This window comes from Macaca mulatta, chromosome 9 (genome assembly GCF_049350105.2).
Source record: "Macaca mulatta isolate MMU2019108-1 chromosome 9, T2T-MMU8v2.0, whole genome shotgun sequence".
NCBI classification, from domain to species: Eukaryota; Metazoa; Chordata; class Mammalia; order Primates; family Cercopithecidae; genus Macaca; species Macaca mulatta.
In genome coordinates this window covers 28,896,777-29,032,973 of record NC_133414.1, presented here as the reverse complement: position 1 = coordinate 29,032,973, position 136,197 = coordinate 28,896,777, and the positions used below count along the sequence as shown (strand labels likewise).

At 40.2% G+C, this 136,197-nt stretch overlaps 1 protein-coding gene across 1 annotated transcript; it reads left to right on the top strand.

Moving 5' to 3' along the window:
* The first annotated feature begins 14,536 nt into the window (after positions 1–14,536).
* On the top strand, positions 14,537–90,051 carry MKX (mohawk homeobox). The gene is made up of 7 exons (XM_015146675.3): positions 14,537–15,170; positions 17,394–17,663; positions 19,375–19,534; positions 25,913–26,066; positions 26,494–26,829; positions 87,371–87,404; positions 87,510–90,051. The coding sequence occupies exons 2-7, from the start codon at positions 17,476–17,478 to the stop codon at positions 87,694–87,696; spliced, it is 1,059 nt and encodes a 352-aa protein (XP_015002161.2). The 5' UTR covers positions 14,537–15,170; positions 17,394–17,475; the 3' UTR covers positions 87,697–90,051.
* Positions 90,052–136,197: the final 46,146 nt, after the last annotated feature.

The following is a 136,197-nucleotide window of genomic DNA, read 5'->3' as shown; positions in this document are numbered from 1 at the left end:
CATGTCTCCTGCTGTGACGCACAACAAAATGCAAACCACCACCTGAGACATATTCTACGAAAATGCTCAGTGTGAGTCCAGCAAACTTTCAAATCTAACTTCTGTTTATGGAAAACAGAGGGCATGAGGGAAAGTAAGACAACGGCATGAGGGAAAGTCAAATAACAGCACCAGAAAGTACACAGACAAATGAAGAAGGTGGAGAATTCTGTGGGGTCATTGGTCCAGTCCATCCAACAAGTCAGTGTGTAGTGAAAAATCATTAGGGATGGTGACTGATTAGAAAACAACTTGGAGACAATACAACTAGATTCAAGATGTGGGCCTAGATTTGACTCTAGTTTGGACAGACTGGTTCTGAATGGTGCCTTGAAGACAATGAAGATTTCAACTACGGATAGATTATGACATAAAAATTTATCGAATTTTAAAGTTAAAGCTCATTAATGTAGAAAACCAGGTTACAAAACAAGTTGCAAAGTATTTTCTCATTTATATTAAAATACAAACATATGTAAATCATCTGAATGAATCATTGAAATAGTATTAACAGAAATAATTCCTGGGTGGTAAGAATATGGTACTTTTATTTTCTTATTTTTGCTTATCTTATTTTCTAGCTTTCTTATTGCACATATATGGCTTCTGTAACAATAAAATTTATTTGTTGGTTAAGAAACTGAAAGAATTGTGTGCTGAGGGCGGGAGTGCCACAGTTCAATGACATTAGGGTTTTAGACCTTTCTGAGACCTAGCGCTGATCAATGCAATCATTTTCAATGACTTTAAATAGAGAATTTGGATTAGCAGAACAGAGTTGAGTTATAATCAGCAGGTCCAGAGCCAGGTCAGCACTTTAACTCTTCGTGTCCACAACTGAAGTTGTCAGCATAGCCCAGATTTGCTGGACTCTTGGCTTTTATATGACCTCGAGCTCAGATTTTCATCTGGAAAGGACTGATAATGAGACCGTGTGCTTAGGGTATTGCCTTACATGAACAGATACACATGAGAGCCCTAGAACAATGCCTAGCATCTAAGAGCTCCATAAACATCAGCTCTTGTTCCTGTGATTGTTCTCTCTCACAGTGAAGGATTCCATTGTCCCCTGAGTCACTTAGGGCTGCAGGCCATCCTGGAGGCTCCCTCACTCCTCCCACAATGACCCAGTGGCATCTGTGGCTGCTCCGTTCTTATAGGAAGAAAACCAAAACAATGGACATAAGATACAGGCCTTCCATCATCTAGCATTTGCCCATTTATTGGCAGTCTTCTCATTTCACTTTCTGTTACGCATCCTAAGCTTCAGCCTTAAGCCACAATAATTTTTTCACCTTCTTGAGGATGTGACTATCATCCTCAAGGATATCTACTTTATAGTTATATAAAAGCAAAACACATATAAAACACTCTTCATCTGCCCCCTTCAGGTAAAGATGACATTTAACAGTAATTGAGAAAATAACTGCCTTCCAAAAGACACTTAGGATTTAGAAATGTGCCTTTCATTCCATAATTTTGTTTCTGAAAATAAATTGTATTATCTATTGAAAAACTCTGATTTTACTTAAAAACTTGGAAAAGGAATTTTCAAATCTACTTTAAAATCTCTTTAAAAGTTGCAGGGAATATGATAGTCATTTTTTTAAATTGAAGTGCCACACTTTCTGACCAATTTATAAGAAGAACTGATTGATATCAAGGAAGACTTAAAAGCATAATCTCAAGCAAGCCCCTTTGTATAATTTGTGGATGGGGCGGTAAATATAGTCAGAAATCCACCTCTTCTATATGACTCTATGTCTTGTCCTGAGATATCTGGGATTTTAGGGATGACAGCAGTATGAAAAATGAAAAAGAAAAAAGGATGCTAATGAGCAACATGAAAGTTTAGAACTTACTGGTAAAAGTAAGTACATAGTCAAATTCAGAATACTCTAATACTGTAATGGTGATATGTAAATTACATGTATCTTTAATATGCAGGTTAAAAGAAAATTATTAAAACTAACAATAGCTACAACAATCTGTGAAGGGATACATAACACAAAAATATGTAAATTGTGACCTCATAAATGTAAAATGGGAGTAAAAGCATAGAGCTTTTATGAAATCAAAGTTAAGTTGTTCAAAACCAAAAACTGACAAATGGGATCTTATTAAACTAAAGAGCTTCTGCACAGCAAAAGAAACCATCAACAGAGTAAACAGACGACCTACAGAATGGGAGAAAAGTTTGGCAAACTATGCATCTGACGAAGGTCTAATATCCAGCATCTGTAAGGAACTTAAGCCAATTTACAAGGAAAAAACAAATAACCTTATTAAAAAGTGGGCAAAAAGCATGAACACTTTTCAAAAGAAGATATATATGCAGCCAAGAAGCATATGAAAAAAGCTCAACATCACTAATCATTAGAGAAATGCAAATTAAAACCACAATGAGATACCATCTCACACCAGTCAGAATGGCTATTACTAAAAAGTCAAAAAATAACAGATGCTTGTGAGGTCGTGGAGAAAAAGGAACACTTCTACACTGTTGGTGGGAGTGTAAATTAGTTCAACCATTGTGGAAAACAGTGTGACTATTTTTTAAGTATGAAGCAATTCAAATTACATTGGTACAGTGTGACTATTTTTTAAGCATGAAGCAATTCAAATTACATTGCTTTCACTAAAAGTAGCCTTGTTGATAATATTAATAATTATTTATTGACATAATATTTTGGTGGGAACAAAAATATATTTGTATCATTAATAGAAAAACTTGTTTTAAAATATTGTTTATCTCATTGTTGCCTCTTTAAAAACCTTTCCATTTTTGAATGTTTTACAATTTATAAAATATATTAGCCCAGTTGTACATCTGTACCATCCATTACCAGTAAATGACTACATATGTATTAGAGCAGGCCGCCCCTAAATATTTTCTACTGATAAGAGTGTACAATAAAAAAAGTTTGAGGGCCATTGCTCCAGACCAATTGTCCTCAATGTACAGTTTGATAAATATCCGTATCAGCACCATTATAGAGCCTGAAGCCCAGAAAACCTGGCTTTGAGCATCTATAGTTGGGATGTGGAATCTGCATTTCTAACAAGTACCCACTGCTTAAGGTGGTTCAACGGCTTGAAAAGCCTAGCATTGAGGAAATAAAAAGCATTCCGTGCAGACCACGAGTGCCTAGGAATAAGGCATTCTACTGACAGCCATAGGCTATATACAGTGTCCACAGTCAGCAGTCTCCTTAGTAGTCTTACTGAATTTGCAAGTCCAACCTTAAGTGTATAAACTTCTTACCCTCAGCAAAGAAATTATTTCCTAAAGGATGATTCTGCAACAATTGGCTCTGTAAAAAATGTATGTGACATACATAGGGCTTTATAGGGACTGCTACAGACTGAGTGTGTCCTCTCCAATTCCTATATTGAAACTTATTCTCCAATGTGATAAGCTAAATGAGTCCTCTGAAATTCATATATTGAAACTTAATTGCCAGTGTGACAACATTAAGATAAGTGGAGCACTTAGGAGGTGATTAAGTCATGAGGGTGGAGCTCTCATGGATGGAATTAGGACATTATTTCCTAGTTAAGGCCTTGAATGAGTGGGTTCATTCCCTTCCCATTCTTCTGCCATGTGAGATGCAGCAAGAAGGCCCTCACCAGACACCGGATGCTAGCACCTTGATCTTGGACTTTTCAGCCTCCAGAATCGTAAGAAAGAAATTTCTATTCTTTATCAATTATCCAGCCTCAGATATTTTGTTATAACAGCACAAAAGAACTAAGACAGTGGCCCTGCCATTGCAATTCCAGGGGCTGAATTATGTGTTAATCATTGTGGGATCATCAGAGGATAAACTCATGGAAAGGCTTCAGTTACTGCAATTTCTTTTTCATTAATCAGAGGGCCAAGTTTAATAGTTTTAAAAAAATAATAAGTAGATAAATAAACACTTCAAATAACCATGCCACCCTTAAACCCAGGCAAAAGGCTACTGCCCTGAATCCTTCTTTTAAAAGGTCTGCAACACACACACACACAAACACACACGCACACTCTACCATTTGGGATTGCGTGCCAAACAGGGCATAGTGCAATCTAAACCTAAATGTCTGCTCTTGTGACAACATCATTCAGGCCCACGGAAATTGTTCTACACATTGTTTGCTTTATGTCCTCATAGTAAAAGGTGATCACATTCAAATGTTGTAAAGGTTTGGGTTGCACTGCTGAGAACACTGGAGGTGAACACTGCAGTGAACACTGCTTCTGACAGCTGGGAGAAAAGACCAATTAGTTAACTCAACAGATCCACAGAGAGGATGAATGCAATATATCTTTGCCTCATGCAATATTGTTTCCCAGTAGTGCCTGGCATCGTTTTTTCTTGCTCATCCAACACGTGGTTCTGGAGGTATTCAATATTTAGCAAAGCTTTGCAATAGTTGCAACTGGTAGCAAAAGAACGTTTTGCAATATTAAATAATTCATCACACTTAAATCAGTAATTGTATAAATCTTGACAAATCAGTCAGAAATCTGATGTCAATACTTTGCATTGAAACCAGCCATGTATTGAACACTAGCAATGCAAATAATTTCATTTGTATAAAGATATTTTAAATTAATTTTCCAAAGATTAAATAAAACATTAGATTTATTTGAAATTTTATATTCATTATTTTTATCTTTTAATTTTATACATAATTATTTTAGAATAAAAATAGCACTTCATAAATGACACATGAAAATGAATTTAATTTTCAAACCTGCCATATTTACTTTAATGTACATTCTTTATAAAAACATATTCAGATTTTAAACACTTAATAGAATTGCATTTACTTGTAATCCTTCGGAACACAAATTATGAGAAAATATTGATTATAATAACACAATGTCTTTTGCTGAAATAAAGACAAGAAAATTAAATTTAATATAATAAATATATTTTATATTTCTTATATTTTATTACTCGTCTAAACACCGCAAGCTTAACAGCAAGATATCCAGACATGTGCAATAACAATTAAATCTGATTGCCTTTAACATTTTTCTAACCAAAGTCCTAACTTTCTATACAGTTTTTGATTTTCCAGCGAGATGGTATGTTCGTCAAAGTAGAAGGATGGGGCATATGTTACTTAAGTGTTTTAGCTTGATTTATAGGGTTTAAATATTTAGACATATGGTACGTGGGCGTCATTTGTACTCTTGCCTTAGGCTTCACAAATGTTAGGGGTAAGCCTGACGACGGTAACAAATGAAAACAAGACAAAACAAAACAAAACAGAGACAAAATAACCAACGAGGATCATGAAGTTGTAGGGCCACTGCCACCTTCCTCCTCAAAGCTACTGGTTTTCACCCCTCTTAGAATCAGCCACTTATAATTGTGTCTACTCCCACAAGAAAACAACATTTCAGGGTCACTGAGGCTATTCCATAGCATGTTATTTTTCATTGTCCGGTGGAAAAGATGTTCTCCAGATTTCGAGAACCCTTAGAATATTCAGCAGCAATTGGCTTCTGGGTGTAAGCCCAGCCATGAAGATGAACATGAAGTGGAGCCTTTCTACCATGATGCTGAAGCTGTTAAAATCATCCTATTCCGGGTGACACTGACACTCCACTACTCTCCACCTAGAAAAAGTGTCATATACAGAATGAAAAGCGAACATATTGGCATTGAGTTTCTACCTGTGAAGTGAGGAGTTGGAAGGTGTGTAGCTGCATGTTTAGCTGTGCCTGCAATTATGGAGACAAGGGTTTAGAGTTCTTTCTGTCTACCCTTCCTATATACCTTCAAAGAAGGGGCAGAGTTAAGTGATATAGCACATGAGCTCTAGGGTCTGCCTGACATGGTTCAAATCCCAGCTCCACTAGTCACCAACTTTGTGACTTAGGGTAATCCTATGCCTAGATGTCCTCTTCTACAAAACGGGTACTAAAGGGTGGTTGTGAGAATTACATGAGTTAATTGCCTAGAATAGTGCATGGATTCATAGGAAGTGCTTTGTATGTATTATGTATTTTTAAAATATACTTTACTATGTCACCATTTATGAGTCTGGAAGAGTAGTATCAGGACATATGTCTTGAGCTGCCTGCTACTGCAGGTCTAAGAAAAATTTGTGACATTTGGATATTGCAAGACTTCCCCTATCCTACACTTCAGGCTGTTTAAATTATACAATTAGGCCTGGCATGGTGGTTCACACTTGCAATCCCAGCAACTTGGGAAGCTGAGGCCAGGAGTTTGCGACCAGTCTGGACAACATAGCAAGATCCCACCTCTACAAAAAAAAAATTAAAAATTAGCTGAGTGTGGTGGTATGTGTCTGTAATCCCAGCTACTCGGAAGGCTGAGATGAGAGGATCTCTTGAGTCCAGGAGTTCAAGGATACAGTGAATTATGATCATGTCACCGTACTACAGCCTGGGCAACAGAGCAAGATCCTATCTCGAAGAATTTACATTAATAAATAAATAGTATGCAATTAATTGGCCTAATGCCTTTTTCCTTTTCCCTTTCTACTAGTCCAAACTCCTTTCTCAGCAGGATTTATGGTAGCCTACTCCATCAAAGCACTTTTAACAAAGATCAGTGAAAAGCAGGACAAAAAGATGCTCACGCCTGCTGCCTGGCCTGAGGTTCCCTGGCCCAGATACTTGGGCAAGAATTAATCTCTCTTGTGCGGAGAATGACTGGAACCCCAGGAATGACTTCACTGCCACCCATAACAAGTTTATGCACAGAACACCTCTGTTCCAATACCTCTTTCCCTTTAGCACTTTTCCAAAACAGGGGTTTTATCAAAGTGGGGTGCAGTGAGGTAGGTTAGATAAAGGCACGCACAAGGAAGAAAAGTCACAAGCTAACTTCTGTGTGTCTACCATTACTGTATTTTTTTTTCTCAACGGAAGTCCTAAAAATCTTTCTTGAAACCCAGAAGTTTTTGGCATAACATTCAAAACAGCCTGATGTAAGAGGTGAAAATACTGTTTTTCAATCAGGCTCAAATTTCTAAAATAATGCTCTCTTTTTGCATGTTTTCGGGAAGGATGTTGGTAATATGGTTACAAAATTTTTAGCAGACACATAAAATGGTCATTCTATCATCTTTAAGCTCCCTCATGCATTGCTACAGATGACTTATAGATTTACTGGATTCAAGCAATCTTTATATCAGATACCCTAAAGCATTTTAGATGAGGTATATTTATTTTCCGGTGCTTTCTTAACAGGTTTGTAAGCTAGGCAAGGATCGTGTCTTTTAAATCAGATTTGATGCAGTTCTTGGCACAGAACTTTGCATGCAGGTGCTCTATAAATACTTATTGTTGATTATTGAAAAGAAAACAATAAAAAATAGCTCAAATTTTGTGAGTTTTTTTGGGTGGTAGTGGTGGGGTATCGGTCAGAAAACAGCAAGCCTTGAAAATTAATCAGCATTTTCCATGATTACATAAAACATAAGCATCAAAATCCAAGTACCAATACTGCACCTAAAGGCATATCATATCAATAACAAAGGCATATCGTATCATATCAATAACTAAGAAGTGGAAGAAAGAAAGGAAGAGAAGGAGGGAAGGAAGGAAGGGGAGTGAGGGGAACCATGTAAGGAAGAAGGGAGGGAAAGAGAAAGAAAGAAATGAAGGAAGAGAGGGAGGAAGAGGGGAAGAAAAGATGGAAAGAAGGGAGACAGAGAGGAAGAAAGGAAGGAAGGAAGAGAGAGAGGGAGAAAGAAAGGAAGGAAAGAAGGAAGGGGGAAGAGAGAGGAAGGAAGGACGAAAAAGAGGGAGAGGAGGAGAAAGGGAGAGAGAGGAAAGAAAAGGAGGAAAAGAAAGGGCAGGAAAGGAAAGAAAAAGTGAAATAAAAAAGGAAAGGAAAGAAAGGAAAGGAATGGAAAGGGAAGAGGAAAGAAAAGGGGAAAGGAAAGGGGAAAAGAAAGGAAAAATTAAGATTTTTAAAATGAGCATAGCACCAAATAAACGTAAAAATAATTAGGCTGATTCTCTAAACACATGGAACACAGTCTCAGGAGGCAAGGGGAGGAAGCACTTTTTCTTCCCATCTCCTTTCCAGATCGCCCTGGTGTAGCAGCCTCTAGGCATCTAGAAAGCACTTTTCTTAAGCCCACCTGTGGCCACTGGGATCATTTTTTTTTTTACAAGTGTCTATTACTTAGGGTAAAGACTAAGTTCCTTTAGCAAGGAAGCCCCCAAATACAGTGACTTAAATAAGGGGCATTTGTCTCCTCTGCAATGAGAGCTGAGTAGTGTAAGTCATAGGTCAGCAAACACAGCCCCTTCTCTGGCAAAATCCAGCTCATGGCCTGTTCCACCTTCTAAGGTAAGAATCACTTTTACATCTTTAACTGGTTGGAAATAAAAAATAAAAGGAACAACGCTATTGTGTGTGTATGTCTCTTCTCGCGCTGCTAATACAGACGTGTCTGAGACTGGGTAATTTATAAAGGAAAGAGGTTTAATGGACTCACAGTTCCACATGGATGGGGAGGCCTCACAATCATGGCAGAAGGAGAATGAGGAGCAAAAGAACATCTTACATGGTGGCAGCCAAGAAAGCTTGTGCAGGGCAGCTGCCCTTTATAAAACCATCAGATCTCATGAGACTTACTCACTGTCACCACTATCACAGGAACAGTACAGGAAAGACCTGCCCCCATGATTCAATTGCCTCCCACTGGCTCCCTCCCATGACACGTGGGAATTATGGGAGCTACAATTCGAGATGAGATTTGGGTGAGGACACAGGCAAACCATATCAGTAAGGATGAGAATGACATAAATTCAATCTTCAGTGCCATTCAATCAAGTCTTATAGGAAAACATCAACCCTCATTCCTTAACTCATTCATAGTCAAGTCTTGTCTACGGTTGCTTCTGCACCACAATGATGGAGTTCAGTCACCATGGGGGAGATCACAGGGCTCAGAAAGGCTTTGCTATCTGGCCCTTTACAGAAAAAGGTTTTTGGACCCAGATTAGGTTAGCCTGACAGCTCTCGCTGGAGTGGTCCATTCAAAGCCACAGGTTCCCTTTATCTTGTGACTCTGCTGTTTCTTAGGTTGTTATCTGCTCAGCTGACATGGTTCACTGCCTGTTATGGACTGATCTGTGTCCCCTCAAAAGTCATATGTGACACCCTAACCCCCAATGGGACTGAACTTGGAGACAAGGCCTTTAATGAGGTGATTAAAGCTAAATGAAGTCAGTCGGGCATGTTAGCTCACTTTGGGAGGCCGAGGTGGGTAGATCACTTGAGGTCAGGAGTTCGAGACCAGTCTGGTCAACATGGCAAAACCCCATCTCCACTAAAAATACAAAAATTAGGTGGGCGAAGTGGCAGGCACCTGTAATCCCAGCTGCTCAGGAGGCTGAGGCAGGAGAATCTCTTGAATCTCAGAGGCAGAGGTTGCAGTGAGCCTAGAAAGTGCCACTGCACTCCAGCCTAGGTGACAGAATGAGACTCTGTCTCAGAAAAAAAAAAGAAAAAGTTAAATGAAGTTACAATGGTGGGATCCTACTTTGATACAACTGGTGTCCTTTTTTAAAAGAGGAAGAAGTAGCAGACCTCTCTCTCTCTCTCTTCCTCTCTCTTTCTCTCTCTTTCTCCTCCCCTCTCTCTGACCTCAGCCTGAGCACAGAGAAAAGGTCATGTGAGGACACAGCAAGAAGGTGCTGTCTGCAAGCCAGGGGGAGAGAACTCACCAGAAACCAACCCTGCCAGCAACTTGATTTTGGACTTTGAGTCTCCAAAACTGTGAGAAAATACATTTCTGTTGTTTAAGTCACCCAGCCTGTGATATCCTGTGATGGCAGCTGGAGTGAATTAATACCCTGCCACATCCATGCTCCAACCCTTGGACACAGGAAGAGTTAAAGGGGAGAGAAAGACAGCGATTTCCTTCTAAGCTTGTTGAGCAGAAGTTGCACACATCACTCCTGCTCACATTCAGTCCTTTGGTGAATTTATTCAGTTGTCCTACACATAGATCGAAAATGAAAACAGAGAAGATGGATTTGGGGAGGGTCAACCAAAAGCATGACACATTTTGGAGCACATATCGTGATTAAATTATTTAAAATCTACTGATTTCCTGAAGTCCATTAGGCTTCATATGTAGAGCCCTAATGGCCTAGGGACAAAAGTCTTCACTATTTTTATTCAAAAGGACACTTTTTGACAGAAAGGCAAATTGATTCTCAAGCTAGAAGAGTCTTCTGAAAGTAATTCTAGTATTTAAGTGTAAATGAACATTTTCAGGATGAAATATTCCGCCAGTTCCCGTCAAAGCCCCAATGTATAGTATATTTTCTTGTGTATAATACAGTGGACTCTAATTTGAGGTCACTGAAGATACTTTGGTATCAAGAGAAAAAATAGGTTGTTAGAGGTCACTGTCACATCAGGTCCTGTCTCAAGCAAGACCTGGAGTAGACCAAGACATTAACCCACTTGGATCTCAGTTCTATTGATTGCTTATTATGTGTATTTTCTGCACTTATACATAGCTAATGGTTTTTAAAATCATGGTGATACAGTACTTGCATTTCTGGCCAGAATGAATTTGACTCATATATAATCATTATCAAAGGTTCCTATCTTGACTAGCTGCTTTGCGAAGGGAAAAAAATTAATTCCCATTCCATGAAAAGTTAAGCAAGGAGAGAAATACATTTTACTTTCAGATAATGGGTGCTTTTTCATTACTTTTACAAATAACCTTATATTGCTTGTGATAAGTTATCCCTTCTTTTTTACATGATGTTTTTGAAAAGCTACGTGCAGTCACACTGTGCTGTGGAAAATACAGCTGCTGGAAACTGCTTTCCTGCTTCTAAGCTGATAAATGACTTCATCCTAGAACACCATTGAATCAACCATCTCAATCTGAACCATAACTTATTAAGAAGCCAAGTGGAAGCATTTTTTTTTAAGTATTAGATGAAAATACAAAAAGAAAAAAAAAAAACCAAAAAAACCTTCTTAAGCAAGACACAAAAAACAGAATTCAAAGAAGGAGACTGACATACTGATCTATTTGCATTTAATCATTTTGTAAGACAAGGACAAAACAGGTAAAAGGCAAGCCACAGACCAGGTAACATATTTGCAACATGTAAAAATATATATCCTGAAAAAATGATTTATAAATAAGCATTATAAATCAATAAGGCATCTCATAAGGATATAAGCAAAGGAAATTCAATTGAGAAATGCAAATGGCTTATAAAGGAATAGGTTTTCAAACAGTGTGGCATTATTTTACTCATCACTTAGGCAAACATGAAGATTGAACATACGCAATGCTGTGTGGCATGTGAGGAAATTGGAGCATACATGTGTCAGCGGTGGTATAGGTTGGAGAAAAATTTGCAAGTATCTATCAACATTTAAAAACCATGTTTCCTTCAACCCAGAAATTCTATATCTGGGTAACTGTTTTCTAGAGAAACACATATACATACATGGAAATAATCATATGCAAGGATGTTTGATGTTTACATAGTGAAAATTGGAAAGACAGACATGTTCATAGGAGAATCGTTAAGTAGATTGTGGAGTCTCATGTAACAGTTTAAAAGAAGGAGTTACATGTATGCCTACTAATACACAAGTTCTTTAGGACATCACGGAATGAAAAAGCAAGCATTAGTTTAATACTCGGTATGTATATGTACACTTATATACAGTCTCATTTAGCAAAGCTATAATTTATTTGTTTTATTCATGTATGTAAGTGCATAGAAAAAACTTAAACAGATGCATATCCAACCTGCAACTGCCAGCTTTGGGTGATTCCTCTGCAGAATGTGATTGGGTGGAAGTGGCTGAGAGGCATTTTCACTTGTATTCCTCTTCGTTTGAGAGTGGATTTATGCAAAAGACCCTCCCTGTAAGGTGTTATTCATTCTGCATTATTTATGGAACTAAAATTAACTTATAAACAAAGCAGAAACATCTTGTGAGATACTTCGTGGCCACCCATTCTACTACTTAGCTCAGTGTTTCTGCAGCCGTATGTGTCACCACTTGTTCTGTTGTTCCCCTTACACACTCCAGTATGTATCTCTGCCATCAAACTGGCCACGTGTGAGCTGAACCTGCTGTTTGTTCATTAACTTACTATTTTATGCCATTTGAGCAGGAAGTTGTAGTCATTCTCTGGTTTTGTAGTTTGCTTTATTGCTTATAAGTAATAACTGGAAAAAGGAGTTTTAAAACACTCATTGTTTTCAAACACTTTGACCAATATTTATTCTGAAATGTCAGGGTACCTTGGTAAAATATCAAAATGCTAAAACTGAAGACTTGTTCTTTTTCTTTACCAGAAAGTAATAATTACATATATTTATAACTGCAGAGTCCAATACAATGAATTAATATTTCTTCCAAATGTTCTTACTTAACGTCTTTCTAGCTTTAGCAAAGCAATATCTTACTTTCACATTAAAAAAAAAAACACAAAAAACCTTCATAATAGTGTAAGGCAGTTTGTGGAAAACTTATTATTGTCATTTTATACTTTAGTAAATTCAGGCTAAACCAACATCAAATTAACTAGAATTAAGATAGTTGATTCTAGTTAATCAGGGCTCAAGTCTTCTGATTTCTGGTCTAAGTTTTTAGGTGTTTTGGGTTTTTTTCCCCCCTGCATAAGGCCATCTTCCACAAACTACATATACTTTCTTAAATCTTCTAAAACTTTCTAAAACTGGAGGTTTTACTTCTGAGGATTATATATAGCATTTCATATACTGACATTGGATATAGCACAAGAAGCTGAGTAACATTTAATTTAGAAATAGGTGTAATTTAATTATGAATGTATTTGAACTGTGGGTTAAAATGAAGACAACACTTCCCTTTTGCATAGAGGATAAAACTTGTAAAAATAAAATAAATGCTCATTTGTATATTACAGAGGGATATTTCACACCATTTCACTTCTAGAATGGATCCTTCACTCTTCTTTCATTTTTAAATGGATTTTAATTATTAAATCATAGTCTAAGGGAATTACCATATGTTAATTTTTTAGTGAATTGAGGCTTACTCAAACGTATTTTATTCCTATATCAAATGAAAATTATTTTTGCATTAAGACTTTTGCTGTATATTTCATTTCTGAATTTAAGAAAACAAATATTACCTGTAAGAATATCTTAAATAAAAGCGCTCTAAATGCATTTTTAAATTGAGTAAATATAGTTAAGTACTAAAACAACAAAATTCATTTGTCCTATACTAACATGTACTATAGCATATAGCTCAAAAAGTTAGTAGAATACTGAGAAACTGCAAGTAACTGTATCATGCCTATTGCTTTACCTGGGACAGCTGACCAAAAAAATGTTTCAGGGGTGTGTTAGAGCTGATTTCATTACAATTCCTGGTGACAGCACCACTGATAGAGACCATAAAAGAGAAGATGGCTCTTTCGTCTTATGAAATCAATTAGATCTGCTTCTGTGGTGAAATTTGTTCGCTGAAAATTGATGGCTGAAACCTTAGGATTTACCCCTGTCTTTAAGTTCCTACAGCGAGGTCTGTAGACCAGAAGAAGCCTGTACTGAACTCACACCACAAGGGCAGCGCCAAAGACAAGATGCAAGCGCTGCAACAGCAAGTTATATAACAAAAGAGAACCGAGGACATCAGAACGTGCTCCAATGATACTTTGTATCTTCCTGGTGCGCAAAAATGTAAACCGGCCTTCCTTTATGGTTTACATTGTACCACTGCACAACGGTTTGCTGTCGCGTAATTTGGTAGATGATACATATGAAATTTGAGGGTGTGATTAGTCTTTAAAATAATAGCTTTAGTAAATATTTTAACCCCTTCTAGGCATCCCCGCCCCCTAAACACACACGAAAAGAAGATGCTAAGGTGGGCCACTGCCCCGGCTCTGGCCAGCCACATTTAGAGGGGAAAAGGACAAATGGTGCTATTTCTTTAAGCTTGGTGAGGGGAAATCTAAGTTTGTTCTTTAAAAAGGGCGAAAGTTCCCTGGGACCACAGGGCCGGCGGCGAGAGCGCAGGCAGCTTCCTTGTTGGCACCTTGGGGATCTTCTGGGCTGCCAGTAGCTCTGAGCTTGCAGTTACACCTAAACCGCCGATTTTGCTACTTATATTTGCAGTAATGCTAGGAAGCAAAGTATCATCAATTAGAGAATCTGGAAGCCATTCTCTCTTTGCCCTGTGTCCCAGCTTGTGATTCTTCTAAGTTCCATCTCCTTTGCCGAGTGCAGATTCCTGGCTCTGGCGCGCCTCCTCTTCTACACTCGGGTCACCGCGGGTTGGCCACCTGGGCTCAACTCACCCCATCCTTGCTTTCCCCCATCACTATACCCAGCGGTGAGGGCAGCCTCACCACTCTTGCCCCGGAGGTGAACGTGTGCCTGGCTTTGATTGAGACAACCAGGACCCCAGAAGCCCAGTGACATCAGAAAAGAGGCTCCTGGGCGCTAGCACTTTCCGCAATACGCTCCAGGGCTGTAGGTGCAAAACCAAGCTCTAACTTCCCTCCGAGAGGGAAATACAGGGCGCGTCACAGTGGCCTCTCCCGCCTAGCCACGCGCGGTGAAATTTCCGGCAATCGGGCCAGCTAAGACACGGGATTTGCACCGCAGTCTCCCAGCTTCTGGAGCCGGAGCCGAGAGCTCCCGGCAGCTTCTCCAATTTCTCTCCTAAAGTGCGAAGGGATAAGCCCCGTCTGCTCCACGCCTGCGAGGCCGGCGGATCTGGGAGCCGCGCCCGGCTCCGCAGGACTCGGCGGGCCCGGGGCTCCCCGGCAGCGGCTCCTCTGCTAGGGGTTAACAGCAGCCCCCGCGGCCGGGCGGGCGCGGACGCTTCCTCTCCACCCGCCCGGGAACGTGGATACTGCGCCCGCAGGATGTTCGCCGGCTGGGCCGCGCAGTCAGGAAACATGAGAAGGCCTCGCTATTCCTGTTCCCGGGCCGCGCGCGCCGGGCTGGGTAAATAAAGCCGAGACGACAGCGGTGGCGGTGGTGAGCGCGCCGGAGCCCGCGTGGAGAACATGCGGCGGGGATGGGAGTGCGCCTAGTCTCGAGGCGGGAGAGCCAGCCGCCCTGCAGCCGGCCGCCGGCCCCGCAGCCACAGGTACAGCCCCCGCGTCGCCGAGTCCCAGCCGGCTGCCGGGGAACGCCAGGCTCGCTCTGGCCCCTGCGCCCCACCTTCCCTGTGCCCCGGGTGCTGGTGCTCTCCCCGCCCTTCCCCCAACTTCCCTCCAAGGTCTGGTGGAGACGCGCTCGGGTGGCGGCCAAGCCTGACCCAAGGGCCTGCGCGGAGCCTGGGAGCCCACCTGGCCGCGCCTCCTTTGCTTTAAAATTATTCGCCGGCGTTGGGGGGAGGGGGACACTTCTGCCGGGAGTGACCTCCCCGGCCACAGTCTGGAGTGAATCCGGGTAAGTGATTTGAGAAGAGGCGCGGGTGGCCGCGCGCCGGAGTCCTGGGAGGGTCAGGAAGTGTGGTTCACACGCCCCCGGACCCCTTGCGACAGGACGGCGCTCGGACCTTTGCCATCGCTTGCCTCTGAGCCTGCTGCCTGCAGACCTAGAGCGCGCCGGTTGTCTGTGTCTGCGATCTCTGCGTGGGCTTGGGGCTGCCGGGGAAGGGTCCGAGGTGGCTAACCTCGTGGTGACTTCGCTAGGAAAAACACGTCGTCGCATCTAGGAGGACGCACTGGGGTGGCGCGGAGAAGGCCGGGCCAGGGAAAGGTGTCTTGTACAAATAAAGCAGCATGAACGCACATCCCCAAGGGCACTGACGTTAAAAGAAAACAGCAACGCTAGTCTTGACTGTAGAACAGGGGCTGCGAGCGCGGAAATTCGCTTTGACACTTATTGCCGAGGCTGTGTGCACACCCCAGACACGTACCTGTCTGCGCGGGAGGACGCAGTCCTAAGGGACACGCGGCATCCAGCAGAGGTCTGACTTCACTTCCCTACGAACACAGACCGTAGCCGTAGTTTGATCGCGGTGGCCACAGTCCTAAATGTCACGCGTGGCCTCTGCTGCGGTGGCCGGAGGGCGGGGCGGGGGCGTTGGCGAGTGTGGGCACTCGGCGAGGCAGAGGGTGTGTGTGTGTGTGTGTGTGTGTGTGTGTGTGTGTGTATGCGCGCGCGTGTGTGTTAGTGGAGTAGCAGCCCATGCCGCGACTGGACGGGCAAAGGGGGCGCTGGCAGCGAAGCGGAGGCCGCTCGGAGGAAACGGGAGCTGTCCCGAGGCGCGAGGCAGGGAGATGGGGCGGGCGAGGGCGGACGCGCGCCCTGGGGCTGTAACTCTGCGGCTCCGCGGCCGCGCGGACTTGCCCCTGACGCCCGTGCGCGGCAGGCAAAGGCTCAGGGTCTCCGCGACCCCAGAGGTGAGCTGCTGGCTCTCCCCGACAGTGGCAGCCGCAGCCCGGGAGGTGCGCCGACCAAGCTGCCTCCTGACCTGGACTTCTGACACCTTTACAGCCTCTGAAAGGGTCCCCTTGAGACCCCAGAGAGGAGCGAGTGTCAAGGGGCTCCGAGCCCGCGACACCCGTGCTGTGGAAGAGAATGGCACTGATTGAGGGCTCTCGGGACCTGGGTCCTGGCGCCTTGGACCTTAGGACCATGCAGGTCCCGGGGCGCGTTGGGGGATGATAGGAAGATTCGGGAAGAGAAGGGGGAGAAGTGGTGCTTTCGTCCTGACGCCACTTAACTTTTTCCCTGTCCTTGAACCCAACCTCACCCTGGGGGACCTTATCGGGCAGAAGATGCGGGGGTTTCAACCAAACCATCCACGATCTAGGAAACACGAAAATCCTCCAAATTCCGGTATGGCCTGGGACTCATGAATTGGGCCTTGCGGATGCGGTTGGCACATTACCCCAACTCTTCCCTTCCATCCAGTCCCTCCTGACGCCCCGAGTTGGGGATCCCAGAGGCTTTAGTCTTCTGCTGTGATTGAAGAACCACGCGCGGCCTCACGCAGGTCCCGGCTCCGCAGTCCGGAGTATGCCTCTCCCAGACACAAACTGAAACCCAGAGGCTCGTTTGGGAATTCGTTTCCTTTGCCTCTGCGGGTGAATGATTCCCAGTTGTAGTTCTGGGGAGTGAGGGGAAGGGGGGATCGATCGCCCAGGCAAGGAAGAGGGCAAGTACCTGTCCGGGGAGCCTGCAGGGGCGGGGGCGTGTAGCCAACTGGGGAGAGCCGCAGGGTCCCTGCCATTTGCGGCGGCGCCGCTCCTCCCCTCGGCTCTGCAGCCCGGCGACCCGGGCAAGTTCAAGGCCCAGGACCTGCAGGGGTCTGAGCACTCTCAGCCAGTAAGTAACGAGATGCACCTTCCTCTCCTAGAAGCCGAGCCCTGCTGCGGAGCTCCCGGCGGCCAAGCCCCGAGGCTCTGCGGCCGCGCAGCGCGTCCCTGCCACCCGGCACCATGAACACCATCGTCTTCAACAAGCTCAGCGGTGCGGTGCTGTTTGAGGACGGAGGCGCCCCGGAGCGGGAGCGGGGTGGCCGGCCCTACAGCAGTGTCCTGGACAGTCCTCACGCCCGCCCCGAGGTGGGCATTCCCGACGGCCCGCCCCTCAAGGACAACCTCGGCCTGAGACACCGGAGGACAGGGTATGCGCACTCCCGGGGGCAGGGGGCGGTGAGCTGTGCTGGGGTCCCGCGGCAACGCGGGCGGGTTGGGGGCAAAGGGCCCGGAGTTCCCTGGATGTGCAGGTCTGCCTCTCCAGGGCTCGCGCGTTCTCATGTTAACGGGCTCCTATCTCACAACATGAGGGATCAATTCGTCGGGGCAGCTCCAAAGAGCTTGGTGGAGACTGAGGGCGCCAGGAGCTGCCCCTCGGTCCTCGCTGCCTGGACCTCGGATTTGGGGGTTATTTGCCCCTCTCCGGACTGCGGGTGCCGGTGCGCGGCTGAGGGCGAGGAAAAAGGACTGAGCTGGGTGCAGAGAAACAGGCGAAGCCAAGTAGTCGGGGAGTCCCGGCTCAGACTCCGCGGACTTCTCTTCGGTCACCCCAGCCCCTCGCCAGGGCCCCGCGGCTCGCCTGGCCCAAGGAGTCGGGAAGGTCGCCTCCCCGCAGGGAGTCCCGGGCGCGCGCGCGGCTCGGCGGGGCCCGCAGCGAACCCGGAGGGGGAGGCTCTGGGCCTGCGGGGCAGGCTTTGGGTTTAGCGGGGTGAGGGGGATGCTGGGGGGCGGCAGCTTCCGGGTGGGCCAGCTGCTCAGACTGCCGGTGAGTGGAGGGCAGGCTATGCCCGGCCGGATCCCGGCGGCTTCCCGGACGCCCAGCTGGGGAGGGGTGGCAGTCCTGGCCGCCTCCACCTGAACGATTGCATCAGCTGCTTGTTCTGCGGCGTCGCTGCTTAGTAAAATAGAGATTCGGTTTCGTCAAAATGTTACTACCAGTCGCTTCGGGTGGAATTGCATTTCAAAGTGTTTAAAGAGGCAGAAACTCAGGACGCTCCGGCGCAGGCGCGCAAGCCTCGGGGAGCGGCTGGGCGCGCCGGCGACCGCGCGCGACACCTCCCGGACCGGTGCGGGAGCGCATCGCCCCAGGCCACGCTCCAGGCTCCTGGCTCCAGGCTCGTGGCTGCCTCTGCCTCCTCCTCCTTTGAATATGCTTTTCCTGAGGTCTTTTTACTTTACCTGATGTGACAGAGCTTGCCGTACTTTTAACCCTCCCTTAGTCGGGAAACGGCCCGACAGTGTTTTTGGGTTCTGCAGCCTTCCTCCACAAACCACCACCTCCTTTGGAAAGTTTCCCCCTTTTCCTAAAAGATTAAAGGAAATAGAGAGCTTAAAGAGAGCGGGGGGGGGCAGTGCTCCTTTGCTTTATTCCCTCTGTCCAGTCGGCGACCTTTCCCCTGACCACAGGCGACGGAAAGCCTCTGGGAGCAGACAAGAGATCCCCGAGGAAAGTTTCGAGAGCCAGCCACATACCCTGCCAGGCCTGCCAGGCCAGGGTCACTCGAGGGCGCGGCGCCAGCGGGCGAGGGAAGGGTAGCAGTTAGCCCCGCTGCCCAGAGCCGCGACTGGAATAGCCGTTTTCTTCAAATCACTTGACCTTCGTCTCCTAAACCTCTAACCTTGGGGTATTGAGTTCAAAATATCCCCCTACTCAAGATAAACCTAGCGAAATGACCTCCCCATCCAGAAACTTTGTGGCTCCCACTTCCTGCCTCTCCCAAACTCTGGGCGCGCGCGGAGCAGGGGCGCAAGGCAGGACTGCGCAGCTTGGATGTGGGGTTCGGACTCGGCCGGTACGTGGAGGGGCCGGGCGGGCAATCGTGTCGCTCACCAGGGCCTCCTCCTCTCCCCATGTCCCAGCGCCCGGCAGAATGGCGGGAAGGTGAGGCACAAGCGGCAGGCCCTGCAAGACATGGCGCGGCCCCTCAAGCAGTGGCTTTACAAGCACCGTGACAACCCGTACCCCACCAAGACCGAGAAGATACTCTTGGCCCTCGGCTCGCAGATGACGCTAGTACAGGTAATCAGGACTAATTAACCCCCTGATCCGTTTCCCGGCGAGGGGCTGAAGAGCGGGCACGCTTAGGGTTCGTGAGGCTCTCCACGTGGCGCTTCTACCTGGAGAGGGATGGAGTCGAGCTGTGGGAGTTTCTGAATTACTTCTCACCCTCATCCCTCAGTTCAGTGCGGATGCTCGGTGCAGGAAGGAATGCAGGAAGCGCTGTCAGGGAGGGAAGTGAAAAGTCAACTGCAGACTTATGAGAAGGTAACTGGGAATCTGGATTCAAGAGCCACATATAGATGAATCCAGATGATGCCATCTGCGGTGATTTTCAACATTAGTGAGCATCAGAATCGCCTGGAGGGCTTAAAACACAAATCGCTAGACTCCACCTCCCAGTTTCGGATTCAGCAGGTCTGGGGTGAGACCATCATTTGCATCTCTTACAAGGCCCCAGGTGTTGCTGCAGCTGAGGCTAGGAAGGAATCCCACTTTGAGAACCGTGCAGTGTGACACTCCATATTAAGGCCCAGTATTAAAGCTCAGGTACAGAGTAACTTTCAAAATTACCATTACTGACAGCTAGGAGTAGGGGATAGAAAGATAAGAAATGATGTTTGGATCAACACCCCCCCCCACTCCCCCACCCCGAAAAACTTTTTTTTTTTTTTTTTTTAATAGGAAGCATCCTAAGCATTAGCTGCAATCCACAGCATTTTGCTCCTGATGCTTTTCTGCTGGGCTTAAGGAGAGGAGGCAGATTTCAGATGGTTGAGTTACTTTGCCAAGTGTGGAGAAATGGTGCTAAGTTTGTGTTCTCTGGTGAACAGCGTTACTTTACATTTGACTAGCTTTTCAAAACTGAATCTTACTGTTCACAAAACCACGATGTTGTAGGCAGTTATTATAAGAATTTTACACTTGACATAACCAAGACTTGGGGCAGTTGTGTCAGTAAAAGACAGAGATAGGCCTGGAAATAAATAATTCCAGATCAAATGCTTTTCCCATCATGTCATAATTTTTTTAAAAAAATAAATATGGTGGCTTGAACTTTCTACATGCAAACAGGCAAATTTATTCAGAAAGAAGAGGAGGAGGAGCTACATCAGGTGAGAAGTTTTGCACATTACAATAGCATTACCTGATTGTGAAAATTTGGCCATTCCACTAAATTTACAGTAAGCAGGAGCTCCAAAAAGAAAAAAAGGAACTAGTGGATAAAATAAAAATTGCTTTCCGGAGTATTTAAAATTTCCCTTTAGGAATTACTGGAAAGTTTGACAAGGTGTGAAACTTGACTTATAGTCAGGCTATCAATACTAGAATATGTAATTTCTGCTTATTTTCAGAATATAATTATATACAAAAACATCTGTTTCTTTTATATTATCAGGCAATGGTATTAATAGTGATTTGCTGCAGCAGTGGAGGGGAAAATTAATTTAGTGTTCTTGGCTTAATAACTGTTTAACATAGAACTATGAATCTTTTAGCGATTTACCAAAGTAGTTTCTAAATAAATTATTCCAGTCAGAAAAACCTGACTTATGAAAATAAATAACCTATGTTAAAATTTCGTTTAAATAAGTATGCTATTTATTTTTAAAATACACTAATTTATAGAGTTATTTGAATATTTCACATGATGTCAGCAATGAAACACTAAGTTATTCTGGTTGATATAGAGCTTTATATTTAATAGTGGCTATTCTTTCATACAGAAAGCAAAAGAACATTTATGACATGTGTTAGGATGTTTTTAAATTACGAAGTAGCATTTGTCATTAGGAGAGCCATTTAAACTTTCTTATGTAGTACTTTTGTTGAGTTGCAATACAAGTAGTTGTACTTTTAAATTATTTGCCACCTGTAATGATAGTTCAAATACAAATAAAAATGCTTTTTACATTCAGATCTTGGTGACGCTATTACATTTTTAAAATATGCTTTACATGAAATTTTCATTCAAAACACTTTTTTTCTCTTACACTAGTCCTCAGAAAATAAAAATGCACAAACATATGTAATTTTAAGTGGGGTAAAATAACTTTTATAATAATAAATGACAACTGTATAATGATTTCAAATTTTATTATTCATGAAGCTGGTTTCTGAAGCTTTAAAGTGATAAATGGAAAAAATTAAAATGTATAGAATTACTAATGGATCTTATGGCTGATCCTATGGCTGATCATTGTTCAAATGCTATAGAAATACACTCTGGGCCGGGCGCGGTGGCTCAAGCCTGTAATCCCAGCACTTTGGGAGGCTGAGGCTGGCGGATCACGAGGTCAGGAGATCGAGACCATCTTGGTTAACACGGTGAAACCCCGTCTCTACTAAAAAATACAAAAAACTAGCCGGGCGTGGTGGCGGCGCCTGTAGTCCCAGCTACTCGGGAGGCTGAGGCAGGAGAATGGCGTGAACGCAGGAGGCGGAGCTTGCAGTGAGCTGAGATCCGGCCACTGCACTCCAGCCTGGGCGACAGAGCGAGACTCCGTCTCAAAAAAAAAAAAAAAAAAAAAGAAATACACTCTGTACTCTCAAAATATAAACAGCTTTGTTGTGGAATAGTATAAAATGGTATGTGATTGGGGTTTGTATTATTGCAGGATATGGAACTTACCAAGGAACAATGAGTAGATGTTAATGCTTCCTCCTCTAATAATGGAAGTCTCATATTCCTGTGATCTGTCCACATACGATTTGTTAAAACTACTATGTTCCAAGATCCTGTCTCCACTGTTGACATAACTCTGTTTTTCGTTGGTACTGAGTGTGCCTGCTGAGATATATATGCTGTTATCAGCTATAAGGCTTATAACAACTGTTAAATATTCAACAAAATCTCAGATTGGTCCTTATTCATTATTCCAAGTGTTATATTACATGGTGTGGGAATGAAATGCTCAATATTTCAGTTGAATAGCTCAGAAGTTTGTTAATTCAGTGTGTTCAAAGATGGACAGATGCCAGTTTATCCCTTTGGGTGTACTATAACAATTGCTCTGTCAACATGATGAATGTAAACACCTTTGTTAAAGTAGGATGAATATTAGTTTTCCCTCCCAGCTTCGAGACAGTTGACCCTCTAATCTTTCACTATAAAATATGGGAGATAGATAGACAGATAGATACCAATATAAAATATTATATAAATTAGTCGTATCTAACTATCTCCCATATTTTATAGTGAAAACTTAGAGGCCCAAACATCTATACATATATACACACATAGCATTCAGTTTGACAGTAAAATTCTGTTCCAGAACCTATCCTTGGTAAGGAGACCTGTTTCATGTAAAATACAATTTGAAGAGAATATGAATGACAACCCGAAGGAATCCATAGTAGATTAAAAGTAGAAAATTTGAACCGATATTTTTACCTTCAGTGAAACAGATGGAATTTGCATTAATTCATCAAGAAAGAAATGCAAAACAAGAATATGCAAATTTGTTAACCAGCTATTTGCTGTTTGCAGGACCTACTGCAAATACACATTAAAGACCTTGGAGTGTATCTATCTGTTAGGTTGTACTGAAAGAAAAAAAACAAAACAAAAAACCCCAGCAGAATACATATATTACCAGATTGGGTGGTGGTCAATTTATGAAATCAGTTTTGAAACAGTCTATATTAGACATCAGCAAATCTTTCCGGAAAATCACCTAATGTGTAACTATTATAATATGGTAAAAAATAAAAGACTATGAGTATATAAAACATAAAAAAGATATGACTCCTATGTATGAAAAGTTAGTTAATCCCCTATGACATTTAAATCATTTAAATGTTCCCCCATTTTTGTCTGTTAGAAGGATAGTGTATTACTTTTTTTTAAATTAGAAGGCCATTGCATTTTCATTATAAGAAGAGTTTCATAAGAATTGGATTTTACACTGTACTATGTGTGGTTGCTGTGTGAAGATTTAAGGTTAGTCTGAATTATATCCTGTTTAGTAAAGAAAGTTACAGAAATGTTTTGGAGTTGAATTCTTGTAAATATGAATGATCTAGGGGAAGTTGCAGGCTGTACTCTGTGTGAAAGGAGCAAAGAAGGACAAAAACACTCTTGCTGGAGACAGTACTGGTCAACAGAGGGAGGTTAGTACCTAGTGTAAAGGATATTAACATTGCTGTAGGGAAACTTGGGCTGTATTCGCGCATCTTAATTTTTAGAGCTAACAAGGATATTAGGAACCATCAAATCCATTTTAGAGATGAAGGATTCAAAGTTCAGTAAAGTTGAATAACTTATCCAAATTCATACCGCATGGTTTTGGCAAATTCAGAACAGGAAGCCAGGTCCTTTTCCATTGTATGGTGATTATGGGATAACAGGACATTTATGAGGATTTGAAGGAGTGAAGTGATTAAATCAAAATGGTGCATCAATTCTTCAATTTGATGATAGTTGCTAAGATCGATTTAAGAGAACAGAATGGAAGAGAGGGAAGTTAGAAAGAGAAATGTTTCCAAATTCCCAGTTAGTAGTATAGTTGGATAAAGTAGTTGGATAAAGATTTTGACAGTGAGTTGAAGAATCCAAGGAAAGATTGAGAAATTTCATGAAGAAAGGGATCAGGCTCCATGTGCTTCCACAGCTAATGTTCACCGGTGTATCCCAGTTAATTATGTGTAGTTCTTTTCTGCTAGTCCTTCTGGGAGTGCAGAAGACAAAGCTTATTCATTCCTAGAACTTAACACCATGGCTAAAGTACAATAGTCACTCAGTAATTTTGTTGTCTGTCTGTAGAGAATGGGAAGGACTGAGAATTCGAATTCAGACTGAGAATTTGAAGCCAGACCGAATCATAGTCATAGTAACATAGCTTAGCAGGAAGAAGTGTTGATGAAGACTGACTTCTGAAATGCCATAGTGAGATTATATGTCATTGCATATAAATTTGAAAGGATAACTATCATTGCTTCAGGTACAAAGAAGATAGTACTGACTATATTGAATATTAAATACATATGGGAAACCCAGCATGTGTTTACCCATGAGGACAGGGAGAAAAAGTATAATTTGAGGGTTTTTTAAAAGTAGAATAATAAGAATTTGAGTAATGCACAAAAAATGTGTATTTATGGTATAAATCTAGAAAAAAAAAAAAAAAAGGAGAAATTTCCAGTACAAACACTGCCACACAAACCATTATAGTAATCTGGCCTTTCTTCAAAGCCTAGCTTAAATTCCTCAGTTTGGTCATGTTCTGGACCAAACTGGCAGAAAAACTTAATTCTCTTCCCATGTTTCATTCTTTTAAAGGCAAGTATTGCCCTTTTGAGTTTCTAAAAATCTCTGCACTGATGATAGCCTGATATTTTAGAAGAAATCTCAAGTACAAATCCAGTGGCATCTTCAAAAAAAGAATGGAAGTATCTTTTCTTTGTCTTGAAATGTTTCTTTCTTTGCCTTCAACTATTTGTCTAAGCAACACTTGACTTTTGGCTTAAAGTGAGGAGTTCTTTGGTTTATTTTCCTCCTCTTCACCGATGGCTCTGCCTCTGCTTGTTTTGCTAGCTCATCTTTTGGAAGCAAACAGGTCCCACCTTTTTCATCTCTAATGGTTTCCAAAGCTTGGTCTTTGACCCTGCTTTCATTCTTTCTACTCTTGCAACTTTGACAATTACCTCTGTGCCTTTTCCTCTTGAATTTGGTCATCCCCTCCCTTCAATCTCAGATACCACTTTTATTTTCTTACCAGACATGTCACCAGTATTAGCACCTCAAACTAGACATTGCCCAAGCCAAACACATCATTTTATCCTCAAAAAGTTTTATCTCTTTCCCCACGTGCACTACCTTTCTCTTGGTTACACAGGTTTGATGACTCAAGGTCATCTTTAACTCTTCCCTCTTCCTCAGCCCCTACAATTTCTCTGGAATTTCACTTCCATTTGTTCCTGTGTCCTCTTTATTGGGAATGCACTTCCCTTCCCTCTCAACCTGACCTATTCTGGACCTTCTTCAAAGCCTCACTTAAATTCCTCAAAAAGGCTGGAGTCACATATGAAAGTAACCCCTCTTTCTTTTGGACTCCTGTATCATTTTAATGTCTTGTATGCCATTCATCACATTCTTTCTTATATTAGCTATTTGTATACCCTCCTACTTCTCTGACTGGACTTTTCTCTTACTAGAATTTTTTGAGGTCAAGGCCTCTTCATTTTTCCTTATTCCACAAATACACTAAGTGCTCAGTGTCTGTAGTAAGCAACATGTTTGTCGAATGAATGAATGGATATGAATGTCCAGTATTCTTATGTCCTGAGAATATTTAATGATCAGAGGTGCTGAGAGAGGCTTAGCTCCTTTATGAGAAAATAATTGCACCATGGATAATGTTTTCAAGTTTTGTTAATTGAAAAATAATACCGTTTTAGGTGTCAAATTGGTTTGCTAATGCAAGACGTCGGCTTAAGAATACCGTTCGACAGCCAGATTTAAGCTGGGCTTTGAGAATAAAGTTATACAACAAGTATGTTCAAGGCAATGCTGAACGGCTTAGCATAAGCAGTGATGACTCGTGTTCTGAAGGTTTGTTAATATTTTTATTTTGCTTTCTTTGTTTTGCCTCTATAGAAGTTCACCATAATTGCTATTTTTAAGGTTGCTCTCACAAAATATGATGGTGCCATAACGGTTCTTTTTTATTGCATGAAGTAACTTCACTTTTATAATACTATAAATGACCAAAGGAATGATGGCCATTTCCTCTTGTTTATAGATATACCGTGTGTCAGAATAACATATTCAGTGAAATTCATTAAAATTAAAATACCATAAGTGAGAGATGACATAAATATTTGCTTTCATTGCCTAAAAATTAATCTTGAATATCAAAGATAATTTTATATACTTTAAATATATTTCCTTTATATATTTTTAAGGATTAAATATAAGAGTTGGGTGGCTGGGGGAAACCGTGCCTACTATCCTACTTAGTGATACTGTTCCGCTGTAGATGGAGAAAATCCTCCAAGAAACCACATGAATGAAGGGGGCTATAATACCCCAGTTCACCATCCCGTGATTAAAAGTGAGAGCTCAGTCATCAAAGCAGGAGTGAGGCCAGAGTCACGGGCCAGTGAGGACTACGTGGCACCCCCCAAATACAAGAGCAGCTTGTTGAACCGTTACCTTAATGACTCTTTGAGACATGTCATGGCCACGAACACTACCATGATGGGAAAAACAAGGCAAAGAAACCACTCGGGATCTTTTAGCTCCAATGAATTTGAGGAAGAATTAGTGTCTCCATCGTCATCAGAAACTGAAGGCAACTTTGTCTATCGCACAGGTAAGCCCATGTTTTCTGTAGTAATTCCTGTGATACCTTTTTAAAGTACAATTAAAACTGCATCAGAGGGGTTTATTTTAACAGGTATAAAGGCATCAGATTATTCACATATTGCCCATAATTCAGTTTTAAAGCTTTCATTTTGTTTATAATTGCCAATGGATAAATTTGTTAGTAGATTATGGTCTTATTGAGAAATTTTCAGTTTTCGTATTAAAGATAAGAAGTTTTATTTTTCTATTTTTTAATTTTAATTTTTTAATATTTTTGTTTTGATTTTATACAAAAATTAACTCAAGATGGAAGAATTTTCATTCTTAATGATAATTTTAATCTTCATAATAACAATGTTTAGGGGAGGTATACACTGGCTTTTATGAATAATTCATAATAGAGGATAGTGCCAGATTGTGGCCAGTCCTGCAAATACTTTGTATTATGTCTTTTCTGTTAAATGCTTTGATTGCTAAATAGTGATGGTAAATGAAAACAAATTAATAGGGGTGCCAAGCTTTTGTGAAAGAAAAGTATAGGTCTGGCTTCCATTGCTCTGGAAATTTTACTCTCATTCCTGAAAAGCATAAGCAGGGCTGAAAGATAGCTTTTAAAATTTTACTTTCCTTCCAGAAATAAAGAATTGATTCCAACCTGTCCAAAACTTTCAGATAGAGTAGTAGGTTTGGTAAAAATTTCTATCTTGACTTCAGTTCCCAGAGAGGTTTGCTCTTAAGAAGTGTATGAGGTGACTTTCGAACAAGGAATATGCATGACCTACATCTACATCTGGTGTAGACAATCTGGGTCCTGAAAATGCCAGCAAATAGGATTTAGAATATTAGAGCTGGAAATAACCTCAGAAAGCATCTATAACAGGGACATTACATCACAGATAAGAAAACCCAGACCAAGAACACATAGTAGGTACTCTCCTCCAGATCTCTGAGTCTGCACGAGAGATAGGAAGAACATCACTACTATAATCACTATTATTATCCCAACTACTACCAATCATGTATACAGTAGTTACGGTACGCTAGGCCCTATGATATAAACTATACATATTTTACTACATCTTTTCTTCATAATATCAAGAAGCTTGGTCTGTGAACAGTAGGGCTTTATTAAGAAATCTAAAGTTGCTCTGTTAATATACCCTGTAGATCATTTTGCCAGCAATCTGATTTTCAAACATCTACAAATATATATGAGACAAATGATCTACAAAGATTCAGAGAAAATAGCAATACATTTCTAAAGACTTAAATCAACCTCATTTTCTCTCTGCATTACCAACTCTAACAATAAAAACAAACTCTAAACACTCAGAAATACAGAAATCGTCTTGTAAACAATAATTGGGTCTAGGAAGAAGAAAAAATAAAAGGAAATTTAGCCAATAAGGAAAATGAAGCTGGGCATGGTGGCTCATGCCTGTAATCCCAACACTTTGGGAGGCAGAGGCAAGAGGATTCCTTGAACCTAGGAGTTTGAGACAAGCCTAGGCAACATGGTGAGACCCCCATTGCTACAATTTTTTTTAATTACCCATGCATGGTGGTGCATACCTGCAGTCCCAGCTACTTGGGAGGCTGAGGTGGGAGGACTGCTTGAGCCCAGGAGATCAAGGCTGCAGTGAGCCGTGATTGTGCCACTGCACACCAGCCTGGGCAACAGAGGGAGCCCCTGTTGCAAAAGAAAAAAAAAGAAAATGAAAATACTACATATTAACATCTAACTATTGTAACCAGAGAACTTGAAAGTAATTCAGAGTTTTATGAAGGTTTATTTTTAAAGAAAGGAAATCACATTGTTCAAATACAGATAATTGAAAAAAAGTAATAAAAAAACAAAAAAAGGTCAAATGGAAAGCTGAAAAACAAATAAGAGTTGACTCTTTTAAAACAGTAATAAACAAGCAAAAATCAACACAAATTAAAATTGGAAATTACAAAGGAGGAAACAGCAATCAATAAATAGTTATTAAACAAAAAAGGTTTTAAAAAATTATGATGAAGTACTATGCACAATTGTTTGGCAATATACTATATGTAAATGTATATTTAAATAAATTGGCATTCTCCACACAAAAGTTCATAAACATGAAAAGTTTTAAATGGCCAATAACTCACAAAAAATTAAGATTTTTAGTCAATCCAATTCCCAAAACACATGACTTAATTCATCCATTTTTTTTCAAACTTTGAAGAATTAATGCTTGTGTTTTATGCATTTTTCTGGAATGTATAAAGATATCAAATTTTTAAAAAAGTAAATGTTATCTTATTTCCAAACCAGATTAAGACTTCATAAAAGTCAAAATCTTTATTTATAATACTGATACTATGAAAATACCTGAGAAATATTTATAATGTAGTATTAATTGAAAAACAATTCAAAATTGTGGGAACAGTATAATACAGTTATAACAGTACAAATGTGCATAGGCAAATACAAAAAAATGACAAATACATTAATTTTAATGAGACACAGTAATTGGTAATTGGTAATCTTTTATTTAAAAATATTTTTCTTATAAAATATTTAACATTGTCTAGTAAAAACATAGGTTAATGACTATGCAATTTGCCCAGTGTGGTGAGTCTTCTGAAAATGCATGCTCTTTTCAAAAGTGACAAAATATAAAGCCAGAATGAATAGCACGCCTGTGCAGTTGATTCTTTTCAAAATTAAATGTCTCAGTGGCTTATTTTTATTAAAGCATTCCAAAGGCACTTTGTCCAATGTATGGACTATTCATTTGCCAATTCTATTTTTAAATAAAAGCCTATTTTTTTTTAGTTATGGAAGCAAAGAGAAAGCAACCTAGACATGTAAACTTCTGGTTTTACACGCATGTGCATCAACTTAAAAAGGGCAGACTAAATGATTTGTTTTTATGGTTGGAGAATTAAGAAAGACTAGCAGCCTAAGACTGATCTGCTAGGTTTCAGATCAAAACAATCAATGGCTGTCTTCTGTGGGAATTGAGTGACAGCGTTGCTGCAGTTGTAGCTGGGTTACCAGGCATGTATAAATAGTAAAACCGGGGATTTCAAGAAATACTTTCTGAGCAACTGCTGTGGTTTTCTCTGGCATACAACCTTCTTCTGAATTCTTTCAATTCCATCTGGTTATATCTTTCTTTCCTCCCTCACCTAAATAGAAATTTTCTAAGTCTGTATTAACACCCCCACCCCCAGTGCTACAGTAGTACAAAGATTCTGAACTTTCAAATTTTTTAAAAGAACACTTTACAATTTATTTGTTTTTGTTACAATTTATTGCTAAGGAACTTTTTTGTTTGTTTGTTTGTTTGTTTTTGTTTTTAGATGTAGTCTCGCTCTGTCACCCAGGCTGGAGTGCAGTGGCGCTATCTCGGTTCACTGCAAGCTCCTCATCCTGGGTTCACGCCATTCTCCTGCCTCAGCCTCCCGAGTAGCTGGGACTACAGGCACCCGTCACCACGCCAGGCTAAATTTTTGTGTTTTTGGTAGAGGCGGGGTTTCACCTTGTTAGCCAGGATGGTCTCGATCTCCTGAGCTCATGATCTGCCCGCCTCGGCCTCCCAAAGTGGTGGATTTACAGGCGTGAGCCAGCGCGCCCAGCTGCTAAGGAACTTTATCCATTTATTCATCCATTTTTGTTAGAGTGGCTGTTTTGTAATGAGTTTTATTAAATACATGGAAGCAAAATGCCAGTTGAGGCCGGGCACGGTGACTCACACCTGTAATCCCTGCACTTTGGGAGCCCGAGGCAGGGAGATCATCTGAGATCAGGAGTTCGAGACCAGCCTGGCCAACATGGTGAAACCTCTTCTCCACTAATAATACAAAAATTAGCTGAGCATGGTGGGAGTCGCCTCTAATCTCAGCTACTAGGGAGGCTGAGGTACGAGAATCGCTTGAACCCAGGAGACAGAGGTTGCAGTGAGAGGAGATTATACCACTGCACTCCAGCCTGGGTGACAGAGTGAAACTGTGTCTCAAAGAAAAAAAAAGGCTAGTTGAAAGTTGGTATGAGAAAGGATAATGTATCACTGAATTTTATTTCACTTATTTTTATTAAATTCTAGGGGGCTGAAGTCTTATAGATTATAAAGTAGTAATCCTAATTGAAGATATTGCTAGAAACATCAAAGCAAATGCATACATATTTTTACTGATTTTACATAGACATTATTTCTCTGTAATCCAGTCTTTGGCTTCATGCCAGGTGCATAGCACACTCTCAATACAGATGGGTTGAAACATTTTTGACAGCAGTAGTTATACCATCACAATTGATCAGAATTATTAAGGTCATTGCATCTAAATGTAATTAATACTCAAAGGAAATTTAGTCACTCAGTGTCATCCATTGAATTAAGTCATCTAAATTAAAATTATAATTTGTTTTTATCATGTGAGCTTAGCGAATGTCAATTTTCAGATGTCTGACTGAGTGAATTTCCTTACAAACTGACCTCCAAGCCTCTAGACCTGGGGGTCATCTGCTCTGGGAGGTGCCAGGATAAGGACCCCCAGTGTAATATCCACCTTCATTCCTGTTGAGCCAGGGTTCAAATTCTCCAGATGGAACCGTCTTTGCCACCTTACAGAGTGGGTTCTCACTGGAACCTTTCCTAGCTTGGATTAGAATTTGACTTTATCCTCAGAACCAAGCCTATGGCATATCTTTCTCTACTGAAGAGGAAAGAGGTTTCTAAGAAGGAGTAAATCAGGCAAGTATTGAAATAAAACCTGTGGAGTTCCCCTTTTGTTTTGCTCGACTTGAAGACAAGTCCCTGTTGCATTTTTCCCTTTCACAGATCACAGATGATTAGTTTATAAAGGCCTAGTGCAGGCCAGGCCTGGTGGCTCATGCCTGTAATCCCAGCACTTTGGGAGGCCGAGGCCAGTGGATCATCTGAGGTCAGGAGTTCGAGACCAGCCTGGACAATATGGCGAAACCCCATCTCTACTAAAAATACAAAAAAATTAGCCAGACATGGTGGCGTGTGCCTGTGATCCCAGCTACTAGGGGGAGTGAGGCAGGGAGATCACTTGAACCTGGGAGGTGGAGGTTGCACTGAGCCAAGATCATGCCACTGCACTCCAGCCTGGGCAGTAGAATGAGACTCTCTCTCAAAAAAAAAAAAAAAAAAAAAAAAAAAGGCCTAGTGCATTAGAATGGTTGCTCTATGAGCTCCATGGCTCTGTCAGTATAGGCTTCATAAATGTATCCTGCTCCCAAGAGGCTGAATGTTTAAACTTCATCTTGTTAAACGCTCTAAAATCTCTCTTAATTAGACACATATGGTATAAACCAAAGCATCTAGGCAGATAGGAGTCTTTTCTATGTTAGTATGAATTAATTGGGCTAACTTCCATCACTTGACGGAGGTGAATATCCCTGGGAAGAAATGAAGATTTTGATTGAGAGAAAAAAGAAGTCATTTATTGGTGCATGGGACACTTTGGGAGGTAGGATCCATTTGGATGTCCTGCTGCAGTTGGAGACGTGGAACGAAACGAGAGAACAAGGCATTTTGGTTACTGGGGAAAGAGGAACAAGGACGTAGAAAGTTTGGGAGGATAACAAGTCCAACTGCCATCTCCAAACCTTTTTTCTTGGCTCATAATGACCCTCAGGGGAGAAAGTGTTCTTTTTTCTTTTTCTCTCTCTTCCTGCACACTGTGTACTTCAGAATTTAAGCTGGTATCAGTAGTAAAATCTAGATATGCTCATGAGTTCAATAAACCATTGGATCTGCCTGGGCTTCAAGCTTAATTTATGGCATAGTTTCTTCGGAGAAATGTACTCTCCGTTCTAAACAAGCAATGTAACAAGGACCCTTCTGGGACAGAATCCATTGGTATATGAGGTGCTGCTCCTATGTGCACTCATTCCACATGCAAAAATGATAATTAAGAGCCACTCCAAGAAGGCTCTGGCTTAGACTCACTGGAGGCCTGTGTTTGGTGCTGGCCACTCTATCCATGAAACCATATTTAAATGAACCAGAAGAAAGGTTTAAAAAGATGCCTTGGCAGATCTTTTTGAGCAGTGAATATTCCCCTGACAATATCTGTTTCATTCATTTCAGCTTTTGTTTTGGGGGGTAGCTTTAAAAAAGTCTTACGGCGGCATCAAGAGCCATCTGTGTTAAGGGCCCTGCGTCGAGTGCCTCGGTGCACACGCACGGTTTCTCTTTTGGGCTTTTGTTACCAGTAAGTCTACCTCGGACACTTATTTTCTTATTTTATTTCCCTTTCTCTGCTGTCACTTTCTTGGTTTTAGTGAAAGAATTAAGCTTTGCCTTTTTGGATTATTCCAGACATTCTTTTCCTGGCATGCAAATGACTGTTGATGTACTCCAGCAGAGAATAATAAAAGCCTCTATCAACAGTCCAGCGAGTGACATTTAAAGGATACTTGAAAGGTTGTCCAATTCCTTGTCTTGTACCTTACCTAACAAAGGCCATCTGGGAATGAGGTATTTCACATAAGTCCAATTTCCAGATAGCAGAAATTTAAGGACCAATTTAAAAAATAGAGAATTTTCTTCTCTTCTAAACTTACACTATTCAGCACAGCTTTGGAGAGGTACTTTAATGATCTTTCTATTGTCTAAACTTCCTCTTCCTTGTATTCCTTATATTCTGTTCCACCCTTTCAAGTCAGTAACCTCAGGGTTAATCACAATTGGAAACTTGCCCCTCACTCCTTTGAATAACGAGCCTTGTCTTCCTGACAGCCTTTTTAAAAGGGAACTTTTCTAATTACTTATTTCTAAGCAGAATCTTTTAAAATGAGATTTATACAAATGCTGACCCTTTGAATATGCATGGGCTTACTATAGAATTATAAAAACTTAAGCACTATTCGGAATACCATAGATTCTTAGTAAACGTTTATGAGTCATGGTAGAAGCAAAACACATTGGTGTGGATTCTTTCTGAAGTTCAAATTAATTTGATGTTTGAAAATCATATTTCTTTCCGGCTTCACTTGCAAAAATCCAAATGCAATTGTACCAGGGTTTCACCCATTGTGAAGAACTGAGAGATTAATGGCAGACAAGAAGAGAAAAAAAGAAGAAATATTGGCAACATGAGCTGTGTGCTGGCTCCTTCAGGGGTGGCTTTCCATTCCCTTTTCTTTGTTATTTGGTGTCACATGAGAGCCCGAAAAATCCTACATGTAGATAGATGCTGAGACTCGCACTTTCCTACTATATGGCTTACAAACAAATCGAAAGTATGAGGCAGTTTAGCCTAGAAACTGTACAGATATTTTAGGGTTGTGTTAGCTTCTGACATTTTTGTCATTTTACATTGTGGTACCTAAAAAAGATAGCAACGCTGATTTCATATTCGGCTGAATATGGGCAGATTGTTTTCCGAAATGCAGCCGCATCCTATCTCTTTCCTTTGGTACTGGCTCTCACTGCCTTGTGTGTATTAAGAGTTCCTGGAGACCCTGAAATGGTGTTGTATTAATTTTTATAATTCCCCTAGCGCTTACTACCGTGTCTTTCATGTATTTACTCTATAAATGTTTCTCAAGTGAATGAATTCATGTTTTGATGATTTAGTATGTCTGCGCCTTAAATCATAAAAAACATTTAAATTTACTTAAGTATATGTTGATCTGCGTTTGTGAAGAGAGTAAGAGGAAGGGTCCTGAATAAGTTTGAATTGGTTTTTAAAAAGTTTTAAAAAGAAGAGAAACGTAAAGTAAAAACAAAAAGTTAAACAATGAAGCTGAAAACAATGAAATGTTTAAGAGAGTCAAAAGAAAAACATAGAAAGAATAAAATGAAACTAAATCGATTTTCAAGTAAAAGAGTAACTTCCAGAGAGATGCAAGGATGAAAAATGGAAAAAATTAGCTAGTTTAAAGAAAATCCACCAAAGAATAAAAAGCACAGCCGACAGACAAATAGAAACAAATGGAGCTTTTACAAATTTGACTTCACTAAGTAGTGGGATTTATTGTTTACCTAGTACCATACATAGCCTTGGAGGTGAGACTTAAGAAATAAAGCACAGATCTAAATCCACTCATTTAAACCCTACTGCCACCTTTACTGTCAGGGTTGACAAGAACCCTAAGTCAAAGTTGTGACTTTTTAAGAATGACTATTTTTAGCTGCATATGAGACTAGGAGAAAGTCCATACAGAAATTTTACACTTTCTCTCTCATCCATGTGCAGGAGCAAAGATCCCGTACATTTTTGATATTTTCCTGTTAAGAACAAGTTACCAACCTGAAATTTTGATCTTGCAAAGCCATTCTCTGTATTTTGGCATTACCGTTCCACTGATATTTATCAGCAAATCGATCATATTTGACTTTCTGATACTCAGTGCATTTCAGACTTGCTTCAGTGGTCAGTCACATCCTGGGGCAGCTTCATAGAAGTCCTTGTTCATGTCACTATATTTAAGACTGTGTCAGTATTTCCATTAAGAGACTTTCTCATTCCCTAGGGCTTCTAAATAAGTCATAAAAAATCAAGCCAAACTCAAAGCTGGCATAAAGGGGTCCTTTTTTTTTCTTCTCCTATATATAAGGAATATAAATGCTTAACTACCATTAATTCTATATTTAGTTAGGTTTGTAAATGCTTTATACACTGACGAGACCAAATAAGATCCATTGATGCTTCTGTGGCCTAAGAGTAAAAAGAATTTCAAAAAGTTTTTACTGTCTGTGAAAACAACAAGACATTCTATTTAATGAATATAGCCCAATGAATATAGAGGTGGTTTCTTTTCTCCCTTCTTCTTCTTCTTCTTTTTTTTTTTTTTTTTTTTTTTTTGTTAGTTGCAGTTAGTTTTTTCCCTTCTGTCTCCCTATTTTGTTTCTAAAATTAAGAAGGTATTTTTCTGGGTTAAGATTTGTCTTGTTGATGTAACAGAATTTTTACACAGGGTAAATATGTGCTTTCTTCCAGTCCAGAGTTTTGGTACTTTTAATTTTGGAAGACTGATTTCTTGTTTTCCATTATAAATGATATCATTTATAATTGTGAGTTTTGAGGAAGTGAAAAAATATAATAATAAATGTGTTCACTTTGCCCAATTTCCTTCACAAAATTTGAATATTTTTATCAGTTTTCAGTTTAAATGAAGGGTGGTGTGTTTAAATAACAGCTGCGTAATGAACTTTTTCTCTGTTTCCTCTTTGACAGCTTCTGTTACCCAATTTCTCTGTTTCATTGCACTAAACAGGTAAATAGTCAGGGATTTTTGTAAATCCAGCAATCAGCTTTTAAAAGATCTTCCAGATCAATCCCATATTTTTCAGGTTAGGAAATGGCTTTGGCCTCTATACAAGGCTCTGAAAATGTTCACTTTTGGCCATGAGTTGCTGTGTTGCTTGGAGATGTGATCCTGATCCTTTGTGTAGTAAGTCTAACAATTTTTGGCAGCTTCAGGCACTTAAACGACTTTTACTTACAAAATACTTAAATCATTAGTGTTGAACTTTTGAGAACTTGGAGTAGCTGTGTATGCCTTTCTAAAAATTTCTCTGTTGTAATTGCTAGAGTGGAAAGGTTTTTACACAAGTTGATATTATAAATTGTGGGTTGTAATAGTGATATAGTACCTAGGGATCATCTTTGGTTATTATGGGAAATAGAAATGGTTTGCAGAAGATCCCACACCATTAATACTGGTGGCCAAAGGTTTCTGCGGTGTGTATGTGTATGAGTGTGTGTGTGTGTAGTAGTAGTAGTAGTAGTAGTAGTAGTAGTAGTAGCAGTAGCAGTAATAGAAATTGAACATAGTTGGAAAAACAAGGTCGCTTTTGAAGACGATCAGTGGCATCTCCCCTCCGCCTTGTACATAACACTGGAGACATTGAAGTTATTACCAGGAAGTGGCCAGAAACAATTTGAGGGATAACAACCCAGTTGGAAAGTGGTTTTGGGGAGATAGATTAGTCTCAGTTTCAAGCAGCAACACCACTCTACTTTCAACAGTTTGGAGTCTTCCCCAAAGTGAGTCAGTAACTTTTTCCAAGCCCAGTAGGAGGTGCTACAGGGTGAAATTCACTTTTAGCATTTGCTCAGGTCATGCAACCAAAAAAAGCAAAATTGAAGTTTAGATTTCACAGGCTCATGGATTTGGGTAGCACCTTAGCAATGGGCCATGATTCTCTTAAGCACTTTTTTCATGTCTTTCAGAATTGCTGGACTGCAGATAGGGGTAAAAACTCCCCCTTGCCCACTGACTTCAGTACTTTTGAGTGTCTTTGATACAGTGATGAAGACATACATCTTTTACACACTGTGTTCAATTTTTGGTCACTTTGTGTTCATTTTTTGATCACTTTTGGCCCAAAAACACACAATTTTGTTTTTTTGTGTGTGCTGTGTTTGTTTTAAATGAAAATTTTGATCAGTTTTCACTTAAATAAAGAGAACTTTTTTACAATGTGATTTAGAGAGGAATATTTTAGTAATACAAAATTAAAATGGAAAAGCAGAACTCAAACGATAATGAAACCTTTTAAAATGCTGAAAGGTGGTCAGAGACAACCATTCATAAAGTGATATTTCCAAGAAGCAGCTTGCTTCTTAAGTTTTCACATAGTTGCCTGTGTATTAAGAACTGATAGTCCCTTCAGCCGAGCCAGTCTCAGGTGATGGTGAACAAATCTCCCAGTATGGCAGAGACATTTCAAGTAAGAATGCCCTGTTCTGCCAAGACTGTCATGATACTAAAATGTACCCTTTTGCTAAGGGCCAAAATTCAGAGTCTCTCCTCCCAGTTTCTACACTGATGTAGACAACAGATGCACAAAAAGGCAAAGTGGTATGTCACATGGCTTCAGAGCAAGAGGATGGCTATCTGGCAAGGGAGAGAATTCCTTAAATGTTACTGGGGCTTACATTTCTAAATGTAAAATTCCTAGCCAGAAGCTATTTGGTGCCAAGTGTCTTTGCTGTGATGCCTGAGCCTAGCAGGAAACTGGATGGTTGCAATATTGTGGCTGCTGTTGGAATCCACACACCCCTTGCTAATTTGCAGCCAAGATTGAGTGATATGATTGTTTTCCATTTTTTCTTATCATTGTTTTGGTTGCATCTAATCTTGCTGTATTTTCTTCTCCTAGAATTCTCTTCTGAGTGCTAAATCTATCCAGATGGGTCAAGAGTTTCTTCATAACCTTGTCACTAGTGCAACTGGTCTTGTTTTAGTTTTGATGGTGTCTCCTGGGTTCATTTATTTTAGACCTTTTTAGAAATATGGCACCAATTCATATTTATGCGGCAACCCATGGGGACTCTGGCTTATCTAACTGTGTACTTTTTTCTTTCAGAAGATTTTGTATGTATATATTTTTCTTAAAATGTGCTTGGAAAAGTATAAACATAAATCATCTGGAATAGTAATTCTCAACTATCTTGAAAGGTGTTCGAGGACTATTTCATGGTTACTATGATTGAAGCAGTAAAATTTAGTTTATAGTTACAATAACTTTCCTCTCATTAGGAAAATATAAAAAAGCTCAACTTTATGATTTCACGACATATTACCAACCCTTAAATTCCATTCTAATCCCCACCCCCTAACACACACAGACTGGGTGAAATGCTCATAGGAAGCTCAGAGAAGAACTGTAGAGGCATATGACCCGTCTGTGCTATGTTTGACCTCACCTTTTCTCTCAGCTGCTTTCATAAAAATGACAGCATAAAGGTCTGGGCAGAGGCTGGGTTGAAGCAATACACATCGAATGTATATTTTGATTATAGTAAAGTTCTTGCTGCATCAACTTGTGATTTGGAAAATGACTTTGCAGGGCCCCAGTTTTCTCTCCAGCCAGCCTCCTTACCTACATGAAATTTTCCACCTGTAGATGAGACCACAGGAAGCTCTAATGTGGATAGAGCAGAGAGCAGTGCCTCAGAAATCAGCAGCTCTGTGTGTTGGCCAGATCTGTTAGCAACTGGGTATGTGTTCTAAGGCAAGTCCCTTTATTAATCATGGCTTTTGTCCCTTTAGCCGTAAAACGAAGATGTATGACAAGATAATCCATAAGTACCTTACACCTCTGAGAGAGTGCAATTCTGTGCAATGCATAGGGAGACAAGGAAGCCCACAGTTTATAGAAAGTCATGGCTAAATGCATATCACAATGTCTCTATTAGAACAGAACTTGGGCTCTGAGCCACAAGACAGGGACATTGCAAAGGAGCGTTGGGGAGCATGGCACCGGTAAACCTCCCTGGTGGCAGATAAAGGAATCTGCCCAGCGGGGGTGTTGAGCCCTGAGCATGGGGTAGGAGGCCAAGAGGGTAGATGTCACGTGTTTAAATCTGGCAATGTTTGCCTTATGTCATGTGTCATTTTTAGGAGATCTCTCCCAAGATTATAGAAGTATGCTGTGTTTTGCTTTTTCTGATAATTTTTATCAGAAGTATATTTTCTGACATTTTTATTTTAAGTACATATTATATACTTATAATCTACCTACAATTTATTTTTGTAAATTATATGAGATCATGATCAGACTACTTTTTTCCCCACCAAATGAACAGCCAATTGTCCCAACACATTTTACTGAATACTTCTACCTTTCCTCATTGATTTGAAATGCTACCCTTATTATATACTGACTTCCTTTATATGTATACCTATTTCTGGACTCTATTGTATTCTATCCAACTATAACATATATTAATAGCATAACATTTTATTTCCTTTTTATTTTAAGTTCTGGGACACATGTGCAGGATGTGTAAATTTGTTACGTAGGTAAATGTGTGCCGTGGTGGTTTGCTGCACCTGTCAACCCCTTACTTAGGTATTAAGCCCAACATGGTTTAGCTATTTTTCCTGATGCTCTCCCTAGCCCTGGACCCCCCACGACAAGCCCTAGTGTGTGTTGTTACCCTCCCTGTGTCCACATGTTCTCATTATTCAGCTCCCACTTATAAAAGAGAACATGCTGTGTTTGGTTTTCTGTTCCTGCATTAGTTTGCCAAGGCTAATGGTTTCCAGCTCCATCCAAGACCCTGCAAAGGACATGATCACATTCCTTTTATGGCTGCATAGTATTCCATAGTGTATATGTATCACATTTCCTTTATCCAGTCTATCATTGATGGGCATTTGGGTTGGTTCCATGTGTTTGCTATTGTGAATAGAATAGCATACCATTTCCGTGACTGTAGTTTTATTGTCCATTTTGATGTATGACAGGGTATGTCTACTTTCAGTGTTTTTTTTTTTTCAAAATATTCTCATCTAGGTCCTTGAATTTATTTTTCTAGTAGAACTTTAGAATAAGTTTGATAATTCTATTTTTAAAAATCTTGTTAGAAGTTAATTTGGGATTTCATTGACTCTATATGTTAGTTTGGGGAATATTTTTGTCCATGATATTTACATCAAGTCTTCCCACTGAGGGCATGGCAGATTTCTCCATTTATTCTGGTCATCTTTTATGACAGTCGTTAGTTTTTATAGTTTTCTTTATATAGGGTTGGCATATTTCTCATTAGGTTAATTTCTGTTTTTTTATTTATTGTTCTTATTGTTTCTGTTGCAGATGAGTTCTTTTCAATAATAGCTATAATTGATATACAGGAAAGCTGTTGCATTTTGTATATTTTTCTTATGTCTAGTTCCATTGTTCAAGTACACAAGTATCTCATCTTCAAATAGTAAGTTTTGTGTATTTACTCTCTTTTTCTTTCCCTTCCTTCCTCCCTCCATTTATTGTATCATATTGGCCAGGTCCTACAAAACGTCATTGACTCACAGCAGTAATAACACACATTAATGAGAATTTGTCTTATATTTTACCATTGAGTGTAATGTTTGCAGAAGGTTTCTTGTGTAATCACTTTATTGAGTTAAGGCTTTCTCTTTCCATTCCTAGATTATTTAATAAGATATCTCCCTAACCATACACTTAACTGAATAGGTCATTGCATTTACGACAAACTGCTATTTATATAGTTTTTAAGATTGTCATCTAGTTGTCCTCTTTTCGTCTATTTAAGTTATTTACAGTAGTACATTTCCTAATGCTTAATCATCCTTGAATTCAATATTCTTTTAATATATTTCTGGATTCCATTTATTAACATATTATTTAATAATTTTGCATTGAAATTCTTAACTGAGATTTATCTTTAGTTTTCTTTTTTTTTTTTTCTAATGGTCTCCTTGCACAGTTTTAGTATTAAAGTTATGCTAGGCTTATGGAATGAGCTGGAACATATTTTATCTTTTTCTACTCTAGGAAATTTTAAATAAAGTAAGGATTAGCTCTTCCTGATGCCTTGAAAGTTTAAAATAATTCACCTGTGAAAGGATCTTAGCCTGAGATTCCTTGGTTCTTTACTTTTCCTCTTACGTTTCTCATCTTTCTACATGTTCTGAACAGTTTCTGCTTTATCTTCCAGATTATTATTAATAATTTGGTCTTTAACTTTTCCCCCATTCATTCTTTAATCAACTTTTTTTTTTCTTTCTCTCTCTAATTTTTTTTTTTTTTTTTTGAGACAGGATCTCCTTCTGTTGCCCAGGCTGGAGTGCAGTGGCACAATCATAGCCCACATCAGCCTCAAACTCCTGGGCTCAAACGATCCTCCTATCTTGGGCCTCCAGAGTAGCTGGGATTACAGGCATGTGCCACCATGCCCCGCTAATTTTTAAACTTTTTTTGTTGAGATGGGAATCTTACTATGTTACCTAGGCTGTTCTGAAACTCATGGCCTCAAGCAGTCCTGCTACCTTGGCCTTCCAAAGTTCTGAGATTGACAGATGGGAGCCAGCATGCCTGGCCCTATAAATCAACTTTTCTACTGCAGTTTTTCTTTTAAGTTGGGTATCTTATTTTTATTCTCCAAGAACATCTTTTTTATCTTATCACTCATTTGTCATAGCAGCTATGATCCCTGTAGAGATCAGAAGTTACTAGAATCTCTACTCTGTACCTCTTAATGGCCTTAAAGCCTTTTCTAGGAACTCCCTTAGACAGGTCCCCTAACCTATTTAAAGAGTATTTGTAGCAGCTTTATCCTGGGGTTAGATGACCCGGAAAGCTCTCTGTGGACTCAGAGAGGAGGAAGAGGTATGCCCTAGCTCTTCTGACAGCTGTCTCGTATCTGATAACCTTCTTGATTCCCCTGGTAGGCCACTTATTCTCTGTGAACTGTGCACTTGGAACTGTGTGCCCTTTTGGGAGAGGCAGCTCACACTCTCCACGGTCTTGCCCTCCACCTGTTTTGAGTTGTGGTTCCCTGTTCGGATTTCCCCACCAACTTGATGCCATATGTATTTTCCTTTCCATGAATTTCTCAACTTTTCTGACTTGGCAATGGTAACTTTTATTGTTTTTGAGCCCCATTAAGCATGTATTTGTTTTCAAATTTATATTTTGCAATTTAATGAGATTTCAAGGGAGAAATTAATAAAGCTTATTCAGTACCCCCTCTTAAAGGGTGATTCCATAACATAGACTTTTAGCAAATGATTTTATGGTAAAAGATGTTTTCCTTACTTCCGAGAGGTTTTATGGAGAATTTGCACACATTCAAAATTAAGCATAGATTCTGAATATCAATGAATAATAAATACAGAGTAACTGTGCACACAATGGAGCAGTGGGAACTGTTGCAACATTCCTGGTAGGTTTCAGGTACATAAACATGATGCGTTGTGATAGGTCAAGACTTCCTCAACTATGGTGCTGGAATAAAGAGATAACTATAATTTAGTTAAATAAAAAATGCCATAATTATAACATGGTGTATTATTATTTGGCAGCTGTGCACCTAATCTCTACTGTACTTTTGAAACGTGACTGGAGTCCAGGTGGATAATGTTTTACTGTGTCATGAAGCATGTAGCACGCTAGACCTGACTTTTATTTTTGTCCTTCCAGTGGAAAACTTGGTGTTTTGTTTGAGTGCAGACTGCTGGGATTTTTTAAAGTAAAACAAGGAGCTAAGAATTTCACTCCTTCTTGCCAATAGTTCCTTCAAGCAAAATTATCAATTAATGGAGCGTTAAATATCATATGCTTCATATTGTTTTTTTACCCTTTTGTACTTGGGTTATTTTAATAATTTTCAGCTAGTGCTACAAATTGACTAAATATTATTGACTATAATTGGCTATTATTGACTAAAATTATACATCAAAATAAAACAAAACCATGGCAGGGAAAAGATTATCATATTTGGAAAACATTTCAATAAAGTACATATTTAAATTTGCATATTTGGCTTATTGTGAAAATGTCAATATAGTTTTGCTTTCCCCTAATACCTTCGTTATTATTTCTTCTTCTTCTTGATAATAATACAGTGCGTTGTCTTTGCTCAGAGCATTAGATTCTTCCTTGGTTTGTTCCATAGTGAATGAGCTGACTGAGTATTTCACCACACTTCTACATCCCTGAGCAGTGGTGAACTGACCATAGACTATTTTTCTATGAGTTTTCTTTCTTCCTTCAGGAACAAGTTTGATTGTTCATCTGTCAGCAGGAGGAAACTGTGATGCTTACATAGTAACGAATTTAAAATAAGCCACTGTTCCCAAGATCTTTCCAAGAGCAGCAAGCTTTCAGTGGAGTAACTAACATTTCTAGAGTTCTTTGCTTGCAGGGCACTTATCATCATTGTGTTAGGCAGTCCCTGTTATGCTGCACGGGTCTTTCCCTGAATTATAGAGCTAGTTCTCTGGTTCATCCTTTAAGGTGCTAAAATCACTCCGATGAGCTCGAGTTTTACATGTTATCACTAGTTGATCTCGCCACTGGGCAAAAATCATAAACAGCAAATGTCCAGACCTAATTTCTAGCAAACAATTGCAGCATACTCCTCCACCAGGCTTTCCCGGGGAATATGGGAATTTGAAGGGTTTTCTTTTCCAATGTTTCTGTCTGTCCTGTTGGAGATGGTGATGGGCAGCGTCATCTCCACACACATATTCTACGAACATATTAAGTGAAGCCTCTGCAACTAAGAAGGGCAAAAGAAGTGCCGGACGTCCGGCCTGAGATCATGGCACCTACATGGCCAGGAACAGACAGCTTGCATGCAACAGTCAGGAATGCAGTATGTGGTTTCTGAATTCGTTAACAATGTCAGGTTGAAAACTGATGACTAGAATTTTAAATCAGAGAACAGTTTTTATGCATACGTATTAGTTTTCTCTTGCCGCATAACAAATCATCACAAATTTTGTAGTTCAAAACAGCACCCACTTATAAGCCCACAGTTCTGGAGGTCGGAAGTCTGGCATGGCATAGCTGGGTTCTCTGCTCAGGGTCTCACCAGGATGACATCAAGGTGTCAGTCATTCTAGGCTCTAAGAAAGAACCCATGTACAAGCTTATCCAGGCCAATGGCACAGCTCATTTTCTTGTGGTTATGGGACTGAGATCCACATTTCCTTGCCTCTCAATTTCTAGAGGCTGCCCAGCTCCCTTCCCTGTGGCCTCCTGGCACTTTCAAACCAACACCCGCATGTTGAGTCTTTCTCAGGCTTGAATTTCTCTGACTTCTCCCCCTGCATTCCCCCAGGAAAAAGCTCTGCATTTAAGAGTTCATGTAATTACATCAAGCCCATCCAGATAATCTTCCTATTTAAGGTCAACTGATTGATCATCTTAATTACATCTGTATAGTTCCTTTTAACATGGAATGTAACATATTAACAGATGTAATACCAGGTTGAAAAGTCATGAGGGCAAAATTCTTCTACCCCAGCATAGATCATGCGGCAGCGGGATTTGGGTAAGGTTTTGCCCGTACAACCACAAATGTTTAGACAATTAACATTATGATGAGTGTGAGCTTATAATTATAAAGTATAAAAAATGTACTGCTTCAAATGCTTTTGGTATGGCTAATCTATAAATGGAGTAATCAAATTCTGTCTAAATAAGTTAGTTGAAATTTACATAATTATTTACACATGAGCACAGAAAACACGTGTTCTCTTTATCCATTCAGTCAATCTTGCTTTCCTTAAGGTTATTTGTATTTTATCTCATAACATGAAGTAGGCATTTTCACATGCAGGCCAGCATCAGGCAATTGACATGTGCCTTTTTTTTTATTTTTTTTTGGAGCCGGGGGCAGAGTCTCACTCTGTCACCCAGGCTGAAGTGCAGTGGCATGATCATGACCCACTGCAGCCTCAACCTCCTGGGGCTCAGGTGATCCTCCCATCTCAGCCTCCCTAGTAGCCTGACAATGTGCTTCTAAGGTATCTGGCTAGATTATTCCCCATGGCATGATAAATGTTTATGACACATAATAATGGCTGCTATTTATCAAGCACTTCCTATGTGCCTGGCATTGTGCTATGTGCTACACTTGCAGGTATTATTTTAGTTAGTCTTTACAATAAGCCTATGATGTATATATTATTGTCCTTATTTTAAGGACGAGGGAACAGACTTAAATAGCATGTAAGCTCATGTAAGCTGAGATGTTGCAGAACCGTGATTTGAACTCATATCTGTTTGACTCTAAAACCTTCTTCAGCACTATCTTTTACTTTTTCCCAATCCTGGGAAAAGATGGCAGTTTATTTTTGACAGATCCTTCTACCCGCTGTTATAAGTCTTCCTCTACCTTTTTTCCCCACTATGCCCAGAGCAACCTATGTCTTTATGCTATGCCCAGCCCCCAGCCCATCCCATAGGTCCTCTGTCTGCCCTTCAGTCTTCCGGAGTAAGTGCTTTTCCATCTGTCAATCGATAACGACAGGTCCTCATCTCAGGCAGCTGATGTCAGTGAAGTATGAAAACAGCACCATCAAAATAGCTTATACCAGGGCATAATAATGACAAAAATAGCTGGGGATCCCTGTGCCAGGCACTGTACTAAGCACCCTACATGTATTTTCTTACTCAATCCTCATAATACCACACGAAGTAGGTACCTTATTATCCTCATTTCCCACAGGGAATTTTGAAAGCAGAATTTCTAAATCTCTGAGGGGATTAACTGTGTGAGAGAGTTTGCAGGGAGACTCCTTGCCTTCTCCGGGCCACCCTAATCCTTTCCTCATTCTAGAAGATTAGGATCAGCCGCATAGCACCCTCATCTTCAGTAACAGCCTTCAGTCTAGAATTTATTTCATCCTTCCTTCGTCTTACTTCAGATCCTTTCTCCCAGAGTGCCACTGTGAGCATTTGAGACTGGAGAGAATGCCATTAGGACCGAGCCTTCTCTGTAGCACAGGCCAGTGACATTTTGGTCTTAGAATCCCAGGAGGGGACATTGAATATCTCTGTAGAGAGGAAAGGGACTCCAGGAATATAACAGATTGTCCAGGGCAAAGCAAGCATCTGCCTGCAGCAATTCTCCTGAGGGCCATTGAGGCCAAAACTATGATAAAGGAAAGTACAGCAATTGCATGGAACAAGGGTTACAGGCTCCTTATTAATAGGGAGAGCTACTTCTTTGAAAGGGACAGCAAGTCTGTTAAGAAAACAGGACTGCAGTCTAATTCTTTCTTACGGCCTAAAGATCTGAGTGGTCTCAGGATGCCGAAGGCAGGAAAGGAAGAGAGACCCTGCCTGGGGTCTGGGGTCCAGGCCCTCAGTCACTGCCCCTGCCTGTAAATTTGACTTACACCCTTTACTTCACATCACTCTGTAAATCCACAGAAAATAAAGTTGCGCCTTGATTTTCAGAATAGATACATTTCAAAAACAAAAGGTTTACGTCTAATCAAGGTTTAAGGACAGCCCAGACACTTGGTGTTTTAAACTAATCTTGCCGTAAATCGTTTTGTTATATGTGCAGCATAAGTCCACTTCTGTTTCATAAGTTTAGGTTCTCAGATACTGAGTGTTTCTTACATTTAATGTTAACCAGCAATATCAACTTCCTTTGGTTGAGTCTGTCATTGTGTCAGCAGTAACGGCTACTAAAATATTACATCCTGGTTGTAAAATATAACTGAAATCACTGGAAAATATAATACTAAGTGGGCGAACTGTGACTACCATAGTTTGAAAACCACAAAAATGTTGTCTTGATGAGGAAGTGCATACTCTGTTTTTGATCATCCTATATTAATGAAGATTGTTACTTTAAGAGAATAATTAATTTTTAAAAAGTCAAGTGCTTTCTCCAACAGTGGGACTCAATGACATTCCTTTAAAACAACTTTCACTTTTAATCCATCATTAAGGCCAAAGGTTTTTTTAATTTTTAAAAGCTTGTCCTTGAGCTAAAATAACATGGAACATTTTAAAACATGGCTCCAAGCTGCTCTACATACATTTTATTTAAACCACAGAGACTGCAGTTAGATTTCTCAGTGCCAGACAGACTGCAAATTTTAACTGTAGCAGAAGCGACTATGAATTTCTGGATGTTGTAGTACCAGTGAGCCTGGTTGTTTTTTTGGAGCTGTTCCTCCCTTTGGGCTCTACTCATGAATGACTTAATCCCTGTGTCAGATCAAATGTCATGCCTGTTGCCATGCAGAGAAAAAGCAAGCAAAGCCTCTTTTTTTTTTTTTTTTTTTTTTTTTGTATTTGCACAAATTTGCTGTACTCGCCTGCGGAGGAGCAGGCGAGAGGTAAGAAAAGTCACAAAATAGAAGTTGTAAAGTGAGGCCAGAACACAGTGAAACTCCAAATGTTGGATATATGATGAAAATATCATCTAAAGCAGAGCACCATTGTTTATTATGGCAAGAAGAGGGGATAATATCCACGGTTGAATAGTAAAAATATTTTTACTAAGGTCATTTTTGTATTTACTATTCTGGTATTAGATTAGCAAACCTAATGCCAGATTAGATCTAATAATATCTTATGTTGTGTTGCACTGTGTACTGTAGAAAGTACCTGAACATCTGTTATTTTATTTGATCCTCATTATAACTCTATGAGGTAAAAATAAGGATAATTATTCCTGCTTTCACGCAGGGTGGGAGGGAGTGATCAACTCTTGCACAGCTACTTAATGGCAGAGCCAGAAAGAAAATTTAAGTCTCTAAGCTCCTGGTTCGGGTTCTTTCCACTCGATTTTACTGTGTTTTCCATCCTGGTTAAGTCAACTCAAAATAAAATAAAAAAAATCATTTACAGAATAGAACTCTCTAAAGCAGTGACTCTTCCTTTTGTACATGGACTGCTTTAAAAATTGGATAAAAACTTAGGATCCTTCTTCAGAAAAATGCACATCCACCCCCTTAAACCCCCATAAACACACAGACACTGTTGTGTAGCCCAGATGGCAACAAGGGTATCTCTGATCCTTTCCATCTAAATAGCAATCCCATAGATACTTGATTGCACACTATGGAAGGTCGGACACTTCTGAAGACTTCTAGAGATGCCCAAGGGCTCTGTCTTCTAAGCATATGGTACATTTGGTGCATGAGTCGTGTTGCCATTGCACATATGTGCTCCCTGTTCCGCATCGCGTGGATTCAGATGTGAAATGTACTCCCTTCCTCAAATGCCAGAAGATCCCCAGTCTCAGAAAGCCTGTGCACGTGGTACACTTGAAGGAAAATTCAGAGGGAGTGAAGGAGGACCTTCTATCACAGCAATTCGTATGACTTTATTATTGCTTTTTTTAAGAGACAGAGCCTTGCTCTGTCACCCAGGCTGCAGTGCAATGGCACGATCACGGCTCACTGCCGCCTTGAGCTCTTGGGCTCAAGCTATCCTCCCACCTCAGCTTCTCCAGTAGCTAGGACCAGAGGCATTCACCACTGCACCTTGCTAACTTTTTATTTGTAGAGACGGGGTCTTGCTGTGTTTGGTCTCAAACTCCTGGCCTCAAGCAATCCTCCCCCATCAACCTCCCAAAGTGCTGGGATTACAGGCCTGAGCCACTGTGCCTGGGCACAGCAGTTTATATGATTTCCTACAGAGCACTACTTGTCTTCATTCTTTAGTGCCCTTTGGCCACCCCAATATGGGACTCTTCCCTGCCTGCTTCATCTCCCAGGGTCTCCAGCCTCACAGCACCTCACTGGCTCTACTCTTCCCCCTGCCACCCTTTCCTGCTACCTCCTAATCCCCAGTTGCCTCAAAATCCCATGTTCTTTACCTGTAGTGTAACCCAGGTCTCTCCAGCTTCAACTCCCAAAGTCTGTTCTATGCTCAGATCACTTATTGAGATGCTAAGCAAAGTTAAGAAACTTAAGGGGCTTTCTAGGTCCCCTTCCCCTTCCTTATAAGGCGTTTGGGACATTAAACGGTAGTTTATTTTCTTCATACACATCTGTTTATAATTGTAGGAGTTTCAAGGATTCCCTAAAACATCACCCCCCTGGCTTTAGAATCCCATTCGAAGACAGCAATGGGAGTGACTGGTTTTCTTGGATCTGTGAGTTTAGAGCTTTATTCAGGTTCCTCTTTGGAGCAGAGTTGATGATTAGGGACAGAGTGCTCTTTTGAGCACTCCAGAGCTGTATCCAAGCCAGGACAGCTGGTGTGGGGCACCACGGGATCCCATGCTTATGGTCCTGCTTGTCTCCTTCACCTGGCCAGTCTAGAAGCAGGGAGTAGTATGGAAGCTTCCAGGAAAAAAGAAAACAGGTCAGTTGATCCAGCAAAAATCTACCTTGGTTCATGCTTATAGTCTACCTGCTTCTTTTCCTTTATGGAAAATGATACCTGTTTTATAAGAAAAAGTGAAGGATGGACACAGTTGTTCATGCCTGTAATCCCAGCACCCAAGAGCAGGAGGATTGCTTGAGGCTAGGAGTTCAAGACCAGCCTGGGCAACATACCGAGACCCCATCTCTATAAAAAAAAAAAGTTTTAAAAATTAGCTGAGCATGGTGGTGGGCGCCTGTAGTTTCGGCTACTGGGGAGGGGCTGAGGCAGGAGGGTCACTTGAGCCCAGGATTTCGAGGCTGTAGTGAGCTATGACTGTGCCACTGCGCTGCAGCCTGGACAATAAAGCAAGACCCAGAAAAAAAAGAAAATAAAAAGAAAGAAAAGAAGGAAAGAGAGAGAGAAAGAGAGAGAGAGAAGGAAGGATGGAAGGAAGGAAGGAAAGAGAGAGAGAGAGAGAGAGAGAGAGAGAAAGAAAGAAAGAAAGAAAGAAAGAAAGAAAGAAAGAAAGAAAGAAAGAAAGAAAGAGAAAGAAAGAAAGAAAGAAAGAAAGAAAGAAAGAAAGAAAGAAAGAGAGAAAGAAAGAAAGAAAGAGAGAGAGAAAGAAAGAGAGGAAGGAAGGAAGGAAGGAAGGGAAGGGAAGAAAAAAATAAAAATTAAAAAAGTGACAATTATGAAATAAGAATAGACAATGGCATAAAATAGTATTTTAAAAGTAGATCGTGCTTTTAGGAAAGAAGTGTTTTAAAATATTAGTATATTTTTAATTTGATTCAAGTTTGAAGCTATGTTATTTTGAGAGATGTATTCTTTTCCCAGTGATAAAGCTTCTCTTCTTGTTGATGGTCTGTGACTTTAAAGCACTGTTGTCTGAGTATTCTAGCACATCTAGTTTTGTTCATACCTGTGATTGGATAGTACAAAATAATTATTATCATCTTACTTGAAAAGTAATGACATGATTAGGCTAAGGTTGAACACGTTTCTAAAGGAAACTCTTGCCAGTCCAATGATATGACTTATAAATATAATTGGTAAGCACAAATGTTTAAAAACAAAAACTGGCTGAGCACAGTGGCTTACAGCTATAATCCAGCACTTTGGGAGGCTAAGGCAGGCAGATCACTTGAGGTCAGGAGTTTGAGACCAGTCTGGCCAACATGGTGAAACCCTGTCTCTACTAAAAATACAAAAATTAGCCGGGTGTAGTGACTCATCCTCTAGTCCCAGCTACTTGGAGGCTGAGGCACAAGAATCATTTGAACCCAGGAGGTGGAAGTTGCAGTGAGCCAAGATCATACCACTGCACTCCAGCCTGGGTGACACAGCAAGACTTTATCTCAATCAATCAATCAATCAAAATAAAAAATAAAAAACTAGCAGAAGTATGGAGTTAGAGATAGACCAGAAATGGAATTAGACCCATTGCTAATTCTGAAGTTGTGTGGAAAATGTAGAAATTCTCAAATTAGGAATTGGCCCTGCCCAGGCTGCCCCCAGAGGAGGAGTCCCTTCTGTGGGCCTTAGGCTTTAGCTTACACTCTGATTGATCTATTGGAGGACATCGGGGAGTGTGTCCTTCTCATGCTAATGCAGAAACTAAAGATAAGCTGGTGAGAGGAGGAATCCTGTCCTTGTGACCAGTCAGTAATGAAACCAGAGGAGGAACTTCCTTTAAACCAGAGATCAAGAATAGGAAGCAAAGTACATGGCCACAAATCAAGCCCTAGCTCATCTTCAACTTTTTCATTGCAGGACAATTCTAGGAGTCTCTGCTTCCACAGGATTTCTATAGGAAACTCTGATATCTCTGTACTTCTGAGGCATCCTCAGAATTCACTATGTCACTATGAGATTTAAGGGACAGCCCACAGAGTGGCTCACTTGTTCATTCTGCCTAGAGAGCCCTTAGAATTGTGCTGTTCGATATGGTAGTCAATAGCCACATGAGGCAACCCAGCACGTGAAATATGACTAGTCCAAATTGAGATACGTTTAAATATATGAGAAAAGAAAGCATGGAAAATATCTCATTGATAATTTCTATACTAATTACATGTTAAAATGATACTATTTTGTATATATTGGGTTAAATAAAATATTTTATGAAAAATACTTTCACCTTTTTCTTTCTACTGTAAGTGCATCTACTAGAAAATGTTAAATTACTTACATGGTTTGCATGTAGCTCACATTATAATTCTATTGACAGCGCTGCCTTAGAGTCATGGGGCTTGCCAAATTGTGGTGGTGGGAGGAAATTTATGGAAAGGGCTTTTATTCCAACTCAAAGAAGAGGCATTGAGAGGGAAGTCAGAGTTTCATTTGGCTTAAAACTGGCTGGTATCCCTTTAATCCCACTCCAGAGGGGCACAGAATCTTCATCTTCAGGAATCCCTGCTGTCTTCCTGGTCACTCACGCATGGGGAACAGAGCCACATCCTCAGATCAGCTCACCCTTGTTTTGTTATTGTTACCAGTCCTACCAGAAATCAGTGCAAAGAACTGGTTTGTTCCCCTCATAAAATGTCGACTACCCTACAGTACAATAATCCCTCCATATCTTGGGAGGCTTGGTTCCAGGAACTTACCCTGCTTCTGCCACCAATACCAAAATCCACAGATGCTCAAGTCTCTTATGTGAAATGTCATAGTATTTGCATGTGACCTGCACACATCCCCCTGTATCCTTTAAATCATCTCTAGATCAGTTATAGTACCTAATACAATGGAAATGCTATGGAAATAGTTGCTATTTTTAATTTATACTTTTTGTATTGTAAACTGTATTTTTTATTTGTGTTTTTTTGTTGTATTGTTGTTTATTTATTTATTTATTTGCTTTTTTCTTTTGAGACAGAGTCTCGCTTTGTTGCCCAGGCTGGAGTGCAGTGGCAGGATCTCGGCTCACTGCAACCTCCGCCTCCTGGGTTCAAGTGATTCTCCTGCCTCAGCCTCCAAGTAGCTAGGATTACAGGTGCCCACCATCATAACTGCCTAATTTTTTGTATTTTTAGTAGAGATGGGATTTCGCCATATTGGCCAGGCTGGTCTCGAACTCCTGACCTCAGGTGATTCACCTGCCTCAGCCTCCCAAAGTGCTGGGATTACAGGCGTGACCCACTGTACCCTACTGGTATTACTATTTTTTATTGTCTATTTTTTTCCAAATATTTTTCAATTCACTGTTGGTTGAATCTGCAGATGCAGACATGGAGTTCCAACTGTATAGATTCTGTCTCATTCATCCCTGGTACCCGACATATTATCTGGCATATAGTCGATTTTTTTTTTCTTATTTTTTGAGACAAAGTCTCCCTCTGTCACCCAGGCTGGAGTGCAGTGGCGTGATCCTGGCTCACTGCAACCTTTGCCTCCTGGGTTCAAGTGATTCTCTTGCCTCAGCCTCCCAAGTAGCTGGGACTGCAGGTGCATGCCACCATGGCCAGCTAATTTTTTTATTTTAAAAGAGATGGGGTTTCACCATGTTGGTCAGAATGGTCTCGACCTCCTGACCTTGTAATCTGCCCACCTCGGCCTTCCAAAGTGCTGGGATTACAGGCGTGAGGCAGCGCACCTGGCCTATAGTTGATTTTTTGATGTGTTTTAGAAAATGTATAGATGAATAAATGAACAAATAAATTAATGGTGCACAATAAACCATTATTAATTTCTGTGGGCTCAGGTATACGGGAGAAGGCTTTGTCATGGTCAGTGAGCTAAACCAGGGAAAAAAAGTGTGAAGTGAGACGTAAAGTACTTTTTACAAGGGGTGAGATACTTGCCAGGATGCACCGGTGGTCGCTCTGAGTTCTCTACAGCCAGCATCTCTTGTGATTGTTTGATGTGAATGCCATACTGGCTGTTAAATATTTTAATATTCTCTGATTGGAAGGATTTCTTAGTTTTTTTTTTTTTTTTTTTTTTTTTTTAATTAACTAAGAGAGGTAACAGTTTCCTTCTTTAGGAACAAAATGTAGAAGAACGTTATTTAGAAAATGTATGAAGGTTACCATTTCCCACTCTCCCATTATTTTAAGGATACAAAGTTGGCTTTGGTTTAACCTGTTCATTTCTGATAGAATAATGCAGAGACCTGTTTAATTTCATCTGCACGTGTATGACGTAAGTCACTGTACTTTCAAGCAGAAGCATTTTTGTTTAGAGGATATAAGCTTCCATCTAGAAAAATATGCTTTTTAAAAAATAAAATGCCCTTAAAAACACAAATGGATTAGCTAGAGGAACATTTCAGTTTGGGTGGAAGGAAAGTTCTATTTTACTTTCATTTTTCTTTGAAATGCAAAACTTACTAAGTTAGCTTTGCAGAATTAACCCATTCTTAGTGCCAGTGGATGCTAAGTGCTGCCGCCAGTAACTGTCAGAGAGGATGCAGCGATGTGGATGCAGGGCGGCAAACCTGGAAGCGGCTGAATTTTTATGTTGCTTTTATTAATACCTCTCCTTTCCACAGCTGTGCTGGGTTCCCACATCCTCATGTTGCCCCCTAATTACCCAAGACCACGACCTTGGGCATTACAAACCTGATTTCTTTAAGAGATACCCACATCCACTACTTTTTCCTGGGTTACCTTACCCAAGGCCAACTTTCCAAGTTAGGCACAGTAGCATGGTGCCTAGGGTCCACGAAAATGTTTCAATTTCAATTTTTTAATCAAACAAAAAATGAATATAATAATAATGAATACATCATAAGCCTGGATTATATGCACCTATATACCAATGCATTTGTAAAATATCATTTAAAATTTTTTTTATGTAGGAAAGGGCGCACCAAAACACAAGTACTAGAGCCTATGAAAGTCATAATGCAGGCCTGACCCCCACTTTTTTAATCCCCTGGGGCACATCGTTTTGTTTTCCAAAGGGACTGCTTTTTTGTCATCTGACAGTTTAGCATCCTAATAACATGCTGTATGGTAAAGTATTAAATTAATATCTCCCCATCAGTTCATTAATCTCTTAACAAATAATCATTGAGAATCCTTTCTGCTGTGAGTTGGGGCTGACGCAGTGACCAGGACAAACGGTACTTTGTGGTAGACGAGCATAGAACAAGGAAGTGTGCAAAATGCTACACGGAAATACAGCGTGCATACAGCACGGGACAGAGAGATCTCATCTAAGTACATCTTTAAAATATTTAACTTTTATTGTGTTCTTACAGAGATTCTGTATGGATTTAAGAGCAAGTATAAATATAGTTTCTTCTTTTCCCCTCTTTTATATAAAAGGTAGGCTATTCAACTCAACACCAAAAATCCAAACACCTCAATTAAAATGAGCAAAGGACTTGACTACAGATGTTTCCAAAGAAGATATACAAATAGTTAATAAGCACATGAAAAGATGCTTAGCATTACCAATCATTAGAGAAATGCAAATGAAAACTACAATGATATACCACCTCACACCCACTAGGATGGCTATTGTTAAAACACACACACACACACACAGAGAGAGAGAGAGAGAGAGAGAGAGAAATTAACAAGCGTTGGCAAGGATGGGGAAAAATCAGGATCCTTGTGCACTGCTGGGATTATAAATGGTACAGCTATGGAAAACAGTATGGTGTTTCTTCAAAAAATTAAAATTAGAGTTGTCATATGATCCAGCAATGCACCTTCTGTGTACATACCAGAAAGAGTTAAAAGCAGGGACTGAAACAAATATTTATATACCCATGTTTGTAGCAGCGTTATTTATAACAATCAAAAGGTGGAAGCAGCCCAATTGTCCATCGACAGAAGAAGGGACAAACAAAATGTGGCTTAAACAGGAAGGAAATTCTTTTTGTTTGTTTGTTTGTTTGTTTGTTTTTGAGGCGGAGTCTCGCTCTGTCGCCCAGGCTGGAGTGCTGTGGCGCGATCTCGGCTCGCTGCAAGCTCCGCCTCCCGGGTTCACGCCACTCTCCTGCCTCAGCCTCCCGAGTAGCTGGGACTACGGGCGCCCACCACCACCCCAGGCTAATTTTTTGTATTTTTAGTAGAGACGGGGTTTCACCTTGTTAGCCAGGATGGTCTCGATCTCCTGACCTCATGATCCGCCCGCCTCGGCCTCCCAAAGTGCCGGGATTACAAGCGTGAGCCACCGCGCCCGGCCAGAGGAAGGAAATTCTGACACACGCTCCAACATAGATATACTTTCAAGACATTGTGCTGAGTGAAATAAGTCTGTCACAGAATGACAAATACTGTATGGTTCCACTTGTATGAGGTACCCAGAATAGTCAAATTTGTAGAGACAGAAAAAAAATGGTGGTCACCCAGGGCTGGGGGAGGGAGGAATGAGGAGTGATGGTTTCATGAATATCAAGTTTCAGTCTGGAAGGTGAAAACATTTCTGGAGATGGATAGTGGTGATGGTTGCCCAACCATGTGAATGTACTTAATGCCACAGAACTGCAGAGTTAAAAATGGTTAAAATGATACATTTTATGTTATGTATATTTTACCACAATTTTTTAAAGAAAGCCTTCATCAGAGCAATTTCAGATCATACAGGCTGCTAATGGGCTAGAATTATCTGTCTTTGATTTGGACTATGATGACTAGTGTATTTATCCCATAGCCAGAAAAAACAATAGTGATAGCCACAGTTTATACTGTGTAGAGATACTAACAATAAAAAAATTACTTTGTTTTACATTTTTAAAAAAGGTAGCATATGGCTGGACATGGTGGCTTACACTTGTATTCTCAGCACTGTGGGAGGCTGAGGTGATAGGATTGCTTGGGGCCATGAGTTTAAGACCAGCCTGGGCACCATAGCGAGACTTTGTCGCTACAAAAAATTTAAAAATCAGCCAGGCATGGTGATGCACATCTGTAGTCCCAGCTACTTGGGAGGCTGAGGCAGTAGGATCACTTGAGCCCCAGAAGTTTGAGTCTGCAGTGAGGTATGACCGTGCCACTGCACTCCAGCTTGGGTGACAGAGTGAGATTCACTCTGTACAAAACAAACAAAAAAACAGGTATATATCCCTTTACTTTGAGATTTTAAATTTAATAATGTATGCTAGAGATGTTTCCATAATAGCACATGGAGAGTATTCACATTCTTTTTCTTACAGCCGCGTAGCATTCAATCCCAATTCCAAATCGCTCTCTGTAGGTTCGGAATCAGTTTGCACTCTAAGGATGAGAATCCTTGTTTCCTTACAGCCTCTAGATGCAGTGTCATGAAACTCATTAATTATTTTATCCATCTGATTGGTGAACAATGAGTCTGAGCATCTCTATGTGTTTAAGGGTCGTTCATAATTCCATTTTCCTGTGCACACATATTCATACTGCTTTTGATAAGGACTCTCATGGATAATGTTTTATTAATTTGAACAGCTCTTTATGGAGGGAGATGAGCCTTTAATGTTCATTAACAAATATTTTGCCCAAGTTAGTTATATATCATTGTATATATTTATTTTAATGAAGATTTTTTTCCTTATGTAGCCATTTTGAAATGTCATTACACTGATTATTTTTTATAGCTTCTAGAATTTAAGTGATAGCGAGAACTTCCTCATTTTAAAACTTTAAAGGGAGTATTGTAAGTTTTCTTCAAGGATTTCTATGGTCTCAATTTTCACTTCACATCTTTCATCAATTTGGAATATCTTAGTTTGAGGTATAGTATAATATGGTGTGACAAAAATGTCCAACTTTATTTTTTTCCACACAGTCACCCAGTTATTCTAACACCATTTATTGGCCAATCTTTCTTGTCCTCCCTAGTTGGAAATATCGTCTTTTAAATTGAGTTGGTCTTGTCTTTCTATTCTCTTCTATTAATTTTTCTTTTTACTCATGTTTCTGTCCTATGCAGTTTTAATTATGGAGGTTTTAGAATATGTTTAATGTCTGGTTGTGCTTATTCTTTCTCATTGTTCTTTTTTCATAGTTTTTCTAACCAGTCTTGCTTATTTTTGCATATTAACTTTAGGGACAACTTGTCTATTTAAAAAATCCTTCTGTTATTTTTAATGAAATTGTGTTACATTTACAAAGTAATTATAGAAAAATCAATATTTCTAGGATGTAGAATCCTCTTATCCAAACACGTGGTATGTCTGTTCATGTATTCTTGTGTCACTTTTAATAGTGTTTTAAGATGTTCTAAATTGGCCTTGAACATTTCTTATAAAATGATCCCTATGCATTTTATCTGTTTTATTGTTATAAGTGGGTCCTTTCTTCCATCGCATTTTCACATTTCTGTATATTAATATTGTATTCTGCTACCATCATAAATTTGTTTATCATTTTGGTAGCCTTTTAGTTTATTTTTCTGTGTTTTCTTGTATTTTACTATCCTCATAAATTTGCTTATCATTTTGGTAGTCTTTTTTTTTTTTTTGGATACACAGTCTTGCTCTGTCACCCAGGCTGGAGAGCAGTGGTGTGATGTCAGCTCACTGAAACCTCCGTCTCCTGGGTTCAAGTGATTCTTCTGCCTCAGCCTCCCGAGTAGTTGGGATTACAGGTGCATGCCACCATGCCTGAATAATTTTTGTATTTTTTAGTAGAGATGGAGTTTCACCATGTTGGCCAGGCTGGTAATGAACTCCTGACCTCAAGCGATCCACCCACTGCAGCCTCCCAAAGTTTTGGGATTACAGTTGTGAGCCACCAAGCCCTGCCAGCTTGGAAGTCTTTTAGTTGATTTTTCTATGTTTTCTAGCAATACAATCATATTTGCAAAGAGTGATGATTTTACCACCTCTTTGATTTTTTTTTTTTTTTTTTTTTTTGCCATAGATGTCTTTCTCTAGCTTATTACATTGAATTCTATTTCCATTGACCTTAGTGGTGTTATGTAAGTTGCTGGCCTTTGGGTTTCAATCAATGCCTGCTCAGATTATGGTTTTAGACTTGGAGGATCTGGGTTCCAATTTTTCTCTCTGCCACTCACTGAAAAACATTAGGTGAAACATTTAACTTCTCTGATTTACATTCATCTCTATAAAATGAAGAAGGCAATACAAGTACCTACCTCCCAGGGTTGTTTCAAGGTTCCAATATGATAACGATGGAGAAAGCACTTAGTAAATGTGCTATATAAGAGTTCCTTGTTATTCCCATTTCCTCCTACAGAGAATGCTTTTCTACAGCACTCTTTTAGGAATTATAAAACTGGACTTCCTTTTGTGGTCCTGCGCCTTTTTGTAATTCCATTTTCTACATATACTCCAAGGCTGGAAAGGAAAAGTGTTTTTTGAACGATGAGCAAATTCCTTTGCTGACATTTAACCAAAATGTATTCCAAACCTGAAGCTTTTTGGAAGCCTAAGAAAATGTTGGTCACCTTCTTGTAAAAAAGTGAAATAAAAAATGTTTATGTACCTCGGCACTTCCTGACTGAGCTGGAAGTGAGTGCACTGGCATGTTGTTATTTTGTGGTGTTTCAGTTCTGGGAAAAATGAAACCAGAAAATATAGCAGATTTTTCGAGATTTTTGGTTGTGAAAAACTTTCCTCACCCCCGCCCACCGATCCACTTTGGTTAACACTGAGAAGGCCATGTAAGTTTGACTCAGCTGTAAGTCTTCTGCAAACTAATTCTGATCTGTGATCCTGCATTAAATTTCTTTCTCTTTCCTTCTCTTGCGTTAAATTTGGTCGAGAATGAACTGCATGTCTAGAGATAGGACAGTGGTTCTTCTTTCACCCTTAGACACAACACTGCCGCCTGATAGCCTTGACTGAATGTATAATAACTTCGGTATGTAAGATGTTTGTATTCCTTTTGAAAAATGAGCTTCCATAACTAGTTTCTGTGCGTAGTTTTGTGTCCTGGTCCAATCTGATAAAATTTGCAAATTTGCTTTTCCTTTGTAAGAAACCACCCAGCAAGTGGCTTCACTCCTTCAAGGGTTTTAGTTACATGTCAACTGCCCCTGCCCTGCACCTCCCATGCAGGCATCTAGCTTGAAAAGTAATATGTGTGGTCATTGGTATGTCCCTGTGTTTCCTAACACCACTAACCTTCCTATTTAGACAGCTCTCTCTCTTAGGACCTCGCATCCAGCTGGGAAAGTTGTTTTTCCAGCAGCAGCCGCCTTTTCCCTTGGCTTCCTGGCCTATCAGTGGCTTTGGGAGATGCTTCTGGCTTTGTCCGTGCCTGGCTTCAGAAGAGAGTTTCGTACTCCCTCATTTTCCTGGATTCGGTTCTACAGCTAACTTTGAATAGGAGGAATTTGCCCTTTGTGGAAGGAGTGGAGATCAGTTTTGCATTGAAAGTTAATGAGGTCTTAATGTATTCTCTCCTGGAGATTGGTAGGAGGAGGACATTCTAGTCTCCAGATGGGCTGTGGATTCGTTTACTGACCTTAAAGAAAAGCACATTTGAAAACATTTTCCTTCTTTTTTTGTGTGTGTTTGTGTGTGTATATATATATATAAAATATACATGTACATTTGAAAACATATTCTTTCTTTGTGTGTGTGTATATATATAATATACATGTACATTTGAAAACATATTCTTTCTTTTTTTGTATGTGTATATATATATGCACACACACACAAAATAACTCTGTAAACTTCTTTTTATATTATATATTTATATTATAATTTATATATAATATATATTCTATATATTATATTATATAAATATGCTATATATAATATAATATAAATATAAAATAACATATCAATATGTAATATATAAATATATTATTAATTATTTAAATATTAAAACAATAATTTTATATATGTATACATGTATTTATAATATAAAATTTTTACATTATTTTATATCTATATATCTAAATAAACATACAAAGATATTAGATATATAATAATATCTTTTATATATTGTATATTTATACATCTTTTATATATAATATATTTAATCTTATATACTTATGCATTTTATATATATTATATATAGTAAAATCTGTTGTATTTTATAATCTTATACATATAGATAAAAAATCATCTTTTGTGACTCTCAAAGCTCAAACATAATGAGGTAAAATCACGTGAGAATGTGCTGTGTGCCGTGATGTGCACTGCTTCAGTTCTTTAGAGGGAAAGTCCTTTGAAAACCCTTGCTTGTTAAAACTTTAAGTAGCAGTTGTACCAACAGTAGCAGTGCCATCGTTTATGTTAGCTAACTTCACAGAGTGCTTATCAAAGCAGATTTAGTAAATTAGAATAAAAGTCAAAATAGAAACAATTAAGTGAATCCATTAAAAACTTAACCCCTTTGTAGACATAGCCTGAACTGCTAGAGGCATCCAGCCTAGGAAATTATTTGTGGCTACCTTAACAGACCACTACTTCAAATGAAGGGCTTCATCCCTAAGTTTATTCAATAATAAGATAGGTATATACACCTACTGTATACCCACAAAAATTAAAATTTTTAAAAAAAATTATAGAACAGGAGTCAGGGAAGACAACGTGTTAATTTTGGTAGGGGAAAATATTTTATTATTATATAAATTAAAATGAACAACCTAGGAAATGAGAGTATGTGCTTAATGGATGATTTTTCTCGTTAAGTAAACTTCAGGGGACACAAACCACCTTCCTCTCGTTCACTACTGTATTACTAGCTGTTAACGAAATGCAATGAAAATCTGTTGATTGATCGGTTTATTGATTGATCACTGGGGAATATAATAAGTACTTCCACCTTTGAAACACTCTTAGTTTAAAGAGGAAAGTATGTCTATCTTTTGTTATGTAGCTATAACAGCAAGCAAAGAAAGCATGAAGGGCCAGAATCGATTCTTGGGTAATGAGGAACAGGCTCTATTCAACGGAAATGGTTTACATTATTCCAAAGGCACAATTTTGCATTTAGTGTAAGATACAGTGGTAAAACATTGAGCTTTTGCTTTTTACCGATAGTGTAAACATTACTCCAAGATGTAGTCTCTGGAAATAATTTAGTTAACTCTTATTTTTATATGCATGTTCTCTTCTGGAGACTTGTTGCAAAAATTGATGGAAAGTTATTTTCTTTAAGTGACAGTTTGTTTACAGAAATTCCTTGAAATCTTGATGGTTATTGAAAAGACTGAAATAAATGTTGCCTGAAACTGCCTGCTTTAGGGCTACTCCACACCTTCCAAAGTAATACCATACTTTGTTAGTAAATCATCTAAAATCCATAAAGGTCATGGAGACTGCTCCCTTTGTAAAATGAAATATTTATGTTTCAATCCCAAAAACATATTGTGAACCATTTTGTTGTTTTAAGTTGAGGGTACATAGTAAATTATTCCAGAATTATGGAGGCCAAATGTCATTCCCTCCAAAAGTTTGTGTAACATCTATTTATCTGCGGGCAGATGACTGCTCTCTATAATCAGAGGCAGACTTTGTCAAGTTAAGTCTAAGTAAACACAGCTGAACATAAGCAAGTTGGACTACAAGGTTTTTCTGAGCTTTGCCAATAGCATATGACCTTGAAGAATGCTGACTTCTTACTACAATCTGCTTTCCATGGAAAGAAGAATTTTTTTTTGGTTTCAAATTAACAAGTGATGATTAGAAGCTTGTTACGTTCTAATTTTTAGATGAAAGACAAATGAACATCACGCATGCACCCCAAAGACCATCTTTCTGAGGGAGTTATTCCCATGTCAGGGAGCTGAATTTAAACTAGGAAGGCGCATGTGGAAGCCAATTAAATGGAGTTTCTTTCTATAAGAAAGCCTTTTTTGTTGCTGTTTATTTGCATTTTGTGGGTTTTTTTAAAAAACATTTTGTCTTTGTGCCATTTTGACAGATTACAACTGTGGTTCCATATGCCAATAGCAAGTGAACTTTATCGATGTATTCATTCTTCATGATGCATCTGTCCTCAATAGGAAAGGAGCTTTATGTTGTCATTGACTTTTGGTTTTCAATAGAAATTCTCATTAACTTCTTTGCGCTTTCCACAAGTCCCTTTTTTTCTTCTCCTTTTCTTTTTAACATACATGTGTCTTTTCAGTCACTGAATACCTCCTTCTTTTAGTCTAGTATGGAGTCCAATATTAAATTTTTAAGGGCACTTTGTGGCTAAAATAAAACTCCTATTAAATATTTCATGTCAAAAGGTGGGACTTTAAGTGAGAACTTTGGTAAAAGATGGATTAGTAGAGATTTGCCTTGAGACTTCTAGCTTTTCAATATTCTCTGACTGGCAGCTCGCCAGACAGATCCTCTGTTCTTTCTGTTTCTTCACTTAAGGAAACTATTACTTTCTGCTTCACCCTTTGGGTGTACATTTCTTTCTGAGAGTAAATAGAGTATGTATTAAGGATGTGTGACTAATAAATATTTTTAAATAATTCATCTTTCAAGACTTTGGCATTTTACACTTTTTAAAAATCACATGTTGAATAATATTAGCTGAGCATATGGAAAAATATTTAGATCTATGTGGTAAGATATTATACTGTAGTTAGATTTATATAAAACTCTTATTGATTGATTGATTTACATACCTCTTTTTTTCTATATGCGACTGACTTTCCACATTAAAAGGAATGCATTGAGGAGAAAATATCAAAACACCCTGTCTTTCCAAATATGTTGCTAAGTAATTTCGCATCGCGGTTTGCTTTTTGCAAAGAGCTGCATCAGACATCTCTGAGTACATCAACAGCTACGCAGGAAGGTCCTGAAGACACCACATACTCTCAACACATCCAAATCAAACACTTTATGTCCTGCATCCTTCAAAGTGAAGCTTGGCCTTCTTCCTTGCCCCCCTTCCTCAGACAATGCCATTGCCAACCACCCAGTCACCCAAGGCAGAAATCTGAGAAACATTTCAGACTCCCAGCTCCCATTCCCCCAACTCCATGTGGTCAGTCCGCAAGTCTCTCCTGTAAATATCTCTCGAATTTTGCCTTTCCATCCCCCCGGCTACTCCCTTAATCCCCAGGACTCCTCACGTCTCCCTTGGGCTCCTGCCATGATCCCACCTGGCTCCTTCAATCTGGTCTTCCACTAGGGCAAGAGGAATCTTTCCAACATCCAAATCTGATCCTATTATTTAAATATTAGCGAGTAACTCCCCGTGCCTGTCAGGATAGAGTTCACTTTCCTTATCTTGGCACACAGAACCACAAACCCCTCAATGTCTGGTCTCTGCTGATCTCTCTTGGTTCATTTTCCAGCTGTCCTTTCATATTCTTCATTCATTTCAGCTCAAATAAAAACTCAAACACTTTCCCAGAGGAGTCAAGACATTGCACTTTCATACAGCTCGTCCCTCTCCTTGGGCTGCTCCTCTCCATCTGTTCATCTCAGTAACTCCTGTTCACCTTGACCTTAGGCTGAGGCATTCCCATCTTTTCCACGTCTTGGCACTCAGATAATGATAAACTTGGTTGGGAACACTGGCAAGACCAGGGCAGGCTGCCTGCTGCTGGAAGCAACTGCCTGGAGTCTCTTCCCTGCTGCCCCACTGGTGTCATCTTCTTTAGAGCAATTTTCATGACCACTGCCTCCTTACCCCTGCCATTGCTCCATCCCGCCTCTGTTCCCACCATACTTACTACAATGAGCTATTGCCTTTCATTCATCACAAAGTGAGCTTCTTTGTGATGAGATCCATTTGCAATTTGTATTTTGAGGGCCCGTCACAGTGCTCGGTATACAGTACACATTCAGTAAATGTTTGCTGAATAAACCAATGAACCTGTGAATAAGTAAACAAAGACAACATGGAGAAGAGCAAATTCTGTTGTACTTGAAATGGGAAGATCTGACTTCTAGTGCTGGCCCTATTGTTGACTAACAGTTTGGCCTTGGACCTGTCAATGGGCTTTTCTGAGGCTCGATTTCCACATTACAAATTGGGGATTGTTTTGAAAATAATGTAAGTGTGCACAAAAAAGAAATGAGGTAAGTTGCAGGTTTGTGACTTGAAAAACACTCACTAAATACTGTTATTATCATCACAGGTTATATTAAGGTGTCCTGGCCCTTTGTTATATCAAAAAGGGGGAGAAAGAGACAACATTCTGCATGCAAAGTATAGTTTTCCATACAACACTCACAAAAAGATAATTTGGTTTTCATTTGAATAACTTCAGATACATTGTAATGTGATTACATGTTCCCTATCAAAGTGGCAGGCATCGAAGGATGACAACAATAATTCCAAGGAAAATCGAATATTCTTCCCATTCAGCAAGGCAGGGCGAAGAAGGTTTGGGATTGTCTGCCTATTTGTAAAATACCAGGATTATTTGAAAACGTATATACATTCTTGCAGCAGTAAATCTGAGAATTTGAGGATACCAAGTATACTGGTTAAGGATGAAGCAGTGATACAATTCAAGTCTTTTAGGTAACATGTGGTCACTTTGTGAAAAGGATAGGTATAACAGTTGTGAAAAGGATGGGTATAACAGTTAGATCCTCACAGAAAATTCTTACTAACAGATTAGAGAAGTAGCTTTTAAAAATTGGGAATTTCCAAAGGTGTCCCCCACATTCAAATGCCATACTCTTCTTGAGTAAGAACCTTTACATTTAAAACTTTTCTCCAAGCCTCTAAGAGTAAAACACTGTCACATACCTATATGATTGAGTGGGTGATATACATATGATGCTAGTTCATGCACCAGCTCTAAAAGAGAAGAGCAGAAGACTAGCTGCTGACATAATTTTGGAATTAGCCTTGGTATGCACGTTCTCACTCTCGGTGAAGATTCCATCCTAATGTTTTGCATATTATGGCTAGTAACCAATTTAAGTGACCTTCTCCAAGGAGTCTCTAAAACTGGAATCTTTGTAATATGCAGCTTGTGCTCTTTTGATAATATTCCACACTCGAGCATCAGTCATAGACATAACATAACTGCCCTTGACCCAGCTTAGGCGATTCAAATACAAAAACTATTCTGGATTGTTGCGTTACTTGTTTTCTGTTCCATTTCAAGATAAATCTTAAAAGTTTGCTGTCACTACAAAAACAGTATTTGCAATTGTGGAGTAATTATTGCTGCAGCTCATTGAACGTTACTGGGTACCCAGTGTCTGACAGTGACTACTTCTAATTTTCACAAGAGTCCCAATTGTTTGCTACTCTTGTATCTATTTTACAGATGAGAAAAAAAAAAAGACTCAGAGAGATTAAGTAACTTGCCCCAAACCTTTTTGAATAAAATCCCAGCAAAACTGGGATTCAAACCCCAGTCTCTGAGGTCCCAAATCTATTATCTTTCCAGTTCAACTTACTGTTCGAGGAATAGAGTGTGGTTAAATTTGTACTGATTAGCAGTAAACAGGTGTGTTTAATTCAAGATAAACAACAACGACAAAAAAGGCATGAATCCTACGAGAGAGCCGCCTTAGGAATTCAAATAGCTAATAGGTTATTATTTTTCTGTGTGCCTTTGTAACTACTAAAGTTAGCGTGGAATTTCCATTTGAATACTTCTTCAATTAATCATAAACTCCCAGTTCTAAAGTAACCTTTTGATACATGCTTCCAGCCCTTGTCCCACACAACTCTCATTACCCTTTTCTTCTTCAGTATAAAAATAATCATCTTTTTCCAACTCTGGCCCACTTTCTGCTTTTTCTATTTTCTTTATTATCATGATTAGTCATGTGAATAATTAATTAAATGCATTTTTACCTTTAGTAGGGCCCTTCCTCATCCCTCATCTCTCCTGTCTTTATTCTTCTCCATGAGCTCCTAAAAGTCAACACAAATACAGACTCCTTGCTCCTTTCACATTGGAAATAGTTTTCATTTTATGTGCATCTTCCTGTCCAAATAAGAGTCTATATATTAAGTTGCCTAACAAACCATCTATCTTGTAGGATGATTTTTATAAACCTCCTAAATTAAGCTGAAAATTGGCTGGATAATAGAACTAGTTACTGAGTGCATGGAAAATATGAGATTCTTTTCTTTTCTGTTAATCCTTACCGAGCATTTATGCTTCCTTATCTCCTATTCTCGTCTTGTGCTGTGGGCGGTGTAATTAACATTGCCCAGAGTCCTGCGACAGTGGCTCGCTTCTTCCTGTGTGTTGTGTCACGTCTTGTTTTCAGCTTCCACTGTGGGTGGCCTGGGAAGGAGCGTTTCTCCTTGTATGTTCAGTAGACGTCTTCAGCTCCCTCGGGTTGGGACTCATGTGCAAACCACATGCAACACAGACAGTGGTACACTACTGCTGGTCATTAACTGGGAGGGGTCTAACTGGGCCGACATTGAAAATAATAGAGGATGTCAGGAGCAATGGTGCTGGGGCACCTTTTGAGGCTCAGAGGTCCTCACAGTTCCTGGTTTCTTGTGAGAAACCTTCTGCCCTTGAATGCAAGGCTGGGCTATAACAACCCCTCTTGCTTCCACCTTCTGAGTGGTGGAAAAGTAACTGGAACTACCACACACCTGCAGGAGCTTGGGACTCTTGCAAGGAACGGAGGGTTTTCCTGGCTGTTGTTAAAAAAAAAAGAAAAGAGGGCAATTTGTTTGTGCTTCTATGATGAAACTATGTGGTCTGTTTACTCTTGTGTAGGAGTGCCAGGCTTTTTTGTGTGATCCTTTGATTCAAGGCAGTAACTACTATCTGTTTCTCATTGCTCATTCACTATCTACTTCTAGATGCCTGGAGAGAATTTAGAATTGGGAGATTAAACTTTTTTTTTTTTTTTTTTGAGACAGAGTCTCACTCTGTTGCCCAGGCTGGAGTGCAGCGGCATGATCTCGGCTCACTGCAAGCTCCGCCTCCTGGGTTCACGCCATTCTCCTGCCTCAGCCTCCCGAGTAGCTGGGACTACAGGCACCCGCCACCACATCTTTTTTTTTTTTTTTTTTTTTTTCAGTAGAGACGGGGTTTCACCATGTTAGCCAGGATGGTCTCAATCTCCTGACTTCGTGATCCGCCTGCCTCAGCCTCCCAAAGTGCTGGGATTACAGGCATGTGCCACCACGCCTGGCCTGGAGATTTAATTTTTAAAGCACTTTGGAGTATGTGTAGTATATTCCAAAACCAAACCCAAAAGGTATAGATAAATGGATCTGGTTTGTCCTGGAAATATCGTGTTTGCTTCCTTTTCTCTTTTGTACAGCTTTCTGCCTTTCTCACTGTTTCTGTTGTTTATTTTTAAATTGGTAAGAGTATGTTAGTGGTCGTTAAAATATTACGTTTCTCTCTATAATCATTGTATTAGTCCATTTTCATGCTGCTGATAAAGACATACCCAAGACTGTGTGATTTATCAACAGAAAGAGGTTTAATGGACTCACAGTTCCACATGGCTGGAGAGGCCTCACAATCATGGCAAAAGGCAAAAGGCACATTTTCATGGCAGCAGGCAAAAGAAGATGAGAGCCAAGCGAAAGGGGAAACCCCTCGTGAAATCATCAGCTCTCGTGAGACTTGCTCACTACTATGAGAACAGTATGGTAAAGACCCGCCCCCATGATTCGATTACCTCCCACCAGGTCCCTCTCACGACACATGGGAATTGTGGGAGCTACAATTCAAGATGAGATTTAGGTGGGGACACAGCCAAACCATATGAGTCATCAAAAGATATAACAAAGAGGAGAAAAGATAAGAAAGAGCAGAAAATTGCTTTTAATCCCTCAGAAGTATTAGATTCATTGGCCATTTCTCTAAATCAGTAACTTTTAGTGACTAAAATATGTTTTCTTTTTTATTTATAGGTGTCTTATTTACTTATAACAATATGTGACATCTGTAATGCAATATGTATGGTCCATTGGCATTTAAATACATTTGAATCATGTGAACATGCCATTCTTTTGTACTTAAATTTCCATGAAATGGCCTTGCAAAAGTTTTCTGTGTATTCTACTTGCTCTTGCCTTTTCCTGGTAGTCATTCAGTTCTTGTTTGGGGGTATTTTTAAATCTAAGATCATCGTGGTGTTTGTTCTCTCTCTCTTTCCCTTTCTTTCTTTATAACTTCTTTGATCCATGCTTAAGTACTGTAGTTTGAATGTCTGGTGATGCCCACAAAAATTCCTCTCCTGCATATTATACTTATTAACTCTGTAGTATAGATCCTCATTGTTTTAGACCTGCTACGTTTAATTTTTGGCCCTTGGGAGGAGTAGTCTCAGCACAGAATGACCCCACAGACTCTGGGGGAGGCACAAGCCCAGCTCATCTCTCAGCATACACACAGTCAAGAGTTGTTCTCAGATCTCAGGCTCTGTCCCTAGACATATATATGCCTTTGAGATGGCCACCGTTAGCAGTTTAGTCCTTTTCAACCCTATGGTTGCAGAAGCTGATGCTATGACATTCTGCGGCTGTTCAAAAGCAAAGCCATCAGCAGGCCTACATAGGACCCTCTCTATCCTCCATTGCAGTTCAATCCAGGATCCTAACCTCTGTGCTCTGCCTCAGTGGTTTTGGTCAAGCAGTTGCCAAGCTGTTTGCCTGGTGGATCTCTACCCCAGTCCCTGTTCCTCTTTAGAGACCATGTAGCTCTAGCTACCTCGCAGGGCTGCCCTAGAAATAACAGACTAAAAATAACCAAATACTCTGTTCGTAAAACCTCATCACTATGTCAGTGTATAATAAAACAATGCTCTGTTCTTTTTGAGGCAGGCCTGAATAAAATATTCCAAGAGCAGCAGAAACTAAGTTCACCTTAGTTTATAAAAGCTTATTATCCTACCCTAGAAAGAAATTCTATGTTAGGTTGAATAATTAGTTTTTGATGACCCAATGTGGAATACTATTTGTCACCTTATTTTCCCAAAGGAAAGATTAAGAAAAAAGTCAAAGACTTATAAAAATAAAAGGCCCTACCAGCACAGCAATTTTGCACTGGGCCAACATGTTTATTTTCAAAACAGAAAACACAGATCTCATGACAGTATATCATTACCATGGCTATTCCAGTTAGAAGAAGGAGGATGATTTGCATATTCTGAAGTATCTTGTAATACGTCACAATGAAAATCTTGGATTCCTTTGTTCTCAAGTGTGTATTAGTAATAATTCTCCCTGATTTATATGTCATAGCATAGTAAAACTTACAAGAACTGGGCAAAAGTAATGCAAGTAATGTGAGGTGTTTTACCACCTTACCTGACAAAAAGCATTTTCAGAGGTATTATATCCATATTTAAGCAAAGATAAACAATAAATAGTATTTTTGAAGTTGGAGTTACGGATTTCTGAGTGATATTTTCTTATAAAAGTGTTCTGTCTGCTATTCATATTAAATTGGAATCAAGAACTTGGTTTATTAAAACAGAATTACCATTCAACCCAGCAATCCCATTACTGGGGTATACAGCCAAAGGGAAATAAATCATTCTACCAAAAAGACAAATGCATTTGTGTATTCATCACAGCATTATTCACAATAGCAAAGACATTAAATCAACCCAGATGTCCATCAATAGTGGATTGGATAAAGAAAGTCAGGTACATATACACAATGGAACACTACACAGTCATAAAAAAGAGTTAAGTTATATCTTAACTTAAGATATAGTTAAGTTAGATATAGATATAGATATAATAAAGATATAGATACTGCAGCTGGAGGCCAGTATCCTAAGTAAATTAACACAGGAACAAAAAATCAAATACCACATGTTCTCATTTATACATGAGAGCTAAGCATTGAGTACACATAGACACAAAGAAGGAAACAATAAGCACTGGAGACTCCAAAAAGGTGGAGTGAGGGAGGGCAAAGGCTAAAAAGCTGCCTATTGGGTTCTGTGCTCACTATCTGAGTGACAGGATCATTCATACCCCAAACCTTAGCATCACACAATATACCTGTATAACAAACCTGCATATGTACCTCCTGAATTTAAAATAGTAGTTGAAATTATTACAAAAAAATCTTGGTTCATTCAATACAGGCTTAAGATGGCTGGTTGACCCTTGCTGGAATATTAGAAATCCAATAATATGTATATATATTTTACTATGACAAGGTAAGAGTGCCTTGTGCTGCTATACTTGAGTGAACACCAGGAATTCCAGCATAGTTCTTTACTAAAACAGTCCATTTCTAATGCTCCACACCATAGTTCTCATAGGGCAGCCCCTTCATCGTCAGCATCAGAACACCTGAGGAGCTTGTTCAAGTGCCATAGCCATGACCTACCTGAACACAATCTCAGAGATGGGATCCAGAAACCTTCCCCTTTGAAGACTTCCCCAGAGAATTTTATTCTCTTCTCTAGAGCATCCTAAGAAAATGAGTAAGAGGCCTGTATTAGTCCATTCGCACACTCCTATAAAGATACTACCTGAAACTGGGTCATTTATAAACAAAGGAGGTTTAATTGACTCACAATTCTGTGTAGCAGGGGAGGCCTCAGGAAATTTACAATCATGGCAGAAGGAGAAGCAGGCACCTTCTTCACAAGGCAGCAGGAGAGAGAAGAGTGAGCAAGAGCAGGGAAAACTGCCTTATAAAACTATCAGATCTCATGAGAGTTCCCGCACTATCACGAGAACAGCATGGGGGAAACCACCCCCATGATCTGATCACTTCTCACTGGATCCCTCCCTCGACATGTGGGGATTATGGGGATTGTAATTCAAGATGAGATTTGGGAACACAGGTGAACTATATCAAGGCCTAAGGTATGACAGGAGAGACCCAGTAGGGGGCTTAGTACCTTTGTAGAGCTTGGAGTGGCCCCTTGGCTAACAAAGGATGATTTGCACCCTGACTTCTTCAAGTCAGGAAGCATAGTGCCACAGCCCTTCCTATGTGCTGGGCACTGTTTCAAGAGCTTTCCATTTAATACCTCATTTTATCCTCACAGCAACCGTACGAAGTAGGTGTTACAATGATCCCCATTTTATAGATGGAAAAACCTAGATATAGTGTGCGTAAATAACTCCTCCAAGGTCATGTACTTAGTGAGTCCACTATGTTCCCATGGGCCTAGGACGAATCCAGTGCCTCAGACAAATACTGTATGAGCAGGTGGTTTTGGATCTATGAAATGTTTTTTTATTTTCCTCCCAAAAGATCAACTTGTTAGGGTTTTGTTTTTGTTTTTGTTTTTTGAGATGGAATCTCGCTCTGTTGCCCAGGCTGGAGTGTAGTGGCACAATCTCAGCTCACTGCAACCTCTGCCTCCCGGGTTCAAATGAATCTCTGGCCTCAGCCTCCTGAGTAGCTGGGATTACAGGTGCACGCCACCACACCCGGCTAATTTTTGTGTTTTTAGTAGAGATGGGGTTTCACCATGTTGGTCAGTCTGGTCTTGAACTCCTGACCTCGTCATGATCTGCTGGCCTCAGCCTCCCAAAGTGTTGGGATTACAGGCGTGAACCACCACGCCCAACCGACTTGTTAGGTTTAAGCAATTTATCAGTTACTTTTTTCTAGCAATCTCTTGTATTCTGTTTAGGTGGTAATCGTAGAAAAAGGATCTGTATGCCATTGAAATTTAATAAGTGTATATTTAATAGATTAATAGGAAAGGAACATAATCAGATGCTTCCAGTTAGCAAGAGCTGTCCCCAGTCACCCACACGCGGCTTCCTTCAGCCAGAACTGGTTCTCCTAGGCAGGGAATCTTTCTCTAGGAGCAGAGTTGTTCTCATTGAAAAGTAGAGGTGACCAGTCTCTTCCCTTTTCTTTGAAGGTTACATTGCTTCTTGGTTTGGGATGTACATCCCCGGGCAAAATTTAGAGTAGATCTCTCAGCAAGATTTAAAGTGGAGAGGAGTTATTTAGTGTTCTTTTGGTCAAAAGGGGTCATGGGAGGACCACTAGACTAGGGGTGCTCTGTAACCTAGCTCCAGCCACCTTCCCACGGACAAGGACTTTTACCCTGCCTTTATTCACAGTTCTTTTTTAACTTATGCCCTTCAATACCATCAGCAGAAATCTTCCCCATTTTCATTTAAAAGTATACCTCCACCCTAGTTTAGGCTTTAAATACTGTTCCTAAATTAAAAGCAGAAGATTGCAGAACCTTTAAACATAGAAATGTGTGAACCTAGAACACTGACATGCCAAGTACAGTTTTAAGGTTTAAGTTTATTAAGAACATTGAAGCATATTTGAAATGTAGAAGAAAGACTGGTAATAGTATTCATCTTATATCTAAAATGTGGGGGGTTTTTTCTAGTAGTAAATACAGCAGATGAACAGTGAGTAGAGAAACTGCCATTTGCTGATCTTGTGAAAGAGCCAAGAAGTTTGTGAGCGTCACCTCTCTCATTGTGTCATTTCTGGTGTTAATCATTCAGACAGGTTTAACACGGAGATCTCCTAGTCTGAAGTGTCATTTCTGGAGACGGTAATTTGAAGAATTTGTAAAGCATAGCAATAATATGAGCCAATTCAAAGATACACTACAGTTCATGTATCAAAGGAAAAATACTTTTTGATGGTTTTTTAGAGATACTGAGGAGTTTGAAAATAGATGGAGGAGCCAGACTTTCCAGATCATGAATGCACATTTTTTCCGTTTAAAGAGTCTTTTTTTTTTTTTTGCTGAAGTCATATTAGTCGTTTGTAGCCTAACACCATGCAGCTGTATATTTATTAACAAGTCAACCCTTCCAAAACGGCGGTGTGGTAACTGTAAAGTGAATCTTGGGAGGAATAAACCTTGTGCTATAGAACTGAAAGGATGAATATCAATATTAAGATGTGGGGACAAAATTAAGGTTTAGCTAAGAAGCACTATAAATGCATTTAGGTTTCAGAACTAGTAGCCCAACCTGCATGTAAAAAGGAGTGCTTTTATAAACAATTAATGCTCTTTGCAACATATAAGCACACACAGAACTTATTCATGTATAGTTAGGAGTTCATTTTCTGAGACTTTGGCTGGAAATCTAGGTTTCATGGATGAAACACTTTGGGTAACATCTCCAATATTCCCCCTGAGAAAATGAAGTAACAAAATCCATTAGATACTTAAAGCTAATAGATATTCTTTAATGTGGCTCCAGGTCTCTTTGTCTTGGCATGTTGTGGTGTTTTGGCACAAAAGACCATCAGAAAAGCCATTTTTGTCTTTGAAGATGATAGATTCTGCACACTTAATCCATTAATCTGAGCTGATGGGCTTTTGCCCAGAGTTAAATATTTTCTCCTTACATAATGGTTTTCATATTAAATCATCGAATAACACTAATTTTTCTGGTGACTGCATTTAATTCCATTTTCTAGATGTAGAAAATTAAAGTGAGAAGGGAGGTAAACTTTTTCTTTTTTTTAACGAGGACTTCTATAGTGCTTGGTATATGTGCTCAAGCTGTCTTCTAAGTGTTTTATAAAATATGAACTCATGTGGTCCACATAACTACCCTATGACTCCGGTACTATTATCCTCGTTTAATAGGTGATAAAGATGAAACACAGAGAAGTCAAGCAGCTGGCCAGCTTGGCACGTGGATGCTAAGTGAGAGAGCAGGGGTGCAGCTCATGCTGTCTAGGTCTGGAGTCTGAGCTCTGACCATTACACTACACGGCCTCTAAGGCTCCCTCCAGACCACCCTCGTGGAGAATACCAAGAGCCAAGAATAGAAACGAGAATACTTAACATTTCCAGATCCCCTTTCTGAACCCCCGCCGACCCTGGCCTCCCCATAGACTACATTCAAATCTTCAAAGTGAAATTTCAGGCTGAACGTTTTAAACTTGGGGAAGATGGAGCCTTTGAGATCACAGAGGAGCAATCTTGGAAGATGGGACTATGCTGAATGACTTAGCATCAAGAATATTTAATGTGCTTAGTGAATAAGATTAAAAGTGAATTGAAACATGATCATTGGGTGGTGTTCTATTTATTCTGAACAGCTACTTTTAAGTTACAAGTCCCACTTCCTGCACCTCCACTGGCCCAGACTGATGGGGCCAGAAGAGCTGTGCATTTTACCAGAAAAAAGAAACATCAGGAAATGACTAAAGAGCCACCAGCCAGGGCAGTAGCTCCCTAACATAAGGAGCCAAGCAGCACTTTCACAGGTCTACCCAAGGCATTGGTACTCCTGCAGAAAGAAAGATGTCCTATTGTTGTTCTTAATGGAATTATAACCTAGCCTGAGAGCTTTGAGATATGAAATAGCCCCATCTTAACCAGGGAGCTCTTCACTATTGGTTCAAAATAGAGAGGTGTGGGCTGGGTGCAATGGCTCATACCTGTAATCCCAGCACTTTGGGAGGCCGAGGCTGGTGGATCACTAGGTCAGGTGTTTGAGACCAGCCTGAACAACATGGTGAAACCCTGTTTCTACTAAAAATACAAAAAATAGCTGGGTGAGGTGGTGCGTGCCTGTAATTCCAGCTACTTAGGAGGCTGAGGCAGGAGAATTACTTGAACCCAGGAAGTGGAGGTTGCAGTGAACCAAGATCGTGCCACTGCACTCCAGCCTGGACGACAGAGCGAGACTCCGTTTCAAAAAAGAAAGAAAAGAAAAGAAAGAGCGAGCTGTGGCTTTCAATTTTTATTTTCTGGCAGTAGCTAGTTGAGGGGACTATGCATTGACAGAAAGGCAGTTGAAGGTAAGGACCCTGTGGATCCAGGACATCTGGGTGTCATTAGCCATCAAGAGGGGCCAGCCCACATAAGCGGTGGCAGAAAGGAAAAGAATCTCTGGCCAGAATATGGAAGTCATGGCTGGAGGCAACGTTGGCTTTATTTTTGGAAAAGAGTTGGCCGGGCGCGGTGGCTCATGCCGATAATCCCAACACTTTGGGAGGCCAAGGTGGGCGGATCACCTGAGGTTGAGAGTTTGAGACCAGCCTGGCCAACGTGATGAAACCCCATCTCTACTAAAAAAACAAAAATTAGCCAGGCATGGTGGCAGGCGCCTATAATCCCAGCTACTCGGGAAGCTGAGGCAGGAGAATCGCTTGAACCCAGGAGGAGGAGGTTGAAGTGAGCCGAGATCACGCCACTGCACTCCAGCCTGAGTGACGGAGTAAGACTGTCTCAGAAGAAAGAAAAGACTTTTCTTTTCTTTTCTTTTTCTCTTCTCTTCTCTTCGCTTCTCTTCTCTTCTCTTCTTTCTTTCTTTCTTTCTTTCTCTCTCTCTCTCTTTCTTTCTTCAAATTCTGAAATAATTTTAGACGCCTCTCATTCTTTATACTCCCAGGATAACTAATTCAGCTAGTCTATTACAAGAAGAAAAAAAATACTAAGTCCATCCATGAATATGGGGTGGGTTTCATTTTATTCATCTATTATTCATTATTCACTTCTCACCACTTAGAAAGCTTCCAAAGCTCTCTTATCTCCAGACCCATAAAATCCAGGCTTCTAATAACCCTTTTATCTTCAGTAGCCTTGACTTTCACCAGGCTTTAGTTGCAGTCTCTTCCTGTCATGCCAGAGTTTTAGAGTCAAACTCACTTTGGTCAGCGGGACTGGTAGAAGCAGTCTGGTCATCAACAAATAAGTGTTATGGGTTGTTGGGTGGTTTTCCTTTACTTCCTTTTCTGGCAAATATCACTTAGAATGATTTATCTTTACTCATTCAAAAGCTCTAACTGTCCCAAAGAGAGGATAACCACAAAAATTTCCTGTAAAAGTGACAGAGCACTTTTCCTCTAAAAGTGACGCCTAGGAACTGTTTAGCAGTCATTCACTCAGGGCTATAGAGGAGTAGTTATAGGGATATCACACACACATCGATTAGAAATCACTCTACTGGGCCGGGCGCAGTGGCTCACGCCTGTAATCCCAGCACTTTGGGAGGCCAAGGCAGGCAGATCACAAGGTCAGAAGGTCGACACCATCCTGGCTAACACAGTGAAACCCCATCTCTACTAAAAATACAAAAAAAAAAATTAGCCGGGCGTGGTGGCGGGCGCCTGTAGTCCCAGCTACTCAGGAGGCTGAGGCAGGAGAATGGTGTGAACCCCGGGAGGCAGAGGTTGCAGTGAGCCAAGATCACGCCCCTGCACTCCAGCCTGGGAGACAGAGCAAGACTCCGTCTCAAAAACAAACAAACAAACAAACAAAAAGCAAAGCAAAACAAAACAAAAATCCAAAAGAAATCACTCTACTGAAAGTATAAAGAAGATCTCAAGACAACTTACTTGAATTCCCTATTCTACAATTTGGACAGATTCCTTGATATTACATATTAAATCATAAGGAGAAAAAAATCTGGTTTTGGTCTCTTTGTGGTCTAAAATCCTAGCAAAAAGTACAGAGAAGTTTAATCCATTTTTAATAGGTTCTACTGCCATAGGCTTTCTATGTATACTATGCATTAAGTCTTGCCACGGTCTTTGCAGGTGGCTTTATTGACAGAGGTTACTTGGATAGTGCCATGCAGGGGTTAAAAACAAGACCTTCAGGGCCAGGGGACCTCGTGCTGAGTCTCACAGCTTGCAAAGGTGCAAGTTCCTGGACCCCTCTAAGCTACAGTGTCATTTGTAAATAAGGGTGGTGGTGCTATCACACAGGGTCATTGCAGGCATTTAATCAGATAACATTTGTAGAGTTTCTGGCATAGTGCCTGGCATAAGAATAAGCATACAATAAATATTAGCAGCAGCATTAGATTCTCATAGGAGCATGAACCCTATTGTGAACTGTGCATATAAGGGATGTAGGTTGTGAACTCCTTACGAGAATCTAACTAATGCCTGATGATCTGAGGTGGAACCGTTTCATCTCAAACACCCCACTCCCTGCTCTGTGAAAAAACTGTCTTCTACAAAACCAGTCCCTGGTTATTTTAAAGATAACTCCTTCTTTCAACATTTGCACTGCTTAATATTCAAGTTTAAGTTGGATGGAGCTGGATTTTGAATTCTTTCAGGCTGTTTCTATTTTACAGGCAAAACCCACTGCCACATTGGGAAAGGCCAAAGGGTAAATTACTGTCTTATTTATTAACAGAAGGTAAGGTGAACATGGAAGTTCAGTAGCAGGTTGTAACACATGTCCAGAATGATGCCATTTTAAAAAATGTGTATAATACTTGTTTGGAAGGCCATATATCCAAATGTTAATATTAATTATCCCTGATTGCCCCTTATTTTCTATTTTACACTTTTTCTTAGATTTTCTGCAGGGAAGCTGTATTACTTTCTTATTTAAAAAAAAACAACAAATGCTATATATTTATGTGCATGCGTGTGTGTGTGTGTATATATATATATATATGTATATATATATATTTTTTTTTTCAGACAGGGTCTCATTCTGTCACCCAGGCCTGAGTGCAGTGGCATGATCTCAGCTCACTGCAGCCTTGACCTCCTAGGCTCAAGTGATCCTCCCACCTCGGCCTTCCGAGTAGCTGGGACTACAGACACACACCACCATGCCTGGCTAATTTTAAAAAATTTTAATAGACACAAAGTCTCACCATATATGTTGCCCAGGCTGGTCTCAAACTCTTGGGCTCAAGCAATCCTCCCGCCTCGGTCTCTCAAAGTGCTAGGATTACAAGCATAAGCTGCTGTATCCAACCAATGAATGCTATTTATAAAAAGAAAGAACTGTATAGTCACTGTAGAACCAATTTGTAGAGGGGTGTGGAAGCCCAGCTTCAGTCTCCAGGTATGAAAAAGTAGAGATGGAGACTGTAACCATGTGAGCAGGGAGCCCTGGGGATTGCTTGTGAGCCCTGGGGGTCATTTGGTAAGGCACTGCAACTTCACAGCAATTGGTATTTCAGAATCTTCAGTGAGGTTTTATACCTGCCGTACTCACCAGAGTCTTGTTCTTATCCTCAGTTGTTCCAAGTATGTGAATAACTCCAGAAACTGATCTGGTACCCCCAGAGGCTCTCTGGATTTCTGAGGTCAATAACATACTAGACGCAGGTTCTGCACACCTGCTATCAAAGTAATGGCCCCCAAACTTAACAGGTGTGCAGAAGCACAGTTTTCAAGCATCTGGAGCTCTGACTTGCTTTGGATCATTATCACAGACCCCAGATTTTTAATTGCTCTGCAAGGGCACTAGGCCAGGCCTCATGAGCAAGGTGAATATAGTCATGTGTTGCTTAACAACAGGGATGTGCTCTAAGAAATGCAAATGTATCATCAGGCAGTATCCTGGACTACAATGTATCCTAGACTACAAACCTGTACAGTAGATTACTATACTGACTACTGTAGGCAATCGGAGCCAATGGTAAGCATTAAAAATATGTATCTAAAAGAAACTACCATCAGAATGAACAGGCAACCTACAGAATGGGAGAAAATTTTGGCATCTACTCATCTGACAAAGGGCTAATATCCAGAACCTATAAAGAACTCAGTCAAATTTACAAGAAAAAAACAAACAACCCCATCAAAAAGTGGGCAAAGGATATGAACAGACACTTCTCAAAAGAAGACATTCATACAGCCAACAGACATAGGAAAAAATGCTCATCATCTCTCGCCATCAGAGAAATGCAAACCAAAACCACAATGAGATACTGTCTCACACCAGTTAGAATGGCAATCATTAAAAAATCAGGAAACAACAGGTGCTAGAGAGGATGTGGAGAAATAGGAACACTTTTACACTGTTGGTGGGACTGTAAACTAGTTCAACCATTGTGGAAAACAGTATGGCGATTCCTCAAGGATCTAGAACTAGAAATACCATTTGACCCAGCCATCCCATTACTGGGGATATACCCAAAGGATTATAAGTCATGCTGCTATAAAGACACATGCACACGTATGTTCATTGCGGCACTATTCACAATAGCAAAGACTTGGAATCAACCCAAATGTCCATCAGTGACAGACTGGATTAAGAAAATGTGGCACATATACACCATGGAATACTATGCAACCATAAAAAAGGGTGAGTTCGTGTCCTTTGTAGGGACATGGATGCAGCTGGAAACCATCATTCTCAGCAAACTATCGCAAGAACAGAAAACCAAATACTGCATGTTCTCACTCATAGGTGGGAATTGAACAATGAGATCACTTGGACACAGGGTGGGGAACATCACACACTGGGGCCTATTGTGGGGAGGGGGGAGGGGGGAGAGATAGCATTAGGAGATATACCTAATGTAAATGACGAGTTAATGGGTGCAGCACACCAACATGCCACATGTACACATATGTAACAAACCTGCACGTTGTGCACATGTACCCTAGAACTTAAAGTACAAAAAAAAAAAAAAAAAAAAGAGTTAACAGAAATGGGACCTGATTTCCTTTGGGAATCTTATAATAATGAATACTTTAAAAATATAGAAAGTAATTCCTACTCACTAGAAGAAATGTTTTATGTATTAATTGGGTTTTCTCAAAGGGTAGAAAAGTAGTACAATGAAGTAAAAAATATATATATATGTATCTAAACATACCTTCACATAGAAAAGACACAGTAAATATGGTATAAAACAGGGGCCCGTCACCCCCAGGCCACAGACCGGTAGCAGTCCAGGCTCCATAGCAGGAGCTGCATAAGCAGCTTTATCTGTATTTACAGCTGCTCCCCATCGCTCACATTACCATCTGAGCTCCACCTCCTGTCAGATCAGCGCTGGTGTTAGATTCTCACAGGAGCGCGAACCCTATTGTGAACTGCGCGTGTAGTTGTGCACTTCTCTTTCTTTTTTTTCTTTTCTTTTTTTGTTTTTTTGAGACTGAGTCTAGCTCTGTTGCCCAGGCTGGAGTGCAGTGGTGCGATGAGATATTGGCTAACTGCCACCTCCACCTCCCGGATTCAAGCGATTCTCCTGCCTCAGCCTCCCAAGTAGCTGGGATTACAGGTGCCTGCCACCACACCCAGCTAATTTTTGTATTGTTAGTAGAGATGGGGTTTCACTGTGTTGGCCAGGCTGGTCTCACACTCCTGATCTTGTGATCCACCCTCCTCGGCCTCCCACAGTGCTGGGATTACAAGCACGAGCCACTGCTCCTGGTTGGTTGTGCGCTTCTTATGAGAATCTAACTAATGCCTGATGATCCGAGGTAGAACAGTTTTATCCTGAAACTGCCTCCCTCCCTGGTCTGTGGGAAAATGGTCTTCCACAAAACCAGGCCCTGGTGCCAAAAAGGTTTAGGACTGCTGGTAAAAAATAAAAAAAAATATGCACTTGTATAAGGCACTTACCATGAACGGAGCTTGCAAGGCTGGAAGTTGCTTTGGGTGAGTGAGTGAGTGAGTGGTGAGTGAATGTGAAGGCCTAGGACGTTACTCTACATTACTGTAGACTTTATAAACACTCAACACTTAGGCCACCCTAAATTTATTTAAAAATTTTTTTCTTCTATAATAAATTAATCTTAGCTTACTGTTACTTTTTACTTTATAAGCTTTTTAAAAAAACGTTTTGACTCTTTTGTAATAACACTTAGCTTAAAACACAAACACATTGGACAGCTGTATGAAAATATTTTCTTTATGTCCTATTCTGTAAACTTTTTCCTGTTATTAAAATTTTTCATTTCTTATTTTTACTTTCTAAACACTTTTGTTAAAAACTAAGCCACAAACACACACATTAGCCTAGGCCTGCACAGGGTAAGGCTCGTGAATATCACTGTCTTCCACTTCCATGTCTTCAGGGGCGATAACACGCACGAAGCTGTCATCTCCGATAATAGCAATGCCTTCTTCTGGAATTCCTCCTGAAGGGCCTGCCTGAGGCTGTTTTACAGTTAACCTTTCTTTTTTTTTTTTTTGAGACGTAGTCTTGCTCTGTTGCCCAGGCTGGAGTGCAATGGCGCAATCTCGGCTCACTGCAACCTCTGCCTCCTGGGTTCAAGCAATTCTTCCACCTCAGCCTCCCAAGTAGCTGGGATTACAGGCACCCGCCACCACACCCAACTAATTTTTTTGTATTTTTAGTAGAGATGGGTTTCACCATGTTGACCAGATTGGTTTTGGACTCCTGGCCTCAAGTGATTCGCCCACCTCGGCCTCCCAAAGTACTAGGATTACAGGCGTGAGCCACCGCGCCCGGCTACAGTTAACTTTTGAAATATAAGTTGAAGGAGCACACTCTCAAATAACAATAAAAAATATAGTAAATACATAAACCCAGTAATATAGTCATTTATTATTACCAAGTATTATGTACTGTACATAATTTATGTGCTACACTTTATATATTTAGCAGCTCAGTAGGTGTTGTTGTTTGTTTATTTGTTTGTTTGTTTGTTTTGCAATGGCGTCCTGCTGCGTCACCAGACTGGAGTGCAATGCCGAGATCTTGGCTCACTGCGACCTCCACCTCCCGGGTTCCAGCGCTTCTCCCACCTCAGCCTCCTGAGTAGCTGGGATTACAGGCATGCAACACCATGCTTGGCTAAGTTTTTGTATTTTTTAGTAGAGACAGGGTTTCACCATGTTGGCCACGCTGGTCTTGAACTCCTGAACTCAAGTGATCCACCCGCCTTGGTCTCCCAAAGTGCTGGGATTACAGGCGTGAGCCACTGTGCCCGGCCTCAGTAGGTTTCTTTACACCAGTATCACCACAAACACATGAGCAATGTGTGGCACAACCACATTATGATGTCACTAGGTGACAGGAATTTTTCAGCTCCATTATAATCTTCTGGGCCACTGTCATATGTCTGGTTTGTCACTGACCGAATTATCGTTAGGTGGTGCACAACTGTACCTTCTTTTATTGTTTTAAAATATGAGTGGCTTCTTCTTCCCACTCAAATAATCCTAGTGGACTGTCTTTGTTTTCCCCCTTGGCTGAGCTATTTCAGTGATGATTTCTCACTGACTCATTTACTTCCCTTTCCGTGATCTCAAAAGTTTTTTTTCTTCTACTCCCTCCATTTTAATTTAGGGAAACATATATAATTTTTCGATTGTTTAATTTAAAAACCTGAATTCTTAATCTTGCCTCATTTTATTTACATTTCAGTGGCATATGTGAAACAAAAACATTTTTCCCTTTAGGGCCTATTTATTAAATTTTTTAAAAACCTCAGAGAAAAAGATTTGGCCACATTTTTGTCTCTTTTTATGGCTACAAATATAACATCGGGAATATACATCAGAATTGATGTGCTTCTGAGTTGCATTTTTCACAGTTGGCCGCAGAGCTTTTTGCTCAGATATCTCGAGTTGCATTGGAACTGGGTTTTCTGTATAATTTTTTTCTCTACTTAACCGTAGAAGGAAACACATGTCCAAACTGAGGATAGCCCCACTTTAAGTTTCAACATGGTTTGGGTTTTGCAGCATCCAAGATTTTCCTAACTACACACCTCTTTTTTTTTCTTTTCTTTTCTTTTTTCGTCTTAAAACACGCTCTTTTGGCTGGTTCAATAAGCCGTTCCTGCCAACCAGTTGCTTTTATGGTAATTGACAGCGTAGCTGATTTTTGGAACCTTGGAATCTAAAGAGGCATTTTAGCTCAGACTTTGGAGAGGCTGAGCCAAGCTACTTGCAGAGTAAGAGATACAGCCGAGCCAAATGTGGGGCAGTCAGACCCTGAGTCTGTGCATGCTAATGAACTGCTCTCAAGAGTCTACATACCAGGAGCTAGCTCCAACTTGCGTTTTCCCTCTTTCAGCAACATGCACGATCCTTCTCTCTCCTGTCTGATTGTTTCTGGAGCTACTAGGTACCACTTCTCGAGTGGAGCCGGTGAGACCACCTGTCAGCAGTGGACAGACGTGTCAGGACCCCCATGACCACCAGGGGTGGGGTACACAGACCCACTGCACCTCAAATACTGACCATGAGCTGAAAAGACACAAGACACAGCACACTTGAGCCAGAGAAGAGCTGATAAGTTTTTACTTCAAAGGGGAAGAGCATAAGAAAAAAAAAATTACAACATTAATACAGCCAGTTAGTATAATGAGAAGATTGTAAATTTTCTGAATTCCCCTCAAATGATATCAGTTCGCTAAAAACTGTGACATTTCTCCAGATTTCATCTTAGCACAACAAATAGAAAAAAAAAAAAAAATCTCCCCAGTCTCCCAGATCTTTCGAGTCCTTGCTTTCCTAAAAAAAAGCACAAATGTTTCAGAGTCAAAGGGCTCTGTTTGCTATCTTCCTTTTGCCGGTTTGGCTTTTCTGGGAACCAGCACACATTACTCCACAGGAGGTGGCTCTTGGACTACAAAATACCCAAGTGACACTGGGCAGCCCACCAGTAACAGCCTCAGGAAAAGCGTGCCCTTCTAACATCAATTCATTTTTTGAACTAAAAGCACTTTGGGCACAGAGACTGCCCACCCCCGGCACTTCCCAAGTGGTGGTAAGCAGCTTTTCCTTGTGGATTTCAGTCTTTGAGATTGAGTTTTGTTGTATGCAGTTTTCACACTGACTACTGATAGAGAAGCAACATGTGTCTATTCTCCATTACTTTTTTTTAAATAGAAATTCTTTTTTTATTGTATTATTCTTTATGTTCTAGGGTACATGTGCACAACGTGCAGGTTTGTTACATAGGTATACATGTGCCATGTTGGTTTGCTACACTCATCAACTTGTCATTGACATTAGGCATTTCTCTTAATGCTTTCCCTCCCCCAGCTCCCCACCTCCCGAAAGGCCCCAGTGTGTGATGTAAAACAATTTTCTTCTGTTACTGGAAAGGAACCCAATCTATACCTAGTGACATTGAATGTGCCCATCTGCCTGAAAAATAAAATACAGAATTCAGTGTATCGAATCCTGTGTAGTACATTGTTGAGATTTGTAAAACCTAATTAAGAATACCTGCATGGGGATTTGAGTCTACGTTTTTGCACTTCAAAGGTATTTTCATAGGCACCAAAGTGTCAAACACATACACCCAAAGAGTAAGCAGAATTTTATAATTTCACAGTTGGCTGTAGTAAACATGTTTCTCAGTGGAACAAGTCCAAGGAGTCAGCCACAGGGAGTGCTAGCCACAGCCAGGCGCTCACGATGCTGCAAGACATGCAAGTCAACTCCTCATCCTAAATAGAGGCTCTCCGTGGACCTGAGCCATGAATTACATCTTCTCCTTCCACGTGCAGGCTCCATACATTGATGGCATTGATGCACTGACAGGTTCTGTAACCCATAACGTATTTGATAGGCAGAGGCTTTCTTCTTGTGTGTGCAGTAACCACTCTGAGGTTGACAGTTCAGGTAGGGAACCGGGTTCTGGTCTCCTTCGCCTATGTGAGATGGCTTCATCTGGGAGCCAGAGCGTCAGTTACATAGTCTTCTCTAAATTATGTTTTGTTATTTCCCTAACGTTATTTAAGCCTCATGGAACTTACTCTGCTTTTGCCAAGTCTTTCCATTGAATAAATATCTCCATAACCTATTGCTTCACTTTGGCAACAGAATTGTTGCAATTTGTGGGCAAAATGGAGCAAAGGCCTAACTCATTTTTTTTTTCCTCTGTGAAATGTGCAATTTGCTGGCTTTCCTTCTCCCAGACGAAAGCCTTGACTTGTTCTCTGTTCTGGTAGCACCTTGTCTCTGTCCTCACTGAGTGAAGATTTACAGATAGGAGAATAGAACTCGATAAAAAATGACTTCACAGATACCGTGGAGACTTGTTATCCATACACAAAGTCAGTAATCATAAATAAATTAGGCCACGAAGTGCTCAGAATTGTGCCTGGCACGTAGTAAATGATCTGTAAATCAGTAGTATCAGAGTTCTGTAAATTACCAATGATCATTCTTTTCCTGCATTTACATGAGTTACTTTATAATTGCAAAACTATGGAAAGTAGCAGAGGTATAGCTAAGCATCCAGGCTGACCCTGTAAGAGCCAGAAGCTGGCAGAGCTGCAGAAGGTAACGATCTAACTGTTCACAGATCCAATTATTTCCCCCAAAGGATCCCTAAAACCTTATAAAATGCTGCCTGAGTAGTCAGTGAAAGGAGACCAAGGGAACTAACACTCGTTGTTCCATTCTGGGCCAGACACACATGATCTCATGTGTTCTTCACAACCACTTTGCCATTTGTTCACTAAATGCTTTTGTTTTGTTTGTTCGCCTTGTTTATTTAAGTTCCTTAGGTGAAGGGCTGTGAAAAGAGCTCAGAGTGACCCATGATTGTCTCGTGGTCTACACCTTAAGGCTGAACTCAGGATATGTCAGCAGGCTTTCCCCATTCTTTTCCTTCAGACAGGGTATTGAAGCTTGGCTGCCTCATGGTCATGTCATTTGTTTTCTCTTGACCACCTCTTCCCTGGGAAATTTTGCCCTGCTTAGACTATATGACGATCATGTTGACGTTACTCTTCTCAAACCTCTTCTAGTTCTGTGACTCTCTTAGAGCTCAGAATTGGAAATTAGGATGCATTTCCTAACTATCCTTAAGCAGTGTAGAGAAAAAGAAATTGTGAGAAATATTGGGTTGGCGGGGATGGGAGGTGGGGTAAAAGGAAGGGAGAGGACTAAGGGCAGGAAAAGACAGTTTTGTAAAGGCCATAGAACTAGCAGAGGGCCTTGCATCTTCCAAGTTTCCTGTGTGGAGCACAGTGCCACCTGCAGTAGCTCCCCGGTAATATTGATTATTGTTGTGGATGATGATGGTGATGAAGAGGGGCTCACCCACTGTCTGGTTTTGGAGTCTCAACCCTACTCCTTTGCTAGGACGCCACGCCAGTAGCCTATCTACCACCCCCCTACATCTTTCCCTTCAGTAGGGAAATTTTTGTGTTACTCATACCAGATTCTTTTAGCCTAAGGAGCTCGAGAACCCATTTTTGTGGGTTCTTTATATTTATGTGGTGTTGAGAGACATTCGTGTTCGGAGTGAAGCAGCAAATCTAAACCAAAGATGTGAGTGTAGAAGCAAAAGCTAGCATCCTAACTTTCATTTCCTGCAGCAGCAAGAGGAAGCGTTCTTTTGGAAATTGAGGACTGGTGCCTGCTTCTTCTAATAAATATGCCAGGAAATCCTGTATTGCTATCGCCATTGAGTCTGTTACTCATTTGCTAACTAGCAGAGGGAACTATTTGCCCATCCTTTGTCTGAAATAAATGTGTGATAACTGGCCAGGCACGGTGGCTCACACCTGTAATCCCGGCACTGTGGGAGGTCGAGGCAGGCAGATCAGGAGGCCAGGAGTTCAAGATCAGCCTGACTAACATGGTGAAACCCTGTTTCTACTAAAAATACAAAAATTAGCCAGGCATGGTGGCAGGTGCCTGTAATCCCAGCTACTCAGGAGCCTGAGGCAGGAGAATTGCTTGAACCCGGGAGGTGGAAGTTGCAGTGAGCCGAGATCATACCATTGCACTCCAGCCTGGGCAACACAGCAAGCCTCCTTCTCAAAAAAAAAAAAAAAAGAAAAAAGAAAATTTGATAACCATGAAATTATAGAATCATTGAGCCAGAAGCACCCCCAAGTTTGTCTAGAACCCCCAGTTTTTTATTTTAATTTTCTTAGAGACAGGGTCTTGCTTTATTGCCCAGGCTGGAGTGCAGTGGCACAATCCCTGCTTACTGCAGCTTCAACCCCTGGGCTCAAGCCATCCTCCCACCTCAGCCTCCTGAGTAACTGGGAATACAGGTGAACACCCACCATACCCAGCTATTTTTATTTTTATTTTTAGTAGAGATGAGATCTCACGATGTAGCACAGGCTGGTCTCGAATTCCTAGGCTCAAGCAATCCCCCTGCCTTGGCCTCCCAAAGTACTGGGATTACAGATATGAGCCACTGTGCCCAGCCAAAACTCCCTGATTTGATAGTTAGAGAACTGAATCCCAGACATTGTGGGAGGTCATAATCTGCCCCCAAGTTACACTGCAGGTGGATAGTAGGGCAAGGCCAGAACCTGGCCCCAGGCACAGTCAGCACTTTTTTCCTTATGCTGCTTGTCTCCTGATCCAAAAGGCCCCAATTTCTCAGAGTAAATAACTTCAGATTATTGTATAGCTATGAGAGCTCCCTTTTATTCTTTACTACCCACTGTCATCTTATTTCTGCTCCTTTGCAATTTTTTTCATCTTAATACAAACTGCTTTATCTTTATTAAAAGCTAACTAATTTTCAACTATATTTCCTGAAGAACTTTTACTTCTGGTCATTAGCGATGAAACTCCTGAGATGAGAAAAGAAAGGAAAAAAATAAAAATAACTGAATTTTTGCTTTTCTTTACAGACACTCTGGAAAACGGATCCAATAAGGGTGACAGGTGAGCAAAATGTTCCCATTGGCCGTGCCTGCTTTTCAGCGATGACATTTTCAATGCAAACTGCAGTGAGTTTGATCGTTTACTTTCTGTTTTGCTTAACTCCAGTGCAGCTAACAGAAAGGGACCGAGCAAAGATGACACGTATTGGAAGGAGATCAACGCAGCTATGGCCTTAACAAATCTTGCACAGGGAAAGGACAAACTGCAGGGAACTACCAGCTGCATCATCCAGAAGTCATCCCATATAGCAGAAGTAAAGACTGTCAAAGTGCCGCTGGTGCAGCAGTTTTAAGAGCTTGTTGCTTTTCAGATCCAATGGATGTTCTTTCCAGTGTTTTCGTCAACCCTCATCCTAAGAGCCGAAGCAGGGATGAAAATGACTCTCTCCCAAACCTCTTCTTATTTTTAATTATCCCAAATATATCATTTAGTTGCTTCTGTAAAAGACATATAAATTATAAAAAACTCATTTTAATCAAAAATATTAACTTATTTTATGTTACTCAAACTATGCATAAAATGTCTGCATTACCATTACAGTAAGTGCCTTGCTCCCAAAAATAAGCTCCAACGTGGGCATAGTTGAACAGCTATGCCTCAAAATGCCAACGCCATATGCTTATTAGCCTGTGTGCATCATTCCAGATGGACCTAATCATTCCAGGACTGAAACCAGAATCACTGAAAGCCCTTGAAATGCATTCAATAATTCACAAGTTAAAACTTGGATATCTGTTCAGCCCAAATGAAATCTTCCTTTTAAAAAAAGTCTACAGTATTGAAAATTGTTCAATGTGCTTTTCAGAGTGACAGTGAGACTTTTATGCATGTATCTTGCCTGCATATCTGATATGTTACAAACTTCCAAAATTCAAGGTGCAGCGATCCACATAACGTTGTACATTTAAGAAGTGATTCCTTCAAGTTAATTTAAAATTTCAGTGAATACATGGTGATCAGGAAAACTTTTTTTCAAGCACTGTTGGAAAGTACCACAAAGCCCTTTAGAATTAATCTGGATTTTTTTCTCAAGTTCTGCTGAAGTTTAAAAAAAAAAAAAAACAACTTTATTATATAAATAACTCAAAATTTTCCTGTGTAAAACTAAACCTGTAGTTTTAAAACATAATCCTGTTTGCATTAGAGCTCACTGTCTTTTTGTGATGGAAACTGTGTTCATATGGTATGACTAAAAATCTTTTATTTGATTCGTTTCAAATTACAATTGCTGATGGACAATTTGTATTGCAGCGAGAACAAGAGAATGAAAGAAATGTATCTCTGTGTGGCTATACATACACATACATAAAATTGATTTTTAAATTTAAAACATATGGAAAACAAAACATTGAACAGTTTGAATTTTGCCAAGTTGGACATTAATGTAAAAGTGAAGTGAAATCGTGCATTGAAAGAAAACATTTTGTTTCTAAATTAGACTACCATTGAGTGAGAACAATCAATATCAAGAAAGAAGACTATCTTTCTCAACTAAACAATAATATTCTAATCAGCTTGGGAAGACTTGAAACTTGAATAAACAGTGGAAATGCCAAATATAACAGAGGGTATGTGCTACAGAGAAGTAAAAACGGTTTGACTCTTTTATGATGGGATTTTTTTTTCTGAGTATGTAATCTATTTTTTTTTAAACTGGAAAGCATTTTTGTCAGTGTGAATGAGGGTCAATAGTGTAGCCAAGTGGTGACATTTTTCTTTATTTTGCAAAATGCTTTTAAAACCAAAGGCTGCTCTAGTTGACGGACAGTATCAGTCTTGATATAAATTGTAGGACACTTTTTCATGTAACATAGCATTTGGGGATTGGATTTATTTAGTGTAATGAAGATAATTTGATATAAAAATATTTTGTGTATATATATATTTTTACTTTGTTTTCTAAATTGCTGTTTGCAGTAACAGTAAGCGCAAAGCAAAATATATAAGTTATGACTGTATGATCAGATGAAGTATGAGTTCTTTTGGTTTGCATCCTTAAATAGTTAGAGATCTCTGATACAAACTTTGGAATCTTTACAAAACAATTTTGCCAAAATGTGAGCATGTCAATGAAAACTAAAGACAAATACTTCACTCTTTTTCATACTATTATAAGTTATTCTGGTATTAAATATGTTAATAAAAGTGTTTTTGTTTTGACATATTTCAGTTAGATGAATGAATGCTGGTTGTATTTTATTTGAATGAGTCATGATTCATGTTTGCCGTCTTTTTTAAAAAATCAGCAAATTTCTTCTCTGTTATAAATTATAGATGACAAGGCAATATAGGACAACTATTCACATGATTTTTTTTAATACCAAAGGTTGGAAGATTTTATAATTAACATGTCAAGAAGACTTTATAATAAGCACATCCTTGGCAATATCTCCAATTGCAATGACTTTTTAATTTATTTTTTCTTTTGCTGCTTTAACATTTTCTGGATATTAAAATCCCCCCAGCCCTTTAAAAGAATCTTGAACAATGCTGAGCCGGCAGCTGAAAATCTAACTCATAATTTATGTTGTAGAGAAATAGAATTACCTCTATTCTTTGTTTTGCCATATGTAATCATTTTAATAAAATTAATAACTGCCAGGAGTTCTTGACAGATTTAAAATAAAAGTTAATTTCTAGACCTCAATGATCGTATGGATTTTGTTTTCCTTTGAGAGCTGAGCAGGTAGATGAAGCAGTAGAACAGACGGGCCCATTATATGCAGCAATTCTCCTTAGACTGTTAAGGGATATGATATGGGAGTGCTGCATTTGTATTAGGTTTGAATTTCATCACCTTAGGCCACCAATCCAGCTTTTAAAGACTGAGGAAAAGGGAGTGTGATGCTGACTATTAAAATACGTACCTTTAAAATGAGCATTTTCACATAATACCTTCTTTCCCTCACTAATACAATTAGCATTATTTGTGGTGTGCTCTGCACTGGAGAGAAAACCTTGGCTTTGAAGCTAGACAGAACTACCTTTGAATCTCAGCTTTGTCCCTTACTACTTAGTCATTCTTACCTAGTTTCTTCATCTGCAAAGTGGGAGTAAGGAGCTATACCTTCTAGAGTTTGCAATAAGATTGAGATAAAATACAGTACATAAAGTGCCTACCACAGTGTCTGTCCGATAATAGGTGCTTGGTAGCTGGAACGTATTATTATGTAGTTACAATTCCTCTCTCCAGGCTTTATGCACAAGAAAGTAGAAATATTTAAAATGAATGCAACATAAGAAATGGGTAGTTTAACAAACAGCTGTGGGGAGGGAGAGATGCCTGACAAGAAAAGCTGCTGTGCAATGGTGAAAGTTGGTATCAGAGTTAGAAAGGCCTTCAAGGAAGATTAGTTTAGCATCGTCACTTTGAATTTCCAGGCAAAAAGCATAAAGCGTTGCAAAGTTAAGGCAGAACAGACATTCCAGCAGAAAACACGATACATGCGGTCGCGTCCTTCTTTGGGATAACCAAGAATTGCTTTCCCTCCATTTGTCCTGCTTGATACTGTTGAAGATGGCTAAGAAAAACTCAAGCTGCTGCCTGTGTTCTCTGTCTGCTCCAAGTAGCAATGTTTAACAAACAGTGGCAACAGCCATAGCCTGCTTTCAAACTTATCCAGCTCAGCGGTGTCACAGCATGTAAATAAACACAGAGAAGCAGAGCAAGCCCCCCAGGCCGTCCTGCCAGGGATGGCATAGGCAAGTCATGCCTTGGAAGGCAGTGTGTTGTGGTGGTAAGAACCTGGGCCGGCATGCTCTGGCTTTGCTACTTCACTTCTTAGTACCTTTGGGGAATAAGCATAAGCCTTCTTTCTATACCCATTGTTTGCACCTATAAAATTAGATCTGTGAAATTTACCTACTCCAACGATCTGTTGTGGGGAGTCAATGAGGCAGTCGATATGAAAGCACTTTACAAACTGCATGGCTCTGTACAAATGTTAGCGATTATGACCGTATTCCACACAGCTCTGAAAGGCCTCATGTCTCACACTTTTTGGCATTATAAACTGTGGCTTCCGTGAAGCATATAGGACCCCTCGACTCTGTCAAATATGTGTTAGGGTCACCAACATTGGGTCCTTGTGAGCACTAAGTATTTCTTGGTCCTGTTCTTTTTTTTTTTTTTTTTTTTTTTTTCTTGAGACAGAGCCTTACTCTGTCACCTAGGCTTATGGAGTACAGTGGTGCGATCTCGGCTCACTGCAACCTCTGCCCCCTGGGTTCAAACAATTCTCCTGCCTTAGCCTCCCAAGTAGCTGGGACTACAGGTGTGGTAGTGTGCCACCACACCTGGTTAATTTTTTATTTTTAGTAGACACAGGGTTTCACCATGTTGGCCAGGCTGGTCTCGAACTCCTGACCTCAGGTGATCCACCCGCTTCGACCTCTCAAAGTGCTGGGATTACAGGCGTGAGCCACCACGCCCAGCCAGTCCTGTTCTTCTTTGTAACCATTATGATTAGAATTAGAAGATAGATTGCCACACTGCAGGAATGGAATCCTGAGTTCACCGCTCCGAGCTTTGGGACCCATCTCAGAGATGGATTAAAACTTTGGTTTGGGAGAAGGGTGAATTGGCCACAATAAACTTTTCCTCTCAAGGCGAGGAAAAACAGATTTCTGAGTTTGGAAACAAAACAAAATGCTGAGGTGTTTTTACATTTTGCACAAATGACTCCATGGGAATTCACCCCATGTAAGATGGTCTCACTAGGTCTTCTACAACAAATTGTAACCCAAAGCCAGTTTCTAGAAATTTGACCTACACTGAGTCTAATCTGACAGATATTCTTGACTTTTAAACAAAATTTAAATTTTAAATTACAAGTGTTTTAAAAAAATATAGATGTAATTTATGCTAATTGCAGAAAAATGTAAACAGTATAGAAGGGTAAAGAGGAAAAGCACCTACATGAGGATCTATTATTTTTGGATCTATTATAATTTATTTAGCAGATAGCCCACTGATGAACTTTTGGGTTATTTTGAATTTTTAATTATTATAAACTAGTGCTACTCAAAGTGCTGTTTCACATTGGAATAAGGAGCTTGCACCAAAATGGATTTCTTTCTTCATCAAGAAAGTCTTTCTGTAAGAAAAAAAAAATGTCAGCTGAATGTACAGTGCTCTTAGCAATGTAGTTGATTCACATTAAGTAACACTGATAACAATGATGCAGGTCCGGCACAGTGGCTCACACCTATAATCCCAGCACTTTGGGAAGCCGAGGCGGTGGATCATTTAAGGTCCAGGAGTTCAAGGCCAGCCTGACCAACATAGTGAAACCCCATCTCTACTAAAAGTACAAAAAAATTAGCCAGGTGTGGTGGTGAGCGCCTGTAAGTCCCAGCTACTCGGGAGGCTGAGACAGGAGAATCGCTCAAACCCTGGAGGCGGAGGTTGCAGTGAGCTGAGATTATGCCGCTGCACTCCAGCCTAGGTGACAGAGTGAGACTCTGTCTCAAAAAAAAAAAAGAAAACAGACAAACAAAAAACAAAAAAACAAAAAAAACCCACAAACAAAAAAACAATGACTCAATGAACATTCTTACGCCTATGTGTCTTCAGACACTTATACATCTATGGAATAGATAGCTAGAAGTGGAATTAATGGGTCAAAAGATAAGCACATTAAATTTTTTGATGAATGTTACCAAATTAGTATTTTAAAATTCTACCAATTTACACTTCCAAAAATAGGGTATGCCTGTTTTCCCTCAACCTGGTCAAAACATTGAGTAGTAGTAAACTTTTCAATAGTTGACAATGTGGTTGATAAAAATGATGTCTCAACATTGTTTTAACTTGTGCTTGTTTAAGATGAGTGGCGCTGCACTTAAGCTTATTGGTATTTCTTTTCAGTAAACTGCTTGTTCATGTTTTTCTTTTTCTTTCTTTTTTACCTTTACTTGTCCATTTGTAAGTAATTTGTATGAGTTCTTCGTATATTAAAGAAAATTTAGTACTTTGTCTGTAATATATGCTATAAGTGTTTTCCCACTTTGCTAGGATATTTTTTAACTTCACTTATCATATTTTGAAATTCGGAAGGTTGAGCCTCGTCTGTGTGTATATTTAGGGTACATAGGATGCTACTGCATCTATTTGGCCATCATAGAAGCAGTGTCATGTGGTAGCTCAGAGCATACACTCTGGAACCAGACTGCTGAGGTTCAAGTCACTTCTCTTGTGCTTACTGGCTCTATTACCTTGCACAACACACTTAACCCGTCTATGTCTCAGTTTCCTCATCTGCAAAAGATGGTTGATAATAATATCTACTTCTTAGTGTTGTGAGGATTAAATTAATTATATATAAAGTACTTACAATGCTACCTGGCATATAGTTAGTGCCAAAATTGTAAGAAGATTCATCCATGTTTTCTACTATCAGTTTTATTATTTATTTTTGTATATTTAAATCTTGTATCCATTGGCGATTTATTTTGGCTAAGAAGTAAGCTAGGTATCTGGCTCTCTCCTTGATCCTCCCAGCAAAAGACAACCTAGCTGGCTGTCTCAAAACTGTTTACTGGATAATCCACTGATCTCAGTATTTGCTTCTGAGCCCTCCTCAGGCCCTTACCATAGTACTGAGTATAAATCCTTCAATATCATTCTTAGAATTTTCCTGGCTCTTTCTACATCTTAACTTTTAAGGATATACATGATACATTATATTATCAAATCCCTACTGCCCCCAAAATAATGTTGGCATTTGTGGAGTTCATGAATATATAGATGAGTTTATACTTTGCAATGTTGAGTTTTATTATTCAGTTTTCTCCTTTCATTTGATCTCAGTAGAGTTTTAGTTTTGTTTCCTATTTCTCATTAATCTCATTCATTGGTGTTTATTTTTGTCTTGCATCTGTCAGTGTAGTTTTTCCATTTTTGTTTAATCTTAATTATCATTTGTTTGCAGACAAACTATTGGTTTTTTAATATTACTTTTGTTAGCCAGACACTTAATTAGGATTCTTTTTTAAAAATTAATATTCCAAATATTTCACTTGAACTTTGAGGTATACCATCATGTTATTTCCAAATAATGAAAATTTACTGATCCTTTTCTAATATTTATACCCTATTCCTTTCCTTTCCTTGTGGTATTGACTGATATTTCCAGAACAATTTTTCATGACAGAGATGGTAAGCTCTCTTGTGTTTTTCCTCACTTTAATGGAATCACTTCTAGTGTTTAAATATTTATGCTGTAATGGATATTGATTTGAGAATTATTCTTTTTCATATTTTAAGACAATATTATTTCATTCTGGATTGACTAAAATATTATATTATAAATGGATGTTGAATATTTTCCTAAACATTTTTTATTAAATTATAATGTAAAAAATTTGCAAGCCATAAATGTACAACTCAACAAATTTTAACCTAGAGAATATAATTGTGAAAGCAAAACCCAGATCAAGATTAGAACCATTATAAGTGTTCCAGAAGCTCCTACCCAGATGTAACTATTTTTCTGACTTCTGCCTAGTTGTGAAATTAAAGTAAATTGAATCATAGAGTTACATTCGTATTTCTATCTTTTTGATCAATATTATATTTGTGAGATTCATCCATCTTGTTGCATGAATTTATTCTTGTAGCATCCATTCCTCTTTATTGCTATATATAATTGCATCATTATGTGAATATAAAACAAATTATTTATACAACCTCCTGTTGATGGATATGTGGGTTTTCCATTTGGGGGGCTATGATGAATAACACTTCTATAAACATTCTCGTATGTTTCTTTGGGTAAATTCATGTATGCATTTCTGGTAGACTGCAGCTAGACTTTTTGAGTTACGTTCCATTGTAGTGGATATTATCAAACAGTTTTCCATGCTGGTAACACCAGTTTACATCTCCAAAGCAAGATATGAGAGACCTAGTTGCTCCATAGACTTGCTAATTTTGGTATTTTCAGATGTTAATGTTTTAGCTTTCATAGTAGATTTGTAGAGGCATCTTATGATTTAACATTAAGAACAAACTGATATTGTTTAATATGAATATTTAATTGATATTTAATTGGTGATTTTCATATGTCATATTTAGATATTGTGGCAGTGCCTGTTCAAGTTTTTTTTTTCTTTGAGACAGGGACTTACTATGTCACCCATGCTGGAGTGCAGTGGCACAGTCACAGCTCACTGCCTCAACCTCCCAAGCGCAGGTGATCCTCCCCCATCACCCTCCTAAATAGCTGGGACTACAATTTTTTTTTATTTTTTGTAGAGTCAGGTTTTTGCCATGTTACCCAGGCTGGTCTTGAACTTGTGGTCTCAAGCAATCCGCCTGTCTTGGCCTCTCAAAGTGATTGGATTGTAGGCATGAGCCACTGTGCCCAGCCTCAAGTTTTTTTCTAATTTATACATTATAATTGTACAGATTTATGGGATACAGCTTGATGTTTCGATGTATGTATGTTGTAGAATGATTTAATAAGGGTAGTTAGTGTATCCATCACTTCATGCATTTATCATTTCTTTGTGGTGAGAACATTCAAAAGCCTCTCTTCTAGCTATTTTGTAACATGCAATACCTTACTGTTAAGCATGTTACCCTCCTGTGCAATCAAATACCAGAACTTATTCCTCCTAATTGTCACTTTGTACCCAGTGACCAACCTCTGACCAGCCTCTTCTTTCCCCCTTCCCTCTCCAGTCTCTGGTAACTACTGTTCCACTCTCTGTTTCTATGATATGAACATTTTTTTAAATGGACTTCATATATGAATGAAATCATGTCTTTCTGTGCCTGTCTTATTTCACCTAATATGGTGTCTTCCAGGTTCATCTATGTTGCAGCAAATGACAGGATTTCATTCTTTTTTATGGCTGAATGTGTGTGTGTATATATGTGTGTGTGTGTGTGTGTGTATATATATATATATATATATAACATTTTCTTTGTCCATCCACTTATTGTTGGACACAGTTTGATTCCATATCTTGGCTATTATAATTAGTGTTCAATAAACATGGAAGTGCAGCTATCTTTTTGATATACTGATTTTATTTCCCTTGGATATATACTCGGTAGTGGGATTGCTGCATCACACGGTAGTTCTGTTTTTAATTTTCTGAGGAAGCTTCATCCTGTTCTCCATAATGGCTGTACTAGTTTATAATTTCACCAACAATGCATAAGTGTCTCTTGTCTCTACATCCTCACCAACACTTGTTTTCTTTTGTGTTTTTGATAATAGTCATTTTAACTGGAGTTAAGTGGTATCTCCTTGTGGTTTTGATTTGCATTTCCTTGATAATTAGTGATGTTGGGCATTTTTCTACATCCCTATTGGCCATGTTTAGGTTTTCTTTTGAGAACTGTCTTTTAAAGTCTTTTGTCCCCTTTGAAATCAGATTATTTTATTTTATTTCTTTTTTTTTTTTTTTTTTTGTTTTTTTTTTTGTTTTGTTGCCGTTGAGTTGCTTGAGTTACTTATATATTCTGGATAATTATCATTTCCCCAGTGTGTGTTCTTTGATAAGTACTGACTATTTGGATTTACACCAGTGACTGTTCAAGATTTTTCCCCACTCTTGCATTGGGTTGTTTGTTCTTTACTTACTTATTTTTAAGTGTTCTTTAATACATTCTGGATATGAATCCTTTGTCGGGTGTGTGTGTGTGTGTGTCTGTGTGTGTGTGTGTGTGATAGCAAGCATCTTCCAGAAAAATATCCTGCTGCAACTGAATCTCCTTAAATGCATTTGTTTGATTAATTATTTATGGTCAAGTTATAATAGTTCTCCTCCAATGGTTCCGTTTCAGTAGAAACTGCCTATCTGGGATATTGTGTTTTATTTCTCTCTTCGGCTGCTCAATCACCATTTTTCATTGCATGCACAAGACTTTCTTCAATTTGAAACCTAAGTCCATCTTAAGCAGTGGAAATCCTATGAGTTAAGGGATGGGGCAGATACTTTCAGCCCTTGTGATCAGGAGATAGACCAGCTGACAAGCTGTACTTCGTTGTTAAGGCACCAAGACATATCCCTTCTGCTCTCCAGGCTGCAGAACTGCAAATGGAAGAAGAACTTGGCCAATTGCTCAGCAACCCCACAGCACTTTGAGGGTCAAGACTTCATACGGTCTAGTGCTGCCTTCTTCTCAGAGGCCTCTGTATTTTCACAAGTAATGCCTTTTCTAAGAACTTACAACTTGATGCCCATTTTGGGGTTCTCCTCTACAGCAATCCAGGTTCTAGTCTTGACAGAGGGAAACTAACACATGATCTCTGTCCCTCCCTCCCTCTTCTCCTCTTCTCCTCTCTCCTACATCTTTCCTTGCAGAGCCAAGTCCTTGGTTCAACTCCACAGGCTCTGCCTAACAACTTCAAGAGCAGCTTCCCTGAGGTAGTTGAATTGGAGCTGGGTTTGAGAGGCAAGGCAGTCGAGGCACACAAAGGTGGCCATTTTCCCAATCTCAATTTCTTAAGCTACAAGCCTTGAATCCTCAATATGAAAGGTGACGTAACCAGAACTTTGATACTTCCTCTATTCTCACATGTCATTTTTAACACTTTCTTGTTAATTTTACATTGTCAGTATTTATGCTACTTAAATTGTTATCTGAAACTATAACTCTTACAGTTACTGAAATAGGTTTGATGCTTGTTGGGAATACTTCCATAAGCTGCTTCCCCTTCTTGAGGTCTCTATTTTGATTTTTCTTTTGATTAGATGGATGTTATCATTAATTTTGTTTCTAAAGTTTATCATGTGGATGTTCTATTCCCTCACATTGAAGCTGTCTTCTTTTCCCTTATATACTCCTGATAACTTAACTAGGTATCGAAGTCTGAGCTTTTACTTTTGCTTTCAGAACTCTTGTCATCGCTCCACAACGAACTGAATATTGCTGTGGCAAATTCTGACGTCAGCCTGATACGTGTCTGCTGGGTTGTTTTGGCTTTGGTTTTGTTTTTGTCTTTGCTTTGCCTGAGGGCACATACAATTCCTTATTTAAACCTAAAGTTCACTCACTTACACAGGATATGTTGTGGATCTACAGACTGAAATCTGGAAAAAAATTATTATATCTAAATTTCAGGAAAAAAATTGTTATATCTAAATTATTTCCTAAGTTCCTTTTTTTCTGTTAGTTTTCTCAACATTGCCAATTTGCTGTATTCGTTTATTCAACTGTTACTTATTGCATACCTACATTTGCCAGGCACTTTGCTAAAAGTGTTGGGTGTTCAATAATGTGAACAAAAAGTGCAGTACAATTCTCTCTCGATCAATCTCCTGCCTCTCTCATACTTATTTTTAGCAGTATCACATTTTCATGGTATTATTTTCATGTCTCCTGATTTTGCTTTGGCTTTGTTTGTTTATTATCTTCCATTTCTTCCTTGTCCTTAGGAGGCTCACTGTTGTTATTCTCCCCTCCGTGCTTGTTCTCTCTTTCATCCCCTCTTCGAGCTTGCTTTTCAAAATCTATTTCGTCTTTAACTTTCTGGAGTATATAGAGTAATATCTGTCAGAAATTTTCTTCTTTCCTTAGGGAATTGCTCTTCATGCAGGTTCTTCATTTGCTTTTTCCTTGTTATGTTTGCTCTTCTCCTCCTTGAGAATAACATTCAAGTCTCACTTTTCACCCTTTATACTTACTAACACTCTTTGCTTAAAAATAGTTGTGGGGGTGGGAAGGGCACAGTGTCCATGGTCGGACTTACAACAACACCATGCTCATATTTCTTAGCAAATCTCTGTCTCTGCGTGATAGGATAGACCTCCCCTCTCCACGCTGGGCAGATCTCCCAGGCAGGAATTAAAGAGGCTTACAGTGAAGTGTGGTAGTTCTCACAGATTATTTCTTTGTTCACGTGACTCAGTTCAGCAATTGCAAATCTGATTATTGTTTTTTCTGTTGTTTCAAGCCTGCCTCACTTCTAGTCAATTTTGAGGATAGAAAAAAATAAGCCTTTCAGCCCCACTTTTCCTTCCAATTCTATGTTATGAAATTAAACTCCCATTGGGATTTAGCCCTTTTCCTGTGGTCTACTCATGACTCAAGTCCTTGTCTTTCTAAGTCAGGGATTATTAGTTGAATATTTTAGGATTTTGTTTAACTTACTTTTAGAGCAATCTATACGCTTCTTGAGATGTAGAAAGGCATGTGTCAACTCTTACATTCTCTCTCAAGTTATTCAAAATTTCACTGCATGGTACAGATACTCTTATGCTGTGGTTGGGTCTACACCAAGTTTCATCAAAGATGAAACTCTGCCCTCTGTTTCTCTTCTTGTTGTGCTTGTGGAAGGCTCTAGCAAAGGGCATAAGGTAAGTATAACTTTATGCTATCGTCTCCTACCAGAAGTCTTGGGGCAAATTATAGTCTTATTATTTTTCTTTATTCTGGTCTTAAAAATTCCAGTTCTGGGCCAGGCGCAGTGGCTCAAGCCTGTAATCCCAGCACTTTGGGAGGCCGAGGCGGGTGGATCACGAGGTCAGGAGATCGAGACCATCCTGGCGAACACGGTGAAACCCCGTCTCTACTTAAAAAATACAAAAAACTAGCCGGGCAGGGTGGCGGGCGCCTGTAGTCCCAGCTACTCAGGAGGCTGAGGCAGGAGAATGGCGTGAACCCGGGAGGCGGAGCTTGCAGTGAGCTGAGATCCGGCCACTGCACTCCAGCCTGGGCGACAGAGCGAGACTCCGTCTCAAAAAAAAAAAAAAAAAAAAAAAAAAAAAAAAAATTCCAGTTCTGACTTTATTTTTTTACTTTCTTTGCTAGATTTGTACAATTCTTAACACTTTCTCTTTTTTTTTTTTTGACCTGACACTACCATGTTACCTTCAAATGATTTTTTTCTTCAAACAGCCTCAGTCATGACTTTCCTGGTATGTCACAATACCCCCCTGAGGTCAATAATGAAGGGAGTAGCTATGAAGTGATAACCTCTATTTCCTGTTCACTTTCTCACAGGCCTTCAGCTTAACTGTGTGCTATAAAATCTCTTCGACCAACAAGCTCAACCATTTATCACTATAGTCTTAACTACCTCTGCTTTTTGGATAACTTAATTCCCCAAAGGACTGTCAACTTAACCATAACTACCTAACAACTGCCAAGCCTCACTTTATGAGCTGCTGTTGAGAGTTTAGCTATTTAAGGCTGATTTTTAAAAATTTTTATTGGCACTTCATGGCATTTGCTTGATTTACACTGCTGTAAATAACCACAATTAGGAAAATTTCTTTTCCTTTAAGGTATGGTAGGCAAGGATGAAAATGGATCCTGAGTCATCTTTCTCCATATAGTTAACTCCCTGCCAGTGCATTCTTCCAAGTTTGCCCAAGCTCAAAAGGTCAAATGTGGTCAGTTGTCGAGTGGGTAGAGACCTCCTTGGAAACCAAGAATGGATCTGTTAAGGTAGAAGCTTTTTTCTACCCCACCCTGAGCTGCTTAGGGATCTGCTCCTTCACCAACCCTTTGGTCTTAAAACAAATGCTTCAATTACATTCATAGCTTCATGCATCTTATCAGGTATTCTGAGTTTTTGCAAAGGTATCCAAAGTAGGGGAAATCCAGTGGTTTAAAAAAAGATATTGGCTGCGTGCGGTGGCTCATGCCTGTAAACCCAGCACTTTGGGAGGCAGAGGCAGGCGAATCACTTGAGGTCAGGCATTCAAGACCACCCTAGGCAACATAGCAAAACCCCATCTCTACTAAAAATACAAAAATTAGCTAGACATGGTGGCACACACCTGTAGTCCCAGCTTCTCGGGAGGCTGAGGCGGGAGGATTTCTTGAACCCGGGAGGTGGAGGTTGCAGTGAGCCGAGATCATGCCACTGCACTCCAGCCTGGGTGACAGAGCAAGACTCTGTCTCAAAAAAATAAAATAAAATAAAAGTAAAGTCAAATATTACTGAGACATAAAAAAGAATGGAATTCAGATACATGTTACCACATGGATGAACCGTGAAGATATTGTGCTAAGTGACATAAGCCAAACAAAATGATAGACGTCTTATAATCCCACTTAGATGAAGTAACTAGTATAGGCAAATTCATAGAGACAGGAAGTAGATTCAAGTATACCAGGAGCTGGGGGAGGAGGAATGGGGAGTGATTGCTTCATGGTTGCTGAGTTTCTGTTTGGGATAATAAAAAGTTGTAGAAATAGATACTGCTGATGGTTGCACAACATTATGAATGCAATTAATGGCAGTAAATTGCACACTTAAAATTAGTTAAAATGGTTTATTTTAGTAAAGTAATGTATTACTTTGAAAAAAAAATTGTCAAGAAGTAACTTTAGGACTTTTGATTCCTCCAGACTTACCTTCTGGGATACAGTGAGTAAATGCACATCCTGGGGCTCTGCCGTGGGATCCCAGTCATTCAGAATGCTGAGACCCTTGACTCCCTCGGTGGATCACAGTCCAACTCATTATCTTCTTCACCCTCTGAAGTTGCTCCATTCCTCTCTCCTCCTTCTCTCCCTCCCTGAACAGTCTCACCCCACGTTCCTCTGACTCGTTCCTCCATCGTTCTCAGATCCTCCTCCCCTGCCTCGCTTCTTCTTTTTTTTTTTTTCCTTCGAGACAGTCTCACTCTGTCACCCCTGCTGGAGTGCGGTGGTGCCATCACAGCTCACTGCAGCCTCGACCTCCCAGGCTCAAGCGATCCTTTCACGTCAGCTTCCCAAGTAGCTAGGACTACATGCATGCACCACCATGCCAGGCTAATTTTTCCATATTTTTTTTGTAGAGATAGAGTCTTGTTGTGTTGCCCAGGCTGGTTTGGAACTCCTGGGATCAAGTGATCCTCCTGTCTCGGCTTCCCAAAGTGCCAGGATTACAGGCATGAGCCACTGTGTCCGGCCCCTGTCTCACTTCTGAGTCTGAATGTTGCCAAGCAGAGTATGACCATTCCTGCTAACACCTGCTGAAATTTAACAAAGCACACTCACCACTTCTGTGCTGCCACAAAGTCCTTCAGGGCAGAGCCCACAGCTCCTCCCACTCTGCAGCCCTTCCTGAGCAACAAAACAGCACCTGGACTACGTGGTCAGCCACAGCCTGGGCCCCACCGCCTGTGCAGAAAACAGGCCAAATCTCTGGAACCAGCATACCAAACCACCAATTGGGCTGCTGACCACTTTGACCCCTGGCCCAGCCCTAAAGCCCTCAAACCAGGTGGAACAGTTTTCTTTAGCTTCACCAGCAGAAGTAGGCGGCAGGTATAGGAGGACCCTGGTAAAGGCAGGGACGGGCAGGAGCAGCTCGTGGCACCAATCCGCAAAAATGGAGAAGCGTTAAGTAGTGTTTAAAGGAAACATTAGGTCTGGCACGCCCATGCCTGTAATCCCAGCACTTTGGGAGGCCGAGGCCGGTGGATCACTTGAGATCAGGAGTTCGAGACCAGGCTGGCCAACATGGTGAAACCCATCTCTACCAAAAATACAAAAATTTGCTGGGCATGGTGGCAGGCGCCTGCAGTCCCAGCTACTCAGGAGGCTGAGGCAGGAGAATCGCTTGAACCTGGGAGGCAGAGGTTGCAGTGGGCCAAGATCACACCATTGCACTCCAGTCTGGGTGACAGAAAGAGACTCTGTATCAAAAAATTAAAAATAAATAAATAAATGAAGGAAAGGTTATTCCTTTCCCTAAATGCAGCAGAGGTGGGGCAAAGCAAATGCCCAGGTGAAGGCAAACGCCAGGGCAGGGGCAACAGCCAGAGTAGAAAAGACATTAGGCTGTGTTGTGGAGTTGAAGCAAAGCCACCCATTTGTATACTAAATGGCAGTCCAGGATAGAGGTGGGCAGAGTCCAAGACAACACCAAAAATTTGGGGGAATTCCACATTAATTCCGGAATTTGGTCATTAAGCAAACTGATTTTTAGTGAATTTGCCCTCATGAAATTGATTTTCAGCAACAGCATTTGTTACGCTAGTAGAGCAAGAGAAAACTAGGATGCCAATATAGTTACTAAATACAAGTGATATTACCTAGTCATGACGAATCATTCCAGGCTCCAGTGCTGAGCTCCACGAACTCTGGAGAAGTGGAATATAATTACATGCATCTGCTCAAATTCGCTAAGAATTATCAGAGGAGGCCGGGTGCGGTGGCTCATGCCTGTGAGTGGCTGGATCACCTGATGTCAGGAGTTGGAGACCAGCCTGGCCAACATGGTGAAACCCCATCTCTACTAAAAATACAAAAAATTAGCAGAGCATGGTGGTGAATGCCTATAATCCCAGCTACTTGGGAGGCTGAGGCAGGAGAATCACCTGAACCCGGGAGGCAGAGGTGGCAGTGAGCTGAGATCGCACCACTGCACTCCAGGCTGGGAGACAGAGGGAGACTCCTTCTCAAACAAACACCAAAAAAGAATTATCAGAGGAACTTTCACACGAGCAGGTGAAGGTGGAGAGAAACAAAGTGGCCAAGCTTAGGAGGCAGAGTGGGCTGAGCAGCCAGGGTCAGGCAGGAGCATAGAGGGGTACTGCTTATTAGCTTAAGAAAAACATCATTAGGATGGAAATTTGCTACTGAAAACCAGGCCATCGTATATCATGCAATCCAAAGCCAAATACGTTGGGAGGTTTTTATTTATCCGCTGTCTGGAATTTTCCATACTTTTGCCATTGACCAATGGAGAAACAACCTCAGCTTTAAGCTGGCTCATTAAGGCCTTTCAGAAAAGAGCCAGTGGATTTAGCATCTCATCCCAGAGGGAAGGCTCTTGATCACATTAAAACAGAACGGAGCTGGCTGGCTGTTTCCTGCACTGCGCTGTTCAATGAAAGTGTTCAGCACTAAAGTCTCTGGAATTACACATCACTTTCTTTTCTGCCATTATTATTCCCAGAAATAAGCTACACAGGCACATTACATCTCCACCTGGCCCCCACGCCTGTTTTACTTTCTTACTCCCTTTTAAATCTTTTCTCCCGACCCTGTATCTTCCCTTTCCTCTCTCTCCCTTTTCCTCTTTATGTAGCTTCTTGATCATTTGTCTCCAAGTTGAAATCAGAGCTCTTGTACTAAAAACAAACAAAAAGCTCAAAAAAGCAAAACCAGGATCCCAGGTGTAAAAACGTTCTTATGGCAACTCCTCTCTACCGTATTTGGGTAACCTGCAGAATGAAAACAGCATTGTGTCATGTTTCAATATGGTTTCACTGTTGAAGCTACAAGGGTCAGATTGCATCTCCCAACGGTAGGCAAAGTCTCTCTGGAAAGACCGTGTGATTGATTCCTGGACCAACTTCTTTAGGAGAGAAGTTCAAAGCTCAAAACGGAGATTGGAACCCAGAGCGGGGACCCAGGTAGGCATGAAGGAGGGCTGTGCTTTTCTCGGTCAGACATCATGGAATCTAATGTCTGGGGGATCACCCTTGAACAGCGGATGTGAAATACGGCACTTTCAAACTGACACCTAGAAAATGAAGTTGAAAACAAGACTGGATTTGCTACCTGAGTCCACCTGGAGATGTGACCTTTGTACTGCAAGCTCTACCTTGCAAGGCAGATCACCTATATTTTTAATATTTTCAGAATGTATTCCCCTCTGGTTATCTCCATCTGTGATTAATTTTCTTCACCTAGCCAACGAAGTAATTTCTTTGCCAGGGTTTAGGTCTGAGTGTCTTAGGAGGCATGTGTCCTTGAAGCCACCAGCATGACCCTACAGAGGAGAGACTGTGGTAAGAACAGACTTGGAGTTTCTCCCAAAAAGGAGAATCCCCCCGCCCCATTTTTTTTTACTTTTTATTTCCATAGGTTATTGGGGAACAGGTCGTGTTTGGTGACATGATTAAGTTCTTCTGTGGTGATTTGTGCAGTGACTGGATGAGATTGGAGACTATTATTCTAAGTGAAGTAACTCAGGAATGGAAAAGGAGAATCTCCTTCTAATGCTAACTTTAGTGTCTTGGTCTTACTTCATGTTGGAAGTTGGTATTTCTTTGGCCTTTCCCTGCTCAATTCACTTAATGGTCTCCATCTTCCTTTCCAAAACATTTGCAGTCAGTTAATTTTTGCTCAAGAGAATTAACTCAGTTAAAAGAAATCATGTACTGTTGTAGCCAGTAAACCCACCCATCTCTCTCTCTCTCTCTCTCTCTCTCTTTCTCTCTCTCTCTCTGTCTTTCTCTCTTTCTGTGTGACACACACACACACACACACACACACACACACACACACACAGAATCTGCAAGTGGGGTATGCTGCCACCAGGTGGCGTAGTACTTTAACTTTGCTGTTAAAAACCAGAAGTTCTAAAACCGTGGTCCCGATCACCTTTGTCAAAATGAACTGAGATAATTGTTTAAAACATGAACTCTCATTTCTTGTCCCAGACCTACTCAGTAAAATCTCTGAGGATGAGACTGAGGAAATGTTTGTTTGTTTGTTGAACAGTTCTCAGGTGAATCTGAGTCACAACTGGTTTTCAGAATTTCTGATACAAACTATGATACATATTTATAATTTTTTTGCTTAAAATTCAACTGATTTTTCCTTAAAGTTCCCTTGGCTTCGTAATAAATCTTCCATCTTTCATTTATCAAAATATAGAACTTTGTACTAAGTTTACATAGATGACCTCCAAAATGATCTTCCTCCCTCAGAATATTTTTTTCCCTTTTCTCTTCATTCTGGAAAAACTTCTTAAGCTTGTCTTCCATATTACTAACATAGTTTTCTTTTCCTTTTTTTTTGAGATGGAGTCTCACTCTGTCTCCCAGGCTGGAGTGTAGTGGTGCAATCTCAGCTCACTGCAACCTCCACCTCCCAGGTTCAAGCGATTCTCCTGCCTCAAGCTCCTGAGTAGCTGGGATTACAGTTGCACACCACGATGCCCAGCTAATTTTTGTATTTTTTGTAGAGACTGGGTTTCACCATGTTGCCCAGGCTGGTTGTGAACTCCTGGCCTCAAGTGATCCTCTTGCTATGGCCTCCCAAAGTGCTGGGATTACAGGCGTGAGCCACTGCACCAGGCCCCATATTACTACCGTGGTTTTCTGAGATATTAATTCAAATCTTTTATTTCGTCTTGTATTTTGTAGTATTCCTTCCTTGTTCCATTTAATATATTTTTTAAAATCTCAGTTTGGTGACTTATTTCAATCGTATTTCATAGACCACATGTTTTCTTAAATGTTAGTAAGAGCTCATAGCAGATGCTGTCTAATATTGACTTCTTTTTTATGCAACAAATCTTTTACAAAAGTGTGTTCCCATTGCCTTTTGAGTATTATATTTTCCTTCTTACATTACAGTTTATTCCTAGGACCTGTATGAATCAGAGTACAGTCAGGAAAACAAAACGCACTAGATAGTTGAAACTGGGAAGCTACGTACAGAGAATTGGTCACAGAAGTGATGGAGGAGATGAGAGGTCAAACAAGGATGTTGAGGACTGGAGAGACAGAGGAGACCAGGAGCCAGGACACCGTGAAGAAGGTGGGACCCCCTTGGGCTGGCCTCGGGGAGCTGAGACCACAGAGGGAGAGACAACACTTAGGGAACTGGAGCCATGAAGGAGACATGGCCACTGCCCAAGGAGCCTTCCGATAAAGAGAGGGAATGTCCTGGCTTCTCCCTCCCTCCCACCCTCAGCCTCCAATGGGCCAGGGAGCCTGGGACACAGAGCAGGGAGAGAGCAGAGGAGGAGAAGCAGAGGGGAGCCACCTCCATCGTGCTGGCTTGCTGGACTCGCTTCCTCTCCACTCTTCTGTGAACAATCAGCGTTCTCTACTGGCCTAGTATTTGGGCTGAAAGTGAAACCAGCTCCATTTTCCAACAAGCTGAATGCCCATAGAGCTGAAGCTTGAGAAACTTACATTTGCACAATGAGATGCACCTGCTGCTGCTTCTTGGCCACTCCTCTTCCTTACCCATCTGACACGGTTTGGCTGTGTCCCCACCCAAATCTCATCTTGAATTCCCACGTGCTATGGGAGGGACCCAGTAGGAGGTAATTGAATCATGGAGGCAGGTCTTTCCCATGCTGTTCTCATGACAGTGAATAAGTCTCACAAGATCTGATGGTTTTATAAGCAGGAGTTTTCTTGCACAAGCTCTGTCTCTTTGCCTACCGCCATCCATGTGAACGTGACTTGCTCCTCCTTGCCTTCCACCGTGATTGTGAGGCCTCCCCAGCCATGTGGAACTGAGTCCATTAAACCTCTCTTTCTGTATAAATGACCCAGTCTCGGGTATGTCTTTGTCAGCAGCGTGAGAACAGACACCATCCCTAATACCTGTTTTCCCACATGTGGTTATGATGAGATAGACCCCTCACTTGACCACCTGCTGCCTGATGACCACCTCCTCTTCCTCACCCTTCTTGTTGTCCTTCCCAGCTATATAAACCCTTAACTTCCATCTGCAGGGAGGGAGGGGTTTGAGGTTTTGCTCTCATTTCTCTGGCTGTTGTCACCCGAGAAAGCCTTCTTCCATGGCAGTACTCATTGTCTCCACTATTGGCTTTCTGTGCAGCAAGCAATGGGACGTAGACTGAAGCCCTGGTGTTTGTAACAACAGAATGCCTCTCCGATGCCCTTCAGAAGGTGCCTGCCATTCCTAAGCAGGTGCAATCCATTAACTAGAGGAATGAGGTAGGAAGTTGGGGGTTCCCTGGCAGCACATCTCCTCTCTGCTTTAGGGGAATCTGCCCTTCCAGTGCCAGCTGCTCTCACTGATCCTCCTCCTGGGCCTGTGGCTGCATCATCATGGCCCCACTGCCTCTGCCTCTCCAGGGGCAGCTCCCCCCACATCCAGCCTCCCCCCGAGCCTCCCCACCCAGCCTCCCCCAACATAATCTCCCCGCCAGCCTCTCCACCCAGCCTCCCCCCAGTCAGCCTCTCTTTGCTTGGCCTCCTTCCTGATGTTGTTGCCTAAGAAACTTCCAAAAGCCCAGCACTGACCACTGCCTGGCAGGGCTCCTGGAGCCCCGCGCTTTACCCTGACCTATCCTCCTAAAAGATGATGTGTTGAAAGAAGATCCTTACTCCTGCTGAGGAGGCCTCATCCCCCAGCACTGCTAGGGGGTTTCTTCATCTGGACCTGTGGTTTGAGCCTCCCTTACAATGGCTGAAAGTCCTCTAAGAGGGTGTCACCTCTCTGTCTCATCATCTGTCCTCACACTTGGACCCAGCAGACATTCATGGAGTTTGAGACCCTCTCTATTTCTTTCCTGCAAGGCCACCACAGCCAGGGACCCTGCAAGGCTCTAAGGACACAAATGAACAGGACAAAGCTCGTGTCCCAAGAAGCTCATGGCCCCACCAGGACAGCAGGCAAATAAAGAGGCACTCCCAGAACAGAGGCAGGGCCAGGGAGGGTGGGCAGAGCATGCAGGGTGTGCAGGGAGGAGGGGCACGTCTTCCCACCTAGGGGTGGCGGTGGCCCAAGGAGGCTTCCTGTGTGGGTATATCTAAGAGTGGGCCTGAGCTCAGGAGGTGACAGGAGTGAGTAGGGCTAATGTCAGACAAGGGAGGTGCAGGGAAGGGCCTCTAAGGTAGAAGGAAGAGCACGAGCAGAGGTCTGGAAGTGGAAGAAAGCCAGGTGCATGTACAGCCTGCATGGCAGGGAGTGCGTGGAGAGTTGAGAACAAGGTTGGGAGTGTTTTGAGAGATCTGGGAGCTGTGGCACCAGATTACAGAGGGCCTTGCATGCCAACTCAACCACACTCTAGGCTGAGGGAAGGGGCACCCAGCGAACACGTGTCACAGCATCCCATTTGTCTTTTAGCAAGAAATTACCCTGGCTACAGTAAGTAAAAGGGAAGCCAGTCCAAATACTGGAAAACTGTGGCTATAGTCAAGGCTAGGGACAAAGACATCCCAGACTAGGTGATGGCAGAGGGGACAGAGAGAAGAGGACGAATGGCTTAGGAGAAATGACAGCACTTGGTGGCTGACTGGGTATGGGTGTCAGGGAGAGAAAGAGAGCCATACTGAGGCCTTTCTGACTTGGGTGACTGGAAGAATGAGAGGAGAACTGAAGTAGTGAACATCGATTGCAAACCAGTAGGGTAAGGGTGGTTTCATTTTTGAACTTGATGAGTTTGAGACATCTGCGAAAAATCTGCTTGATCTACCTGGAGTGCAGCAGCTACCTACGAAATGTAAGGATGCTGGCTGAGCTAGATATACTGATGTTCAAACTAACGATCTTCCATTACTTTATAAACTCCACAGTGTACGATATAAGTGGCAAAGAATACTGAAAACACTCTGCAGTTGACCCTTGAACAACACAGGCTTGAACTGTGGAGGTCCACTGGCAGCTGGATTTTCTTCTGCCTCTGCCACCCCTTGAGCAAGCAAGACCAGCTCCTCCTCTCCCTCCTCCTACTCAGCCTACTTAACATGAAGACGATGAGGATGAAGACCTTTATGTCCCAACAAAAGCAAACTCCTTTTTTTGTTGTTGTTGCTCCAAATGCTACGACCTGAAGAATGGATGTAGATTGAGATATCAAAAATCTCAGAAAAATATATAATATATTTCTATATCTCTGTATTTTTTTATTTTTATTATTTAAATTTCACATTCCTTTTAAAGTGGTTATTCAGTCAGTAGCTGCTGAAGGAGGCTCCTCTGCTGGACCTGGGGGCGGGTGTGGGAAAATGCAATAATTTTTGATGAGATGGATGAAGGACAAGAAGTGAGTTCTGTCAATTATTGTAGATACAATTTTCTGATTAAATCTAGAAAAACAAGACCTTTATGATGGTCCACTTCCACTTAGTGAATATTTTCTCTTCCTTATAATTTTCTTAGAACATTTTCTTTTCTGCAGCTTACTTTATTGTAAGAACACAATGTGTGATGCATGCAACCTACCTACAAAATATATACGGTTTTCTTTCTTTCTTTCTCTTTCTTTCTTTCTTTCTTTCTCTTTCTTTCTCTTTTCTTTCTTTCTTTCCTTCTTTCTTTCTTTCCTTCTTTCTTTCTTTCCTTCTTTCTTTCTTTCTTTCCTTCTTTCTTTCTCTTCTTCTTTCTTCTTTCTTTCTTTGACACAGAGTTTCACTCAGTCACCCAGGCTGGAGTGCAGTGGGACGATCTTGGCTCACTGCAACCTCTGCCATCTCGGGTTCAAGAGATTCTCTTGCCTCAGACTCCTAAGTAGCTGGGATCACAGGCATGTGCCACAATGCCTGGCTAATTTTTTGTATTTGTAGTAAAGACAGGGTTTCCCATGTTGGCCAGGCTGGTCTCAAACTCCTGACCTATAGTGATCTGCCCGCCTCAGCCTCAAAAGTGCAGGGATTACAGGCATGAGCCACAGCATGTAGCCAGCCTACAAAACATGTGTTAATCAACTTTATGTTATTGGTAAGGCTACTAGTCAATAGTATATTATTAGTTAAACTGGGGGGCAGTCAAAAGTTGTATGCAGGTGCTTTGGCGCCCCAATCCCCACATTGTTCAAAGATCAACTATATTTGAAAATGCCCCACAATGTTGTTTCCAAGATCGTGACAGAGACACAGGTTAGTTTTAAAGGAAAGGTCTTTGAGTAGAGTATCTTGTAGGAACATGGGTCAGCAGGTCACCTGGAACCAGAAGACAGATTTAAAACACATCGTGAGGGTAGCAGACTTGCCAGCCTGCACACAAACCCTTCGTGGACCTGGCTGGTGTCTCAGGAAGCTCTGCCTCACAATTACTGAGCAGGACAAACAAGACAGTCTCCCCGAGCAAACGTGGCCAAGTCAGGAGCTGTGACATTTGGTCTCTATCAAAAAAGCCTCCAGAGAGCCCAAAACTCATTTTGAGCTGTTTCATAGAGAACCCGTTCAAGGAACATGACTGGCCTCATACAGCACCTTTAAAATAACAGCTTTAAAAGTTACAGCTTAGCTGTAAACACTAAGGAAAACAGTGCTCACAAATATTTTTTAACCAGTTTCCAACAGAGCATGGCCTTATGTAGGTACCCGAGTTGAAACACTGTTCTCCTTCTGTGAGGAGCTATGGGGCCTCCTGCAGACATGAGCGTGTGCTCAGGGCATGGTTCTTTGCAGATTTTTTCATGAGCAAAACAGAACAGGAATTCTCCACATCACTGTTCATGTGAAATATTCTTTGACTCTGTGTATCAGTCTGTTCTCACCTTGATATAAAGAAACACCTAAGACTGGGCAATTTATAAAGAAGAGGTTTAATTGGCCCATGGTTCTGCAGGCTGGACAGGAGGCATGATGCTGACATCTGCTCAGCTTCTGGGGAGGCCTCAGGAAACTTACAGTCATGGCAGAAGGTTAATGGGAAGCTGGCACGTCTTACATGGCTGGAGCAGGAGGGAGAGAGCAAGGGAAGAGGTGCCACAAACCTTTAAACAACCAAATCTCGAGAGCACTCTTTCATTATCACAAGAGCAGCACTGAGAGGGAAATCCACCCCCATGATCCAATCACCTCCCATCAGGCCCCATCTCCAACACTGGGAATTACAATTTGACATGAGATTTGAGCAGGGATACAGACCCAAGCCACATCACTCTGTTTCATGAAAACATACTAGAATGAAAGTCATGGTAAGGTGAATATGGATTGACCACTGAAATGCCATTCTTTCTTTTAAAAAGTAATTATTGAGAATTTACTAGATCCCAGGTACTATTATAGATACTGTAGAAAAGAAGCTAAACGATAAGATTTTTGTTCTCCTGATGTTTACTTTCTAATGCACAGAAAAAGAGAGTAAACAAAGAAACAAATGAAGAAAACCATTCCAACCGGTGCTGAGTGGGATAAAGTACTATAAATGGGGCCGGACACAGCGGCTTATGTCTGTAATCCCAGCACTTTGCAAGGTCAACACAGAAGAATCACTTGAGCCCAGGAGTTCAAGACCAGCCTGGGCAACAGAATGAGACCCCATTTCTATTTTTTAAAAAAATCAAAAATTCAGCTGGGTGTGGTGGCACACACCCGTAGTCCCAGCTACTACAGAGGCTGAGGTAGGAGGACCTCTGGAGCTTGGGAGATCGAGGCTACAGTGAGCTATGCTCACACCACTCTACTCTAGCCTGGGTGGTTTTCTGAGACTGTCTCAGAAAACAAACTACAAACGAGGGGCAGGGGGCATATGGAAGAATGTAATATGAGCTGGGGTAGGCTGTGCAATTAGAATAGTCAGGAATATTTAGTTCAAACATTTCACTGAGGAAATGTTTGAATTAAACCTAAATGGTGCTGGACACAGTGGCTCATGCCTATAATCCAAGGGCTTTGGAAGGCTGAGGCAGGAGGATTGCTTGAGGAGTTCAAGACCAGCCTGGGCAACATAGGAAGACTCCCATCTCTTAAAAAATAATAATAATAATAAAGATTAGCCAGGCATGGTAGAGTGTGCCTGTAGTCCCGACAACTCAGGAGGCTGAGGTGGGAGGATGGCTTGAGTCCAAGAGTTTGAGGCTGCAGTAAGCCGTGATCACGCCATTGTAATCCAGCCTGGGTGACAGAGGCAGAACCTGTCTCAAAACAAAACGAAGAAAAAAACCCACCCAAATGACACACAGGAGCCATGGGAAGAGCGGGGTTTGAGTATCACAGGCAGGAAGACCTGGAAGTGCTCAAGCTCAGTGCGTGTGTATTCTAGAAAAAAAAGAAGATCCAGTTAGGAGGAGCTCAGTGAGTGAGAGGAGAGTGGTAAGACAGGAAGTCACAGAGGTGGGCAAGACCAGATCCTGTAGATCTTTATAGCCACAGTGCTGAAAATTAGATACAGAACTAGGAGACTATTTGGTGATGACAACTGGACCAGCCAGAGCCCCATAGGAAATGAGAGGCCCCTTAAATGAGCTTCTGAAAAGAATGCAATGAAGGGTTTATTTTAAAAGCAAGGTTAAGGGAATTAACAGGGGTTGCTGAAGATTCAGAACCTGGGAAGGATAAGAACACCTTTAAAAAGGGTCGGGCATGGTGCCTCACGCCTGTAATACCAGCACTTTGGGAGGCTGAGGTGGGCCGATCACTTGAGGTCGGGAGTTCAAGACCAGCCTGACCAACATGTTGAAATCCTGTCTCTATAGAAATACAAAAATTAGCTGGATAGTCCCACCTACTCGGAAGGCTGAGGCACGAGGATCACTTGAACCCAGATGACTGAGGTTGCAGTGAGCCAAGATGGTGCCACTGCACTCCAGCCTGGGCGAAAGAACAAGACCTGGTCTCAAAAAAAAAAAAAACAAAGGCTGGGGGTTGGTGGTGCAGAGGTAGTGTAGTGAGAGCTAAGCCATAGTGGAAGGATCACTCAACAGAAGATGATGTCATAGAAGAATGCAGCCATGGCTGCAGGGGGTTGCAAAACAGTGAGGGAGGAGGTGATGGGGAGAGAATATCCCACCTCTTTCTGTTCCCACCCTCCCGTCTCCTGCTAGTGCCTTCCATTGGCTGAACCCAACCAAAGCCAGAGCAAAAGGGTGGCCAGATTATGGAGTCCCCATGGTCATTATCCCAGGGCCAAGATTTGGCAGAAAGGGGGGATTTGGGGTTGGGGAAAAAGGGAAAATGACCTGGTCCAATGTTAGCTATTTATAACAGCTTTTTGAAAAATACATTTAGGGGATACAAGTGCAGTTTTATTGCATGGATGTATTGCAGAGTGGTGAAGTCTCGGCTTTTAGCGCATTCATTACCCAAATAGGGTACATCATCCCCATTAAGTAATTTCTCATCCTCATCCTGCCTCCCATCTTCCCACCCTTCCTAGTCTCCAATGTCTATTATTTCGCAATGTATGCCCGTGTGTACATATTATTTAGCTCCCCGTTATCAGTGAGAACATGCAGTTTGACTTTCTGTTTCTGAGTTATTTCACTTAAGATAATGGCTTCAAGTTCTTGTTTTGTTTTGTTTGTTGTTTGTTTTTTTGTTTTGTTTTGTTTTTGAGACAGAGACTCACTCTGTCGCCAGGCTGGAGTTCAGTGGCACGATCTCGGCTCACTGCAAGCTCTGCCTCCTGGATTCAAGCGATTCTCCTGCCTCAGCCTCCCGAGCAGCTGGGACTATACAGGCGCCCACCACCACGCCTGGCTAATTTTTGTATTTTTAGTAGAGATGGGGTTTCACCATGTTGGCTAGAATGGTCTCGATCTCTTGACCTCGTGATCTGCTTGCCTCAGTCTCCCAAAGTGTTAGGATTACAGACATGAGCCACCGCGCCCAGCCAATGGCTTCAAGTTCTATCCATGTTGCTGCAAAAGACATGATTCTATTCTTCTTATGGCCAAGTAGTATTCCATGGTCTATGTGGAATTTTTTATTATTCAGTCATCCATTGATGGACACTTAGATTGATTCCATAGCTTTGCAATTGTGAATAGTGCCACAACAAACATACAAGCACAGGTAATTTGATATAATAATTTCTTATCCTTTGGGTAGATACCCAGTAGTGGGATTGCTGGATTGAATGGTAGTTTTCTTTGTAGTTCTTGGAGAACTCTCCATACTGTTTTCCACAGAGATTGTACTTGTTTACATTCTCATCAACAACATACAAATGGCCCGGAGTGGTGGTTCATGCCTGTAATCTCAGCACTTTGGGAGGCCGAGGCAGGCAGATAACCTGAGGTCAGGAGTTCGAGACCAGCCTGGCCAACATGGTGAAACCCTGTCTCTACTAAAAATACAAAAATTAGCCAGGTGTGGTGGCACACACCTGTAATCTTGGCTACTCAGGAGGTTGAGGCAGGAGAATCGCTTGAACCTGGGAGGTGGAGGCTGCAGTGCGCTGAGATCATACCATGGCACCCCAGCCTGGGCAACAGAGCAAGACTCTATCTCAAAAAAAAATAAAAAGTGTATAGGCGTTCCCCTTTTTCTCCACATCCTCACCAACATCTGCTATTTTTTGACTTTATAACAGCTTTTCCAAAACAGCAATATAAATACAGCACAGAAAACATCCACCAATGTTCTAACTTACTCTACTTCCCAGTAGAATAAAGAACCAAACTCACTATGCAAGGAAACCCACCTAAAACGCAAGCGGGGTTCACAACCTCCTGTTTGTATTACAAAGAGAATGAGGTTTGCTCTTTGAAAAAAAATTTTAGTTTTCTATGACATTTAATGATCTCTAAAATCAATCTGCAGGTATTTATTACATCCAAAGAATGTCATAAAAATAGGTCAGAAAAAAATGTTCTGATTTACTGGGATTTTTCCAATGCAGCCCTACCATAGTGTTGGGGGTCATCCTTTCGTGACTTAAGAGAGGTCCTTCTTTGTTCAACTTTTCCTATAAATTCTTTCCAGATGACTCCAGGTCTTGTCAGTCTCCACACACTCCAATTCATCTGTATGATATTCTTTGCCTATACCTTGTAGCAAGGTGGGTAAGAGTGAAAATTCCCACTGCCACCAAACTGCCTGGCACATACAAGCAAACACAGAGAAACAACACAGCACAATGTTAAAGTGTATGTGCTTGGCCGTCAGCCCGCCTGTGTCCCTGGCTGGTCCACCTACTTAACCAAGTAACCCTGGGCAAGTTGCATAACCTCTTTGTACCCTGGTTTCATCATCCATAAAATGAGTGATAATAATAATACGTGTTACATACTGTCGTTATGAGGATTGAATAAATGACAAGTTCTAACAGTTTCAAGCAGCATCTGGCCTGGAGTATGCACTAAAATGCTCTCCCCTGTGCACAGAAGGCTTCCTGTAGGACACACTCTAGTATACCACCTACCTCGCTGCCGTACATATGCCTGGAAGTCCATTTCCCCCATATGGGATGGAGAACTCCCACAGGGTACAAACTGAGTTCCAGTCTTTTCTGAATCCTCAGCACTCACATCACTGCCTCATCTCTTCATTCCACAAATAATTACAGAAGGCTTACTGTGTGCTTGATGTTTCTAGAATCTGCTTCTAGTTTGGTGACCAGATGAACTGCATCATTGCATTTTTCTATAATTGTCTTATGGGTATAATACGTCTTGTCTTTCCAAATAGATGTGTAATGTTCTGGAGAAAAGAGGTAATATCTTAAATTTGTCTCAATTATATTTAAAGATATCTATAATTTTTATTTTTTCTATGAATCGCCCTATTTTGCCAAAGCCAGTGAAAGAAGTGCCAAAGTTAACAATATTGTATTTATACGTCAGTAACTTTTTACACCTTTTTCTCTTCAACAGAGGAGATAAAATGTACATATAAACAACTGTCATACAATATAGAAAAGACTGAGTGCTGGGTAAAATGCAGAGGGGATTCAGAAAACAGCAGAATTACTTTTAGTTCTGTACTCATTAACTCATTAAAGTTAAGTACAAGTAATAGAAAGCATTATGTTAGCTTAAACATAGAAAAAAAGGATATATGTTCAAAAATATACTCATAGAATTCAAGGACAACTGGGCATTACAGGACACCTGAAGCAGGAACTGGCACACTGAAGAAGTCCTTCCATTTTGGTATAACTGAAAACCATCATCTTCACTTGGTACAACTGAAAACCACCATCTTCACGTGCATCTGTTTCATTTCTTTCTTTTTCTTCAGGTTACCTTTATTGTCTCTCTGCCCTAATGGCACTAGGGTTTATGTGGTATCATTCTAACCACAGCTGACAATAACTGGCCATCTCTTAGTTTGAATTCCAAATCTTGTAGAATTTAACAGACCTGATTTAGGGCCAGAGAAGGGATGCCAGTGAGCCGATCAGAGCTCAGAAAAGATGTGTCTTCAGGGGCTCAGGGATAACTCTGTGGAGGAAAAGGTTCTGGAGCCTCAAGGAGGATGTCTGTGCCCTAGAAAGAAAAGTATCCACGTGCAAGACTCTCCTCCACTACTTGAGGTCATTTGGGATTCCCCAGAATAAGAGTCTGCTAGAGGTGGCTTCATACTGGCTTCCAAGAACCAATTGTTAAATTTTCAGGAATTTTCTGATCAGTTGTTAAACACAGCCCTATTAAAAATTAAACTATATAAATTCATAATTAGAAACAATATTAAAAATGAAAGTAAAGCAAGGCACCCATCCAGTAATCCCAGCACTTTGGGAGGTTGAGACAGGAGGATCACTTGAAGCCAGGAGTTCGAGACCAGCTTGGACAACAAAGTGAGACCCTGTCTCTAAAAAACATTTTAAAAAATTACCTGGGTGGTATAGTGGCATGTTCCTGTAGTCCCAGTTACTCAGGAGGCCAAAGTGGGAGGATCGCTTGAGCCCAGCAGTTCGAGGCTGTAGTGAGCTATGATTACATCACTGTACTCCAGCCTGGGCAACAGACCAAGACTCAATTAAAAAAACAAAACCCCATCAAAAAGTGGGCAAAGGATATGAACAGACATTTCTCAAAAGAAGACATTCATACAGCCAACAGACACATGAAAAAATGCTCATCATCACTGGCCATCAGAGAAATGCAAATCAAAACCACAATGAGATATCATCTCACATCAGTTAGAATGGCGATCATTAAAAAGTCAGGAAACAACAGGTGCTGGAGAGGATGTGGAGAAATAGGAACACTCTTACACTGTTGGTGGGATTGTAAACTAGTTCAACCATTATGGAAAACAGTATGGTGATTCCTCAAGGATCTAGAACTAGAAATACCATTTGACCCAGCCATCCCATTACTGGGTATATACCCAAAGGATTATAAATCATGCTGCTATAAAGACACATGCACACGTATGTTTATTGCAGCACTATTCACAATAGCAAAGACTTGGAATCAACCCAAATGTCCATCAGTGACAGACTGGATTAAGAAAATGTGGCACATATACACCATGGAATACTATGCAGCCATAAAAAAGGATGAGTTTGTGTCCTTTGTAGGGACATGGATGCAGCTGGAAACCATCATTCTTAGCAAACTATCACAAGAACAGAAAACCAAACACCACATGTTCTCACTCATAGGCGGGAACTGAACAATGAGATCACTTGGACTCGGGAAGGGGAACATCACACACCGGGGCCTATCATGGGGAGGGGGGAGGGGGGAGGGATTGCATTGGGAGTTATACCTGATGTAAATGACGAGTTGATGGGTGCTGACGAGTTGATGGGTGCAGCACAGCAACATGGCACAAGTATACATATGTAAAAAACCTGCATGTTATGCACATGTACCCTAGAACTTAAAGTATAATAATAATAAAAAATAAATAAAAATTAAAAAAAAAACCACACAGACTCAAAACTCATTACTTTCTAATTATTTTTTATATGTTACCATTAGCTATGTCTTAAGATTCTTTTTGTCTGTTGTATCTGCATGGTGGAAAAAATGGCTGTATAATGCTACTGGGGTGCAACTTCACATTCTGTGACGTCACATTAGTAGCTTGAAATGAGCCAGGTAAGAGTACTTAGCCCATGGAATTGACAAATACTATAAATCAGACCTTGATTTGTTTTTTTGTTTTGTTTTGTTTTTACTATTGCTACTTTTTAATTGTCTAAATGAGGGATTAGCAAACTGTGGTCTAACACAGCTTGCCACTTATTTTTGTAGAATCCACAAGCTGAAATTAATTTTTTAGTTTTTAATGGTTAGGGGAGAAAAAGAATGATATTTAATGACATGTGAAAGTTATGTTAATTGTAAATTTTACTGTTTACAGATGAGGTTTTATTGGTACACAGCCATGTTTACTACTATCTATGACTAATCTGTGCTATAATGGCAAAGTTAAGTAATTGCAACAGAGACCACATGGCCTGCAAAGATAAAATATGGTGTGGTTCTTTACAAAAATAGTTTTTCTGATCTGGGCTAGATTGAAGAAAATCAGAAGAAAATGTGAAGTATTCAGATTCTTAAATGTTAAAATTAAGAGTGTTGTGTCTCTTAGTGTTACATTATAATTAGCACAAAAAAATTAAGAAAATATCCTTTTGGAATTTAAAAACTGTTATCCAACTCCACAAAGATATCCCCCCAATCACTGACAAACAAATGAAGTTCTGATATCTTTCTTGATTGCTTCACTTTCTTCTAAATGAAAATATTAACCAACATTCATGAAGTTATTTATTTGCTGAATCAGACAATAATCAAACATTTATTCACAAGTTGATATTGTGACATGATTGCTGGCAATAGTATTAAAAACACTAATAGTAAAGGAATGACATTAGGGAAGACGGCAGAGTAGGCAGTGGCAGGAGTTCATCTCTTCACCAAACAGCAATTGTGTTGGCAGGATTTCTCTGATGTAAGTATTTCGGAAAACTGTAGTCTGTTTGAAAGCTTGCAGCTTCCAAGGGAAGTCTTTTCCTATAAATCATGGTTAATTTCAGTCAATTTCAGCAGTTATCATGGTAGCAGCTACCCAGCCACAGCTGCCAAATCTGAGCCCTGTGCCAGTCAGCTGTGCCAACATTCCTAGAGGAACTTATAGCAACTAGGATAGCTAGAAAACACATTGTCCTTTGAAAAACCCTGGGATCAGTTCTAACGTCTGGTGGCTGCTTCTGATTGTGGAGGTATAGACACAGAGGTCAGCTGCCATTGTTGCAAGTCCCACCCAGCAGCTGAAGTGGCTTCCTGGGAATGTAAAGAAACAAAGTTTGTTTTCACCCTTCATTTCTGCCCCCGTTTTTTTCTTTTGCTGAGCTAGATATTTAAGGATTAGGACATTGTAAAGCAACTGCACATGTGGAGGAATTTAGAAAGTCACTGCCCATGCCCAGGGAAAGACACCAGCTCAGAATACTACCCTAAGTTTACACCTCAAGCTGATCCCAGCATAGAGACATCTTATAACAGTTTAAAAACCAAACCAGACAAAAACAAAAACAGAAAAACAGCAAATCCTGGGGAAGGGGTTGAATCTGATTTCCATAGTTGCCACACGATAAGATTCAAATGTCCAGTTTTAAACAACCACCAAAAGAACCACAAGTCACATAAAGAAATAGGAAAGTATGGTTTACTCAAAGGAAAAAAATAAATCAGAAGAAAATATGGTGTCTTTACTAGACAAAGACATGAAGACAACTGTCTTAAAGACTCTCAAAGGACTAAAGTAAGATATAGATAAACTCAAGAAAATAAGATATGAACAAAATATAAATATCATTAAAGAGATAACATAAAAAACAAAACATAAAATTCTGGAGTTTGGAATTACAATAACTGAAATTTTAAAAATTCACTAGAAACATTTAAAAGCAGATTTGAGCAGGCAGAAGAATCAATCAACTTAAAGACAGATAATTAAAATTTTGAGTCTAAGAAACACACACACAAAAAAAATTGAAGAAAAGTAAACAGAGCCCAAGGACAGTGGAACGTCATCAAGAATACCAACCTATGCATTGCGGGAACCTTAAAAAAATAAATAAATAAAGGATCAGGGCAGAGAGATTATTTGAAGAAATAATGTGCAAAAACTTTCCAAACATGATGGGAGATATGAATCTACAAACCCAAGAAGCTCAACAAATTCCAGATATAATAAAGAGACCACACCAATACACATTATAATAAACTTATCAAAAGACAGAATCTTGAAAGCAGGAAGAGATAAGTGACTCATCAGGCACACAGGACCTTTAACAAGATTATTGGCAGATTTCTCTTCAGAAACCTTGAAGGTTTCAAAGTGCAAAAAGTGTGGAAAGTTATTCAAAAGTATATTCAAATTGCTGAAAGAAAAAAAACTGTCAAATGGGAATTCTATATCTAGAAAAACTATCCTACAAAAATAAGGTAGAAATTGAAACATTCCTAGATAAACAAAAGCTGAGGGCATTTATTACCACTAGATCTCAAAAGATCTTCAGATTGAAATAAAGGGACATTAAATAGTAAATCAAGGTCATATGAAGAATAAAGCTCTCCAGTAAAGGCAAATACATGGACAATTTAAAAATCTAGTTTTATTGTAACTTTTGTAACATGATTAAAAAGACAAATGTGTTTTAAAAACCAATTATTACTCTATGTTTTGAGGCTCACAATGTATAAAGATATAATTTATGATATTAATAACTGAAACCGGATGGGGACAGGGCTGTATCGAAGCAGAATTTTTGTATGCTATTGAAGTTAAGCTACTGTAAATTCAAATTAGTGTTATAACTTTAGGATGTTAAGTGTAGTACCCATAGTAACGATAAACAAAATAACTATAGAATGTACTACACTAAGGAAAATGAGAAAGGAATTAAAACCTTTTCCTACAAAAATCAATGAAACACACAAAAAGAGCAATGCAGGAAATGAGGAACAAAAAAACTATAAGGAATATAGAAAATAAATGCAAAATGTAGAAGTAAACCCTCCTCATTAGTAATTACTTTAACTATAAATGAATTAAAATCTCCAGTCAAAAGACAGAGATTCAAAGAATGAATTAAAAAAAAAAAAAGTGATCCAACCATTTGCTGTCTACAAGATACTCACTTTAGCTCCAACACCACAGATAGATTAAAAGTGAAAGGATGAGAAAATATATTCCACAAAACTAGTAACCAACAGAACTCTGGGGTGGTTATGCCAACATCAGACAAAATATACTTTAAATTTAAGAAAGTTGCAAAAGACAAAGAAGACATTAAGTTTACAAAAGACAAAGAAGACTTTACAAGAGACATTAATATATGATGTTTGCTTTGTCTCTTGTAACCTTTTTAAATGTAAAGTGTATTGATTTTACTATTACATATTAATACAAATTTCAACATAGCAAAAAGACATAATTAGAAACACTTGTACACCTAATAACAGGCTCCCAAAATACATGAAGGAAAAATTGACAAAATTGCTCTTCTTTTGCTTCAGAATACTCTCATGACAAAAATCTTGACTCTAGTTAAATCTAACTCTGTATCTATTTGTCATCTTCACTGGTGCAGTTATTTAGGGGTGAATTTTTTAAAAGCACAACTATGTTCATTGGCTTTAATTCATTATCATGAACTGTGGGAACTTAATGCTCTCTGTTGGTTATATGACATTTTTTTTTTCAATCTGATCACTTTTCCACGCTTCTGGAAAACCGCTTCATGTTTTCTTCCCCATTCTTTCTCTCCTTCCCTCCCAGCTTGTGACCTTGCTTCTTGTTTCACCAAGAAAATGAAAGCAACCAGAAATGTCTTTCACTAGTTCCAACAACCACATCCATCTATAATCTGTCTTTTGTTCCCATATTCTCTACTTTCTCTCCTGTCATAATAATACACCTACCCTTTTTACTAGAGTGTTATATATTACCTTCTCTTGCCTATTAAAAGATATTGTTCCAGTAATTCTTTCCCCTTTGTATTAATTTTCCTCTCTGTTGAATCATTTCTATGTAGCACTTCAATAAGATTTTCATCCTTATACCACTTCACTGAAATTGCTTCTGTCCACACCACTGATGAACTCCTCTTTGCTAAATCCAATGGTCAACTTCATCTTCATTTTACTTGGTTCGTTGGCAAGATTTAACATCAATCATGTCATCCTTCCTGAAGCACTTTCTTCACTGTGCTTCCAGGACAGCCTCTCTCTGGCCACATTTTTCAGTCTGCTTTTCTGGTTCTTTCTCATCTCCCCTACTTCTAAACATTAATGTACCCCAGTTACTTGAGTCTTTTATCCTGTCTATAAACACTCCTTTGGTGATCATAAAATGTCTAATGACTTTAAATATTATCCATGTAATGGTAACTCATTGATCTACTTTGATGGCCCAAACTACTGCCTGAGTTTATCTATACAAGTGCCTACCCAATATCTCCATTTAGAAGTCTTATTAAACTTGGTATGTCCAAAACTGAGTTCCTGATATTTCCATCTAAGCCTGCTCCATCCACAGTCTTCCCTTTCTTAGTTAATAGCAAATTTATCCTACCAAAAACCTAGAACCATCCTTGATTCCTCTATTTCTTTCACATCCTGAATCCAGCTTGTCAGCAAATCACATCAGCTGTTCCTTAAAAATAAGGTAGAATCTGTTTTCTCAACACAACCACAGCTACTACCCTGGTGCAAGCTTCCATCCTCCCTCATCTAGATTACTATAAAGCTTCATAACTTGTCTCCTTGTGTCTTTCCTTGCTTTCAGTCTATTCTCAAAACAGAAGTCAAAGTGATCCTATTAAAATTTAAGTCACGGCCGGGCGCGGTGGCTCAAGCCTGTAATCCCAGCACTTTGGGAGGCCAAGACGGGTGGATCACGAGGTCAGAAGATCGAGACTATCCTGGCTAACACGGTGAAACCCCGTCTCTACTAAAAAATACAAAAAAAAACTAGCCGGGCGAGGTGGCGGGCGCCTGTAGTCCCAGCTACTCGGGAGGCTGAGGCAGGAGAATGGCGTGAACCCGGGAGGCGGAGCTTGCAGTGAGCTGAGATCCGGCCACTGCACTCCAGCCTGGGCGACACAGCGAGACTCCGTCTCAAAAAAAAAAAAAAAAATTTAAGTCACATTATGTACCTTCTCTGCACAAATCCTTCCAATGGCTTCCCATCTCACATAAAGTATCATAAAAACCCAAGTCCTCATCTTAACCTACCAGGCTCTGCATGATCTTCCCCGTTCTGCCCATAATCTCTCTGAAATCATTTCCCTAACTCAGTCTTCTCCAATCACTCTGGAAGACACCTTCCTGCCCACCACCTTCTTTAGCTCTTCCCATTATTAAAAACTATATATATATATATATATATATATATATATATATATATATATATATAACTCCACTAGATTGTAAACACCATGACAGCAGGATTTTTTTTTTCAGTCTGTCTTGCTATCCACAGCACTGGAATAGTGTTTGGAGGCAAGGAAAGGGTATATGAGATAGCAAGGACGTGGTATTGAACATTTTCACTGTAGACATGGTGATATGGTTTGTCTATGTCCCCAACAAAATTTCATCTTGAATTGTAGCTCCCATAATTCCCACATGTTGTGGGAGGAACCTGGTGGGAGATAATTGAATCATGGGGGCAGTTTCCCCCCATACTGTTCTCATGGTAGTGAGTAAGTCTCACGAAATTTGATGGTTTTATAAGGGGAAACCCCTTTCACTTGGTTCTCATTCTCTTTTTGCCTGCTGCCATGTAAGACGTGCCTTTTGCCTTCTGTCATGATTGTGAGGTCTCCCCAGCCACAGCCACGTGGAACTGTGAGTCCATTACACTTCTTTTTCTTTATAAATTATCCAGTCTCGGGTATGTCTTTATTAGCAGCATGAGAATCAACTAATACATATGGATTTTGTCATTCAAAGGGATATCATTATGTCTGTGAATAGCCAGTTGATAGGGGGATCCTGAAGTCATTTTGAAAGGAATAATCATTTCCAAACTCATGATTTTTTCCAGAGACTACAAATGAGGACAAAGATGAGGTGACATTGATGGTATTTTAAATTGATATTTTAAAAGATGCATCTGTACCTTGTTAGCATTTGAGAAATCAGTGGCAGGCAGTGTGCTGCAGAGAGACAGCCAGTGGACAAGAAATAGGAGATCCTTCCTGCGAGGCAAAAAGATGGGGCAAGGCCAGGAGGGAAGTGAGAGGAAAAGGCCAAGAGTGATACAAGCTTTGGCTCTTATGGTGTAACCGAAATACAACTAGGACCCCCCACCCCCACTCCAGGCCTAGCCTCAGCACATACATTTTAATTCAAAGAACTGCACTCTAAAGGAAAATACACATTAAATCAGTTCCAACTCTTACTTAGGGAGAAAATCGCCAAGAAATGTGGAGGGAACTACACTTTTAGTGCACAGTAAATCATGCCGCATCCTCTCTATGGGTCTCCTCCACTCTCAAAACTCACCACAGAAATTGCTACTGACCCCACAAACCTCTTTTTCCCTCCTCTCATCTCCTAATCCAAACCTCTCCATGGCCAAGTCCTGCTACTTCCCATTATCCCTCCATTCATCCTCCCTTTCCTCTCCAGCTTTCTTTCTCATGAATAATCTCGTTCTTTCCAATGTAATCCCTATGTCCCACTTGTCCAGTGGTGTCTCTGGCTCACCATTAACTCAGTTCTGCATTATAAAACCCTGAGCTCTGAGCTGACAAAGCTATAATTATCTCTAGAGAGGCAGAGGGTGGTACGGGAAAGGCTGAGACCACAAAACATTAATAATTTTCTTCCCCATCACAGTAGAATAAAGTCTCTTTTCCCTCCCTGGATTTCAAGTGTCTGAAAATATCTAATTTCAAAAGGAGGAGGAGGAAGAACCCCTTGGAAAGACAGAAATACTGGTGAAAAGAGAAATCCCTCTCTTTGACTGGGGATTTCAGCCAAGTGAGCTAAAAGGCCAGGATTCTTTCTAACCGTCCATGCCACAAGATGTAAACGAATCTATTTACTCAGCAAAATATTTCCTTATTACATTTTGAGTAATTTCCCATTGAAAACAAACAGTGCATGTCAAAAAGCTCCAGGAGTCCCTCAGGCCCTCGGGACTTAGAATGGGCCCATCTCAGTCATCTTTCCTCTGCTTTCAAGAGAGGAAGCCAGACAAGTTTATTTTTACTTTTGTCTTTCTATTTTGATTTACCAAATGCCACTGCTTAATTGAGTTCTGAAAAAGACAAACAAAAGCAGCAACCATCTCAGTGTAGACTGACTATAGAACATTTGAGCTGATCTTATCAGACAACGAATTCAACCATATTTTATTTACCAATAGAGATACTGGGAGTAGTCAAGATTACCAACCTTGATGTAGGATGCCCAGCTGTCATTAACTCTTCATCAATTAACCATTGAAAAAGAAACAAAATCATTTCACTTTCCTTTTTTTTTTTTTTAACTGATTATAAACACAATTCATTGGCCAATCCACTCTTTCCCTACTAATGTGAAAGACCACTTTTGTCATTTACTGAAGTATATTTAATTCTATGCTATTATAATAACTTCTGTGTTCTGGCAGTAAAGCCCCAGACGTTCAATTTCTGTGACTGTATGATTAATTTTAACAGCTTGTATGAGATTGGTGCAAAAGTAATTGCAGTTTTTGCTATTAAAAGTCATAAAAGTAGGCCAAAGTGGGCGGATCATGAGGTCAGGAGATCGAGACCATCCTGGCTAACAAGGTGAAACCCCGTCTCTACTAAAAATACAAAAAATGAGCTGGGCATGGTAGCAGGCGCCTGTAGTTCCAGCTACTCGGGAGGCTGAGGCAGGAGAATGGCATGAACCCGGGAGGCGGAGCTTGCAGTGAGCAGAGATCGTGCCACTGCACTCCAGCCTGGGCGACAGTGTGAGACTCTGTCTCAAAAAAAAAAAAAAAAGTAATGAAAGTAACACATCTACTTTCATATCTACCAGAATGGGTAAAACTAACGAATAAACATAAAGAATCCATACCAACATAAAGTGGTGGTATGGATTCGGAGCAACTAGAGCTCTCAAATACTGCTGGTGGGAATGTAAATTAGAACAGATGTTTCTAAACTGTTTGGCAGTGTCTATTAAAGCTAAACATATGTACTGTATACTCTATGACCCAACATTAACCCTCCTGGCTTTCCCTCTAGTAACAATGAATATTTACTTTCACCAAAAGACATGCGCATGAGTATGATAGCTAAAAATCAGAAAACAACCCGAATGTTTACCACTAGTGAAGAATTTATTTTTTAAAATGTTGGTATATTCATGAAATGGAGCACTGGGAAGCAATGAAAATAATAAACTACTGCTACATGCTGCAATATCAATGAATCTTACAGGCATAATGTTGAATAAAAGCCACACACAAAAGATTAAAAGGTTAATCTTATTAATGTTATCAGTTGTATTAATTGATTACATTAACAAGAAATTCAAAATAAACAGAACCAATCTATGGTAATAGAGGTCAGGAGATAGTTGCCTTTTGTTGGATTTACTGACTGAGAGGGGTGCAAGGAAGCCTTCTGGAATGTTGGAAATGTTCTATAACTGGATCTGGATTGTGGTTGTATAGGTGTATACATATGAAAATACTTATTGAGCTGTACACCCAAGATTTGTGCATTTCACTACATTTAGTTATACCTCAATAGTTTTTAAAAATATTGCCTTTTATTTTTATTATTTGGGGGTAAAATTTAACATCATTTGACTGATTTTGATAAAAAATCTCTATTAGGATTTACATATAAAATCAGAGTGCATTTAACATCATTGTAATTTTATTGATTTTAAAAATATTCCTCTTTTAAAATGTTGCTGTTTTCTTCATGTAGGTATAACCCAGATGTCAATTGCACTCAGCAAATATTTTGACATTCTAATTAAATTGCCTTGAACACTCTCCCAAATACAGTGAGAAACCCAGAGGAGGTGAAGCCATGAGGAGAGGTTGAGGTATAGTTTATAAGCTCACCAGGCAATGTGCAGAATGTCGAGAACCAATAGCCTGGTTGACTTGACTCACTTGGGTCCTGCTGAAAGTCAATAGCTTGAGTGCCAAAAACACAGCACTATTTTGCAGTCAGAAATAAAGAATGAGACCTTTTCATTCGGGCTGGTCAGTTCCCTTAAAAAGAAATCAATGAATCTTCTGCTAGAGAATAACACTGACTGGGTATTCTGAGACCCCAGTGAAGGGAGAGGACTAGAGGTCTCACTATTGAAGATGTTAACTTTCATTTGATCTGCCTATTTTCAATATGGCACTATATTAGGCTATTTTTTCATTACTATACATAAATACCTGAGACTGGGCAACTTCTAAGAAAAGAGGTTTAATTGGCTTGCAGTTGGGCAGGCTATACAGGAAGAATTGTGCCAGCATCTGCTCATCTTCTGGGAAGGCCTCAAGAAGCTTACAAGGAGGGACGAAGGTGAAGCAGGAGAAGACAGGTCACATGGCAAAAGCAGGAGCAAGGGATGGGGAGGTACCACACTTGATAACAACCAGACCTCATGAGAACTTACTCACCATTGCAGGGACAGCACCAAGCCATGAGGGATCCGCCCCTATGACCCAAACAGCTTCTACCAGGCCCCTCCTAAATCTCATGACCTTCTTATATTGCAAAATGCAATCATACCTTCCCAGTAATCTCCCAAAGTCTTAAATCATTCTAGCATTAACTCAAAAGTTCAAAGTCTCATCTGAGACAAGGCAAGTTCCTTCTATCTATGAGCCTGTAAAATAAAAAAAAAAACAAGTTACTTACTTCCAAGTTACAATGTGGGTATAGCCTTTGGGTAAACATTCCTGTTCCAAAAGGGAGAAATTGGCCAAAAGAAAGGGGCTGTAGTCTCCACTCAAGTCCAAAACCCAGCAGGGCAGTCATTAAATCTTAAAACTCCAAAATAGTCTCCTTTGACCCCACGTCCCACATTCAGGGCACACTGGTGCAAAAGATGGGCTCCCAAGGGCTTGGGCAGGCACCTCACACTCACTTTTCTGCTTCTGCTGTGTACCAAGTTCAGGCTGCTAAAATTGGGGAGAAGTCGTGACACAGCAGTATGGGGTCAAGGAAGGATTCAGGAGACTAACTGCTTGGTGTAAGGCCTTTCAACCAACCTTTCCAACTCCAGCCACATCTACACTCTTGTCTTCATAACCTGACACCTAGCATCGGTGAGCTTTTCTGGGGCTATGCGTAGAAACTGGCTTACTCCTTATTGGTTTCTTTGCTCATAGGCTTCGATTTTGACTTTCTCTCTAGAGTTAGTCAGCATTTACCTGCTTCCAAAATGTTGGTAATATATCTTGTTTGCTACATCTTCTAGGTGTGTCTTTTTAAAAAGACCATATAGTCATTTAAAATCTCAATTTGAGTCTTTGCCATTTTTTTCTTTTTTCTTCAGTACAATTTACATAAGGTGAACAAATCTTAAATGTATAATTAAATGGAGTTTTACATATGCATACACTTGTGTATCCACCTTTCAAGTCAAATTATAGAACATTTCCAGCACCCAAGCAGGATCCCATCTAACACCATATTTTAGATTGGGTTCTCTTGGAAGCAGACTCTGAGACTGTTTTGTGTCCAGAATATTTGTTATTGAATAATCATGATCAATACCTGTTGATCATGAGGGAAGGAAGCAGTCCTGGGTAGAAAATGTCAAGGTATCATGCAGGACCCTCAGCCTCAGCCAAACCCACAGAAAGCTCTGGAGCTGAAAGCGTCCGATGAATTGTCCTGTCCAATGGACAGGTGACTGTCCAAAATGGCCAGTCCTTTGTCTTTATACCCCCACCTGGATCTGTTGTTAGCTGTAAACTGCCTCTGGAAGAGTGCGTCACCCTGGTCAAGGCATGTCTCTGTTGCTGATGCAATCCCTAGGTCAATGACAGCTGATGGCTGTTGGTTGACAGCACTCCTTGCAGCTGAAGGAAGAATCAGGCCTCTTCATGTGTACCACACCCTCCTTGTCAAAAACCCTCCAAGAAAAACATCATTCTAACTCCTGTTACCTTAGATTAGTTTTGATTGATTTTACATTTCTTTTAAATTGAATTACACAGTATGGACTAATTTCATTCTAGTTTATTTTTTTCAGCATTACATATGTGAATTTCATCATGTTGTTGCATGTAGCAGAAATCATTCCTTTTCATTGCTATATAATATTTCACAGTAAGAACAAACTGCAGTTTATATATCCTTTCTTCCACTGATCAACATTTGAATTGTTTCCATTTGGGGCTATTAGGAATAATCTTCGCTTTCTCTTTCATTGGTTTCTGCTTTAGCTTTATTTTTCCTTCTTCCTATTTGGTTTTAATTTGCTCTTCACTTTCTAGTTTCTCAGAAAGGAGACTGAAATCATTGATTTTCGACTTTTCTTTTTCTACCCTATTCAATCAAAAGTATAAATTTCCCTTTGGTCAGAAACTGCATTCCATAAGTTTTGAAAATATTTTATAACTGCTGTTATGACTTCTTTTCTAATACATGTATTATTGAAGTTGTGGATTTTCTACTTATTTTTCTATTATTGATTTCAAGTTTAATTCTACTGTAGTCAAAGAACATTTTCTTTATGTTCTGAGTCTTTGAAATTTTGGGAGGCTTACACTCTGATCTAGTATAGGCTCTATTTTGGTGACTGTTCCATGTAGGCCGGGCGCAGTGGCTCACGCCTGCAATCCCAGCACTCTGGGAAGCCGAGGTCGGTGGATCACAAGGTCAAGAGATCAAGACCATCCTGGCTAACATGGTGAAACCTCGTCTCTACTAAAAATAAAAAAAAATTAGCCAGACGTAGTGATGGGTGCCTGTAGCTCCAGCTACTTGGGAGGCTGAGGCAGGAGAATGGCATGAACCCAGGAGGCAGAACTTGCAGTGAGCCGAGACCACACCACTGTACTCCAGCCTGCGTGACAGAGCAAGACTCTGTCTCAAAAAAAAAGTTTCATATAAACTTGAAAAAAAAAAATGTTCTGCAGTTATTGAGTGTGATGCTCTATACTTGTGAATCAGATTCAGATCTTCCATGTTTTTATTAATATTTTTTCTTTATTATTATCAATTGCTGAGAATGATGTATTAAAATCTCTGACTATAATTGTGGATTACCAATTTCTACTTCTGGATCTATGAACTTTTGCTGTACATATTTTAACTATGTTAGGTGCATACAAATTTAAAATTATCATGTTTCCTTGATGAATTACCTCTGTTATTATGAAAACTCTGTCTCTATTAACATTTCTTTCCATAAGTCCCATCATGTGATATTAATAGAGCTGTATCAACTAACTTTTGTTTAGTGTTTGCATGACATATCTTTTCTCATCCTTTTATTTTTCCATTTTCCTGTGTCCTTATCAATAAGTCTCTCATAAACAGTATTGTATTTAAAGTATGTCTCTTGCAAACAGCATATAGTAGTCTCTTTTTTAACCAAATTGGCCCATTCATCTAGCAAAGGGCTAGTAATTGCAAGTTCACTTCACAATTTTCACTTCACAATTAGAATTTCAACTCATCTAGTCTCTTTGTTTCCACAATTCTCCTATGTCTTTAAAAATATAATTTTGGAAAATCTTGGGATTCTTCTTTAGTTATTGCAGCCTGAGCATTGGGCTATTATGACCTATTACATCCTTCCATGAAGCGCAAGCCTCTGTCTTGTCATTTAATAGCAAGGGTTTTTGTTTGTTTTGTTTGTTTTTGTTGTTGGTTTTTGTTTTTAGAGACAGGGTCTCATTCTATCATTCAGGCTGGAGTGCAGTGGAGCAATTATAGCTCGGTGTAACCTCAAGCTCCTGGCCAGAACCTATCCTCTGCCTCCCAAGTAGCTAGGATTATAGGAATGTGCCACGATGCCCAGATTTTTATTTATTTATTTATTTGTTTTAGAGACAGGGTCTTGCGATTTTGCCCAGGCTGGTCTGGAACTCCTGGCCTCATGTGACTCTCCCTCTTTGGCCTCCCAAAACACTGAGATTACAGATGTGAGTCATTTTGCCTGACCTAATAGCAGGTTTAACTATACACATTCAATGTGATAACTGCTTTATTTGATCTAAATTCTATTATCTTATTTAATGGTTTGTGGCTATTTTTCATATTACTTTTTGATAGATTTATCTTTTTAACTCTAATAATACAGATATTCTATTGTATACCCCCAGAAGTCACATGGCCCCTCGATACCTAAACACAAAATGAACAAAACTATTGACTCTCTCAACTGTATTCAATAAGAAATTGAACGCCCTCTCCGAGATTGCAGGGGCTTACATTTTCATGGAGAATTTTGCTTCTGAATGTTTGTGTCTTCCATTCTGAACATCTCTAGCATTGATTCCCATAGCATGATCCCTGCAGCTTCATTCTGGCCCAGATGTGTTCCCTATTCCCTTTTCTCATACCGCCCCCCCAACCTCCTAATCACTCTAAGCCTGTTTTTTTATTTGCTTATTATTATTTTTTAAGACAGAGTCTCACTGTCTCCCAGGAGTGCAGTGGCACCATCATAGCTCACTGTAGCCTCTAACTCCTGGGCTCAACTGATCCTCCCACCTCAGCCTCCCTAGTAGCTTGAAATACAGACACACACCACCACCCCTGGCTAATCTTTTTTTCTTTTTTTCAATTTTTTTTTTTTTTTAGGGATGGGATCTTGCTATGTTGCCCAGGCCAGACTTGAACTCCTGGCTTCAAGCAATCTTCCTGCCTCAGCTTCCCAAAGCACTAGGATTATAGGCATGAGCTACCATACCTAACCTCAAACCTTATACTAAGCTTTTTTTTTTTTACCTCCAAACCTTCTGTAAAGTCTTTTCTGAAGACTTGAGGTAATGAATAATGAATTATAGCCAAGCAATCAATGTATTATCAAATGAGGTGAATCTCCTCCTAAAAGTTCTTTGATCATCCTGGCCTTACAGATCACTCAGAAGTCACCTTTTTCCACAGGGAACTGTTCTCTTAACTTGCTAAGTTGACCTCTTTCTCTCAACAGACCTCAAATTTTGTGTAGGCAGCCTTTTAGCTCTTCACTTCTATTCAATTGTACCCACCTCTGTAGATCCAAAACCTGATTGGCACGTTAAGCTAGAAAAGGGACATGTATCTCGTCACTTCTATTCAATTCTACCCACCTCTGTAGATCCAAAAACTGATTGGCACATTAAGCTAGCAAAGGGACATGTATCTCTGTGTTGTATGCTTACCAGCCCCAAGGTATTTGCTTGTGATTTTCAGTTTCAGTCTTTCCTCCCAAATTATCTCTGTATTAATAGAAACAATCAATAGAAAGACTGCTTTTTCCCACTGACTTGATTTATGCTGTAATTCTTTTCTCTCTCTCTATTCCTTTGTTTGTTCTATAAAAAGTTGCCTTTCAATAAAAGTCAAGCCTAAATTCTTGATCATAATTAAGCAAGAAATTATATCTATTCACTGTTCTCCCCTCCCATTATGTAAAACAAGACATTTAACAGTCTTTTATCTCACATCTCCCAACTCCCAATTACTGTTAACATAATCTAAGCTTTTAGATCCAAATGACAAATGTAAATTATTTTATTTTATTTATGTTACCTTTCAAGTACACTTCTCAGTCTTCCCGGGAATACCAGCCTGAAGCCATCAGGGTCAACTCTGTCTCCACTTTTTGCTCTTTTCTAATTGACATACTTGCTTTTGTAGAAACCAGGTAAATATTGATGCAGACCTCTGTGTTGCATATTTATTCATTTGTTTCAGTGGGAATTAGGAAGGAGAAAGGAAATTACCTGCCAGCTTAAATGCAAGGATCATCTTGACCTAGAAATCTTTTTTTTTTTTTTTTTTTTTTTCCTGAGACAGAGTCTTGCTCTGTTACCCAGGCTGGAATGCAATGGTGTGATCTCAGCTCACTGCAACCTCCACCTCCCAGGTTCAAACAATTCTCCTGCCCCAGCCTCCTGAATAGCTGGGATTACAGACGTCCACCAGGATGCCTGGTAAATTTTTTGTGTTTTCGATAGAGATAGGGTTTCATCATGTTTACTAGGCTGGTCTCAAACTCCTGACCTCAGGTGATCTGCCTGCCTCAGCCTCCCAAAGTGCTGGGATTACAGGCGTGAACCACCGCACCTGGTCTAGAAATCTTTAAACTTACTTTTACTGAAGCAAGGTTTCATATTATAATTCATTCCTTAGATTATATTATATCCAATTTTTAAGTATAAGTTGGTGCTCTTACCCCAATCCTACCTAATTTACTCCTTCAAGTTTCTCCCCTTACACTGACCCTCCCATCACAATTTTAGGCCCTCATCCTTGCACTTGCCTAGGAAAAGTCTATTAACAAAATGCAACTTTACTTGAATATTCACCCCAGTCTGTTTTTATTTTTAAATGCCTGCAATCTTTCCACTGCTTAACACAGACTTTATTCCAAAACTCTGTTTAAAATTGATTTTTTTGGTAAATTAAATGCACCAGCAGAGCTATTATTTAAGAGAAGCTTTCAGTGAATCATTTTGCAAAATAAAGGATTTTTTTTTTTTTTTTTGCAATATGTATTAACTCCTATCCCAACCATTTCCACCTCCTCTTCCCACTCACAACAATAACAAAAAAAATCTGTTTTGTAAATTTGGATTTTTGAATAGTAAATGGAACTTACCATATTTCATTTTAAAACCAAATATAAACATTTACAGACTCTGCCCTGTAACTCTCTCATATCCATATAAATAATTATGCCTTTTCTGTACTTGAGAACTTACTATTTCTTTTCACTGCTTTCACTTTCTTTCTTCTTTTCTTTTTTTTTTTTCCAGATCGTATAGATGCTTAAAGGGAGCTGAAACAAGAGATGAGAAAGATCAAGAGAAATAATTGTTTTTCTTTGTAAATGTTACAAACCTTTTAATTTTTCCTCCTAGGCTCAAAGCTCCTTTAACTTTGTTCTGTCATTATTATTGGCCTCTCAGAGATAAAGCAAACGTGCTAAATAGCATGTCCACACTGGCAGAGTTTTATACTTGCTGCACTTTCAGGCAATGAAATCGGCAGCCTAGAAAATTCAATTCATTGCTAGAGTTCAATTTCTGGCAAAAACCACTGCTCCAACATGAATGTCCATTCCCATTTCAGGTATTTCTTGGCATGGTACTTTTCCCAGCACTGAACCCTTGATGTCGTTAGTAATGATGACTATTATGGGGATAAAGGATCCAAAAATGAGAAAAACTTTCAGTGAAAGATAAGCTTTTGCAGTTATCCAAGAAATACAATGAAGAGGTGTTATTGAGCCAAGGTGCTCACTAATAGGACCTGCTTCTGATGATTAAGGGCGAGTGTTCAGTAGGCTTCATGCTGAAGTAATTAGCGGAATTTTTTATTATATTCTGACAAGTTCAATACAGAGTTGTTTGGTTACTCTCTACACTTGGAACGCACATGGAAAACACATGTGGCATTGACTGGAGTTTGTTCCACTCTAGAAGTGTTGATAAAATACTTTTTAAAATGTAACTCACAAGCCTGTAACATTCCTCAGCGCTACAGGATGCAAACCCACCTCCTAGTCAAAGGGTGAGATCTTTGGGGAGAACGCCATTGCTACCACGCTGTCTCTAACACTCCAAACCAGTACTACCCCGCCCCAGCCATGACCTTGGACTCAACCCGAGCCATTTTCTGGGAGTCTACTCAGCACAGGAAAGCTCTATGTTCCAGACAGGGAAGACACCGCACTGGAGCTTGCTCTCATTCCCTTCTTCTTCCAGCTCTTGCAAGGGTTCTGTGTTCCTGGAATCTGAGCACCAGGCTACCAGCAGAATCTAGATCTAAATCTTAGAAGGCAGTAACATATATAAACAGCTAATGAACATAGAGTAAGTGAAATCACCAAGTCTTTGTGATTCCTCTCTCTCAATACTTATCATTTATCTTGAATCTATCCATTATCACTGTGAGTATTTTAATCCTGACTACCATCATCTCTACCTCGGATGAATACAATAATCTCCTAAAACATCTCTTGCCTCCAGCATTATTTTCTTCCACTGTGGCCAAAATAATCTTCCTAAAATGCAAATGTTGATCATATTTCTTTCCTTCTGGAAACATTTCACTGGCTCCTTGGACCTATCTTCAGGATTAAGTTTAAATGCCTTGGCATGGATTAACTGGGGTGACAGATCATTAGTTGTCTAAACCAATCACTTTTTTTTTAAGAGATGGGTCTTGTTCTGTCACCCACGTTGGAGTGCAGTGTTGTGATCATAGCTCACTGCAGCCTCAGATTTCTGAGCTCAATCAGTTCTCCTGCCTCAGCCTCCCAAATGCTGAGATTACAGGCGTGAGCCACTGCACCCAGCCAAACCAATCTTTACTGAATGTCAAGAAGGGAAGACGATAATAGTTATGCTGAGACCA

Coding starts and splice junctions, on each gene's coding strand:
- MKX (XM_015146675.3), top strand. CDS start 17,476: ATGAACACCATCGTCTTCAACAAGCTCAGCGGTGCGGTGCTGTTTGAG. Junction 26,067..26,493: donor TGATGACTCGTGTTCTGAAG/GTTTGTTAATAT, acceptor GTTCCGCTGTAG/ATGGAGAAAATCCTCCAAGA. Junction 87,405..87,509: donor GGATCCAATAAGGGTGACAG/GTGAGCAAAATG, acceptor GCTTAACTCCAG/TGCAGCTAACAGAAAGGGAC.